Genomic DNA, 144,179 nt, shown 5'->3' with positions numbered 1-144,179 from the left:
CCGCAAAGCATTTAGCTGCTGTCATGATGGCATCCCATGTGGATGGCATGCCTTCTTTACCCGTTAAGGTGCGGATGAGCTCTGGGTCGTTCGCGCCCTGGATGAAAGCAGCGCGAACAAGATCTTCGCTAATATTACCCAGACTTAGCTTCTTTGATTTGAAGCGAGTGATGAAGTTTGGCAATGATTCATCTTCCTCTCGAATGCATTTGAGGATTGTCCATTGCTCCTCGGTATACTTTCTTTGCTGGCTGAAGTGTTGGCTAAACTTTTGCTGGAAGTCTTCCCAACAGTAGATGTGGTGGACCGGTAGACGATCGAACCACGCTCTAGCAGCCCCAACAAGCGTCATTTGGAACATGTAACACCACGTAGGTTTCGTCCAACTACTGACGGTTGCCCCCGCTATGAACCTGTTCAAATGATCGTCTGGATCAGATATACCATCGTAAGTGCCGATGTTGGACATCTGTTTGGCACTTTTCGGGGCGATTGCTTCCGCAATGTCCCTTGCAAATTTGGACGTTCCCGCATTTGCCACAGTTGGTCTGAATGTTTTGTAGAAGTCACGTGGGTTTCCACCCGCGTTTTTTGGTTTGAAGGTTTCTCCAAAATGCCTTCTCGGTTGGGAGTCCGTTTCCTTACGCTTCCCTTTCGCCCTATGGCGAGGGTTTGCGTCGGTGTCGGATTCCTCCGAATCATTGTCCCGGTACTCTCCGAATTCCTCAGGCTGTTGGAGTGAACGTAAACGTTCATCCAACTCGGCTTGGAATTCTTTTTGACGTGCCTCCGCCCACGCTTTAACTTCATCGAGTGTTTGGCGGGGGAGCCTCGTTCGTTCTCTCTCTAACCGGGTATCAGTGAATCCCAGTGAGCGATTATTTACTGCACTTGCCCCAGCTTGGGTAACTGGGGTAGTGTTTGTAAAATTTACTGCACTTGCCCCGGCTTGGGTAACCGGGGTAGTGTTCGTAAAAACTGTGTAGTCGCCGGTATTCCCCCCAGTAGCTGGGATTGTGGTTACCGGAGTTTATTTAACCATCTTTCCAGAAGTTTGAAAAAACTGAAAAGAAATGAAGTTCTAGCTTTTATGCACGGATGGCGCCAATGAAGAAACACTAATCGGACCCCGGGCAGATTACGGATAACCTGGGGGTTAGATAGATGTTTCCCACGAGGGGTTAGACCCAGCAAAGATGGTTCTTCTGATAACCTGCAAAACAGACACCGTGAGCTCGTCACTGAGAAGGGGGGGGGTTCCTCCTTGTGACCACCCTCCGGCGTGAGAATCAGACTAGATTGCTCTTGAATATAAATGTATATTAAGAGATTGCTAGAGCAGATATCAGGTATAATATGTAATACGATATAGTATATGATGATAAGATAAGATGATCATACCATTTGGGGTATTTATAGCCGAAGGTAGGTTTCCAAGAAGGTGTAGCCGGCTGAATAGTATTCTTGTTCTACCAACTGTGGCCTACGCACGTGCCATGCTGGTAGTTGGTGGGTAGGCAGCGGCTGACAGTGACCAGGCCTGCTGTGTACTATTCCTTTTCCACCAACTGCCGGCTATGCACGTGGTATGACAGGAGTTGGTGAGTAGGCAACGGCTAATAGTGACATACAGTACAAGAGCATGCTGCTCGCCATACTGTTGTCAATGAGCTGTCGTATCTTTGGTCAGATCTTTTGCCCATACCTCGTCAGGTACAGTACAAAAGATCTTCCCGTATCGTACGGACTGGCTCATTTGGGCGGGAGTATTCCCCCTCCCGCCTTTGTGCGGGATTGATCCCGGCTTTGCTCATTCCTTCAGGTGACAACTGAATTATTGAGAGCTAAGTGCCTTGTGCGTGTAGCCTTGCTGCGCGGGTGGCCTTCCCTGATGGCTTGTATCCGCAGCTGCGGGAACAGGCAGAGTACTTCACCATTGGGAGGCATTTCCTGCGGGAACAGCTTGCGTACTGCGTGTAAGGACGTCACGTCTCTGAGCATGGTGGGTCCTGCGGATCCAGTTGGTTTCTGCTCAGACGTCTCTCTTCAAGGTGAGTCTTGCGGGTCCAACTGGGCTCTGCTGGGACCTACCTCTTCAGAAAGTATATTGACATTGCTCCTATAAAATATAATTAATGTATTCTATATTAAGTAGTTGGAAACTAAAGGGATGTTTTATAACTATGACCCGGTCTAATGTTTTAAGGGGACGACAGAACGCCGTTTACAATTTAGATTCGAGAAGAACGTCTTCGTTAACATTTAAGCAAACCACAATCAAACAATCACCACCATACAAATATTTGGATTTATTGATAGTCAAACAAATGTTTTTGGATTCATTTGACTGTTTTTATGGAAAATTCTTTCCATTTTCTCCATGGTACTAATTTAAATTTAAAGAATAGTCAAAGACACTTTTATTATTTTGTGATGAGTGCATTTAACCTTTTAATTATGTAAAAATGGTGTGAAAAGATCAAAATTCAAACATTTAAATGAATAACTTCAAATATTGAACATGAATTATCTAAAATTTTAGATGCTCTAAAACTTCATACTCTGTTAGATTTTATTTACATGTTTGACTGACTAGTCATCATTACTGTCACAATCTCATAGCGTCACTCGTCAATTTAAATCACCACCCGACTCCTAATGTCGGGATGTTGGACTGTATTAAAGGTTTAATATTTAAATCTATACAAAGTCATATTTTCCTATATCTATTTTAGTATTCTAATACAAATTTTCGGATATCCAAATTTGGACAACCCTAAATTAACAACTATATCAAATAGCGTAATGCTTTAATAATGTTGTGGCTTAAGAGTCGGTGTCAATATTCAATAGAGTCTTTATATGTGTACCCGTCCTAACATATATCAATATTTTCTATCAGAAATTGCTTTGAAATTGCCTTGTAAAAGCCGATTATTTTATATGTTTTACTTTTGGTTGTAGAAACGAAGGCCATATGTGGCTTGGAGTGGGTGTATTTACTTGGCATACTTCACGGCACGTTTCGTTAACGACATCCACTAACTTGTCATCAAGTTTTCTTTGTGTCCACCTTTTGCCTACTATTTTCTTGTTTAGTGATTACCTAGAAATAAGACATATTTTGTAAAAGATAAAATTAAATACGTTAGACAAAAATGGGGTTGTTAAAAAACGCTTTGCTAGAGACTTGCTTTCAAAACACTCTGATCAAAATCGACTCGTCAGTTCGTGAAAAAAAAAATAGTTAGAAGGACCCATCTTTTGTATGCGACATAGTAGAGTAAATATTGATAAGGTTTTACAATGGGAGGTGGATCATCATTGGTAATGACGACCTCTTAAGAATCGTCGTTGTCAAGTACTATCTCTTAAGAGAGATCTCTTACTGAGCTTTGGCGAGATCGTGGATGACGATGACAATGACAATCTATTCAAAAGGTCGTCGTTAGAAATAGTGATCTTCTTCTTAGAAAACACTTTTAAAATTAAGATTTTACCCCTTCTGGTGTCTCAAATGTTTTGATGACCCCCAAACAAATTTATTAGTGTGTGCTCTTTGCTCATTTAAATTTAAAATCCAAATATTATTAAATATAAACTATAAACCAAGTTTAAACATATTGAAATTATGAATTATGCAGTTTATAAACTCTGCATAATGTATATTTCAAAAACATTACTATTATTATTATGATTATTATTATTATTATAAATAGATACGAAGTTTTTTTAAAAAAAATCAACTGTTTGACATAAGAAATGTTTCTAAACTAATAATGATATAAAAATTATTTCACTCATGATATTGTAGGTTTTAAATTTCGTATGATATGGATAGTATAACCTTTTGAATCGTGTAATGGGTTTATCTTTAGGTTAAAGTATTCTGAGTTTGCTAGAAATCCATCAAAGAACAATAAGTTCATTTTTGTGAAATTGACTTGAAATTAAATTGTATGCTCACTTTATAAAAAGGTTGAACGATTACAATGACTGGGGATGACAAGTCACACTGTTTTGTGAAAAAAGTATGGTGATTGAGGCGTAACCGTTGCAATTACATTGGTATCAAGAACTCCATCCGTAGTAACTTAGTTGTTACCGAAGTTTTAAGATCCTAAAGAATTACAAGAGACTATCGCATCTCATTTGCTACATGTTAAATGATAATGCGGAAGCAGAAACAAACACAGCATATGCATAAACGATAAACACACACACAGAGAAATAATAATAAATGACACAAAATTTTAACGTGGTTTGGTCCTTATGGGAGACTTACATCCAGAGGCTGCAGCTAAGTTATTTTATTAAAGCTCAGACATATATTACAATTACAATGGTGGATATAAATACAATAGGATTAAGGTTGGTGGGTATTCTCCAAAGGGTGATCTTCAATACTCGAGAATGAAGATAATCAGGTGGGTCAGTAGCACATGAGTAACCCAAATTAGTCGTTCAAAAAGGAAAAAAAAACTATCTAACTTGGTGGCTAAAAAATAAAAAATGGGTCTAATAATTAATTAACCAAATTGATCCTCAATAGCCCTTCTTGTCACCCGAACTGAAAACTCACAACTAAACCTAAAGAGCTTCTTCAATCCTATCAACTAGGGGTGCAAATGAGTCGAGTTACTCACGAGCTACTCAAGATCGGCTTGTTAAATAGCTTGATCGAGCCGAGCTTTATCGAGCCTGAGCCCAAACTCGAGCCTAAAAATAAGCTCGTTTAATAAACGAGCCTGAGCCCTAGCTTTACTTATTGAGATCGAGCCGGCTCGCGAGCCTAAACGAGACTGCCATTTATATAAATATTTTAAAATATACATTTAATAATTATTAATTAATAAATATAATTGTATGAAAAATAAAGAAAAATTACTAAATAATATATATTCTTTTATACATAAAATTATAATAGAAAAAAATATATAAAATAATTATAATTATATAAAAAAATAATTGATAGACAGTAAACGAGCCAAGCCCGAGCCGAGCTCGAGCTTCAAAATCTATTCACGAGCCGAGCTCAAGCTTTGAAAATAAAGCTTGAAACGAGCCGAGCTCGAGCTCTGTTTAAGTTAAACGAGCCTAGTCGAGCTCGGGCTCGGCTCGGCTCGTTTGCACCCCTACAGTAACAACAACTAGCTCATTAAACATATAAACCTATTAATTGTGAAATTCGTACTCTCTCACAAAAGTATGCAATCATATACCCTTTGAAGAGGTATGTACCCGCCTCAACACCGAGCGAGGCGGGTCAACCCACAAGATATAGACAAGAGGCTTGAAATCAAGACGTTATGAAGGCACAAAGCCAAAACCTATGCGCATGGCGCATATAACATATGCTCACGCATTATGAAGGCACAAAGCCAAAACCTACGCGCATGGCGCATATAACATATGCTCACGCATATCACATGCTCAGGCATCACATATGCTCACGCATATCACATCCGCGCGTGGCGCATATCACATGCTTGTGCATATCACATCTGCGCATGAAACATCTGCGCGTGAGAATAAAGAGAAGACCTCGCGCATCCTCAGGATAGGCGCGTATTACACATGCACATAATCAACCTCGTCCTTATCCAAATCAGGATTAGGGCAACCTTGATTGTGCACGTCAGACAACCTTCCAGAAGGTATCTTTTTAAGGAATAAGAATATGCTGATGTTGACAGCTGCCAATGAAAGGTGGACAACTCAGCAAAATCCATGTGCTACCACGTGATTATAACCAATGAAAAAGCACCAGGTGTCCCAAGGACACGTGGCGCAAAGCAATTGGAGGAGGCCAACAAGGCTGAGCCCAATCAGTGGAAACCCTAGCACTATAAATACCACATCAACTCCACAAGAAAGGATCATCCAGTAACACACTCAATCACACAGTATTCAGCTATATTAAGCAATACTCTCCAGATTTCCTTACTCTCATATTATTATCTTCTCCTACAAACACTTATTCTCACACCGGAGGGTTACCCCAAAGAGGACCCCTCTGTCCCTTTCTGAGGGGTAAGTTGACGGTGCTGTTCATTTTGTAGGTGGAAGAATCCAGATCCAAGAGAACCATCGGAGAAATAGCATAATCACATCCGAGGAAAGTAGATCGTCTACCAGTGAGTCGATCCACGTTTCTTCATTGGCGCCATCACCTGTTACAACGGCAACAAGATCTCATCAGATCTATAAAAAAAATTCTCACCATGGTTTCTGGCGTTCGTAACGTTGATCAAGTTCTGGAGGATATTGAACGTGAGGATGTTAATGAGGGACAGCAGTTTCTGAGGGTGCCGCGTGATTCTACGCGCACCACCAGTAACCGTCCCTTCATCACAACTCCTCATGGCCAGACCGAAACTCCTCCAGACGATCTCACGTTACAAAATCTTGCCGGCGCGAAACAAAAAGGACCAATGGGTCCAGAAGATGAAACAAATGACCCTAAAGAATGGCTCATAAACGAGCAACGGCGTCTAATGGACAAGTACAATGAGCTGGTCAAACAAAAAACACAAAGGCAAGCGTTTGATAAGCAAACTGTTCATGGAACAAGAAGGGGGCGCGCGCCGGAAGAGGGTCACTTTGTTCACACTGAACACGCTGAGTTTAGTGATGAAGAAGTGCACAGCGTCAGGAGGACGCGAGATACTCATGCAGGAGGCTCACAGCCCCGCGCGCAAATGAACATGGCGCCTGGAGCCAGAGCCGATCTGGATCTGCACGCACCGTACAGCCCACCAGTGAGAGGGCAAGTGGACGTAACCACACCGTACAGGCCAGCCATCTTAGTGAAACATTCAAAATTCACTGAGCGCATCGCAAAGGCCCCCATTCAGCACAAAACCAAGATGCCAAGTGGTTTGGGCAAATATGACGGCACAACAGATCCAGACGATTTCTTACAAGGTTTTTACAACACGGGAAACCTAGAAAGCTGGACGATGCCAACATGGTGTCACATGTTTGCTCGCTGCCTCACGGGCGCGGCGCGTGTCTGGTTCGAAAGCTTGCCAACTGGGCAAATCGATGGGTTCGAAGAACTATTGGAAAAGTTCCAAGCTCACTTCGTACAACAGCGCAGACACACGCGCGACCCTGATGACATCATGCACTGCGTGCGCAGGAATGATGAAACGATTGAAGACTACATCACTCGTTTCAATCAGGAGTCTCTGGCAATCGGAGGCATCACTGAGCAACTATTGCGCGTGGCCTTTATACAAGGCGCGCGCAGTGATCAACTCCGCCGAGCTCTCGTAAGCAGAGATGGCATGCCCACCACTTGGGCTAAGCTAATGGAAGCATCGCGAGTCTTCGCGAGAAATGAAAAACAAATTGCCCAAGATAGGGCAAGAGAAAGAGGGAATCAAGCTGAGACACCGCGCAGCAATGAAAGAAGGGGAAAACAGAACACTGTATGGTCCAGGTTGCAACCAACCAGTTTTTCTCCCGCAGAAAAACAGGTGCAACCAAGCTCACCTCAGCCCCAAAAAGACATTCGTAATCGCGGGGAAGGTGATAAGAGGGAAGGCGGCAGAGATCCTAGCAGACCTCTGCCAAGAATATGGACTCCCCTCACTAAAACGCCTTCACAAGTGTTGAGCACTGAGAATGTCCAGTTCAAAAGCCCCAAGCCACTACACTACAAGGGACCATCAAGCAGTGGCAAGTACTGTGAGTTTCACAAGTCCACAGGACACAACACTGATGCATGCCACCACTTGAAGGATGCAATTGAAAAAGATGTGAAATCAGGCAAGCTGGCTCACCTGGTGAAAAACTCAAGACCAGAAAATGAGCAACCAGAAGGAGCCTCTGCCAATAAAAAGTACAAAAGAATCTGTGTAGCCGAGGGAGGAAGGCAAGGGCAAATATCAAGAAAGAGAAGCGCGCAAATCCACGGAGATTGGCGCGAGCAACAAGTAATCTTCCCAAGGATCAGGGGAGGCCCTTCTATCAGCAGTCCTCTTGTCATCACTACACACATTGCTCATTATGAAGTGTCAAAAGTCCTGGTGGACACTGGCAGCGAATCAGACATCATGTATGAGCAATGTTTCAGGAAACTGGATCCGGCAGACCAAGCAAGGCTTGAAATTGTGAATGCACCAATCTCTGGTGTTTCAAATGAAATCATTCATCCCCTAGGTCAAATACAATTTGAGCTAACTATGGGGGATGACAAACACAAGCGAGCCGAAGTTGTCAACTTCTTGGTCTTGCCCACCACTTCATGCCACAATATGATCTTGGGTAGAGGAACGATTGCCCAATTCAACGCCATACCGTCGCCAGCGCACGGCGCGTTGGGGTTCCCAACACCAACAGGTGTAACTTTTGTATACCGAGATCATTTGTGTGCAGTGACAAGTACTCCGCGGGAAGGGAGAATGAAACTTCTGATGGCAGACAACGCGCCAGAGGAATGGATTCTCAACCCAAAATTCCCGGAGCAGACAATTACAATTGGCGCTACGATATCAGACGACACGAGGTTGAGAATGAAAAGATTGCTCACAGCATATATGTCGGTCTTCGCGTGGCAACACTCTGATATGACTGGGGTTCCGCTAGACCTGGCGCAACATTCTCTCAACACGTTCAAGTCTGTAGAGCCAATTGCTCAAAAGAAGAGAGTCATGGGGGATGAGAAGGCGAGGGCCATGAATGAGCAGGTTGAGGATCTATTGCGCGCAAACATCATCCGCCCGATACGATACCAGACATGGGTAGCCAATCCTGTGATGGTAAAGAAAAGTAACGGGTCGTGGAGGATGTGCATTGACTTCAAGGACCTCAACAAAGCGTGCCCAAAAGATTGTTACCCCCTCCCAAACATCGACGCAAAGGTGGACTCCGTGGCGCCATTCAAGCTAAAATGTTTCCTGGATGCCTACAAAGGCTATCACCAGATTCAAATGGCACCACAAGATGAGGACAAGACCGCCTTCAGAACCGACAAGGGTGTTTTTTGTTACACAAAAATGCCCTTTGGTTTGAAGAATGCGGGCGCCACCTACCAAAGACTTATGGATGCCGTTTTCAGCGAGCAAATTGGAAGAAACCTAGAAGTCTATGTGGATGATTTGGTGATCAAAAGCAGGGAGGAAAAACAAATGCTCAAAGACATCGAGGAAACCCTTGGGCGCCTAAAGGAAGTTAACATGAAGCTCAATCCGAGCAAATGCACTTTCGGCGTACAAGAGGAAAAATTTCTAGGTGTAATGGTCACCAAGGATGGTTTCAAGGTGAATCCTGAGAAGGTGGAGGCCATCCTTGACATGCCTTCGCCATCCACCATGAAAGAAGTCCAGAAGCTGAATGGTAGATTGGTATCAATCAACAGGTTCCTAGCGAACCATGCAAGCAAATCTACCCCATTTGTCAATACATTGAGAAACTGCTTAAAGAAAAGCCAGTTCAAATGGACTCCTGAGGCCGAGCAAGCTTTCAGTGAGATTAAAGAATGTTTGATAAATCTGCCCGCGCTCACAGCTCCACTTCCTGGTGAAACTTTGACATTGTACCTATCAGCAGGAGAGCGCGCCATCGGCGCAGTATTGTTGGTGGATCGCAAGGGAATCCAAACGCCAATATACTATGTGAGTCGGGTGCTGACAGATCCTGAGACGCGCTACACCATCATGGAAAAGTTAGTTTTGTCACTAACACACGCGTCGCGCAAGCTTCATAGATATTTCAATGGTCATCCCATTGAAGTACTGACTGGTTACAACATCCAGCAAGTCTTGCGGCGCCCCGCGCTCTCGGGAAGGCTGACAAAATGGGCGCTGGAATTAGGAGAACACACGATCGCCTATAAGCCCCGTCCAGCAATAAAAGGACAAGTCTTAGCTGATTTCATCGCGGAAATTCCAGAAGGAAAAATTGAAGAGGCTCAGCGCGAGGTAGACCCTCCGCGAGCCAATGATGAAGAAAATGTTTAGAGATTGTTCACTGACGGAGCTTCAAACAACGAGGGGTCCGGCGCAGGCCTTAAACTGGTGGATCCAGAGAATCATGAATATACTTACGCCATCAGGTTGGACTTCAAGAGCACCAACAATGAGGCTGAGTATGAAGCCCTGCTGGCTGGCCTGCGCATCGCGCACAAATTCGGAGTTAAAAAGCTAGAGGCCCATGTTGATTCATGCTTGGTAGCAGCACAGGTCAATGGCCTTTATGATGCCAAGGAGAACACCATGCCTCTATATCTAGAGCAGGCGAAAAAGCTCATCGAGCAGTTTGACTGCTTCAGAATCATTCATATTCCGCGCAGTGAAAACAAATCTGCTGGCGCGCTGAGCAAGATGGCATCAACCAGCTTCGACCACTTTGGCAAAGATGTCAGGGTAGAAGTAATGAGCAACCCGTCGGTGGTAGCGAAGTCTGTCCTTGTAACTCATACAACCCCTTCATCATGGATAACTCCAATAATGGAATTCTTGAAGGAGGGAAAGGTACCGGACAATCGCGCACAGGCGAGGAAGATAAGGCACAAATCGCAGAACTATGAACTGCTTGATGGCACATTATATCGACGCTCTTATCTTGGGCCGCTCATGAAATGCCTAGATGCTGAGGAAGCAAGCTATGTGATCAGAGAGATACACGAAGGAATCTGTGGAATACATGCTGGCCCACGCATGGTGGTTGCCAAGGCAATGAGCGCAGGTTACTATTGGCCAGGCATGTACTTGGACGCTCTAAAAGAGATCCAAAAATGCAAAGCATGTCAGAGCTATGCGCCAAACACCATGCCGCCAAAGAACAACTTGATTCCAGTGACATCCGCATGGCCTTTCCACAAATGGGCAATCGACATTGTGGGTCCCCTTCCGCAAGCGCAAGGGCGAGTAAAATTTTTGGTAGTGGCAGTAGACTATTTCACAAAATGGGTTGAAGCCAAGCCACTAGCAAAAATCACAGCCGAAGGGATGAAGCAGTTTATCTGGAGCCACATCATATGCCGTTTTGGCTTGCCGATGGAAATTGTGAGCGATAATGGCAAGCAATTCACTGACAAGAAGATATCCAGATGGCTCAAGGAATTGCGCATCAACCAAATTTTCACTTCAGTTTATCACCCTCAGGGGAATGGACAAGTGGAACGCGCGAACCAAAGCTTGTTAAATGGGCTGAAGAAAAGGTTGGAGGGAGAATCCCATTCTTGGGTCGAAGAGCTACCTAATGTACTGTGGGCACACAGGACATTAAGCAAAACCAGCAATGGCGAATCCCCGTTCAGCCTAACCTATGGAACGGAGGCAATGATTCTAGCAGAAGTTGGATGCCCATCCCATAGAGTGCTCATGATGAGCAAGATTGATAACGAGCGCGAAAGAAGGTTGGATCTCAACTTACTTGAAGGGCGCAGAGAGGCGGCTATCATCAGTGAAGCCAAATACAAGAAAAAACTGGAAAAATATTACAACCAGCGCGTGAAAGAATGCCACTTCAAGAAAAATGATTTTGTCCTTCGAAACAATGAAGCTAGCCGCGCGATACCCCCGGGAAAAATGTCCCCCAATTGGGAGGGACCTTATCAAGTCTTGGAAGAATTGGGAAAAGGCGCATACGCCTTAAAAGATTTGAATGGAAAGAAGATCCCGCGCGCATGGAACGCAGCACAGCTTAGAAAATGTTTCATGTAAAAAATGTCAAGTTTGTAATCAAGGCTTTTTAAGCCATTATGAATAATGATACGCGCTATATTTCTCTTAATGTGGATTCTATTACCTTTTGCATACATGTTTCACACTTCCCTTTATTAATTTTGAGCAATATGACAACATTGTATTGACATCAAAACAAAATAAAACGAAGTAAAACATACATGCGCAAACGCGTTAACGAGTCTTAACTCTAAAACGTCAGGGCCTTAGCCCAAAATTGTGAGCCTTAGCTCAGGGCCTTAGCCCAATAATGTGAGCCTTAGCTCAAATCACTCACAACATCCATCCTACATGCTGCGCAGCCTGACCATAAAAATACCTAAGCACAACTAAGGCAAAGCAAATGCCAAAACATAGTTGTTAAGGTCTCAGGTCGAGGTCGCGCATGAAATTGTAATGGATATCTGAGTAACACATATTGACACGTAAAGGCTAAAAAACTCATAATTCCATAAATGCGCGATAACGTCGCGCAAAAGAGGAATAATGAAAACGCCAAGACACGTGTCAACATAATCAAGATATGGCAAAATCACTTACAATATGACAAGGGTTAAGTATAATAAATTCCTTACAACCTTGTTCTTATTCCAACGTGCAAGCATATCTTATATTCAACAAGCAAACATGCAATATAAAGAGATGAATGGGAATGCGCAAGATGCGAAGAAGGGAAAAACAAAATTTCATTCCAAAGCATTGAAATTTACAAGTTTACAAGATGATGAGATACAAATTACAAATAAAAATAAAAAACATGAAGGGCTTCTCAGGTCTCCACGTCGACTTCAGCCTCTTCATCATCCTCATCACCGCCCTCAGCATCTGGGGCAGCTCGCTCCTCATCATCTCCAAACTGACCATAGTCAAGTTGTTCATCCTGAATGGAGTCTTCTATCACAATAGTGTCAGGAGCGGATCCTTTGGCCACGCCAGAGCCGCTAGCAGGGGCACCATTCCCCGCGTAATCATCGCCGCCACCAGCCCCTTCGTACTCGTCAAGTAATTTCTTTAGCGCGCCGAGATCGGGCTGGTCAGCAAGCGCGGATATCTGCAAATCATAAGGAAAAATATGAGTACAAAAAGACTTGGAAAATAAGTCAAGGTAATCTCATTAAGGTTAAAATACCTGCGCAAGGATGGGAATGGGAGCATTCATATACTTCTCCCCCATCTGGGCCATGTCCGCGCAGGCAACGTCGCTCTGATAAGGGTAGTCGGATGGGTTCTTCTTCAGCATGCCATATTCATAGCCATCCTTGAACCCTTCAGCTCGACCCACCAGGCGCGCCGCAGCGTTGCAATCCATTACAAGGGCCTGAAACTCGTCTGAGTATTTCATCGCGTAAGCGCAACGAGTCATACCCTGTGAGACTAGCCATTGGCGATCCTGCGCGAGGGAAGCAACAGACGTCTCAAGAGAAGGAATCTGAGAGTTTAACAACTCAACAGTTTCCTTAGTTTGTTTCAGCTCCTCTTTGTCAGACGCTGCTGCCGCCAAGGCTTCTTCTTTTTCCGCTCACGCAAGGTCAAGTGCTTCCTGGCTAGACGCTGCCGTCGCCAAGGCTTCATCTTTTTCGGCCTGCGCGGCCGCCAGCTCCTTCTTCAGGCGGGCAACCTCACTCTCCAGTGATGATTTGTCAGTTATAGACTGGACAAGAGCTTGGTCACGCGCCTCCGCGTCCAGCTCCAAGTCGCGCACTCTACGCGCGTACTTGGCAGCGTCCGCCTCGGCCGCCTGTAGCTTCTCCCTCGCAGCCTGTAGCTCATGACCGCGCTTCACGAAGGCGGTGTTAGCACTTGCTCTGTTCTCACTGAGCTCTGCTTGGAGCTTCTCAGCTCTCTCTCGAGCATCAGAAAGATGCCAAGCAGACACTTTAGCCTCTTGCTTGGCTTCCGCAAGAGCATCACGTACCTTTACGTAATCATAGCGAAGCTCTTGGGAGGCAGCAAAGAAAGCCGACCTAGCAAACAGATGATCGTTGAGCAAGTCATCGCGAGCGCGGCCCTCCTGAAACCTCCTTTCAGCTGGAGGCACAGAATGAGCCCAGAAGTCCGCACACACACCCATGGACTGAAATGAGCTGTCCTCAGTAATATTCCATCTTGGGCGGTAAATGTGATCGGCTTCCTGCAAAAACAAAGTAATTATTTAAGTCATCAAAACACTAAGATGGAAGTCCGCGCAGCGGAGCAAAAACGAACCTATACCTGCGGGGATGAAGCAGAAAAGTCAGCGCCAGCCCCACGAGAAGGCTCCGCCGCGAAACCTCGTGGCGCTGCAGGGCTGGCGCGGCCGCCGTCGGAGTCTTCAACTTCAAACTCCTCATCCTCCTCGGAAACAGGCCTTTTCTCCTGCGACCTAGAACCAAAATCAGTCTCGCGAGGAGGGCTGTGCGCAGGAGGAGGTGAGGGAGGTCTCGATGCCGCCAGGTCGGCGCGTAAAACAGCCTCCCGCTCCTTAGTAATCCCGATGAGGGGAGATTCAGCACTTGCAGGAGCAGGAGCAGAACCAGCGGCGCTGGCACCGGCGCCAGGAGTACCGCCAGTAGCTTGTACGCCAGCAATGACTCCTATGAAAAAATCAACAAAAAGAAATGGTTCATGACTTGATCTAAAACAAAAAAGTCAGAAAATAAAAGCGCAATACATACCTTGGCGCAACTCCGTTCGCGAGGCAAACATCGCCATGAAGTCCATTCTCCCCTTTTTTGAGGGTAAAACAGGGGACTTCGAAGCGACCTCCGGCGCAGGCTCGGCACCTTGTTGCGCTTGAGGTTGGTCCACCAAGGTCGCCGGCTCTACAAACATTTAAGTGAGAAAGGGTTCATTAGTAATTCTATCAGAATCGCGCACATAGAACCATAAAGGATAAGCAAAGTATACCTGTCGGAGAGGAAACGGCAGGCGCAACGCCGCTTCCCTTTTCCGCCGCGCGAAGGGAGGAGGTAGTGGCACCATACCTCAGGTGGACAGGAGGTCTGCCCACTTTTTGAGGCAGGGAAGACAAGGAAAACTTGGTGGTAAACACCTGGGTTTTCTCATGTCCCTTCGCCTGAGTAGGAGGATCCTGAGCAACAGGGGCATCATCTTTCTTATGTTTCTTACTGGCCCCTGCGCCAGTTTTCCCCTTAGCTTTACGCTTTAGTTGGGGCGCCTCCTCTTCCTCATCCTCTTCCGCGAGCTCCAGCTCGTAGTTTTCGAGCGCATCTACAATGCGTGCAACGGAAATATTAGCCAAATCTGGTATTATAAAGGCATAAGCATAAGTACAAAGGCTTACCAGGCGCATCGCTGTCAAAGAGAAATCCCAGATCAACAGGGATGAACATGTCATCAAAGCGATCGGGGAAGCCAACCTCCCCAGCGCCCAGCGCGACGGAGCCACCCTCCATATGCTCATCATAGGCGGCGTGGACATACTCCTTGGTGACTGCACAAAACAAGTCAAATGATATCAGCAAAACGAATTATATTCGCGCAGAAGTAAAGCAATGAGATTAACTTACACAAGCCGTCAACTTGGATAACGGGCTCAGTCGCGCTGTCGGCCCACCTCCTGCTCATACCAACCCCCACCAGCGCCTCCTCGCAAATGTTCTTGGCAGGGGATGGTTCGGAAGTTAACTTTTTTACCCAGGCGCCAGTTGGGTTCTTGAAGACACCCACATCCGCAGGCGCAGAAGAGATCGCGCGCATGGTCATACGGATGGGATCACACCAGCCCTGATGTAAAAAAATCTCTCAGACCAGTCATGAAGGCTCTTGAAGGAAACAGTGCAGCACTTCACCTTCTGACTGCGAGGAATGAAGGAGAACCAAGAATCTTGGATCTTGGGCTTGTAAAAAAACTGAAAGCGCCGAGGGGTGGGCTCCTCGCGCTGAGATTTGCACATGAACTCAAAGTGAGTCATGCGCACAAGTCCAAACGGATGGACTTGGGATATATGAATCCCATAAAACCTAAGCACCGCACCCACAAACCTTGTCATCGGGAGACGAAGGTTGCAGTGGGTGAATAAATGGCAGTAAAGGGATATATAGCCGGTAGGCGGGTCCGCCGCCGTTTGCCCGGCCGCCGGCAGCATGCAGCCATACTCAGGGAGAAAACCCTGAGAGGCGATAAGGCTGTCGAAATCGGCCTGCCTCAGTTTGCAGGGGATCTCATCCCACCTCTTCACTGCCTTAGTCCTCCCTACCTCCTCCGATGAGGCCTCAGCAGCCTTCTTCCCCTTGCCGGTCTTCTTCAAAGTTGACATTACTAGCGATTTAACACGGCGATTGTTGGGGGAGATTGTGTTGTCTGAGCTATCAGACATACAACAAAAAAAACGGACAAAGGATGCTTCTGAAGAACAGATATCTGGAAGCAGAACAAAGGCAATCTGAATGAAAGGAAAAAGCTCTGAATAAACAAGAAGATGAAGGATAAAAAACTCAAAGGGGCTGGCTTTTATAGGCCCAGGAGAGAGAAAAAGTGGTGCTGATCGGACTTCACGCGCCCCCACTCGCAGGTGTAAGCCAATGCGAGCGCGACACGTGTCCCTGACACTGTGTGAGGGGACACGAAAAGAAACTATACAGGTGCTGCCAGAGTTCACGCGCCACCACTCGCAGGAACGGACCAACGCGAGCGCGACACGTGTCCCTGACACTATGTGAGGGGACACGAAAGGCAACTGTAGCACCTCGAGCACACGAAAGGTCTGACACGTCTCCATCACTGACGCATGTCAGCAACAACCAACCACGTACAGGAACGATTCGTTTTCAACCAAAAGGATAGAATTTCGCGCACCGATGAGTAATAAGAAGAGAAAGACAAAAAACTACTAAAAGAGCAAACTATTAAGTCTAATATCTATCTTACCTCACTCGCGCGAGACAAGACACACATTAGACTGGGGGGGCTTGAAGAGGTATGTACCCGCCTCAACACCGAGCGAGGCGGGTCAACCCACAAGATATAGACAAGAGGCTTGAAATCAAGACGTTATGAAGGCACAAAGCCAAAACCTATGCGCATGGCGCATATAACATATGCTCACGCATTATGAAGGCACAAAGCCAAAACCTACGCGCATGGCGCATATAACATATGCTCACGCATATCACATGCTCAGGCATCACATATGCTCACGCATATCACATCCGCGCGTGGCGCATATCACATGCTTGTGCATATCACATCTACGCATGAAACATCTGCGCGTGAGAATAAAGAGAAGACCTCGCGCATCCTCAGGATAGGCGCGTATTACACATGCACATAATCAACCTCGTCCTTATCCAAATCAGGATTAGGGCAACCTTGATTGTGCATGTCAGACAACCTTCCAGAAGGTATCTTTTTAAGGAATAAGAATATGCTGATGTTGACAGCTGCCAATGAAAGGTGGACAACTCAGCAAAATCCATGTGCTACCACGTGATTATAACCAATGAAAAAGCACCAGGTGTCCCAAGGACACGTGGCGCAAAGCAATTGGAGGAGGCCAACAAGGCTGAGCCCAATCAGTGGAAACCCTAGCACTATAAATACCACATCAACTCCACAAGAAAGGATCATCCAGTAACACACTCAATCACACAGTATTCAGCTATATTAAGCAATACTCTCCAGATTTCCTTACTCTCATATCATTATCTTCTCCTACAAACACTTATTCTCACACCGGAGGGTTACCCCAAAGAGGACCCATCTGTCCCTTTCTGAGGGGTAAGTTGACGGTGCTGTTCATTTTGTAGGTGGAAGAATCCAGATCCAAGAGAACCATCGGAGAAATAGCATAATCACATCCGAGGAAAGTAGATCGTCTACCAGTGAGTCGATCCACGTTTATTCACCCTTTATTCATATAGTTAATTTCCAGTTAATGTTTATGGACATATAATTTTTTGAGGTGGGTATGAGAAAGTTTTCAAGATTTTCCCTTTTCCAGTAGATTTGATTGTTGAAAGACCTTCATAGCATTGTGACTTCCATATTTAATCACGAATTGCTTCACCAAAAAAGATATCCTTCAAAATATACTGCTATTCACATTTTTGTTAATTGCTTTTAATTAAAGTTTATCACATTTTATTTCGATTTTGTTTTCACTAAGTTTCAACAAAAACACCAAACTCTAAGCCTGCGCACGGCAACACACGGATATGAACCTAGTTTGCTACCAAAAGACAAAGTTACTACAGTTGAACAACTTTAGTGCATACCACAAAAGTGGATATAACTTCATGAAAACCACTTGAGGACCACCTTATGCCATAAGTCAAATCAAAATCAATTTATATCATGTGTCTGGTGAAATATGTCTATTAATGTCCGGTGTAGGAAAGCAACACATGTTGCAATGATTTTTAGCCTTTTATTTTTATTTTTCTTTCTTTATATGAGTAATTCACACACCATCCAATTTACTCTTTAATTCTTCTTTACAATTCACCGCGGGATCCAAACCCTTCATCTCTAGAGGAGTGGACACCAGCTAACACATTCAACTTGTAGGGGTATGGTACTAAACCCGGTTTTACGACCCTAAATTTATTATGTTTGGCTTATTTTATTATATGGACTAATACAATGTTATTGGGCTGAGGGGGTTTTGTGGAGGTAACCCTAACTGGGCTAGGCCCATTAGGGTACCATGACGGTGGCCATGAGGCTCTCTATATAAGGAGATCTCCACCTCCTTATTAAGGGGTCATGCTCAATAAGAGCCACCACCACTTTTTTGTGTCTGTAAACAAGAGATCCTTGAGATTTCTTAGCAGTCACCTCCACGCCCCCGAAAAGCCATTGCAGGTCTCAAGCAACCGGAGAAGAAGATCAAGACGTGGTTCGTTCATCTCGAAAATCCGTGGAAACATCGTCATGGATCAGGTCAGATTCATTTCATGCTTCGACATTGGCGCCATCCGTGGGACGGCAACGAACTACCCTTCGATCTTCCTCTCGGCTGTCAGATCTCTCCCAGGAAAAACCCAGATCTGGAAGTTTACAGAAAAAGGCTTCAAGGCTTGTTCTATTAAAGCTCAAAAAGATCCATAGATCTAAAGGAGGCTTCCAGATCTGCGCAAAAAGAAACTGCATGATTCGAATGATCAAGTCTCCGGATCTGTGATAGTTTTAAATCCGCTCCAAGCTTCAGATCTATCTAGATCTGATTTACAGATCTAGATCTAGATTACAGACCTGGATTTTAGGTTTAAAATTGCAGATCTAACTCTTAAATTGCAGATCCAAAAATTACCAGACTTCCGCCGCCATGTACGCGCGCCCGCGGATTCTCACTCCGCAGCCATGCATGTGCCGCCGCGGGAACCACCATGTGGGTTTCGCGCAAAAGACCTCCACCATGTGGGTTTTGCGCAGAAGACTGCCACCACGCATGCTCGCCAGCGGGTCACCATTCCGCCGACAAGCGTGAGCGCCCGTGGAAACCACCGCGGAAACCACCATGTGGGTTTTGCGCAAGAGACCTCCGCCACGCACGCGCGCTCGCGAGTCACCACTCCATCGCCGTGCATGCGCGCATCAGGCCACGCGCCAAACTTAAAGGTTGGGAATCCTCATAATATCCCATATGGCTACGCGCCATACTTAAAGGTCGGGAATCCTTATAATATCCCATATGGCTACACGCCATACTTAAAGGTTGGGAATCCTCATAATATCCCATATGGCTACACGCCATACTTAAAGGTTGGGAATCCTCATAATATCCACATGGCTACGCGTCATACTTAAAGGTTGGGAATCCTCATAAACCCATCAGGCACGCGCCAAACTTAAAGGTTGGGAATCCTCATAAACCCATCAGGCCAAACGCCAAACTTAAAGGTTGGGAATCCTCATAAACCCATACGGCTTCGCGCCGAATACAAGACCTAACGCGGCTCCGCTCCGTTCAACATGCGCACCACCATGATGCTTGAGCGCAGTCGCATATCACATGCTCATGCACCACATATGCTCACGCATCACATATGCTCACGCATATTACATGTGCTTACGCATCACATGCTCACACATATCACATCAGTGCACGCAACATCTGCGCATGGCGCATGACACAAAGTCTACGCGCACGCGCATGCAACATCTGCGCGTGGCGCGGGACATAAAGTCTACGCGCATGCGCATGCGACATCTGCGCGTGGCGCATGACAAAACCAAAGCCTATGCGCAAGCGCATGAAACATCTGCGCATGACACAAAGTCTACGCGCACGCGCATGCAACATCTGCGCGTGGCGCGGGACATAAAGTCTACGCGCACGCGCATGCAACATCTGCGCCTGGCGCATAACACAAAGCCAAAGCCTATGCGCAAGCGACACAGCAAATGAGAATAGTCTAATCCCAAATCAGGATAAGGACAACCTCATTTAGCAGCAATGAACTAGGGGACTATCGTGGTATACCACCACTGCATTATCGCGATGGAAGACATCTGAATCTTAGGGCGGGAGCCTAACAATATCCCAAATGGCCACGCGCCAATGTTCGGCTACGAGTCGCACAAGCACCCATAACATTATTACTATGGCCGTTTGTGCCTCCATTATTATTTTGAAGACAAGCTGGGATAGTCATCCTGCGTAGAAGAGGCCCTTGTGGGCCAGTCATTATCATTATTATTATAGCTCGTAAGCCGCAACTCGCGCAAGCTTCATTACTCTTATAGCTCATAAGTCGCCTCGCGCGCAAGCTTCATTATTCTTATAGCTCGTAAGTCGCCTCACGCGCAGGCTTTATTATTCTTATAGCTCGTAAGTCGCCTCGCGCGCAGGCTTCATTATTCTTATAGCTCGTAAGTCGCCTCACGCGCAAGCTTCATTATTCTTATAGCTCGTAAGTCGCCTCACGCGCAAGCTTTATTATTCTTATAGCTCGTAAGTCGCCTCGCGCGCAAGCTTTATTATTCTTATAGCTCGTAAGTCACCTCGCGCGCAGTTTTTATTATTCTTATAGATCCGTAAGTCGCCTCGCGCGCAGGCATTATTATTCTCATAGATCCGTAAGTCGCCTCGCGCGTAGGCTTTATTATTCTCATAACTCGTAAGCTGCCTCGCGCGCAAGTTATGTTACATTATTATCGAGATGCGCGCTCTACCTTTTATCAGGCCTCGCGCCACTATTGTTATGATGCGTGCTATATCTTATTCACGCCAGGGCACCATCATTATCATAAAGACCACAACATGTCACCATCATGAAGAAAACCTCCCAAAACTCAAAGACAATAAAGACAAGGCCGAAGAAAAGGGAAAAAACCGCCTCATGGCCTAACACACCTCATAAAGTCCAGCGCTCCACCTAGACGCTTGCGCGCCCAGGAGCAACGCTGGACTTGGGGGGCTTGTAGGGGTATGGTACTAAACCCGGTTTTACGACCCTAAATTTATTATGTTTGGCTTATTTTATTATATGGACTAATACAATGTTATTGGGCTGAGGGGGTTTTGTGGAGGTAACCCTAACTGGGCTAGGCCCATTAGGGTACCATGACGGTGGCCATGAGGCTCTCTATATAAGGAGATCTCCACCTCCTTATTAAGGGGTCATGCTCAATAAGAGCCACCACCACTTTTTTGTGTCTGTAAACAAGAGATCCTTGATATTTCTTAGCAGTCACCTCCACGCCCCCGAAAAGCCATTGCAGGTCTCAAGCAACCGGAGAAGAAGATCAAGACGTGGTTCGTTCATCTCGAAAATCCGTGGAAACATCGTCATGGATCAGGTCAGATTCATTTCATGCTTCGACACAACTCTTCTTTATATTAAGCATTGGTCAGTCCGGTTTAATTACGTTTTAAAAAAGACGGTTATCATGGTTTCTAGAGGAGTTGATTCACTTCACCTGTTTTCTAAGCATCGGTCAAGACACTCATTTATGTTTAAAAAACCCAACTATATTTTTAAGCAAAATAAATAAAATAATAATAGAAATAAAACAAAGTTTATAAGCGAAGAAAGGACAATTAATAAATTAAGTAACATATAGAATGTTGGTTTTTTAATGCAACTAGGTTTAAATATTTATAATAAAAACTGAAGCATAAAACATGACCTTGAGTAAAAGTACCGGTTTGTAATTTTGTATGCTAGCTAACAGAAAGCATTAATAATTAATTATCTATCAATAATATATATAAACGAAACTTTTAAAAACTCTCTGTTGTTCTTTACATTCTCTTAGGTCACCATATTACTTTATTTGTAAATTGAGGTTTCCTATGCATTTTACCTGAATTTACGGGTATGAGTCTCACCAAACCCAGATAGCCTTAAACGAGTTATAACATCTCACTAAATTAAAAATTAATTTCACCAAATATTTGACATGAAAACCCTATGAAATATGAATATACAAAAAATTAATATCTTGTTTTTTTAAAGGATATTATTTATAATTAAAAAAAATTATAGTAAAAAAAATAAGCGTTTCATGGGTCTCACCAAATCTATATATTTTTTAAATCGGGTTATAGCATCTCATGTATTTGTGACACTTTTCCATCATCAAGTCCTAAAAATATTATTAACTTCTTTACAATAAATAAAATTAAAATCAACAAAATATATATACATGTTATAAATGAATACTATAAAGCAACCCCGTAATAAGAGGAATAAAAGCTAGTAAGGTATAAAGAGATGGCCACAATCACACATCGAGCCATATGAATGAATCAGGTTTTGACTTTGTTAAGCCAACGTCAAAGATGCTATATGGAATTTGAATGCCGTTTGTTTAAGGGACAAATTAATATATGCTCATTTTGAGATAAATTAAATAATAATAAGTTAATAATATTTGATCAATATCTGCCGGGATTAGCATCTTTACTTTACTGGCCGACGTATAACACACAAACATATGGAGCAACAAATAAAGATCTTTCAAATTCCACTAATCTTATTTAATAAAGTGCTAATAATAAGACTAAGCTTTAAGTCTTAATTAACTTTATGTTTTCATATCTTATAAATTTTAGATAAATAGTGATATGGCTTGACTCAATTGATGTGTAAGTTTTAATAGTTGCATGTATAAGTAATTTAGTTTTTATTTTGAAACAAATTTTTTTAACTTTCGTTAGGAATTTTTTTTTTATTTTCATACACCGACTATATTACTCTTTTAAAAATAGCAAAATTGTGTTTTAATTTTTTTAACCTTCTTTGCCTTACCCGTACACAAATCACCTCTAAGAATCCTAAGGGTGACGAAAAATCGATTAAACAAACCGAAACTAGATAAACCGACAAAACTTAACCGACTTCGACATTTCGATTTTGTTTACTTGGAAAGTTGTTCACCTATTCACAAATAAATGGATTGAAATTGTAGTAGTTCCAGAGAATCTTTTTGAATTTTATTTTCCGAATCAAGACTAACTGTCATGTACCGAATACAACTTTATCCAATAAATCCCACAAATAACAATAATAAATACTATTAGTAGAATCTAAAAATGTGTGATGTATACAAACCTTACCACACTATCTATGGGGATAAAGAAGTAGCTTCCAATGAGACTTAAAACTCCAAGCAACATGCAAACGCACATGCATCAATTAAAAAAAACAAATGATGGCAGGGTGACATAGTAAACCACAAACACATATAACATCATAGAACACATACAAATCACATGCAAAGTCTGCCTAAGATGTAAAAGAATCTAAGCCCTTGAGACAAAGACACAAGATTGTCATTCTTTAAAATAATTAACCTTAATCATATGTCTTCACGAACTCTTATCATAAACCATGTCTTCTGCAACACTAGCAAAGCATGCCTAATTTGTCCCCAAGTGTAAGGCCCCGAACCCGGTAGCCTTACTTTAGCGTCGGATTTACTCATAAACACAGTTCTTACAAATCAGAGTTCATTAAAACTTTCGCGGAAACGTTTACTTGAAGCATTCGTTACAAAACATTCAATCTCTTCTTTGATATTATAAAACAAATCATTATATTTAAAACATCTTTTCTTCCATCTTAAGATGCCAGCCGTTCAATCCATGCCATGTGCCATCCTCATGCTAGTTCTTTGGTCTGATCACCTGCGTGCATACTAAAAGTCAGCTACGCTGAGTGAGTTCTAGTTAATCGGACGCCATACAATACATACACATACATACATATCCGAAGATACATATCCATACTTAACTAATTACCCTTCTGTTCTTCATACATACTTACTACCATACATACATACATATCGACAATCACTAACCTCAGTCTACCGAGAGTATGTTCATAGTCCGCCGTCTATACCTGTACTCAAGGTCGTGAACACGTAAAAGGTCCGCAGTCCTTACCTATGTTCACCATTCATGGTACGTGCAAGGTCCGCGGTCCTTCCCTATACCATTCCACTTCCACAACACGTACAAGGTCCACAGTCCTTCCCTATGTTGCAACCTAATTCATAGCACGTACGAGGTCCGCAGTCCTCCCCTATGCTACCACAACACGTATAAGGTCCACAGTCCTTTCCTATGCTGATGCCTATCTATAATACGTATAAGGTCCGCAGTCCTTAACTACGTTGTCGTCTATTATCTGTAACACGTATAAGGCCCACCGTCCCTATCTACGTTTACATCTATCATCTACATTACGTATAAGGCCCGCAGTCCTTAACTACGCCATCACCGGCCGAGTCTATGTCCGACAGAAGCTAGAGGGATTTGCCATCCTAACTTACTATGTCGAACGTAGAACTCACATACCATTCGTGTACCTGCATACACATACTTCACATATACAATAATTACATTATAGCATAAGAACACTCTAGGCGTTCTTTACATCCTTCATTTAACAACCATACCCCTTGTCGTTACGTGCAATATCCGAAGATCGTTCAGCCCCGACAAGTATTCATTTGTAATATTCATACATCTTCGATATATAATATTCGTACCTTTATTTTTAACCTGACAGTACGCGCAATATCCGAAGATCGTTCGCGTACCGACAAGCAATCATTCATATCCATCACATATATCACATATGGCATACACTTATCACTTAGGATAAATGTATTAACAACACATCGAGTATGCACACAGCCCCGAAAACATAACAAGGAATGGGGCTAGAAACTCACCTGAACTCTGCTTCTTCCTCCGATAGTTGTAAATCCCTTCTTTAACTGAGCTCGGCTGACTGTATAAGTTACACATATCAATACTCGCCTGATCTAATCTGTCGGCCTAGTATTAGCTTACTTTTACTTATCGTTTTTAATCTATTTTCTAGTCGAACTTGACTTTAGGCGAAGTTAAACCTTAGGCGAACTTGGCTTTAGGCGAAGTTGTCATCAGGCGAACTTAGCTTTAGGCGAAGTTGTCATCAGGCGAACTTAGCTTGCAGGCGAAGTTGTCGGCTGCAGCTACTGTTCGTTCTTAAATCCTTCGTTTCTTAACCAAATAACTCGATTTAGGTATCCACGGAATCGTCTGACCAGCGCCTACAAACCCCAACCATCAAATCGACCTAACATCGATGTTTAAAGGGTGCGATTTAGGCATACAGGTTACGGGTTCTTTTATCAATCGATTAACCCATCAAATCATAACCATTTTCAGTAAGTTTAGCTTTGTTGGATTCGTTTTTACCATACAAACACAGATCTATCATTTCTATACTAATCCAAACCTAAACGAACAAGTTCTCGATATAAACGTACCGTAAATGAGTCGAACTACGAACACGAGCTGGTCTTGTTGCTTTAGTTCGTCACGACGATCTAGCACCAACAAGCTCGAGTCCTCGCCTTTGGATCTTGGTTCGGGTCGTGTGTGTTTTGGGTGTGTGTAGAGATTAGGATGAGTAAATGGATGGAATGGAAAGGATTGGGGTTTAAGGGGTATTTATACTCTCTTAAGCCCATGGGCCGAAGGCCCATATTTCCTTTTGGTCCCTATCTAATCTCATCTAATTATCCTACTAAGTTTTCATATTTTGCTATTATTATTATCGTTCCACTAACTCGTTTATTTCACCCGACAAAATAATATATTAAATATTACTTAGAAATTTCGGGATGTTACACCAAGTCAATTTAAGTATGTCCCTACTCCACTTCTCCTCTACACAGAGTGTTTCCATTGCTCTAACTGGTATCGTTATTAGGGATGGGCTCGGTACCATAGACAAAAATTCGGTAGATACCGGTACCAGTAACGATTTCGGTTCTCTTAAAAACTTGGTCTCAGTACCGGTACCGAAAATAAATTCTAATTATAAACAAAACGGTTGGTATTTCCAAAAATAGAAGGGCAAAATATGTGTGGAGGAGATCTAGCATTGTTTGGGTTTGGGAGACAAGACCACAATGTTGTTCATTTCGAAGTTCAAACATATATCCATCCTCTCTCCTAAAACAGAACCTTGTACCTCTCAACTTTTTGGGTTAAATTTGCAATCTTGCCATTCTTCCATCCTTCACAAATTATTCATAGTTTTCAACAAACAAAAGGTATGTATGTCTAATGTCTTTGTGTTCTTTTGTCTCTTCAATTCTTTGCATTTTGCAGTTTTCAATCCAAATCATGAGTTTCTTGAATGACTCACATTATATTGATTTCTGTTATCTAATTCTACCTTTAATAGATATTATGATTGTCACCTTTCTTTTGCTCATATTATTTTGTTTGTGTTGTGTACCATGCATTTGTATCAATGTTGGCATATTGCAAACCCCTTTTGTATAAACATGGCCCATATTTGTGAATAGTTGAGTTATCAGGTTACGTCACCGGTCCGGTTGGGTCTACGCAAATCAGTTAAACCAACAAACTTGGTAGTATTTTAATCATTACGCAAATACAAGAAAACCATAACAAGAAACCGAAACATTGGAATCGAAAAGAAAATCTTACACCAGAATCTCTGATACAAATTATATTATTGATTCAGTTATTACTTTATGCTTCAAATTTTATTTATTCCAAACTTCATATCTTGTTAACATTGCAATATATTAATTTGTAAATTTGATTTACTTGTCTTGTTTAGTTGAAATAATTATTTGTGCTCATTCTATTTTAACAAATTCTTTTACAGTGTACATGTAATGTAGCCTTTGGTTTCCATTGGCATGGAAAAAACAGTGCCCAACAACCACTCAAGACGACACTCGACTGGAAACTTAATGCTTGAAGTCACAAACTATGATGACGTTTTAAGCCGATACCTCAAAGCCCTATTTCCTTCGTGCCACGACAACTGCAAACCACAATCACCCGGGTCTGAGTCCCCGACCAAACCCAAATTCACACGTAAACGATCAAACAAAGCCGACCCTGATTCTCCACAAGGAACCAAGAAACCGTTTGTACCGATTTCCCGATCTCCAACAAGAAATGTCAAGGCCAACACTTCATCAATTCCTAGACATCAAGTCAAATCACAACCCATTGACTCCAGAAGTCAAGATTTTAAGTCAAAGTCAAAGACTGCGGAAAATGATCCGTTTTACATCACACCTCCAAAACTTACCAGGAGATACAGTGAAGTAAACCTATCTACTAAAATTTTAGGAGATGTTCATGTTTCACCTGCACTTGGTCAAACCAGAAGCAATAAAAGATTTGACAAGAAGATCGATTCAAGAAAAGACGTTAAACCGGTCAAGAATAACATTAAGGCGCCTGGAGATGGGCCGGCTTCCAAAAAGGTGGAAACTTTAAAGACCCCGTCAGGTCCAACAAAGCCCGGGATTGACCACGGGTCAAAAAAGTCAAAGTCAATAGACCCGGTTGGTGAAGCTGTTCAAGAAAAAAGCAATAAAAGTCAAAGTCTTGACGAAGAAAAACCTTTGCAAAATGGATCACAAATTGCCTCCAAGTCAGAAAAAGATGAAACCCCCGGAAGTCAAAGTCAAGGTCATAGCATCAAGAAAACAGAAAACCCGAGTCAAAGTCAAAGTCAAAAGAGTGGTAGCATCAAGAAAACAGAAAACCCGAGTCGAGTACGAAAATTAGCAAAGGAAAAAGAAGACCTTTCATCTCAAAAGGTCAAATTTAAGCAAGGAAAGATTATTGGGTCGCAGTCTGAGAACGGTCAAAGAAAAGTCAACTTTGAGAAAGGAAGGGTGTTGGAAGAAAGTAAAACTGGTCAAGTAGATGCTAAAAGTTTAAGGAGGTTGAGTTCTGATGATGTTGTGATACACACCCCCGAGAGTAAGTCGGCTAGTGTTGCTTTAAAACATTGTGAAACTGTAGAAAATAAGATCGATGTGCGTTTGAACAATGTTATTGAAGAGACTGCTAGCAGGCTTATAAAAACTAGGAAAAGCAAAGTGCTAGCTTTAGTTGGTGCTTTTGAAATGATCTCAGAAAAAAAAGTTTTAAAGCCCGATTAAAATCAAGAAAATCGGCTTTATATACATGATCGTTGTCCTGATTCTTATTTTGATAATTGTTGTTTTTAAACCAATCTTCAGACATTAGCTATGCTGTGAACTTACTGGAGATAAAAGCAGGTAAGTTTCAACCCATTTGAATAGAACGGGTCAACTCAGGTTATGCTTTATCACTAACGGGTCAAAACAGTGAATATAAAAATTAGCTAACCAAACAAGCCGAACGGGTTGAAAATTGTCCAAAGTGTCTTTAATGAGTTAATGCATAAAACCTCCTAAATCATATTACTTAGTAAAAGATATTGTAATGATATAAATCTTATAATCATATTTGATTTATGTATATATAAATTTTAAAAAAATTCAAATCTTTTTGAACAATAAGTGTCCAAGTCTCATAAAAGGGGTCAGTGCATGTTATGTCTTATCTCTAATGCGTCAAGACGGTGAATATAAAACATTAGCTGAAAACCAAACAAGCTGAACGGATCAAAAATTGTCCAAACTGTCTTAATGCATTTATACCTCCTAAATCATCTTATTCAGTTAAAATTATTATTGCAGTGATATAAAATGGTAATTACATTTGACACACTATCTATTTCTACAAAAATTAACTTTTTTAGGACAAGTGTCCCGAGTCATCCCAACTAGCCCGGCCCGTTTGACCAACACTAAAAAACTATTCCTTTTGACCCGTTTCAAAAAATCAATCAAGGCACCTTGTTATAATTTCATTCTACAACGTTCAATACCTAAAAAAACCAATAACCAATCAATCAAAACCTTATGTCAATTAAAATATTCAATCTCAAGACTTTTTATAAAACAGATTCACTTACATATAAACTGGTGATTCAGTTGAAAAGAACAATTCTGCCCTGTCAATAAAGCTTGCAGGAAATCTTGAATGTAGCATCAAATTAGAACAACTTTCTGAACTCGGTTCACAAACCCTAGTAGGCTTCCCGGCATCTTTCTGACTCCTAATCTTCAAACTTCTATTAAGATTCCCAACTGAACCACTTTTACCCGACTGAGTACGTGAGGTTTTACGGTTTGATCTTTGAGAACCGTCACCCTGCAGTTTTCTTGAATCGAGACCCGGCTGAGATGAGTCAGCGAGTTCTTCAACCGGTTGGGACTTTGGTAAACCAGTTTTGCAGGATCTGAGTAATGAAATGAGCATCTCGATGCTGAGCTCTTGTTGGACCACTCCTTTGTTTTGTTCACTCCCGAAGCAGGCGGCTATTAGGGTTCCAGCCAAGACAGGCGTTAACTCGGGGTCACTGAAGAAGACGAATGGCAGATCGCATACCTGTGGAACCAAGTCATGTTTTAAAATTTCGGGTCTTTATTGAAATAATATTAATGGAAAATTAAGTTATTATTAAGTGACCTTGTGAAGAATAGTGGGGCTCTTTCCCCAACGAAGAACGGCTTGGTTCTCAGGATGGAACATGGCAAAGTATCCGAGAAGTAATAAAGATTCAAACAGAAGTAAGCCCGTCTGAAACGTGAAAAATTAACAGGAGCACATTTAGATTTTCATGCAAAATATCCAAAATTAGGGTTGCCAATTGTGTCAGGTGACCCATATTTATATTCGTGTAAATAACATCAACTCTAACTTGCACACACTTAGATTCATGTAATCCAAACATGACCCGTTTAAGCCATTTACCTAAACGTATCAAACAGGTTGATGGGTAATAATCAAGTTGTAAACGTACTAATCAGGTTGGCGGGTTGTAATTTGTAAACATATGGGTTAAAGTAACGGGTCATAAACGGGTTAGCGGGTTGACCTATTTAGCTAAACAGGTTGGCGGGTCAACTTGTTTAACTAAACGGGTTAAACAGGTCAGCTCAATCATGAGTCGACGTTGTTTTTTAAACGGGTTAGTGGTTGACCTATTTAACCAAGCAGGTTGGCAGGTTGAGTTTATCTAAACGGGTTAAACAGGTCAACCTAAACACAACCCCGCCTAAATAAACAGGTCAACCCAAACACGACCCGCTTTTTGAACGGGCAACCATAACAAATTCAAAGTTTCAAAAATAAACATAACCATAACAATCTACATACTTTTTTATATTTAATAATACAACATCACCCCCTTATGATTTATATAAAGATTTCAAATTAGAGGAATTTAAACATCACCTGATCAGTAGCAGCTCCCCACTTGCTGGTACAATGAGACAAAAGATAACTCATCAGATGAAAAAATTCCATTTTTAGGTCGGGTCTCGCCTGTTCATTAGATAAATGCATCAGTTTCACAGTAGAGATTAAATATTAAGACACAAATAAACAAAAAATGTGTTCTTACTAGCATCATCTGGATGAAGTTAATATCAATCAAAGCTAAATTGTTCAAAACCTTCAGCACTCCAGTTGCCACTTCCTCAAAATTACTTGGAAGAACATAAGAACCCTAAACACAATTTACAATATTTATTATACTTATAACATTTCTAGTCAATTATTAATATTTAAAAGTTAAAAGAAGTTACCTGTTCAGATGACAATCTATTATTAGCTTGCAACAATACAGCTGTCAACAAAGACGGAAGGCAAACCAATCCCGTTTCAGATATTGCCGAAAGAAGATCCGCCACAGGCTGCTTATGTAGTGATTTATTAACATTCTCATCTTTTTTACACACATCATCAAGCTTATGTGGCGATTTATTAACACTCTCATCTTTTTTACACAAATCATCAAGCGGACGATCCTCAGGCACATCTTGTAACAACTTAGGAGATAATTCAGAATTCCCATTTAAACTTGGTAAAGAAGATTCTTTTATTGTCATTGATTCAAGTGGATAAGATTCCCAATCAATCGACGTGTTGACCCGGTATCTAGAAGTCAAAATCACCAACACGTTGATGCTTAAAAGAATAGAAGACGGGAAAGGCGAGCCTTCAACTTGAGGCCTATCATAAAGTGCAAAAAGATCTCTTAATCTATGAATAACTTGATACGCGATCACGAGCTCGATTAGCCCGTCTTGCATTTGGTTTTGGCGTTCATCAGAGCTCGAGTGGCCAATTATGGCTGCCACAGTCCACAACGATCCGTCTAGAACTTCGGTTATTGTGTCGGAGTTTTCAATTAGGATTTTGCCACCGCTAGTGTTGGAAGATGATGCGGTGATTTTGATGAAGTTTTCAAGGGCGGCTGCTAACATCGGGATCATTGGTGGTAGGAGATTTTCTGCAAGGAAGTAGCTTCGGTTTGCAGGTAATGACAATATTGCCTTTAGGAGTCTTAAGAAGTACACGGTTACTTGGGAGGCTTCGGGTTTGGATGTGTGCGAAGCTGGTAGAGCCGATGCAATGAAATCAAGAAGGCCTGCTTGGCGAGATGCATGCAGTTCAGGGTCTTTTCCGTCCAAAAACTAGTACATAAGTTATTAAAATGTTAGAAAGACATAATTTTCGACAAAAATAATAAACTGCGTCACTTTGACTAACAAGGTCCAAAAACTAGTAACAAATGTTTATAAACCTCTATATAATTATTTATATATAATTTCATATTTTTCATAAAAAAAAACAGGTACAGATACCTTAATTATATCACCGGTTACAAGCCCGATACTCGCGGCCCCTTCTTTTCTCGCCTGCCTGTGTCTTTGAAGTTCTTGAAGCCACCTCCCAATTTTCGCCCGTGCGGTCCCCACAGCCGCCCTGTATCCAATACTCCCACTCTCCCCGCCCATAAACGGCTCACCTAAGTCATATTTCAAAGCCATAAGCCTTTGCCTAATCTTCTTAATCCTTCTTTTCAAAGAATGTTGTAAGGCCAAATTAGGAACCATGGTTCCTTCAACACCCGCGCCACCACCCGCTTGTTGATCATCTTCACCACTACTCGAACTCTTCAAAGCCCTCCTTAATAACGGCGAAGATTGATCCCTAAAATCCATTGAAGCCCGCTCCCTAATTTGTTCCAAATAAAACTTTCTTCTTTGTTCACTCTCTCTGAGTCGTTCGGCTAACTTTTGAGCCAAAAGTTCAGCCTCTTCTTGTTGGGCTTTGGCTAAAACCTCACGTCTCCTCATTTGGTCCATAGCTTTTGCTTCACGGGCCGCACTCGATGCTTTTCTTTCCTCTTCTCGTCTTAATAAAGCTTCTTCCTTTTTTCTCTGTGTTTCTGCAAGCCGTTGCATTTTTTCGGCTTCAACAAGCTTCTTTCTTTCCAAAACCGCTTCTTCTCGTGCCATATCTTCTTTTTGCTTGGATTTCATATCTTTTAGCTTTTCGGCTCGCCTCAGCTCTGAATCTTGATGCTTTTGTTGTAACATAAGTTTCTTGTTTTCTTCGTTTAATGAAGTGATGAAACGAACTTCGTTAACTTTAATGCTTTCATCACCGGCTCGTCTAGCAACTTGGGCTAAATAAGCTTCGTGACGGGTCTCGCTACGTTGGTGGCGAGCGTGCATTCCTTCACGCAGTCTTGTGCTACGTACGGCTTGCCATTCGTTGACTCGGTCGAGTTTTTTGGTGCTTTTTTGTAGCTTTTGTAATCTTTCGTTCTCTAACTCGTTTCTAATTCTCATAGCGCGTGCGTGCTTTTCTTCCGCCTCTTTCTTTAAATCAAACGATGTCTTTTTCTTTTTTTCGGGTGACATTAACTTATCGTGTAGAATACGTGCACGTTCCATGCTTTTTCTACCCATACCTGATGAATGTGAAATACTATATTATACACTTAAAAAGAAAAAAAGAAGTTTTTGAAGTCGGGGGTCTTAGCGGGATCAGCCTCCCTATCCCCAATTCGTAACCATAACAACCAAACACACACACACACACAAAAAAAAAAACTGCTTTTTGTTTCGGTTTTATGTTTTCATAAAAACCGAGCAATTCGTTTTGTTTTGCATGTAATTAAAAACTGAAAAAACCAAAACAAACTCATGGATTTTCATTTTTTATTTTAAATTTTAAAGTATTTATAAAAATTTAAAAATGTAACCCAAATACTTTAGCCCACATGTATAATAATAATCAATTAATCATTAATTAACAAAAAGATTTAGGGCAAAGTTCATTACTTCGGGCCAACTTTTTTTCAGGCAAAAAATTTTAAGGCCACATGGTAAAACCGAACCCAAAAGGAAAAAACAAAAAAACCAAAACCGAACGGTTTTCAAAAACTCAAAAATCAAACTTTCGGTTTTTGGTTCGATTCCGACCCGAATAGACCCCTAGATTTTACTGGATACGTTTGTTTGTTACCTGGTGAATGTGAAAAACGAGAAGATGAAGAATATGGTGACGTTAATATATCCTCCCAGTTTCTATTTTGCTTCCACGCATCCATTGACTTATAAGACACCCCGGTAACACTGTTTCTTTTTTCCCTTTCTCTTTCCGAACCAGAAGTCGATTTTTTCGATCGATCCATGGATTTAGCATTATCTTTTCTCAAACCTGTCTTCTCATTTTCTTTACTCTTTCCAAGGTCCGGATTCCTTTTTCCCCTACTTGTGTTTTCTTTAGGAAGAATTCCAACTCCACTTCGTTTTTTTGAATCTGTTGATGGTTCTTGAGTACCATTTGTGGTTCTATCGGTTCTTGATGTGTGTTTATTTACACTATTGCCACTTCTAGAATGACCATATGAATCAGTTAACCTCGGTTTTCTAGAACTGTTATTCATGGCTGCTCGTTCTTGCTGAATTTTCTTGAAAGCCTCGAGAGATGATGACAGTATTTCGGCCCTGTGTGGTGAAGTAGTCATGCGTCGAACCTGCAATCACACGATTTCAAGAATCTTGATATTTTTGTAGTAAAAATAAATAAGCTATTTGGATTATTCATGGTAGTAGTAGACAAAATGTTCAAATATGACATTTTTCATCACGTAAAAGTAGTTAGTGTTAAAATATGACAAAAAAATTTCCAATTGATTATAAGATAACTAGCATAAAATAAAGTGCTTACTAATAAATATTCCAAACGACCGTTTTTCTGTTAGAATGAGTAACGAGGCATAAATATGCATTTTTTTATCCTTTTTCTTATATAATCAGCTTTTTTGAACTTAAAATACATGAATACAAGAACCCTAATTGAGTGTTTTGTAAATTCTGATAGTTCATGGAACTATCAGAAATATGTTAACAAAATAACATCTTTTTACCTTGTTGAACTATTTAAAGTTAAAATACTACCATTTAATATCAATTATAAAATAACTTGTATAAATTGCTAATTGATGATATAACACAGCCCCTAAATAGAAAAGCAGTCTAACCTCCCATGAAAGTGCATGCGGCCTACACTGCTCAGACTTCATGGTCATTGGTGGATTATCAGTTGACTTTTTGACTTTCTCAAACTCTTGAACTCTACGCTGCAACTCCTTAAAATCAGACGCTGCTTCTTTAAGAACAAGAACCGCCTCTTTCATCTGATCAATATCACATTCAAGTTCACATAAAAGATACAACTCATCAACCGCTCGATTAAGATTCTCAAACAAAAAACACCAAAGCCGTTGCCTAAACCGTTCTTTACTCTCACCACCTTCAATATTACTCATCATCTCAACTCCTGATAGCTCGTTCACGACCGAATCTTGCAAAGAGTTTGAATCCTGACACGTGACCAAATTTTCTGACCCGTTTGGTTCAAGATTCTCACTTTTTGGATCTTTATCGCATTCTTGACAGGGATCATCACTTTGAGTAACTGTTTCCTCATTTACTATTTCAACCTTGATGTCTTCTGATGATACCTCCTTCACTTCTTCTAATTCTTGAGATTTATTATGCACTTCAATGGTCGGGTCATTTTCAATAGGTTTGTTCTCAGAGTCACCAAAATTTACGTCAATATTCGCATCATCATCATCATCATCCAAATTACCAAATTTAATCTTTGGAAAAACATCAAGATTGTCACTTACTGTACCCCCGTGATCTGTACTAGGTTTAGTATCGTCAGCGTGGCTAACTACACGCTTATCAAGGTAGTTTACATCTTTCTTGTCTTCAATAGGAACATTATTAGTATTTTTTGAAGTATCAGAATCAAGTGTAGTTAAATCTTTAACTTTTGAAATCTGTTCACTAGAGGTAGCATTTGAAGTCCTGTGATGCGCCTCGTGGATCGTGACAGTTGAATTCTGTTTCTTCGATAATCCACCCACCCATCCTTGAAAAGGAAACTTTGAATTGTTTCTGTGTTTCTGAAAAAGTGTGAAATCAATATATTAAGAAAGCAATCAAAAAATTAAAGAAAAAAGACATTTAAAACTAAACAATCATTACTCTCGTAAAGCAACCAGTGATTTCCGACACTTTACCCTCAATTAATGTTCTTGAGTTACTTAAAAACCATGGCTTTATACGCATTCCGTTGCGTATCAAAGATTTTCTTGAATATTGAATATAGAATCTTATGTTACTAGTTCAATCTACTATCATTTTCCTAAAGAACCTAATGAATGAAACCATAAACATCCCATAGGTTAATAGTAACGAAATTATATACAACTTTCAAATTATGTAATACCAAAACAAAATTTATTTCAATACATCAATGCTTACTGAATCAAAAGCAATTTCAAGATTTATTGTTTCAATCATACTACCATGAATATCCTACCAACACAAATCAGACAATTCATAGACAATTATAACCATAAAAAAAATAAAAAAAAAAACAGTTAACAAAGATGATCAAAACATATACAGCATTTAAACCTAAACCAAAACGACATTTAACAAAACTTAAATATACTAATTGTTATCAAAATAATTATAATTCAATCATGAGCAAATAAACATAAATTCAATCATGAGCAAATAAACATAAAATTCACTTAAATCCATATGAAATACACAACCTTTTTAACTTGCAGCCATCCAGAACCCTGATCATCACCTGTATCACCACTCATTTCATCCATAATCGAACCCGATTATCAAACCCACATTCGTTCTCACACAATCAATCACTAATTTCAACAATAATCAAAATAATCGTTCATCGGAACCAAAAAAGATGAACTTGACCTAAACCTTACAATACAATAACAAAATGAACAAACCCAGATGGGAATTGAATGTATTTAAAATTAAGGATTCAACCCACAAATTATTTGCAAAAAAGTTGATTAATTTTCAAGAATCAAGAGAAATAATGAACTACAACTCAAAACCCAATTGAGGGTTCTTGGTGAAGAATATAAAGAATAATGATTTGGGGGCTAAGGGTGTAGAGAAAGTGAATGAATTATGTTTTGACTGATTTGTCCTTCATCTTTATTGAGATGACCATTGTACCCCTGGTGTTTTTGGTACGGTTTACTAAAGTGGAATGTCACTATCTTGCATTACGAAGTTGCCTAATAAAATAATTTGTGTCTTATGGATTTTTGAAATTTGTTTAATGGCTTGTGAATAGTTACAAAATGGGCATGTGTGGATCCGTGGATGACTCGATGTTAAGCAGGTGTCCTTATCATGTTATGATATGTTTTTAACGCGCGCGGGGATAATAAATGTGACGACTATTGGATGGTGGTGTGAATAATAGTAACGTGTCGTACTGATATACAATGGCATGAACATGTTTTGGCGTTCAGGAAAAGGATAAAAATATGTTGTGGGATGTGAAATTCGTACTTTTTGTCCTCGTAATAAATTCGTTAAAACGTGTAATGAATTACTAACATTTTGTATTCTATATATTTTATAATGTTGGTGATTTGTAGAGTATGGGCTTTATATAAGTGTTATTTATACGGCATTATGGTTATGGGTCTTAGATATTTTAGTATAATTGGATTGACTTGTCGAATAATGTAATTCGTAATATACATTAAATAAGTTAGAAGGTGCGGAGCGCATGCTTGTTTTAGTTTATTATGATGTTAGGGGCGAAGCCACTGACGAGCGAGGTTCCAAGGGGTGGCAGCCTCATACAAGGTCCAAGGGGTAACGCCGTTGACAGCTTAAAACCTTTTCATTTTGATTACTATTATTATATTAAAAATTCATCAGAAAATGAATTTTATAATGTTGTCACATTTTTATCTTAAGTAAAAAATAAGGAGAATTTAAATTAGATTTAAAACTCAAATTGGTAAGTGTCTTTGGTAGTTATCAAATCCTAATCTACGCTATCTCGTTCTTTTGGTCGAACATTCAAGACTTTGGTTTTAAGAATTCACTCTCAAACTACATAATCGTTCTTAATCTCAACTAAGTTTTATCCGATTGATTTATTTGAAGAACACAAAATAGTTTCAATCTAAAGGTTGTAAACGACTCTCAAAAAATCTAAGTTACTATTACTGAAATTCCCAAGAAGAAGATGAGCTTTCTGTTGACCACTCACAAGTTCTTGTATGTTCAGAGTACCCGTATGCCTGAATTGATTGAGAACAAGATTGCGAAACAAACTAGCAGGAGATACAAGGGCGAGAACAATTACTACATCTGTCGTGGTCACATCTTGAACACTATGTCTGACTCTCCTTTTGACGTTTACCAAAATGTATAAGCTTGTAAACGAACTGAACCGAACTGGATGAGACCTTTTCCACCTTTTCCATATTCGTTCATTAAGTTTTGTCTGACAAAGGAGCGGTTCACGAACACTCACCGAATGAAAACTTGTGTATGTGTTGTTCATTAAGTTGTCAGACAACCGGGCGGTTCATAGACACTAATGAACAAACAAACACATGGACACCAATGGATAATCAAACACTGATGACATTTATGGACAAAAGAACATAAAAAACTCTAATGGACAAATGGACATAAATGATTACATATTATCATAAATCCAAAGAAATTCACCCAGAAATTCGAAACACTTAACATAGTTTTAAAATATAATCGTATCAAAATAATGTCTTGAAATTCAAAATCCACAACTCTTCTAGCGTTTCATTATAAACAAGGGCGAATGTAAACGAACGTAATCGGACGGACGTAAACGAACACATTACTACACGTTCACGAACACTATTAAGTAAACGCAACCTCTATCCATGTTCGCCTGTTAAGCTTACATAGGGCTGTCATTTTATGACACGGACCATGACACGACCCGGGTTTTAGTAGGTTTGAGTTTGAGCTTAACAGGTTTCGTGTCTTAAACAGGTCGAACTGTTTAAGACATGTTAAAATTCGTGTCCTAACAGATTAAAGACCTATTAACCTGTTAGTAACTTGTTGTAAATATTCAATTTAAATAAATAAATATACACTAATAAAGTCCTGATTTAAAGACAAACTTATATACGACATTTCACTCATGTCTGTTAGAACCCGCTATTATATTTTGAATGGATGTTATGATATGCTTTTATGGTTTTTTGTTTCAAGCATGTTATGGCTTATTTGCGGTTTTTTTTGTTTCATGTATGTTAAGGATCGTGGTTTTTTGTTTCAGATATGTTACGGATTATGTATTAATTAAGACTTTTATGCTTGTTTTGAAAATTTTTGTTTCATTAGATATGTATTATTCATTGTATTTTTAAACATGTCTTAACAAAGACACCAAATACAGAGCGTCATCATACCTATAACAAAGATTCAAAACCAACAAAATGACATAATAACTAAACATAAAGAATGTAACAAAAGAAACGCATTACGTTTTGAACAGAATACTCATGTGGTTATCATAGATGCCACACCAAACACCGAAGCATCATAGCCACAAACCGATCTCAATAGGTGGAGTCACAATAGGCTCAGGTTCGCATTATGGTTGCAACATAAGTTGCCAAGCCAAAAGACAAAGCATCATCATAGCCATAAACCGACCTCGAGAACAATTCTATTTCAGTTAATAGAACCAATTTGATACCATGAGGTGAAATCACAATAGCCTCGCGTTCGTATTATGGATGCAGCATATAGGCTTAGCATCTTCATAGACATAAACGATTGTTAACAAATTTGCACTTGCATGGTGTTCGTTTCGTATCAACAACCAAAAGTGGTGTTCCTTTCATCCCTACAACCAAATTGCCCCGCGAACATAAGTATCAGAACGATTATGTTTCAATCAATAGAAACCAATTCAATATCATTGTGACAACGAGCGTGCTACAAATATGCAAAAAAATTGAACCCAACTTAAAAGGTACAATAACCATCGCATAAAGCACTAACAATCAATGCGGTAAAGCAAATGAATAGTAACAATAAGAGTCACTCTTATGGGAGTAAAGCCAAATAGGAAGACCATTAAATTCTAGGTATTAGCAAACACTCATGACATAATTTTTCAGTTTCTCTCCTTTTCAGCTTCTCTCTGTCTCCCTATGAATCGATCGTCCGCTGCCGCCGTCCAGCCGCTGGCAATAACATGACAACAACAACCTTGCTTGTATCGTAGATCAGGTGTAGCCAACATAGACTCAAGTGTTTTTGCATGTAATAAAGACATGCTTTTATGTAAAGGAGGCTCAGTAAACCATCTCTGGCCATTTGTGTGCATAGCATGTAAATCGATCATACCAAAAAAGAAGGTCAATCGCATAGGCTCATATGTGTAATTGCGGGATCAGAATGGCTGCAAATTCACAATTGCATATTCCAAGACCATGACATCCGGATGATGCCGCGTCACGATATGAATCCAATCACCAATATGCACTTAGATTAATCCGATTATCATTGACTTTATAGTAAACTGCATATGAATAATATGATCTAAGTAAATAGCATATTAACATACAAAACAAGTAAAATAAATGACACATTAATTTGGTAAATACAATTATTTAAAAAAACCAACAAAACTTAAGCTCATAAATTCAAAAATAAACTTTATTTTCTAAGCTTGCAAAGAATCATCAAGCCCAAGTTTGTAATTATATCAACTATTACTTCAGAAAATTTGGGGAGCCAATATTAATTTGATGCAACATATGAAAAAAAAACAATAATAAATAACAAGTACAATTAAGTAAAGAATGGGAGAATCAAATAAAAATAACTGATGGTGAAAAATACACTTTTCCTCTTTTAACAAATAGTCATCATATATTAAAGAAAACTAACTTTAAAATTGGAGACATTAAAGTAAGGATTGAAACATGTGACAAACATTGAACTTAAAGGATGTTTTGAAAATTTTCAAACTTAAGAACGAAAGTCGTACTTACGTAAATAAGTAAGGATGAAAACCGGTTGGCTATAATTATAGTATTAATATCAAAGATATCGCGTCATCACCTAATAAATGCTTAACGCACACCACTAAATGCTTTGTTGCGGTTGTTTGGTTTTCATGACAAAGTCCATAATAGTCCCGTGTTAGAATTACTAATCTTTATTTCTTTAGATCACGAGAATTCGTATTGTGATGATGCGCAATGTTCTCTCTACCACACAACCTTCGACCACAAGCTTTAAGTTTGATGATTTGCATTTTGTCGAGGAACTTCAATCTTTTTTGACATATCAATCCTTCCCAAACTCAGTAAATATGCTGACTTTAGAACGAGTGATTGTGAGAACAGATTAACCTTTTTCAACGAAATGCAAATCACCAAACTTTAAGAATCTGATTGAAGTTGGGTGTCTATATTGAAAGAAATTTACCACCATCGTATAATGCTTTTGATCTAAAATATCATGAATACGCCACTACCGAATGAAATCGGTCTTAAAAGATATGAAATAGACATATAATAACCTTCGACCACAAGCTTTAAGTTAGATGATTTGCGTTTTGTTGAGGAACTTCAATCTTTTTTGACAAATCAATCCTTCCCAAAATCAGTGAATACGCTGATTTTAGAGCGAGTGAATATGAGAACAGATTAACCTTTTTCAACGAAATGCAAATCACCAAACTTCAATAATCTTATCGAAGTTAGGTGTCTATATTGAAAGAAATTCACCACCACCGTATTATGCTTTTGATCTAAAAAGATTATGAATACGCCACTACTGAATGAAATCGGTCTTGAAAGGTATGAAATAAACATATAATAACCTTCGACCACAAGCTTTAAGTTTGATGATTTGCATTTTGTCGAGGAACTTCAATCTCTTTTGACAAATCAATCCTTCCCAAAATCAGTAAATACACTGATTTTAGAATGAGTGAATATGAGAACAGATCAACTTTTTTCAACGAAATGCAAATCACCAAACTTTAAGAATCTAATCGAAGTTGGGTGTCTATATTGAATGAAATTCACCACCACCATATAACGCTTTTGATCTAAAAAGATCATGAATACGCCACTACCGAATGAAATCGATCTTGAAAGTTATGAAATAAACATATAATAACCTTCGACCACAAGCTTTAAGTTTGATGATTTGCATTTTGTCGAGGAACTTCAATCTGTTTTGACAAATCAATCCTTCCCAAAATCAGTGAATACGCTGATTTTAGAGCGAGTGAATGTGAGAACAGATTAACCTTTTTCAACGAAATGCAAATCACCAAACTTTAAGAATCTGATCGAAGTTGGGTGTCTATATTGAAAGAAATTTACCACCACCGTATAATGCTTTTGATCTAAAAATATCATGAATATGTCACTACCGAATGAAATCGGTCTTGAAAGGTATGAAATAGACATATAATAACCTTCGACCACAAGCTTTAAGTTTGATGATTTGCATTTTGTCGAGGAACTTCAATCTTTTTTGACAAATCAATCCTTCCCAAAATCAGTGAATAAGCTGATTTTAGAACGAGTGAATGTGAGAACAGATTAACCTTTTTCAACGAAATGCAAATCACCTAACTTTAAGAATCTAATTGAAGTTGGGTGCCTATATTGAAAGAAATTTACCACCATCGTATAATGCTTTTGATCTAAAAAGATTATGAATGCACCACTACCGAATGAAATCGGTCTTGAAAGGTATGAAATAAACATATAAAAACATAAAATCTATAAAATAGTTACACATAAAACTAGCTAATAAAATCCAATATTAATTTGAAGGAAGAACATTGGTAAAAAAACAATAAATAAATAACAAGAATAGTTAAGTAAGAATGGGAGAATCAAAGTAAAAAATACTGATGTTGAAAAAAATACACTTTTCCTCTTTTGACAAATAGTTATCAAATTTTAAAGAAAACTAACTTTAAGATTAGCGTAATTAACTTAAGGATAGAAAACATGTGACAAGCATTGAACTTAAAGGATGTTTTGTGTAATTTTTCAAACTTAAGTATGAAAACCGTACTTAAATAAATACGTAAGGGATGAAAACCGGATGGCTGTAATTATAGTATTAATATCAAAGATATCGCATCATCACCTAATAAATGCTTAACGCACACTACTAAATGTTTTGTTGCGGTCCTTTCGTTTTCATGACAAAGTCCCTAATAGTCGCGATGTTAGAATTACTAATCTTTATTTCTTTAGATCACGAGGATTCGTACTGTTATTTTGCGTAGTGTTCTCTCTACCACAAAACCTTCGACCACAAGCTTTAAGTTTGATGATTTGCATTTTGTCGAGGAACTTCAATCTTTTTTGACATATCAATCTTTCCAAAAATCAGTGAATACGCTGATTTTAGTACGAGCGAATGTGAGAACAGATTAACCTTTTTCAACGAAATGCAAATCACCAAACTTTAAGAATTTGATCGAAGTTGGGTGTCTATATTGAAAGAAATTTACCACCACCGTATAACGCTTTTGATCTAAAAAGATCATGAATACGACACTACGGCACTACAGAATGAAATCGGTCTTGAAAGGTATGAAATAGACGTATAATAACCTTCAACCACAAGCTTTGAGTTTGATGATTTACATTTTGTCGAGGAAATTCAATCTCTTTTGACATATCAATCCTTCCCAAAATCAGTGAATACACTCATTTTAGAGCGAGTGAGTGTGAGAACAGATTAACCTTTTTCAACGAAATGCAAATCACCAAACTTTAAGAATTTGATCGAACTTGGGTGTCTATATTAAAAGAAATTCACCGCCGCCATATAATGCTTTTGATCTAAAAAGATCATGAATACGCCAATACTGAATGAAATCGGTCTTGAAAGGTATGAAATAAACATATAATAACCTTCGACCACAAGCTTTAAGTTTGATGATTTGCATTTTGTCGAGGAACTTCAATCTCTTTTGGCATATCAATCCTTCCCAAAATTAGTGAATACATTGATTTTAGAATGAGTGAATGTGAGAAGAGATTAACCTTTTCAACGTAATGCAAATCACCAAACTTTAAGAATCTAATCGAAGTTGGGTGTTTATATTGAAAGAAATTATACACCACCGTTTAAAGCCCTTGATCTTAAAAGATCATGAATACGCTAGTACCGAATGGACTTAAAGGATGTGTTGTATAGTTTTTTAAACATGTAAAGGTTGAAAGTTGCAATTAGCCTAAATTCTAATTTTAATAACCAGTATATCATATCTTTACATGATAAATGCTTAAAGATATGGTCATTTTCAAAACTAAATAAAGGTGAAGTTGGTACAAAGAGAATCTTGGTCGTACCTGATGTTGATTGGACCACATCAAGTACTTGCGATCTGGATCCAAGTTCTAACCACAAAAGATATGAGAGATAAGTGGTTATGGAGAGCATGGAATAAATTAAATTTTCCATGACATGCAAGGAATAAGGCATTATGGTGTTATCCAAGCATAAGAAACCAGGATCCTCTATAAAAAGGCAAGGAATCCATGCAAGGATGATGGTGAGAAAGGAGAAGTTGGTTCTCCATGAAGAGAGAAAGAGATGAGATGCTAGTGGGGGGTATTTTCCATTGCAAATGGGATGTCTGAGTACGTAGGGGTAAGTCTCTATTTATAGAGCAAAAATAGACTTTATTAGGTTTTCCCTATGTGGGCTTTCTCAAGCTTAATGGGCTTAACCTTTTACTGGGGTGGGAGAATTACATATTTCACCTTTCAAAACCTCACTAATTGCATATTTACCTCGCTTAAAAGCTTAATAACACCCCCCCCCCCCCCCCCCCGTTCAAACATCCTTAATTGCATATTTAGCAAGCCTAAAAATTCAGTTGCATATTTCACATCCTTAGTTAAAAGATTTTGCAGATTTACCCATTTTGATTTATTTTATAAAAAAATACTTCATACTTGACTATTTTACCTTTACTTTTGTTGGAAATGTGACCCAAGAACATGAAGTGATGAAACTCAACATAGATCGACTCTTTTATGTTTATTATAAATTCTTGACAGTTGCACACAAATTACATGAATCTTTTTATTTATACTAATTAACTTCCTAAACATATTATAACTCAAACTGCTACATCCTAAACTTCCAAACTTGTAAGATAAACATGCATTTAAACAAACATACTAATCAACCATTCTCTTGCTCTTTTCCAAAATCAAACCACATAGGTTTAATCATTCTTTTCTTCTTGCTCATGCATCATTATTTTCTATTTTCATCGTTTTCCTTCTTTCTTTCTTTCTTTCTTGTTTTAACTCGAAAGCTAGTTTCTTGCTCTTTCTTCTGAATAAAGGATCATATTACTTGCTTTATACTTGCTCTGGCCAACTTGCAAAGAAGTTTTCTTGCCTAAACTTGCTAAACATTTTAGTGACCAACTTGCTAATCAATTTCTGGCCTACTTGCTAATCATATTTTCTTGTGGTTTTGTTGCTTATTGACTTGCGGATATTATTTATGATTCTTGCGAAAGTATCTAATTAACTTGTTGGAACTTGTATCCTTCAAAACAACAAACCCTCAACCTTCTATCCTTGATCTCAAATAGATCGATCGTTGTTGCGGCTCTTTCTGTTTGCTTCACTTTTCACATGATCACGCTTCCATCTTCACAAGACCACGCCTACTTTCTTCTCACAATCACACTTTCATCTTCACGCCTATGGAATTTGTTGTTGATCACCGTCGCAAGATTGTCCTGATGGCTTCTCTAGTACTCTAACTCAACGACTCTCAAAACCGCCCTCTCCTTCACCAAGTTTTGATGCCAATTGTTGGAAACCAGCCCAAGAACATGAAATTTGATCTCAACCAAGATAGACTTTTCTGTTTATTTTAATTTTCTTACACTTGCACACAAAATGTATACCCCTAACCATCTATTCATACCAATTAACTTTCTAAACATACTATAACGCAAACTCCTACTTTCGGTAATTTCAAACTAATAAGATAAACATGCAATTAAACAAACCTAATAATTGATCACTCTAAACATTCAAACTATTAATTAAAATACTAATTAATTAAACTTTTTCAAATTACCCCTTCAACTTTTATGATAACATATTTCAAGATTAACTTCGAATATTCCACCTTTATCTTGAAATAAAGCCATTTGCTTGCTCTTTTCCCTATCAACGATAGGTTTAATTGCCTCTAACTCGAGAATTGAGCTCATCTACATCACGTGTAAGTGAATTAAGAGCTTTTTTTGTGGCTATATATATCAGACCAAGTTAGTAAATCATGTAACATAATTACAATTTTATGGCAAAAAATAAACCTACAAAAACAAACTCAGTTTTCAAGCTTTGAACCCATGTTGATTGACAATTCCTTAAGTTACCCGAGTATGTGAAGGACCAAATGAAGGAGTTATGTTGTTACTGCAATATTCTCAAGCATACGAAAAACATTATGAAACTCGTCCTGGAGACTATTATATTGTAAGAGGGACAGAGATGAAGAGCATGCCCTCTTGATGAAAATATGCAACGAAGAGAAGACATTAAATTGATTGTGAGATACGGTCAAAGTGAAGAAACAGGGTCATGTGAAGTAATCAAAGTTGAAGAATTTGTTGTATGAGACAACCGCATAGAGGAGTTTGAATCGTGTAATACAATCATATGTGATAGATCAACATGAAGAACCTTGTGATACAGAGTTGTGTGAAATAACTATACTTGAATACTTGTGTGAAACAATCAAGAAAATGTGAAAGACGTTTGTAAAAAGCAAACGAGGTGTGAATTTGTAATTATGTCTCTACCAAATCAAGAATCGTACTTATGGCAACAAGTTATGCACCTCTTAAAATTTAAGAGGTCCCTGACTGGTATATTATATGTCGTAGAGATACAGATAGAGGAAAGACATGTTTCTTCTCACCCTCTCCACATCCTACTTTATTTTGGGATTGTACTGGGTATGCTTGTTTGTTTGTAATGATGTATTTAAACCAAAAAACCATGTAGAATGTTTTAAAACATCATCGTCGTCGTCATACTCAGTAAATCTCACTAATAGCAAACCTATGGTAGGGTCTAAGGATGGTAAGATATAGACAACCTTACCTCTACCCATAGGTATAGAGAGGTTGCTTTCGGTGAGACCCCCAACTCGATGCTTTAAAACATCAATAGTAGCTAATGTTTCTTTGTGAATTTCTAAATTGATTGTGTTTTTGTTGTATGCACGAATCAAAACATTAATAAAAAAAATCGACACATACAAAAGTTTATTAACATCATACACAAGTGGAACAAAATAATCGTTGATCTACTTTGCAAGCAAACTTCGAGCACGTTGATTAGCACCTCCAACTCGGGTATTGAGCTCATCAACATCATCTTCAATTCGATTAAGAGCATCTTTATGGCTGCATATATCAGAATCGGTTCAGTATACCATGTAACACAAATACAATTTTATGACAAGATACACCTACAAAAACAAACTCACTTTTCAAGCTCTGAGCCCATATCAATCGCCATTTCCTTAAGTTCCCCGAGTATATTACTCAAGTCCGAGAGCGCATCATCTTGCTTCGTTTGCTCATACTGTTATGGTTACAAATGAGTTATCAGAAAATGAATATAACAATTTCCTAATGGGCATCTAGCATGTCAATCATGTCAGGTTGACAGGTTCCACACGAACATCGGAACATGAACCATGTTTTTATTTGTATTAAAAACACCAACCCTTATCCGTACATAAAATCATCACCCGAATTTAACCCATTTATCAGGTCAGCCCAAACATACCATGACTTTCTGAAAAAAGTCAAATTTTTACATACCTTGACTTTCTCTAACGCGTTTGTGGGTTCATGAAGCGGAGTTCTTGAATGCTGCTGTCCCTTAGTTGGGCCGATTGTAAGTCCCAGCTTTTCTCTTTGTTCCAAACGGGCACCCTTTCGTTGTGCAGGATCATCTGAAAAATTATCTAACCTCAATAACTATAACAATGAAATCAAATTTTCTAACTTACAAATAGATCACGAAAAAACCTAAAATTGTTAAATCTCGATCACCTCTCATGATCACGGGTCCTTTTATTGCCCTGCCCTTTTTAGGCTTCCAAGTTCTCGAGAATATGCCACCTAAACTTCCCAAAAGCTTCTCGCCCTGCATAATATTATAATTTTAAAATCTTAATACAAATTCGGGCACTTTAATCGACCTGTGTTACTTATGACTGTATTATCTCAAACGGTTCAAATAACAAAGATTAGCTAAAACGGAACGTGTCAAACAGCTTAAACTGCATACAACATCCTACATTGTCTTATTCAAGATTTTAGATTATTACCATAAAGATATTATATTTGAAATGAAATTTACGCATTAATTACTTATAAAAACTATATAAATTAAGTGTTTGCGTGTCAACCCAACCCGTTTTGGCCAATACTTAAAAAAACTAGCCCATTCCAATATGAGCCCGTTTGAACACACCTCCACCGACTTTGATAAAAAAAGACTAAAGAGCCATACCCTGCTAAGATCCTGCTCGATATCAGCAGCGGTCGTGTGGGTCCGGGTGATCTGCTCACCCTGTTGATGCAACATAATCATAGTTTTGGTGGCATCTTCGCGCATGTTTTCCGCAATTTTTAACGCACTGTTGACCGTTTTTGTAGTCTCTTCGGCTTTATATGCAGCATGATGCTCTAACTCTTGCACCTCTTGGTTCTCAATTCCACCAGAATCAACAAAATCATTCTTGTATCTGTTTCTTGATGTGTAACTAACTTTGTAACCCGACCCTTTAACTTCGTCATCATCAAAAAGAGCGGATCTTGAATCTTGGACCGGTTTTAAGGTTGACTTTTTGGTCAACTCGTCCTCGGAAGTGAATGGATTTGGAGCATGTTTATCAGAGTTAACCGAGTTGTTTTTAGCGGCTCGGTGATGGAAATGAGGTTTCTTGAATCCTAACATATTGAATTTATGCTGGATTCTGCGGTTTTTGATTATAGTTAAATCAGTTAATACACAAAATATGTGAAAAAGTAACAAGGCTCCTGAAAAAAACAAGAATTGGACTCGAATTACATACGATTATGAAGCAAGAAAATCAAGATAAATGCATATGAATAACACATTCATAGAAATTTCAGAATCTTGTAATAACTAGTAAGAAATTAACTAATTTTGATTGAATCTTCATGCGAAATCCGAAAGAGCACTTAATGTTCTAATAATAATAATAATCTTGATTTTGTTAAATTAATTTTGCATAACAACAAAAAGCAAGGCACAATGGTTGAATAATATAATCAGTTTATTCCTAAATTAAGTGGTTACTGAATTGAATCAAGAGCTAGCTGTTAATTACACATCAAAAGAGAAGAAATTGATTATTATATAATAATCAATTTAACAGCAAATACAATAAGAAGGAAGAATAGTTGAAATAAACTGATAATACCTTCGATTTGTTTGTGATAGGAAAGAAATGATGTCTAGATGAGAATATATGTATACAAAGCAAGCAATTGAATTGAATGGTTCAGTTGAAGAAGAACACAGGAAATGCGGTGGAAGAGACGACAACCGCGTTAAGTAATTGGACCGGGTTTTCAATTCAAAAACCTTCCCGTCTACAAGCCAACCCTTTTTTTCCCTCAATTTGTTGTTGTAAACTTGACTTTAAGGTGTTTTATTTAAAAGGTATTTGGTGTGTCGCGCGGACATGGTCGTCTGCAAACTGTTTGTGTTCGTGAATACGTTTTATTAAAAAACGTCTGCGCAAGCTCTTTTTGGTGCAAACTTGGCTCAGCCACTTCTAACGTCTGTAAATGGTTAAAACACTACACTCTACCAACACACTCTCCACCACCACCACCACTGTCCACCAACCACCACCGCCTTCTACCATCACCACCCACCACTACCACTATCACCATCCAGCACCACCACCACCCCACTACCACAGTTCATATACCACCACCAGTTTATTTTAACAATCTACAGACATTTAAAAAACAATCGGTCTTCTTCTTGCAGACTACAGAGAATTGGTCCACATCTTCTTCCACAGATGTATGGTCTGCAGACCTCAGACATTTTACATCTTGAAAAACAAAAAACAAGTACCTAGTCTTTAACACAAGATCTCTAGGAATTAGGTGTTTAAAAGTTGTGTCTTGTCAACGTACCTCCATCCCCATTACCTATTGTCAGAAACTATACATTGTTATTTTACCTTTGTTTACAACTAGTTCTTTTAAAATAACTAGATTTCATTTTTACTTTGCATTTACAATTATTTGAATCGACGACCTTACATAGACGGTGGTAACGTATCATGCATTTTAATCTTCTAAAACCAATCGGTTATCAAAAAAAGACTTGTTCATCACATTCTAGAAAATGAAGAAAAGGGGTCAAAAACGTAAGTTGTCAAGGTACACTTTTGACACTTTAAGAAACATATATACTTTTTTAAGAAACATATATACTTTTTAGACAAATTAATTTAATTTCTTCTTTAAATAATAGAGCAGGTGGGGAGTCTAAAAATTATTTAATAGAGTTTTTCTTCAAAGTGATGTAGCTTACAAAAATATTTACAATTTAGTGTACCGTAAAAATTATTTATTAAAGTGGTGTACTTTTGTAAGAAATGACATATTTACCCTTAATAACAAAAAGAATAATAACTGAATACAAAATACTCAACCTAGAAGATGCCGGCATAAAAATAAGAAAAACGAAGATGCCAGAGGCACCACCACCACTATCTCTCTCCGGCCGAATTATTTCTTCAATAACCTTAATTTACACCTGCAAATCCTTCATTATAACCGCTCCTTCACCGCTAGCACCGGAAGATTGGCGAAGGCTGTGGAGCTTGGTCTGGTCATCGAAGTGATATTGACTTTATATATTATTTACAAATACATTAAAAAAATTACACACAAAACTAATAATAACAAGTATAGCCAATTAAATTAGGAGACAGAAACACGACTTTTAAAATATCCATTTAGATAAATAATCTATTTGAAAAATATTTTTCTAACTACACTTGTTGAGAAAAAATATCTTTTTATTTTTTATAAACAACAATTTATCCAATTCATACTCATAACTTACGTACCATAAATATTGACTCTTGGTCATGATACAATCTAGGACTTTCCCATAACTAGTGCTCTTAGAGGCTACCATTGGGCAACCAAAAAAAAATAACCTTATGCAATAGTAATAAAGTTGTAAAGTTTTTTATTAAAGTCATATTAAGTTTTTTCTTTACTTTTTGTTTTTTTCTTATTAAAGTCTTTATTATTTTTTTTATTGTTTTTATATATGCTATAAATGCTAAAATCTTTAAATTTAAGTGAAGTAAATGAAGTTATATCAATCTTGGTTAGTAGTTAGTGATGATTTTTTTAATTTGACTTTATTTTATTAAACTAGAAAAACAACACAATAAGCAACTATACAATCATACAACAACCCCCCACCCCTCTCCAAAAAAAAACATATTGAACACGTTCCAATCATCCCAAAACATAGCTGAATATCTCGACCTATTCCGAATCCAAAGATATCCTAGAACTTTTATCTTCTCTACCAAATCCGCCATAACAATCCGCTTCCTATCAAAAACCAAAGAATTCCTTGTCTTCCACAAACACCATTGTAATATATATGATAGCATTTAGAGCTTTAGCTTTCTTCTCCAAACCGGAGTGTTTATGTTGATCCAAGATATCCCTAAAGCTTAACGCGTAAATGCTCGGTAATCAATTTGACTTAAGTCTAATATTATGAAACTAGATTGGTATTCATATATGTTCATTTGTCTTACCTAATTTAAAAGAAAAATATAAACTAAAAAATGAATTACATAGGATTGAAAAAAAAACTAACTTTGAGTGACTATATTAGAATAGTAGAACTCTAGAAAACCTTTGTTACTAATTTATGAAGCCTTCATATATCATTACATTTTTAATTTTAAATATAAACTGACAGTCTGAAATAATATTAAAATAGCTAAACAAGCTCGTGAAACAATTTGATTAAGAATTCATGTGTTTACAAAATAAAATAATAGTGAAATAGGCAAGAGGCACATGTAATATTATAATGTGCCATAATCTTATGGAACAAGTTGTTTGTTGAATTAATATACCTAAATATTCAAGTGTTATCTAGGTATTAGTTTGACAGATCATCAACAGTAGATGCTTCTTCCTTTTACCTTTATTGAACATCAATATTTTAATATATATTATATGATCTTTAAACACTTAATAAAAAAATATTTCAAAGTTGCTGGACATTTCTCATTATCAAATATAGAAAAGTATTAAAAGTGTAGTTGAATATTAATACTTTGTTGACTACTTTAAGAAAAACGAACTAAACCGAGTTGGTTCGTTTAACTTTGAGCCCGAGCTGAAGCTGGCTCAACTCATTTCGCTCTTTAACGAGCTCTATTAATGTTTATGAATGAAGAAAACCAATGTATTTCACCAAACTGTAATACTATCACAAAGTGTGTTTCGACTACCGACGAATGTTTTTCAAACAAAAAAAAGTACATCAATTTTTTTTTTAATTAAATAACTTCAAATTTTTATATTTCATAGAAACATCCAAACGATTTACAGTATGATAAACCCGTCACTTGAAAAATCAATGAATTATGTAAGTTCTGATAAGTTCTGATAAGATCCGGTGCATTAATACCAGTATGATAAACCCGTCACTTGAAAAGATAAAAAGTCTTAGCTTGTTGAGAGCAATCCTAGTACTGATGATTCATGGTTGTAGCCCCATGGATTATACCCTGTTGAACTTGTGTTCATCATCACTATCTCTTGTTCCTCTTCATCCGGAAGCATGTTCAGATCAAAAGAACCTCGGATTTCATGAACCGGTTCATCAAATTTCGTAACCAAATTCGGCTTTTGTTGATTCAGTTTAGCTTCAGCAATCAAATGTGATCTCTTGTGACCCCCCAAAGCCTGCCCTGATGAAAAAACCCGAAAACAAATAGAACATTCATGAGCCCCTACCACCATCGTGTTCTTTAAAGATTCACCAAGATTGAATTTTTCACAACACCCATTGATCATATGATCATGATCTAACACAGGTTCGCCTTTGATCATGTCGGTATCATCGGTTTTTGAATCTAAACAGCATTTTAGTTTCTTGTGACTTGCTTTATGTCCTCCAAGTGCTTGATAAGAGTGGAAACTCTTATTGCAAGTTACACACTCAAAACTTCTCTTGATTTGATCATCAAAACACGACTCGGGTGCTTCTAAATTCTTCATCTTGTAACCGCTTTCGATTACTTTCTCACCCCAACTTCCCACATCTTTAGATAACATGATCAAACACATAGCAACCTCTGCCTCTTGATCATCAACAATATCAGAAACAACACTTGTTGAAACTTGGTTACCATTCAAGGAATCCGAAGACGAATCTTTAGTGGCCACATTTCTCGATCTCGGTTTTGATTTCTTGATTCGAGGGATATTCATATTCACACCCGAATTCTCAGAATGACACTTCATGTGACCGAATAAAGCCTTCCAAGACTGAAACCCCTTTCCACATTCTTTACAAAGTTTATCAAGAACCGCAAAATAGTCTGAATTTGAGTCATTGACAACAACAGCTTTATGAGTCTTTTTGGGATCTTTCCTAAGCTCATAACCTAAATCACTCGAATTTATCGAGTTTACGATATCATTGTTAACAACAGATGAAAGCTTCATCTTCTTCTTATTCTTCTTCTTATTATTATTCTGATGATGATGGTATTGGTCAGTGGAATTGATCACATGAGACCTCATGTGACCTCCCAAGGATCTACCACATGGGAAGCCCTTATTACACAGCTTACACACATGTTTCATCACTTCTTGATCACTTTTTTCGACCGAATTTCGATTCATATTCGACATTCGGATCAGATCAAAGCTAAATCAATACAAAAACAGAAAACTAAAGAACACTCGGATCAAGAAACAAGATCAGACCCTCAAATCTTCAATCTTTATGCAAACAAAATCAAACCCATATCAAGAACAGAAATTTAAAGATCAAGAAACAAGAATCTTTACCAAGAACACAACTTTACACATAATCTTGAAGAACCCATCTCAGAACAAGATCCAAGAAGTGAATTGAAGCTAAGAGTTGAGTAGTAGTAAAGAAAAAAGATGATGAGTTGGTTACCTTTAATACTTTTGAACAAGAAGAGACTATGAGTATTAATCCATGCATGAAAACAAGGATAAAAAGTACTGAAAACATCAATCTGACGGTTGTAACTTCCCCACATTTGGCCTCATGGTTGTTGTTGTTGATCAAAGTTAACAATCTACCCACAGAAATACAAACAGAGTTGTGGGTCCCACTATGGGCCTCTCAAAGTTGACTGATCAGAGTATGACAAGTGTCACACTTGATGGGGGATGGGTAGTTGTGTCATTTTGAAGTTGAATAAAGAATTAGACTGTTTGTAATGAATTGGGACACATGAGAAATGGTCCTACAAGAAGTTTGTGAAGTAAAGAATCCACAAGCCTGCAAATGGAAGCTAAAGCTTTTTTGTGCTAAGCAAGCATAGTAGGTAGTGCCAGTAGCCTAGTGCTAATATAATAATTAATATTTTTTTTTAACGACCAACTAAGTAACGCCGGGTACTCCGTACGCGGCCCCCATTGGCTAAAGATAGCCCGAGCCGGCCACTAGTCCGGACGGACGAAGCCCCTAGCCGTCCACCTATTGAGGGATTCACCGGATAAAACCCGACCCCCACGCCCGCCAAATGGCACGACAGCAAGGAGCCGGTGTAAAACCGGATGAGATAAGGACTCGAACCATCTCCCTCATATCTCTCATATAAATTGGTGGTAGTGAAGTTTGAACTCACTACCTCTCACTAGTAAAGTGAGTGCTCTACCATTGAACCACAACCAATTTATAATATAATAATAATTAAGGTTACAATATATAAAATGTTATAGGAGAGATCATGAAACAGATAAATGAAGGATCATTTATATATGCATAAAAGTGAATCCACGATTATCATAACGAAAACGTAAAGTCGTTCTAAAAAAACGAGAGAATATTCTTGCGAGTCTCTTATAAAAGAATTCAAAACTAAAGTATGCAGGACATGTACGAGACCGGACATAAAATTATTTTATTTTATTTTTTTAATTAGGTGATGCCAGCCTAGTTTATTTGAAGTCGTTTATACGCATTATAACTGAATATGCTAAAATATTATATATTTTTGAATTTACAATAAATGGTATCTTGAGTTTTAGAAACTAGAAATTATTAAATTGATAGAACTATTACATTTATTTGAATTATATTTTTAATTCAGTGTTTTACGTGAGTGTAAACATGAGTTTTGTAGGAGATTTTAGTTTCTTCGTTGAATCAGTTATTCCAACATAAATACAAATAAATATATATATATATATATATGTATATATATATATATGTTACTATAACTAAAGACGATTTAGAGCAAATAAGGATCACACAGTAACTAGCCATCTACAAGTCTAAGCCTGATTGATGATACTCACTAGTAATTGCCGATGAAACCTAAAAGCCGGTTTCATCTCATCACGCAAACCATAAACCTTAATATCTTATTGTTGTTAATCACTATCTTTAGCATTAATTGTATCGTTTAAGCCGGCATCTTAGTACAATGTTTAGCTGTAATGCTAGTGATAACAAGAAAACAACCAACTTTTGTAATTTATTAGTTTTAGCATACAAGTCCAATTCATGACATGTGCATGCACATTATGTGATATTATAGATTATGGAATCCTCTATTCTCATATTTGTATTTAGTGATGTCCATTGGGCAACTTCAAGAATAAACACCATGTACAACTTGTATTGCGTAGAGTACAAGTAATCATGATGCAGAAACATATACACATGTAGTGATGTTAATTAAGGTAAATAATGTTCACTTAGGAGACAAGAGAGTGTAGGAGATTACTAAAAGTGATCAAGTTTGACAACCAATGAAGTGAAGTTTTGGTCACTCTTTGTCCTTTATTCCATAACATTTTGCATACAGTTTTAGGCCAAAGATAAGATGCCTTTGCTTTGATAATTATGCCCCCCTTGATGATTTGGTTGGATAAATAAAAATTATATTTAATTCGCATATCGTATGTTTTTTTTAAAAGGCGGTATTATATTAAAAATAGTCCTAACAAAAAGCTAGAACATAAAAAGGAATATTAGTTATAATTATTACTTAGATTATTGAATAATGCATTATATGCAATAAAAGTATATTAAAAATATATTGCTAAAAAACTTTTAAAAAAAGATGTATTCTCAAAGCAAAAGCTTAACAGACTTTTCAGAATAATGATGCGGAAACATATACACATGTAGTACGTGACGTTGAAGGTTCTCATCGAGTTTCCTTATTTCATCAAACAACCCAGAATTAAGTTATTTCAACTACGTTAATGATTTTTCAAATTGTTCAGGACTAATTTGCATGTAGACCAAATATCCAATAGACTATGTAAGAAACAAATGCAGATCTACCAGCCTAGGCTTTTGTATGCAACCATATCATGAAGTGCATATGTTCCTTTACAAATGTGATGATGGTGTCATGTGTTTGATAAACAAGTTTCTCAATAGGTATGCTTTCAAAATACTCTTTAGACCTTTTCTAATAGGGCATTTTGGAGGGGAAAAAGACCCAAGACGTCCGGGTAAACCACCCCGGGGCGTTTTGAAGGCGTTATTGAGGGCTAAATTGTCTCCCACCGTTGCGTACAAAACAATTGAAATTAGAAGGAGATATGATATGACCAATGTATTTTGGATCAATGGAGAACGAGAGTGCGTTCTCCCCTCCACCACTACGAGTGGTCTTACTGGTAAAGTTAATGAAACTTTGCCAAGATTGTGTGAAGAGAGTGTGGGGCCCGCTCTCTTGATTGGGCAACTATTAAATTTAACTATTTTTAGTTCTTACATGTTTTTTTTGCTTCTTGTTGGTTCTATATATGAATATAGAGGAGGTTGTTCAAAAAAGAAAGAGAAAAAAAATATTTTCTGTTTTAGAAAACAAAATGAAAGTTGACAATAAACAATACAATACAATTGTATTTGCAGGTCCCTAGATTGGATCTTAACAAGACTGACACGAACTATCAAAGGTGTGGAATCCCTTTGATTAATGATGGCAAGAAATAAACAAGTAGAACAATAATACAATTACTTCAAACACTTCTATTGATCATAAACAAATTACAATCAATTCAAGACTCAACACAAAACACAAGTCTTTCTGGTTCACACGAAAAATAGACGAAATGGCTAAACAAAAACCCTAAACCAAACTTTCCCTATTTAACCTGAAAAGTCCGTTCGATCCTTGTCAAACAAGCTTAACAAGTTCGCTTGATAAGTTCATTAGCCACTCAAGCATGTACAACTTAAACATAACTGCACAAAACATAGTTACCATTACAAACGACTATCTATTAACTATTGTCACTCGAGATATACCAACATTATTGAAAGTCAATTAAACATTTAGAGGCATTGCAATATGTAGTCAAATAATAATAAAAAAAATAAAAAATAAAAAGCAAAAATTTATTAGTCAATTGTTTCACCTGACTTAAATGCATAAAACTAAGCCCATTATTAGCCCAACTTGTTAAAATTAAAGCATAAGAACATAAGCCCATTTTTAGCCCAAAAAGATTGACATAAAACAAAGAAAAATATGAGAAATTTCATTTCCATGCAGTTTTATTAATGATCATCTCAACAAAATTTAAATATTTTATTTTGAACGACACACAATAATGCTAAATCACAATTACAGAAAACAAAAACAACATTTACTCAACAAGAACATAATTCTCAATGAACCAAACCTTCAACTTTATGCCACTGCAGGCATATCCTTCAACCATGAATCCAATGGCTTCCCAATTGAATACACAATGAACCCAATCTCCCTTAGCTTCTTAGCATCCACAACATTTCTTCCATCAAACAAAAACGCCGGTTTCGGCATGCTATCATAGATCTTCTTGTAATCAAGATTCTTGAACTCGTCCCACTCGGTCAATATACAAACCGCGTGTGCGCCCTTAGCTGCTTCATACGCGTCCCAGACCACGCTAACTGACTTAACCGACCTCGGGCTCATGGGCTGCAAGTGCACTGGATGGTCCCAGTCAAACTTGTTCATAGCAAGATCCCTCCGAATTTGTTCTTCGGTCACTTGAGGATCATAAATGCTCAAATGAGCCTTATCTCCTAACAACCCGTTACAAACATCAATAGCGGGTGTTTCACGCGTGTCACCCGTGTCTTTCTTGAATGAAAACCCGAGAACCGCAATCTTTTTGCCTGAAACCGTGTTAAACATCGAAGAAACAATCCGGTTGACGAATCGGTTCTTTTGGTAGTCATTCACTTTAATCACTTGCTTCCAATAATTAGCCACTTCGGGTAGCCCGTTGCATTCGCAAATGTAAACGAGGTTAAGGATATCCTTCTGGAAACAAGATCCCCCGAACCCCACACTGGCGTTCAGGAACTTGTGTCCAATTCTTGTATCTTGTCCCACTGCGTGGGACACCTGTGTCACGTCAGCGCCTGTGGCTTCACAGAGCGCTGACATGGCATTCACAGAGGAAATCCTCTGTGCCAAAAATGCATTGGCGGCGAGTTTTGACAACTCTGCCGACCAAAGATTTGTGCACAGAATCCTTTCCTCTGGCACCCAGTGAGCGTAAACATCTTTTAACGCCTTAATCGCCCTTTGACCGTCAGGTGTTTCTCTCCCACCAATCAAGACGCGGTCAGGGGCAAAAAGGTCATCTATCGCGGTCCCTTCCGCTAAAAACTCCGGATTCGACAAGATTTGATACTTCACCCCATTGCTATTATGTGTAAGGATCTTTTCAATAGCCTCTGCGGTTTTCACAGGAACCGTCGATTTCTCAACCACGATCTTATCAGATTTCGACACGTCAGCGATCATACGAGCCGCACTTTCCCAGTACGTCAAATCCGCAGCTTTCCCAGCACCAAGGCCTCGGGTCTTGGTCGGTGTGTTGACCGAAACAAATATGATGTCAGCCTCAGCTACATGTTTCTCAACATTAGTGCTAAAGAACAAATTCTTGCCCCTACATGACTTGACCACGTCATCGAGGCTGGGCTCGTAAATAGGGAGCTGATCACTGTTCCATGCAGCGATCCGAGAGACCGAGATATCGACCACGGCTACCTCTATTGCAGGACACTTGAGGGCAATAACAGCCATTGTTGGACCCCCAACATAACCAGCTCCAATGCAGCATATCTTCACCATTTTTTTAACTGATGCAAATATGAAATATTAAAAAAGATCAAATTTTGTTGAAGAATAACATATATTACATCTTGGGTATGCCACAAAATATAAAATCTATATAAAAAGTTCGACTTTTTTTTATATTCTTGAAAGTCCAAGAAACTTCAAAAATTGTGAAATTTACATTAGAAAGAAAAGTTTTTTTAATAATAATAATAAAAAAAGTTGTTACCTTTTATGCAGAAAGAATTGAAGTTGCAGAATTAGATGGTGAAGAAAATGGAAGAGAAGATGTGTTTAAATACTACACATAAGAAAAGAAAAAAGAAAGTAACTAACTTAAAGATCTGAATTGTTTGGTCACTAAAAAGCTAAGCAAAGTGGCAAAAGTAAGATTTTGAACATTGAACACGTTTCCAAAGTCCAAACTGTACCTAGAGGTAGTTAGCTAGGGGATTTTTTCTAACTTAAATGTTGTTTACTTTTTTTTTATTTTTTTTAAGTATTTCAACGGTGGGGTCGGACTGGGAACCAGGTGTCTAGCCCGTCAGGTTAAACCTCTTTGTGTTCACATTTGAATAGGCCGATTAACGGTCAGACTAATGAACCTGATAAGATGGTCGGATAAATGTTCTGTTTTTTTCTTCCTTCAAAATTACATTTTCTGAGTAGGTTAATACTTGGACACCATATTTTATTTATTGAATTTTAATGATTTTATTTTTATTGTGAATTTTCATACTTTTTGTAATATATATTATTTTAATTTTTTAATTATTTATGATGTAATTTATATTTTTTTACGCGAAACATAGGTTTTAATCTTTCAATTTTCAAGTGTTATGTCTTTTTTTATAGTTTTCTCTTACTTTAATTTTATAGAGGTTAGGCATATATTAATGGACTAAATTTTAATTTTGTCATAAAAATAAAACATATAGTAAAGGATAAAAGAATTTAACGGTCGTGATTCGTGAAGTGAAAGAAATATCATCCACTAAAGTATCTTAATAAGAGATTAAAAGATATATAATTTGGTTTGTATATGCCTTTAACGATTTTTATTATTTAAACCTACGCCTTTAACGTAAAATCTAACTATAAAATGTAGTGTGCGGCTTTTGCATTTACTTTTAAATTATTCATGCATTAAAGTTGAAACCCCATTTATGAAAGCTTCTTATAGGTACCTTTTTTATAAATATTGGTACGGAACCAATACCATATAGAGATAACATATGAGTATTTGGTAATAAATACCGGTACCGTGTCGATAAGCACGATACGATATTCGGTATCCATCTTTCCCATAAATTCGGTATTAGCATTTTTGCTACTAAGGATAATGTAAATTCTTAACAAAAAAATTCATAGTGTTTAAGTATGTAGATAGTTTAATTTTCAAAAACGCCTTCGTGAAGACTGTTGGACTTAATTTCAAGTTTAATGTCCTCGATTAATGAGGTGGGCCGATCTCAAGTAATTGGGCGGTTCAGGTTGGTCTGGTTTCAAGTTACGGAATTAGGTCAATTAGTTAAATCAATGAGTGATAAATGAAATGAGTTGTAGTTAATTTTTCTGGTTATAAGATCGAGAGTTATTCAATTCAAATTCATGTCGGTGAGTTTTATCAATTCATTCTTGAAAAACGACTATTGAATAACAATGTTCAAAAGGCATAAAAAAGTGCAACTATATATATAATATTTATGTGTGTTTTAACGTGAAAATATTACACCAAGATCATGTTATTTCGGTAGAAAGTTGGTTCAAAGAATGTGAAAAGGAAGCTTGAGGAGCAAGAAAAAGAAAACATGAATGATGATGAAAAAAATATTAACAATAAGGGGCTGGTGAGATTTGAGTAAGATTCAAGAAATCATTTCTTATAAGAAAAAAAGGCTCATGATTAAAGAGAACTTGATTTGAAAGTAACACTCATCCAAGAGGCTCTTTAAACGTGTTCATCACCTAATCAAATCGGGTTAAGACTGCATAATTAAGGTTTAAGGAGCTGTCATTAATCATTAAGGAGTTGACACGTCACAAAATACAACACTAAAGTCTTACACGAGATTCATTAATAAGTTTTATCTAAGCAGTTTCAGTTTTATGTGAATTTCAGGTCGTGTTTAAGTTAGCATGTAGGGTTACCGGTTTATTCTTTTAATTTCAAAACATGTGGCCCTAAACATGATGTGTACGTATCAACTTGTGAATAAAAGCGTCGTGTTAGAGTTAATATATGACATGAACTCGATTCGTGTAACTTGTAAACCAACCCATTTAAGTAGGCTCATTAATATTATTATGATTTGTGGAGTACAAAACCAAGATTGGACCCCAGATATATTAAAAGCTTTTGGGTCGCCTTAAATTTGAATGGTTGTGGTTTAAGATGCTTTAAAACTTAGTTAATTAAAAAGTCGTCTTTTGTTGATGAACCAACATTAAATTAAAGTAGTCTACATGTTTGTGATTTACTAAAAAAGAAACAAAAAGAGTTTACTAGATAAACAAATGAGGTTCTACATCAAGGCAACACAATGTACATTCTTCAAACAAACAAACACACACTTTAAACAGACTATGATCCAACAAATAACCATCTAGCGACCTGCAGTCGAACATGGCGGCTGACCCGCACACGCAGCCCAACATCACATCCAATTATGCCACCAGCATCAGCCGGCAGTAGTTTCTGCACCATCGTGAAGAGCACAACACACGGTGGCTTTATGATGTCCCTGATAAACCCTAATATCTTCACCAGTAGACATTGACCATAACCTCGCTGTAGTATCCGAAGATGCTGAAACATAGAAAGCGTGAAACTACATTATTATTATTACATTAATAAAAACCTTTCTTATTTTTCACAAAAACGTCTCTCGACACAATTTTATCATATCGTCACGTGTACATAAAATTGTTGAAAAAATGATAAATACCTGTAATGAGATAAGCACCGTCTACAGAGAACACGCAATCCCACACCCAGCGTTGATGTCCTGAAACATTCAAAACTATAACCTTAACCAAAACAAATCTATGCAACATAAAAAACCGGTTTCTCACACATAATAATAAACTTAACGTACCAACGAGTGTTTTCTCCAAGGTGAACCCGTCAACATTCCATATCTTAACTGTACTGTCGGAAGATGCAGTTGCTAGATACCTGTTTTTAAAATTCATTCCCCAAATATATAAAATAAAATCAGTCCAAAATGAAACCGAACCACCACCGATAAAGGAATGGAATAAATCTAACCGTTGAGGTTCACAAAACTCAGGTGAGAGGAGACATTTAAGGATATAACCGTCATGAGCCTGTAGCTTGTGAAGTGGCTCAAAGTTGGTCATGGTCTGTAATAAAACATTAATTGCTCAGAGAGTTGACTACAGGTGGCAAAATGTTGACCGAGTTGGATTGACCCTGAAGAGTGCAAAAGAGCTGATTTTGAGTTCCACTTCTAGAGCTCAAGCTCGGCTCCTGAGTGGTTTTTCAAGCTCAAGCTCGACTCGTTCTTACATGAGCTCAAGCGCGGCTCATTTTTTATTTATTGATTAGTTTATATATATATATATATTATAAATACTTATTTTAAATGTAACATACTATATTATTAAGTTATTTTTACCCTAAATTTATATATGATAATTATCATTATATAAATGTATAGTTAATTTGTTGAATAAAACTTATATAACTAATATACTCGTTTAAGCTCGTAAGCCAGCTCGAGCTTGATAAGTAAGGCTCGGGCTAGGCTCATTCATAATTTATAATTTCGTATATACATATGCATATAGCATATTATATAATTTAGTTATTTTTATCCGAAAGTTAATACTAATTAAAATATAAATACAAAATTTAATTTAACAAATAAAAAGTTTATAATAAATATGCTCATATAAGCTCGCGAGACAGTTTGAGCTCGAAAAGTAAAGCTCGGAATCAGGCTCGTTTATTTAACGAGCTTATTTATAGGCTCGAGCTCATTTAATAATAACCCGCTCAACCAGTTTCACTGTAACCAAAATGAAGCCACATGACTATACGATACCTGTGTTCCACGCAATAACCTCCACACGTAACATGTTCCTTTGTTGTTTGCAGCAACCACCAAGCTTCCATCCCACATAACCGTCAAAGACCTCACCGCTGTATCAACTTCTGGTACCTGAGTCATAGTCAAGCAGCTGTTGATACATGCAATGTACATAGAGTAAACCTTAACAGATGCCCAAAAAATATAATTCACTTTGTTTTGCATACTAATACTTTAAATTACAATTAACAGCCAAAAATACACATGTATACAGAACAATTACGTTTAAACTATAAAACTTGATGCTTGTTTCTCTTTGAACTTATAGATTTTGACACAACCAACTCAAGTTGTGACATAAAACACACTTTTTAAAATATAAAAACACAAACAGCCTAACCGCAAACCAGTCAGTGTGACACGGACCCGCCCATTTAACTAAACATGTTTTGGTGGGTTTGACAGAAAATGTTAACAAGAAGATAATGAATGACAGAAAATCATCAGTTACCAGCTCACAGCTGCACGAATTGGCAGTCAAGTCCCATACGCGAATATTGCCATTTTGGTCACCAGATATTAATTCAGTCTTCAGAGCCACAACAATACATTACAGAACCAAAGTTAGAAAGAAATAATAAAAACAAAACTTAATCGAACTGAAAGTAACGTAGTTTCAAGAAGGATTAGACACCTGATTAGGATGCAATACAACAGTGTTAACAGCAGCACGACTTTCATACTCTCGCTGGCACCCAGGGGCCCTAATGTCATTTCACATTAGAAAATATCAAGATTGGAGATTGGAGATCAAGATGAGTTCGCATCAAATTGTTAATTGATACCGATCCTATTTCTTAGAGATCGCAAGGAAGGATAAATAATATATTTAATCGAGTCTTTGTATTCTGCATTTTTCAATTTCATTTACTAAAAATCAGAAAACCACTTTATTTGTCCATTAACAGTCACAATGTTAATAATATTATGATATGGATAGTTGTATGCGCAAAAAATTTTGCGACTTCTCGCCTATTTGACCGATTCCCATTTTAGGAAAAGAAAGTATTTAATCCATTAGAGATAAAAAGGTAACAAATTGATCCATTCTTAAATATCGAAATCTTCATGATCCTAATAAAAAAAAAAATTAACTGACCTCAAGTCCCAAATCTTTACGGTTCCATCTTCTGAACCGGAATACATCCATTTTCCATCACATTGGAAGCCTACGGCCATAACGTTGTTTGTGTGTGAATCATAGCTCATAACCTGTCATTGTAACCAAGTATCCATATCATTTATGTATGTCTGTCAGTATGTGTATTATGCTCTCTGTGTGTGTGTATAAAGAGAGAGAGTACAGGCTGAGGGCTGGTCGAATTAACGTCAAAAAGTCGAATGTGCGGGTTCCCTGCAGCAGCCAAGAACCTCTTATCTGGAGTTATTTCAAGCCGATTAACTTGCTGTACAAAAACAAGATTAACACAAACATCAGATGACAAAAAAATACTTCCTTTCTCCAAAAAGATTCTTCTTTTTTCAAAAACTGAACCAAATCAAAATAGTGTCGCCCATAAAATTTAGTTCTAAAGTTTAAGACCCAAATTCATCGCTTTGAACCATTTTGTTCAGCCCACAATTTCAAGCCCAAATGGCAAATGGTAAAACAAAACAGAACCCATTGTGAAAGCCGAAAAAAACTAAACCGAACGATTTATAAAAACCCAAAAACCAAATTTCTAGAGCCCAAGTAAACAGATGGTATCAATTAAAATCAAGAAGATTCATTTACACTATCTTTATATTCTACATGTCTATTTTAAAGGGGGCATATTTTACAAACAAACAAACAGACTCTTTGCAAACAAGAATCAAAACAAAGAGAATATTGTAAAGTAGTCGCCTTTATCGAGAATGAACATGTAAAGATGATAAAAATATGGTTTTGGAGTCTTACAGATTCTGGGTACTGAATGGTTCGATAGCACCGCCCGCTTTTGGCCTCCCAGAACCTAATGGTGTGATCATAACTAGCCGTAGCTAGAATAACAGACGGTTGAGTCATTACTTATTCAGTTATTGCTGGTTAACATTAAACAGAATCAGTAAATGCTTTTAACATACAGATAGATGTTCTTACACAAAATGCCAAAAAAAAAGGCGCAAAAAAAAAAAAGAAAAGAAATTACACTATATTCACTCACATACAAATTTGAAGAATAATTATTGTTATTAATGACATACACTTCATGGTTGTCACTATACAATCACCAGTGGTGTGTTATACGGCCCGCTTAACCATAAGGGCAGAGCAAAAAGTGATCACACGGGGTTGTTTAGATATTCATAGGGGCTGTTTTGATAGGGCACAATAAGGTCATACGGGCTGTTTTGAAAGAGCGAAAAAAAGGCCATATGGATCGTATGAGGCCGCAAACTAGAGCAAAAACTGGTCATACGAGTCATTTTCAGAGTCATATTGGCTGTATGACAAGACGAAAAAGGGTCATACGGATCATGAGAGCCAAATCATACAGCTTGTGCGATTTGTTGAACTTGTTGACTGAAAGAATTGCCTAATGTGACTTCTGACAAAGCCATACAGGCCGTATGATCCGTATTCGCTTTATCATACGGGTCGTGTGACATCATAAAGCTTGTACGTTTGGGCGAAAAACGCCATACGGTGTACCAAGTGTGTGAGTTAACAACAAGCATTGGCTTTCCCCAATTTCATAAATTTTTCAATCCCCATATAAATTCCATATGCATAATTAGAAAAACTCAACAGATACAAAAACTAAAAAAAAATAAAAAAAAATAAATAAATAAAGTAAATGTAAGAAATGATCATACTGATGTTATCTTTCTTTCAAGAATTCTTGGATGCATCAATTATTAAACTTTAAGATCCGAAACTTGTATGTTGAAAGACCTCTGCTGCAGCGATTATGTTACTTGGCATGGGTTATTCATCTAATTTCACAAATCTTTATTCATACAGCTGGGATAATAATAATAATAATAATAATAATAATAATAATTAGGTTAAAGATTGAATTTTTATGACGATAAATTTGCATAGTTTAAAAAGAAAGGAAAGGGTAAAGTACCAAATTGAAATTGAATCAAGAAAAGAAGATTCTGCAAAACCCACTAATAAGAATTGAAACATCAGTGGTGATGTTGTGGCATTTTCTGGCGGCTTGATCCTCCTGGGCCTCTGGTTGTTTGTTTGTTTGTTTTAACCCTATTTCTTGTTATTATTACCAACATTTCATGAATTACTAAGTTTTACCAATATTGTAAAAATAAGTTTTTAACTTGTATCGGATTAGATTAAAAAATGGTACACCGGTTTAACCGGGAGGTATAACTGCAATTTCAACTTGAAAAATAATTAATTATATAATGAAGACTGCTTTTTAGAATACTAATACAATTTGATATTCAAGGTATAGTTGTTGTTTATAGAATCTAGAATTAATCGATAATGGAGATTAAATGCTAGTATACCTGGGTGTTAGTCTGAAATTCACAGTTTGATCTTTTAATAAATTGTTTTGGGTTACTTATTTCACGTAATAATATTTTTCATGTGTCACATTGGGTAAATATAATAGTTTCAAGTCCTATAAATCTTTTATATGTCATACGAAAAAGTGAAAACGAGAACAAGTCTGATGATGGAGTATCGGAAGATATTATTCTCAAAGACATCACACCATAAGGGCGTTTGTAGTAGGATTCAAAATGTTCATTTTTCCGTTGCCACATCACTCTAGGTAACGGAGTTTTCTATGTTTTTTTTACCGTAATTCCAAGCCCTTGTAATCAATACTTAATTATTAATTTTAAACATCATCCTAATTATTGTATATAATTATTTAATTAATAAAAATACCAATTAATTTGCATTCTTAAAATATAATGGGAACTATGAAGAAAAATAAAAAAAGACAAAACATAAGTAAATACAAAATAAATTAATAAAACTATTTTTTTGTTGTATTTGTTTTGAGTATTTTCTTTTTTCTATTCCTCAAGTTCCATCTTACCCTATAAAGTTTGGATGAAATAGGTTGCTTTGGTTGTTTGATAGTTTGGGTTGTTAATTGGTTAAATAACGGGTTGTTAGGATCCATGAAAACAAAATAGAAATAGCAAAAAGATTACGACATATGGAATAAGAGTGTAGGGACAATATTGTTTGGTAGAAAATTGAGCATAATGCTTGTAAATTTCAAAACTGTTAGGAATCACTGACGATTTTTGTATGACACCATTTGTCAAACCAATTATATAAGTTTGTCCCCCTCAATAATGCTTCTAAATAGTTGATTTGGTATTATAAATACCATGTACTGTAACGAGTAATTTACATCCAGTAAAATTTACATTCTCACATTTTCTTTATTCTCTTGCTTCTTTGTTATATTCAAGTTCAAATATTATTTCAATAATCTTGTTACAATTAGGGCTAATATCATAACAAAAACAATATTTTTCTTAAGCCCAACGGTCCCTCCAATGACCATTTTTTTATTTCCCAAACAGTCTTCCAAAAAACGTATAGAGCAAAAAAAAAAAAAAAACGCTCCACACGTACTGGTTGGGATGTTTTAGGCATAAAATATTCAGGGGTGAAGACTCCCAACGGATGCACTAACAAGCATTTGATTCATAGTCATTAACCCTATGTAGTGTACTCCAATCTATGCTACAAATCTTACAATATATCTTCATTGTTTGTTTGTTGGACAAATTCATATCAATATATCATCGTGTCTTGTGGTAAATACCAGTTATCATTAATCATTAAGCAGTTCACTTACTTTGATATGGTTCATTGGCCACAAGCTGATGTCACTTTTCATTTTAGTTATTGCTGCAAAAATAAACGTATGTAATATGACACTACATAAAAACCTGACGTCCCGATATGACGAAACGGTACATCACCTCTTAAACAATAATATGAAAACAAAAAACTTTCTACCCCTTAAAGCTTGTTCTATCATCATACTAAACCGTTACTGTAATTGTCTAAACTAAATCAACCAATATAACAAAACTTTCAAACCAACGCGGCTCCACATAAGCCCGTTAAACCACTTTTCTAATTTGGATCAGTTCCGAGTCATCAGTGTTTTGAACAGTTCTAATCACTATAGTAATCTGTTTTCTTTTTTTCTAATTTGTTTCATGATCAATTAAAACAGCTTTATAAATCCAGATATCTAGCTCTGTTGTTGCAATGGAGACTTAGTTTTGTCGATTGATAAGGTGGTGTGCTTATCATCTTCTTTGAAATGATCTCTGAGAAACTCAACAGCCATGAAAGTAAGAGCAGAAGCCGGAACATACCAGATCACTCTTGGTATGCTTCCTCTAAACAACCCCTTTGGACCTTCAATCAGCCATATTCTGCGAAACGCGTCCATCCAACCGTTGTACCTGCAATCCGGATCAATCGTCTTAAAACGTGTTTTTGTTTTGTTAAGAGAATGTTGGTTACGATTAAAAATTTAGAAGTGGCAAGATGAACGGTTTGAGTAACGGGGCAGTTTTTTTAACCGGTCAAACAGCAAAACTGATGAGATCTGATGGTTAATTGAGTGATGAATTAATGGAACAGTGAAGAAAATTAAGGAAGCAGGAAGATAGAGTGATATTACTGGAAAAATGAAAAATACAGAGTACAAAATAACCAGGGCTGTGCCCTCTCTCAATGCACATGCATGAGCCCCACAAATCTAACAAACTTTTGCCTACCTCTCCTGACATCATTTATTCCTATTTATAACCTCTTTTCTAACAACTTCTTTAGCCACTTTTAGAAATACCCATTTTACCCTTTCTAGAATACACCTGTAATATTGGTGGTGGTCCCTCATTTGAGATTACAGCTGGCCCATTCGTATCAAAAACAAGTGAGGTCGGGTTTGGATTGACCACCTTTATATCCATTTTTCAGAAACTGCTTATAAATAATGAGTGTTGTGCTAACTAGGGGTGCAAACAAACAAAAACGAGCCCGGATTATTAGACTCAACTCGTTTATTATTTATTACTTTTTTTATTGAACAATGGATGCATTAGAAAACCAATAACTTTCAGCTCGCATGACCCGTTCTTCTTTTAGCTATCTTTTATTCTATGCCTCGTTCGAAATATAAATAAAAAACCCATATGAGTGACGATTCGTTCAAAAGAACGGGTCGAAAATGCCAGCTGTAATTAAAAACAGTGGCACGCTTTTTAAGTTAAGATTGTACCTTACGATTGTGCCTTGTACTTGCAATCTTGTCTTGATTACATCCAAAGGAGTAGTAAGATATGCACTAACACCTGCAAGTTTAACATATCACGTCAATCAATCCTTAAAAAACCATATAACAGACTCGATAACGTTAATAAGAATAAATCGATCAACATACCTCCAGCTATTCCCCCCAATACAAGCCCCTCAAAAGAACTGTTGACATGAAAACTTGAATTAGGGAACCACTTTTGCTTCCCATATTCTGTGATATCTTTTAATGCCTCATAACACGTAACCTGTAAATATAAATAAATACTAGTTTAGAAATCAGAACCAGAGCATGACCAAATAAGTGAACAATATATCGACTTATCGAGCTGTATTTGACTGAAGCTTTTAGTTTAATTACCATTAAACCAGCAAATGGAACATCCCTTGCAAGTGTAGACCAATAACTGCCAATAAAATAATTAAAAAAATACGAAGAAATTAATAATACAAATCAATTAAAGTAATAATACAATTTAATAACTGCAAGGATAAATGTTATAATACTAGTTAAAGGTAGTATAGTCATTTTGTTATTAGGGTTTGTTAGTTTTCTAGCCTATATTATGAGGCTTGTAACGTTTCCAATTTTGAGCTAATTAATATAATTTTGTATTTACCACAAATATATTTTATATGGTAAACACAAAACAATACAAAACTTGTGTATGTGCGTATAGAGGCTAGAAAACTAACAAACCCTAATAATTACAAAATGATTATAGTACCCTCATTTCTAGAGGTGGCAAAAAGGGTGAGTTGGCTAATGGAGAAGAATGTGGTGTCTCAACAGGGCGAGTTGGATCGCACACTTTTGAATCAAATTTATGCATTTTAAGAATGGTTAAATATGATAACAACTACAGTATTACCATGATAAGCACTAACCTTTATATAAGAAAGTGATTAGCGAGGCCTTATGAAATACACTTAAGATTTGACTTTTGACTTGTTTGAACCATTTGACCCGTTTTCTTTTCAAATGCATCATTTATCATTTTATCTTAACCCCATTTGACCAGTTAGAGACAAATTTGCCACCTCTACTCATAGTACTACACTATGATAAATTGAGCTAAAAGAAAAGAAGTCTGTCCTTTAACATTAGCACAGACAATAACAAAACTGTGAATTAAGTTAACATTGAGGGCAGGTTATAAAAGCAAACCCTGCATATAATCCCTTTGGCCCTTGATCTTTCCATATTGAACAGCCTGCTTGGATCATTCCAGAATAATAACCATACATAGTAGCATCAGGCTTTAAATGTGCAGCGTCTTTCATGATAACAGAACTCCAGTATTTCTTTGTTCCTTGAACCTGCATACGTTGCTTAATCACCTCGCATGGGACATATATAAACGAGCCAAGTGTATCTCCTGTTATGGAGATGAAAAAACAAATAATTGTTTAATTTGTCAACAAGACACTGAGAGTGAAAGTTCATAGTAAGTTATCAGCATATTGCAAAAGATCGCAGCAAGTTCATGTGTTTAACTTAAATCGAACAAATGATTGAACATGAACGATTAAGTGAACAGTGTTTTGTTGTTCGTGTTCGTTCATTAAGAAAATGAACATGTTCGTATATGTTTGTTAACAACATAAACAAACTGTTCAAATAATTGTTTAATTTGTCAACAAACAATCCATTGAAAGTTAAAGTTAATAGACAGTTAATCAACATATTACACACGATCACAGCATGTTCATTTGTTTAACTTAAATTGAACAAACAATCAAACATGAACAATGAAGCAAACAGGGTTTTGTTGTTCGTGTTCGTATATGTTTGTTTGTTAACAATATAAACAAACGGTTCATAACTGAACATAGATTAACCAACATTATTGAGCTAAAACCAGTTAAAAGTAAATGTGAACAACAATGTATTAGGCTTAAAAAGTTATCAAGATTAGACTACATTGTAATGTGCCTAATTTAAATAAATGTATAGAGGAATATAAATTACCAAACTTAAACAAATGAACATAAATGAACGTAAGCAAACAAACGTAAGAGATTAGGTTCACAAACAATATATGCGTTCATATTCGTTCGTTGAACACAAATGAATTCCCATCGGACGGTTCATTAAATGTTAGATTCAATTACAACTTACAAGCCTAAAGGAAAGAACTATGATCATAATTAGCATATGCAAGTAGGACAAGAATCAATATAGTAACTTGCCTAGAGCACCAGCAATGAAGTGGGCCCAGTGACCTCTGAGATTTGGATGTTTTTCTTCAATCCAATTTTTGGTTGATTCTATGACACCAAAGTATGTTGCACCCGTTGCAAGAGATCCAGTGACTCCAGGTACAACCCCTCTATAGAAACCTAACAGTGAGGTAATAGATATACTTCAAACATCACATTGTGTTATTATAACCCACCATTTGAGTCAGATCAATGCGTATGTTTAACATTTACATAATAACATAAATGACAATTTAGCAGTTAAAAAACCACCTCTCAAACCATCAGCACCCCATACAGCTTTGACCATCTGTGCTATACTCTTTTGCTTCTGATCACAGGAAAGAAATGCACTAGCATGAGTATAAAGTATAAGCAATGAAGTCACAAACAAATATTTTCTAATTCTGCAGTGTTTGAACTTTGAATGTGATTGTAAGCAAACCATAACAGACCTGAGTGTGTGTCATAATAGCTTGACTCTGGATTCGAGTTTTCACAGTATCAATCGGGTGCATCATCCCTTCCCCAAAACCACCAGCAATGGCTCCCCATAAGAACTCTCTCCAAACTGAAAATGAGCACCACACATGAGAACTTTGCTTTTCTACAATCATAAACACTTTAATGCAATGCATTTCTAACATTCATAGACTCATAAACTTGTAAGCTGGAAAAACTTTGTTTGATAGTAAGTTACTAAGTGTCCTAATACAAGGTCAAGTGGACTGCATTTTACTTCAAATGATAACTGATAAGGATTCATATAACTATTCATAGATCAGCATAACTAAAAGTTAATATCTAATTTCTTCATTGAATCATAGTTCATTATCCAGCTTCAAAAACTAATTTCCACTGATCATTCCAAAATTGTACCAATGCCTTCATAAACCTAACCCAAAATAACCATAGACTGTCTTCACAGCTCTCATAGTTCTGATTATTATCATATCAGATCGAAAACCTAACACGATCATCAAACAACAAACACTGTAACATCTAATCAGATCATCAAACTACTAAAACGACACACAATACATACACACATGAAAACTCTGCTTTTCTATAATAATCTCAAAAACACTTTAAAACAACGCATTTCAAATAATCATAAACTTGTATGCTGGAATAACTTTATTTCATAATAAGTGCCCTAATTTCACGGTCAAGAGCATTGCATTTTCACTTCAAATAATAACAATCCATATAGCTATTCATAAACTTAATCAGCACAACTATAAGTTAATATTTAATTTCTTCATAGAATCACGGTTCAGTATCGAGCTCCAAAATGTAATTACAACTACTCAATCCACAAATAGCACCAATGCCTTCATAAACCTAACCTAAAATAACTAATAACCTTACAGTATCTTCACATCTCACATAGTTGTAATTTATTATTATATCGAATCGAAAACCTAACACGATCATCAACCAGCAGACAGACACAGTAATCTCTAAATCAAAACATAAAACTACTAAAACGAAACGAAACATTACACGTCCAGCATTTCCGATAGATAACTATACGATACACGATCAGTTTACGCAAATGCGCTAATTGAAAATGAACAGAGGACGCGTATTAAAGTTACCGAAGAATTGATTGTTAGTTGAGACGAGTGTTGCTTCAACTCCGCCGGAAGTTGAACTGCTGCTGCTGCTGCCGGTAACCGCCATGAAAGTGTGTGTTTGTTTGTTAATTGGATTAGGGTTTTAGAGTGGTTGTAGGTGGAGTTCACTGAGATCGACGTTTTGCTTAGAAAATACAAAGGCGTGTGTTTTTCAGGTGAAAATTTTCTATTCGGGGTTTATTGTCAAAGTAATGGGATTTTTAAATGTTTCAATAATATGTTAAAGAGCGTGCAATAAGGGTTATAATAAATAAATTTATTTAACGACCACACAATATAAACACAAATAATGTGTTAAATTGTTTATATAAATATGTAGTTCACATTATTTTTTTAGATAAACTCACGTAGTTTTCTAACTTTAAATTTTATGTTCTTCTTATCATTCTTATGAAATTTTTTAATTTTATTTTAACATTTTTATAAATATAGTTTTATATAGAAATTTCTAAATCTCTAAAAAAATTCTTTGTATACAACATTTATAGTTTTTATATGTAACTTTACCTAATATATCTCTACATATATATCATGTCATCATTTTTATCTTAGTGTTCTTAGCAACGGATATATGATATCATACTATACAAAATACATGCAAATATCCACTTTGTGTCGTTTAATTTCCTTTTCTTACATTATTTTAGTTCTCAAATAATGGTTATGAGCTTTGATTTTAAGTTCTTCACATTTTGAGCATATTATAAAAATAGCAAATTAAGAAACAAAAATAAGAAAAAAGTAGCACGTATAATGTAACCAAAATCAACATATATGATTCATTCTACTTTTTCGAACGGCTTACGTTACCGATTGATTCGAGTTAAGCTAAATGTATCTTTAATGAGTAAAATAAAGAAAAATATGAAACAACGTAATAATACGTGTCAGACAAATTGTACTTCATAATTAATATTATTAACCAAGTTTAACCCGTTTCACGTCATACTAAATAAAGTCGTTGATGCATTTATAGATGTTACAAGAGATTTGGATCTCAAAAGAGATGTGCAAAAGTTACAAATTAGATTTTAATATCCACTAAATTAAGGCAAAGCCTAGGGGTCGTTCACGATCTTGTTTTTAGGTTAAACCATGAGTCAAGCCGTTAATAATGGTTTTGTATTATTTATAACTAAAATCGAAACGTTGTAATTTTAAAACGAAACCGAGAATTGAACCGTTACTAACGGTTTGGCTCATGTTTAGTTTTACGGTTTTGCCTTGTTAGGACTTAACACAAATTATCCTAAAGTAACCTTAAGTTAGATTGTGACGCTAGCAAGAATTAGAATTAGAATTAGTCAAGTAAGAAGTTAAATATTATATATCAAATGTGCGGTCGGATAATAATCCTAAAGTAACCTTAAGTTAGATTTTATATAATGGAATATGCTAAAAAAATTCAAAAAGTTTTTCTTTGATGCTTACTTTTCCATGTGTTTTGATGGTAAAGAGAATGATCATAAAAAAATGGCCATGGTTGTGATTTTCATTTTCTTTGGCCTTGCTTTTGGTATCGCTAAGAAGAAAACCAATGGCCGTTGATTGGCCGTTACCAACCACGACATGTAGAGTCGTGGCTAAAATTGTGGTCAGAGTATATCATTTTTAGATCGGTAGACGTTAAGTGCACCGATCTCTTTTGTGGGTTAGGGTAAAGAGGGATGAACAAGAAGAGAAGGTATTTAATTTGAAAAATTACCAAAACGAACATTTAACTGGTCAAAGTTGACAAAATAGATACGAATTTATCATGTCTTGCCGCTAAATATCCAAATCAAACTTTAACCTCATTCATAGAATACAGTAAAGTCTAGGGACCACTTATGTAAAATCCCCCAAAAAATTTCAAACCCATATCTCGGATTCACCCTCAAAACATATGGCGCGAAAAGTATATTAAAAATGGTAATAAAACCCCGCGAAAAAACTCAAAACAGCATCTAAGTTTACTAAAATTTCAATAATTTGCCGCTAAATTTTCTTATACAAAAACCCACTCCCCCCCTTCATTTCCATTTACCATTTACCTTGACTCATATACAGAGAGCAAACGAGAGTGCGAGTTAGGGTTTTGTTCGATTGTCGATTGAATCCACAATTAACTAGAGAAGATGATGAAGTCAGTGACTCCAAATGCGATATCAAGCATCATGTCAAACCCTAGTCCGGATTCTTCCGTTGAAATCGTTGTTCAAGTGCTCGAACTCAAACCTACCGGCAACAAATACATGTAAGTTTTTGGGTTTTACATCGATTGTATTTGTTACTGTATGTATCGTCACACGAATCCTTAATTCACAGATCTATCGGTATTATTATACGGGTTGTGTTTATTGTTTGAATATTAAGCCCTAATTTTCAGATCTATTTTATTAAATATTTTGTGTTTATTGTTTATAATATTAAGCCCTAATTCACAGATTTATGTGTTTTTTGTATGGTTTGTGTTTATTGTTTAGAATATTAAGCCCTAATTTGCAGATCTGATTACTATTACTATTAGTATTACTGGTGGTGGTGGTGGTGGTGGTGGTCAGGAGCAGGACCAGGAGCAGGAGCAGGCCGAAGAATGAATTTGAATTTGAATAATTTATATCATAGTTGGATCATTATATCTAGGCTTTGTTAGATAATCATATGTTAATACTGATTATGGTATTATAGCTTAGTTAATTTTTAAAATGCAAATTTGGTTTTGTTATATTTAACTCATTCATGCTTTTTTTTATAACAGTATGGCACCTGCTGCACGTATGTCGATGACTAGACGGGTTCACCCGCTTGCTTCCTTGAACCCATATCAAGGAAACTGAACGATTAAGGTTCGGCTCACTTCCAAAGGAAACATGCGCCATTACAAGAACGCACGGGGTGAAGGGTGTGTGTTCAATGTGGAACTAACTGATGAAGATGTAAGTTTACATTTTTATAATAATTTGCTGTTTTAGTTTTTATAAAAAATATTATTTTTAGCTAATTAAAACAAATCTTATTTTCAGGGTACTCAAATTCAAGCAACCATGTTTAATGAGTCTGCAAAGAAGTTCTTTGATGTGTTTGAAATGGGAAAAGTTTACTGCATATCGAAAGGATCTTTAAAAATGGCGAACAAGCAGTTCAAGACTGTGCAGAATGATTATGAGACGACTTTGAATGAGAGTTCTCAAGTGGAAGAAGCTGTAAATGAAGCTGCTTTTATCTCTGAAACCAAGTTTAACTTCGTTCCCATTGATCAGCTGGGACCGTACGTCCAACAAAAAGAACTTATTGGTATGCAACCTTTTGTTAACCATACTGATAATGTCGTTGACCTCGTGTTTGACTTTGATTTTGACTTTTTTTTGCAGATGTTATCGGTGTTGTGCAAAACGTTTCTTCAACAATGAACATCAAAAGGAAAATTGATAATGAGACGGTCCCAAAGCGTGACATAACCATTGCAGATGACACGTAAAGCCACTGTTTTTTGTGCTACATTTATATTCACTGTTGTGCATTTATTAAACTAAAATAATGTATTCTTCAGGAAGAAGTCTGTTGTATCTTTGTGGGGCTCTCATGCAACTGATCTCGGTCAAAAGCTTCTTGATATGTCTAACGAGTCTCCAATTGTTGCGATCAAATCACTAAGAGTATCAGATTTTCAAGGTAAACATAAAAATTTGATTTTTAAACAAATTTAGTTACAGTTTGCTCATTTCTTGTTCATTATTTGCTTCAGGTGTATCACTGTCAACCGTGAGCAAAAGCATAATAGAAATAAACCCCAACAGTCCTGATTCTCAAAAGCTAAAATCATGGTATGGTTCAGAAGGTAAAGATTCAAGCATGGAGTCTGTGGTCCACTTTGAGCCCGTTAATGAAAAGTGGCGGTTGATCCATGTATGCTGACCGTGTGACACTTGACCAAATAACCAGCAACCTGTCTTTGGGTGAAGAAAAGGTATTAACTTTAGATAAACAAATGGCAGACAGTAACATTAAACATTTAGTAACAATAATAATTTTTTGCAGCCTGTGTATTACACCACACGTGCGTGCATGAGTTTTATTAAATCTGATCAAACCATGTATTATCGCGCATGCAAAACTTGCAACAAGAAAGTTACCGAAGAGTTTGGTTCTGGTTACTTTTGTCAAGCATGCCAAAAGACTGAAGCTGACTGTAATTTGAGGTTTGTTAACCTGTGATTAATTTGCAAGATTATTAATTACGATTACAATTATGACATATTTTGATTTAAATTGTTATTGCGGGTATATTGTGTCTGCGAAGTTTACCGACGCAAGCGGTGAAGCTTGGTTTTCTGTTTTTAGCGATGATGCTGAGAAAATTATCGGGTGCTCTGCTGACGAGCTTGATAATTTGAAGTCACAGGTAAATTAAATTATAAAAGTCATAGTTTATTAGTTTATATTATTAAAAATCGTAACTTTTGCTAATATTAATCGTTGATCTTTTAAATGTTTATAGATTGATGCAAGTGATTTTCCAACACTGCTTAAGAAAGCAACGTGGGTCCCGCATGTTTTTCGGTTGATGGTTGCGCCACGGGAGTACAATAACGAGAAAAGGCAAAGAATTACTGTGAAGGCTGTGAGTCCGGTTGATTATGCAGCTGAATCTAAGATGTTGCTGAATGTGATATCTGCAATGAAAGCTTGAAAGATTATGATGGTTATTGGAATGTTGGTGTCATGTTCTTTGAAAGATGTATCTAAAGTAACTTACGACTTTTGGTTTATGAGAATTGGGATGGTTGTAGTTAGTTTCTTCATGTCAATTTTTATGCATTTGCAGTTTTGAATATGAAATTTGGTTTAACTGCTGATTGCTGAAAGTATATGAATGGGCAGATTTATATAATTTGGGCTTATAATTTTTATACTGCTCTTTAATCTTCTGTTATCATATTGATATAATATAGTTAGTGTTTTGTTATGAAAATCTGACGGTCAGTCTGCTAAAAATATAAAAATCATTTATTTATTAAATAACTAAACTTTCTAAAGAAAACAGTCAAAATTAACAAGTTATTTAAAATGTCTTCCAAACTTTCTAATTCAACTATTTTGTTTGCTACTCTGTAATTTGAGCTTAACCTAGGCTTGAAAAATAATTAACGAGCTAAAAAATAAAAAATTAAGACAATAAGTTAAACTAAAAGAGTTTGAGCTTGATTTGTTTCAAGCTTTATGTCTAAAACTCAGACTATACTTATTAATAAGTTTTCTTGCTTGGGTTTGGCTTGTCTAGTTTTAAATGTATAGTCATTTAAAATAAGTAAATTTATAGAGGTGATAAAAATAAATTTTTTAGCTGCTTGTATTATAGTTTTATTTACACTTATTATTGTTATCTAATCATATAAATTTTGTTTATATAACAAAAATAATTTTTTTATCATCTGTCACTCAATGCTCAATTTACTCTTTTGGAGGATTACCCAATCCACTAATTTTGCAAAAGGGTTTTTGGCACATAAAAGAACAAAATCAAATGCAATATCCATAGTCATAAAGCTTATTCACTGCATGTCTGCATTTTGAAACAATAAGTGCATCTAGAATGAGGTTTTGGCCTGTTCGTGAGGTCTGCAGTATGTAAATATTATTGTCCATCAACCTCATTGTTTGGGGAGTCTAGTTGGTCTTAAAAAATAAAAATTAAGACAACAAGTTAAAGTTTATTCACTTATGGCCTGAAACTGGTAGGCTGTGCCTGTAAGTAGTTGAAGAACCAAGTTTGAAAAATCATATTTTTCAACAGTGACATTTCGCTAACACACTTGTCTCGTTCTCAAATTATCCATTTGACTAACAAATGCATCCTTGTGTATACATGAGGGGCGAAAATGTTACTTCTGTAAAATGAAAAAAGAAAGAAAGAGAAAAAAAAGTTGGTTTATTTTGTCAATTTTGACAAGTTAAATGTACATTTTGGTAATTTTTCAAATTAAAAACCTTCTCTTCTTGTTCATCCCTCGCCCTAACCCACAACGGAGATTGGTGGCCTCAACGTCTACCAATCTGAAAATGATATATAGTGACCACGATTTTAGCCACGACCTTACATGCCGTGGTTGGCAACGGCCAGTCAACAGCCATCAAGTGGTGGTTGATGGTTTTCTTCTTAGCGATACCAATAGCAAGGACAAAGAAAATGAAAATCACAACCATGGCCATTTTCTTATGATCATTCTCCTCACCATCAAAACACATGGAAAAGTAGGAAAAGCTTGCTGAATTTTTTTAGCATAAACTTGCGAAAACTTGAAAAGATATTGTTTTTAAAAAACCCAATAAGTCAATTAGTTATTTTCAAACTCAATCTCAAACATGCCCAAAGTATATATATAACTTAACCACACATCATAAATAGGTTAAACAACAATAAAGACCTTATAAAACATGCAACCCAAACCTGATTACTTTCATGTTCAAGTTCATCTTTTTCAAAAACATCCAACCTTAAATTAGCAAGACAAACAAAATATAAAAGATGAAGAACCCTAATTACCACATAAATGATTAAATACCATAACAAAATCAAGTTTCATTCCATCTTTGCAAAAGTATCCATAGTAAAAGCATATCCAAAATCATAAAATTTGACAATCTTCATATTAGTTATTATCTAAAAGAAACATGACTGCAAACCAAAAGTCAAATTCATCTTCTTCATATAGCCATGAGGTCACCAAAATTCCTCATCAAAACAATAGAACCCGCAAACAGCCCTACAGCACGAAGTAGTTTCTGCAACAGAACAGGAAATCAAATTGTCGTTGGATCAGTCAACAGTTTGGATAGCACAAACAAGAATATGAATAATCTACATATAAACTAGGAACCAATACTATTTTCTTTAATTTTTGATTTAAGGTCAAGGACTACAAAGAATTTTGACTTCAAATATCACTTGTAAATCATAATGTCATTACATTGTCTCGCAAATTTGACCCATTTACTTGCATGTTCAATCTTTATTGGGTTTAAGTAAATGGTTCAAACGGAGTGAAAGCGATTACACAGTGTAATTTTTGTGCATAAACCTATGAAACCATTATCAGAAAACAAGTTACATTTATATTGAAATAACATGTAACATTGTATTGATATTTAAAACAATAATCAATTATAAAGGTGTTTAAACCAGTGAACAAAAAATGTATCAGTTAATCAAACCACCTACCCTGGTTCAACTATGCACTGGGACAAACAACTCGAACTTGAATAAGTACCATTAAACAAAACAAATAAAGCAATGAACAAAAACAGATTGGGAGACTGAAAAACAAGTTGGAAGATCAGAAAACAAGCGCAATGCCACGATATTCTCTCACAATTTCAACCCATGCACTTGTATATTTTACCTTAATCAATTCAAATCAAAATAATAGCTTAGAAGCAGACGGAACAAACATATTGAAAGCGGCCCCAAGTTTAATTTTACAAAAATACAAAAGTATTCTATTGAAAAAATATTAAATTTGTGTAGGAGTTTAAAATAACAAACAAAAAGAATTTCAGTAAATCAAACCAAACATGACCCAACACGCCCGTTTTGCTACCTCCAAGAACCAAACTTAAAAACAATTCGATAACTCCTCATTCTCTCAGTCAAAATGAACTTTGTTTATTCAACTTTCATGCAGATACACATCCAATTCAAAACCAAGTAAAAAACTCAAATCAGAGGTCTCTGAAGATCTAGACTAGATAATAATAATAATAATTGCAGAATAAATGAAATATTAATCACTAAAACTAAAGCCAAATCTGAATATGACAGTTGTAAATTGAGATATGTAGCAATAGAAACCCTAAGTATGAATGACGCAACAGAGATATGCAACAGATCTAATCATATACCCAATTTGAACCAAAGCGTACATGAATATCTCAAACATGCATTCATATTATTATTAGTTACCGCGTTAAGAGCCCAGTTTTCTTCATCGTGAACTTGAGACCTCCAGAAAGCCTTAATCTTCTCCAACGAAATCACTGCGTCGGCCATCGCTAAACCCTACAAAGTACCGAATGAGAGAAACAAAGTGAATGAGAGTTATCAGTTAGGGTTTTGCAAGAATAAATAATTGGGGCTTTTTATTATAAAGGAAAAAATAAATAAACATGAGAATATTTATTATTGTTTTTAATTTTTATAATTCTAATCTCGTGAAATTTACATCCTACCTTAAATAATTAATAATGTTACAAATTTTCGGATATCAGTTAATATCACGCAGAATTTATATATATAGCACTTTTATCACTAACAAGTCAATATATTCTCATACTATTAACAAATTATTATTTTGCAACTTGCAAAACACTATTAATTGTAACATGTTGGAACTGATTAAGACTCAAAACACCAACATCAAACACTAAAAGTTGATAATTAAGACTTAAAACGTTGATATCGGTGAAATATCGTCGATATTATTTTGACCGATATTTCACATGAGGAGCAATAATCGAGATACCATCGAGATTGACTGCATAACATCCTATAATTTTGACGCTTTAGTCATGACCTACCATCAATAAAGAAACCTGTGATATAATGAGTTATTTTACATAAAAACATTTAAATTTCTCTTTTAAGGGGCCATCTTCAATTGTGAGCCATATATTTATTTTTAGCTATCCAGATGACAGACTTTTCACGAGTTCTCACATCCATAGTTAAACCATACAAACACGTTCATGGTATTTTTATTAAAAGGAAAGAAAGTGCGGAACAAGAAGCATGTAAACCAACCTAGAGCGATTGTGACATAACAATTTGAAATAACATACTAGAAGTTCTCGACAATCAAAACTAAACAATATGGAGCGCTGAAAGAGGAAACGAAACAGTGATAGAAGCAACCATATTGTTAATCGACCGTGCCAATTGAAAAATTACAGAATGGATGGTTATGAGATCGATTGTGGCATGTTTCGTTATATTAACCAAGTTGAATCTCAATTCCTCAAATCAACAATGAGCCTACATATCTTTGAGAGTTTGAGTACTAAAGATAGATCAACAAAAAAAGTAATTATTTAGAGTTTTTAAATAACCCAAGGGTTATAAAAGTTTGTTTGTTCTTTTGTTTTTTGTTTTTTTTATAAATATGTGTTATATTTAAGTAAAAACAATAAAAAGATATAATTACAACATAAACGACTTTTGAATAAAAAATATGTAAAGTTATAAGTTAACACTAAAATAAGTTTTATAAATATCAAAATAGCGTAATCATAATAGAATCTTCTATAAAACAAAACAATTTATTTTATAACATATTTTTTGAGTCTCCTAACACATTTTTTCATTTTAAAAACATATACAAAATATTTGAAATTACATAAAAAGAAATAGTCAAACTTTGATGTTTTCTAAGATGTTAATATTTAGCCAAATGCTTAGGGAAATTGCTTGAAAATCTTCCAAAACAATATATTTTTGATATTTAACTCTTTAAACAATTGTCACATTAGAAGAGAGATCAAAAGATTAACAACTGAGGATTGAGGATTATAAGTAAAGAATGAGGCCATAACTGAGTAATCCTTTATTCTTTAAATTGCAAAAGTATTAAGTTAGGATAAAAACAAATGAATGTTCATAATAAGTCCTCTTATATATACTAACAAATTAGAACCATAATTACTCACCAGAGAGTAAAGACTCTCTTAGCATCAGGTAATATTTTTTAAAACAAAAAAACCAGCAGCATCTATTGTCTCATCAACAACTTCATCAACCAAATCTAACAAGATCAACCTTTCAACCTCCATCGCAATATCACAACTTTCGCCATAAAAACCCGTCCAAGTTTCCGACTTTTTCAACACATCATCATCCCCGAGCCCACACCCGTCTATTTTCTTGCACATTTGAACTTGTTCTACCTCCAAACACAACTCCCTCAATAGCTTTCTAGAATCCTGCATCATCATCCCAGAAACCAATCCTAACTTCTCCACAAGAATATCATTAACTGCATCGAATATTAACTTCCTGTGAAACCTATCTTTTTGCAGGTTACTATATTTGGTATGCTCCAATACGAAAAACAACTCGGGGTTGATCGGGTGACCGGAGGGGTGGAGGGTAAAAGATTGTAGGTCTCTAAGAAGGAGTCCTGAAGATAATAAGATTTCTGAGATGTATTTATTGTCAGGGGTTGTGGTTTCACAGAGAGATGCTATGTAATCTGTGTGAGGTTCATTTGGTTCAAGATTCTTGAGTCTTTGGACCAAATCTGAAACTTTCTTCAATTTTTCACGGTTAGTTTGAAATTTGATCGATGGGGTCGTCGTTCTTGTTTGGTCAACATTTGTTGGTTCATGTCGATCTTTAACGGTTTTCTTAGCAGCAGAATCTGTTGATCAAAGACTAGGGTTAGTTTATAAATTTATACCCAACTCTTTTACTTTCATTATTTTTTGGACTATATAAATAGTTAATGTAGTAAGTAGGACTATAAAAACTATATTTTTGAAATAATAATCAATTTTTTTCACAAAGAAGTTTACGAGGATTTAAGCATGTGACGACACTTTGGGTAACTTTCAACACATTTGACATAAATTTTCTTAACATTTGACAAATTACAGATAAGAGGTGAACCATGAGAACCGCGTAAACATTTGTACCTATTTTTTTAACTTGGATACATAAGGTGGTTATGTAACCGCATAACCGCCTCTCTTTCTCTCTTATACTATATCTGGTCAGCACTATGTACAAGTGCGTATGCGGTTCTCGCAATAATAAGGCAAATTGATAAAAACAACCTTATAGCATTGTTACCTTAAAATTATATTACTGTTCTGTGGTGAAAAAGAAGACAACCTAACAGTTTCTTCTTATTTAATAATGCCATACAAAAGCCACACTTTTTATTTAAAAAAACCATCTGATATTTGCATATTTACAAATGGGGCATCTAAATTTGCAAAGGGATTGTTTTTTTTTTCATTTGGTTTATATTTGATACATAAAAAAAAGATAACTTGCCTTTTTTGGTAATTGGAGTACGTTTCACAGGCGAAGGGGAATTATCCACATAGACTGAATCATCAAGAACTGAGACTGGACTCAGATGCTCTGGGGTTAGTGGTTCACTCGTCTTCACGAGCAAGGTTGTTTTCTAGTAACAGCAACAAAATCTTAATCACCCAAACAATCTTTCTTGTCAAAATTTAATGAAAGTAATATAGAAACACACGAACTTACTTCTGGTGTTGAGCTAGATAGCATTTTAGTTTCTTTGTTTTTATCTTCAATTTTCTTAAAATTTGAAGGCTTTTTCCTCCCATTTAGAGACTGAGACTCCAATTGCTGCTTGTTTGAATCTTTTCTTGGTTTACTAGAATCTTTAAGAGGAACGGATGGCCGAGATCGTCTCTTTTCACGTGTGCTTTCACTAATCCGATCTTGACCCGTTGCTTTATTATTCGTAAACCCATTTTTAATAAGCTTTTTAGGCTTCATGATGACGATATTGGACTCACGCTTCCATGGCGCCGGTTCTATTGGAACTCTAGATATCGGCTTCATGTCGGGATTTTTCAAACACGGAGACACTGGTGATTTTTTTAATAATGGAAAAGTTTCCAAGCCCATCAGCTTTGCTACTACGCCAGGTAGTCGTGTCTGACTCAGATCCTCGTTAGCATTGACCCCACCATTAATTTTCATGTTTCTTGAATGGCTATCTATAGAAAGCCTTGGTAGTTCTTTCAGCTGCTTTGGGTTTGTTGTTTTAGAATCGGTTTCCAGCCCATCATATGAAAACCGAGGTATTCGGTCTGTAAATCGACAAGATTTTGATCTTGATAGTTCCCTCGGTTCATCATGATACCAACTATTTGACTCCTTTACCATTGCAATATTATGTGATAACCCACGGGCTTCTCTATGCATCGAGTCTTTGACTACATCTCGAAGGTCAAGATTTTGACGGTTTATTGGTCTAGAGGCACTTGATTCCTTAGATGATTCGGTTGATACCCTTGACTCCATTTGAGGTGTTCCATTGTTGTAAAGGGAACCGCCTGCATGAGATTCAAGAAAAACACATGAACACATAGACACAAATTGTTAGGTTGATTAACGTTAAATGACTCAAAACTTTTGACATTTAAGTCACAAAGGAGTGACCTTTCAGTTGCCCATAGACCAAACGATAGCAAATAAACGTAACCAGCTATAAGGTCATCGCGCGCACGTACAATATAGAGTATAGTAATTCATACAACATAAAATGTAGCTAAAAGAATCAGAGCAAACAAGTGAACAACCATACAAAACTACTAATAATGGAAGTTGTAAACTACCGCTAACATATAGTGTGACGAGTCATAGACTAAATAATGTATCAAAGCAATTGTTAGCCTAAGATGCATCAAGATAATGAGCAGAAGTCTAAACAAAACAATAACTATCACGACTATGTTCTTTGCATATATCAACAACACGCCAATCAATCAATCAATCAATCGTAATGAAGATAAATAAGATTTTGAGATTAACAATTACCATGATCACCCCTATTCGGAGTGTGGCCGGAAATGCGCCTTCTAGAAACAATATTATGATGTCGGTTAAAGATCTGAAACACGCCGGTCATACATCCGATTTGCTTATGCAAATCCGGATTATCATCCGCCAGTGAATACAAATACTTTGCAGCCATTCGACAGCTCAAAAACGTCTATTCTCTCAACATCAACCTTTGACTTTCAATAAAAAAAAATCAAATCTTTTAACATCAAAATGGATCTTGATTATTCTTACACAATACCCTTTGACCATACTAAAAGTCAACTCTTAAAAAAACACACCATTTCTCTCAGACATTACATCAAACAGTTGGCAGGCACAATAATACATCAACCCCCAATTCCCATTTCTTTCTCTTCAATCTCATAGATTAATATGATCTCAATCAAGATTCTCATACCCCCAGATACCAAATTGAATCAAATCACCCAAATCGAACGAACCCGGGAAGAAAAATGAGATCTTTAACGGAATTAGAGGATGAAATGTTAATGGGTATTGGTGAAATTAAACAGGGGAATTGGGTTATGGGATGTATAGATTTAGAGAATCAATGCAGGTTAAGAGGAAACACAAACATTATTATTTACTAACCTGGTAATGTGCAAACCCCAATGCATGAAGAAGAATATATGTATGCACTGAGGAGGTTGAAGAAGGTGTGTGTTTATTTGTTTATTATTACTGTAGTATTTTATTTTGGGTTACTGGGTAAAAGGGTTAGAAATTGGATGGTGGGAATTTTATGGTATTGATAATGAAGGTCACATGTACAAATAGACAAGAATTTAAATAACATATTATTATTATTATTATTATTATTATTATTATTATTATTATTATTATTTTTTAAAGTGGTTTGAATAAGCTACTCGAACCAAAAAAATTGAATTGAGTTAAAGTTTAAACGAGCTTGAGTTTGAGCATGTGTTAAAAAATGACGGTTTGATGAACAATACAAGCCCGAAATCAACTTTGACTTATCTAGCTCGAGTAAGATCGCAAGTTCAAAGAAATTTACTATTGATAACTAATAATACTTTATTTAATATATTAAATATATATTTAAGTTTTAATTAGTATATAACTAAATCATATAAATTATTATTATTATTATTAAAAAAATCATATTTGTAGCCGTTCTAAAAAAATATAGAAAATAACTATAAATATATGAATAACGAACTAGATAAACAATAAACAAGTCGAGCTTGAGTTTAGAAAATACATATGAGCTAAGTTTAGACATTATAAATAAAGGTTAACACGAGTTGAGCTTACATGTATATATATGATAAATTATAGTTAATTATAGTATTGTTTAAAACTTATTAATACCCTTTTATATGATAAAATTGTAGTTAATTATAGCATTGCTTAAAACTTTTTAATATCTTTTTAAGTTAAAAGTCATTAAAACAATTTTAGCATTAATTTGTCGATTTCAGTTTGGTAACGGTTGTCAAAACTCAAAACTGATTCAAAATTCATTTTCAGTATTAAAATTTTATATTATTTTTCAATTAGATAAAGTTAGAATCTAATTGAAAAATAATATAACATTCAAGATATGAACTAAATAAAATTTTACATTTTTTATATTAACCTTTCAAATAAGAACACGGCTTGAGTTTATTCGATCGACACGAACACGCCCATCCAACTCAAAAAGTTATTTTCTTATCTTTTTTCTGTTCAATAAAATTAAAAACTTACAGATAAAAATATAAGTACGTTTAAATTATTAAACCATATGCTTATTTTTATTTTTATATCATAAAACATTCTATTAATTTAAACTGTGATATTAAATGCATAAAGAAAACAACAATTAAATTCCAACATGATTCATTTAGCCAAACGTGTTTACAAGTTCAATGATTTGAACCCGTCTAAATTAATTAAATCAGAAAATTTCTTTTGGATTCATATCTTGCTCTCGTACAATATTAGGTGCTCCGATTCTAAACATATATTCTCTTCATATCTTGCTTTTTAAGCCACGCATGGATGATGCTATCTAACTATGTCATCGATCCATATGATAGTTTGGACTGGGCAAATTGGGAATTCAATATAAACATCGTAACCAAGACAGGATTTTTCTTCATCAACGTGGGCTTTAATTCAAATTATAATAATGCATATTTTTGCTAAAAGTGTAGAACTTTATCTACGAAACTCAGTTTATAATTTGCATTAAAATTTGTTTATGAACGTGACATATATTTCATATGATTATATATTGATTGATTTTTATATGATTTTTTGTTACTACTTTTTTTTTATGATATGTAGTTATAATGATATCTCTTGATTTACATAAAGCCATAAGGGACAATGTATTAAGAGTTGGTTATAGATACTTGATAACATACTAGGAATTTGCCGATAGATGGCACAAACGAGTTTGGATATTTCGATATAAATATTCATTGTTATAAGTAATGGCAAGGAAGATTGGATAATCTTTAATTGAACGAAGCTTGAGTAGCTATTCAAACTTTCATGAATATATGTAAATGGGGGTCTTAGTGGGGATGGATGGTTTGTGTGAATAAACCGATTGGAAAAGGTTTGTAAAGTAGGAACTTGGAGCTGAAATGCGAATCGGGTTATGGTTAAACCAAAATTGGGCGTAGTTGGGCTTGCGGTTAGGCCCATATCCGCATTTAGTGTATTCCGGATATCTATGTGCCGAGGATGCGGATGGGTCAGGCCCAAATGTGATGTATGTATGTATGTAAAAGTCAATAAATTAATAACTCGTTTTCAAACTCAATCCCAAATAAAAGTTAACATTAATCTGGGCGTGTAATGTTACAAACTTACATTGTTAAAGCTTACAAGTAGGGGTGTTCTTCGGGTTCGTTTTTCGGGTTTCGGGTTTTTCGGGTCGGGTTCTTCGGGTTTCAAAGTTTTAAATCTTGACCCGAAACCCAACCCGAATCTCTTACGGGTTTTTCGGGTTCGGGTAATTCGGCTTCCGATTTTTTCGGATTGGGTTAATTGGGTTTCGAGTATCCTAGAAAACAAAACAAAAAAAATTAAAAAACTACAATGCTAAAGTTAAAATAACATATTATTCTTTGCTCGTAGCAAATAATCAAATAATAAATCAACATAACTTGATAAAACAATCCAAAAGAAGAGTAAAACTAACTCGAACCATAATCGCTTTCAATCGGACGTGATTTGGTTGTTTGATTACGGTTGCTATTAGTAATAAACGGATAACATAAATTAACAATAAACAATCGATTTATAATAGTTGTAATAACAACAATCGATTATGACTAGATTTTGATAACTTTGGTGGCATAGACTAAGCCTATTATACATAAATATATATTTAATTTCAAAACTAAAAGTTTATTCGGGTTGACCCGAAACTTATAAATCAAACCCGAGAACCAACCCGAATTACTTCGGTTCGGGTTCGAGTTAGTCTTTTCTCGGGTTCGGGTTTTTCGGGTCGGGTTAGTTCGGGTTCGGCTACGTGTTTTCTCGGGTTGGGTTTCGGGTTTCGGGTAGAAGTGACAGCCCTACTTACAAGGTTGCTAAACCTTTCTTTGAAATTTAATTTTCACACTTTAGAATATTAAGTTATTTAAGGAAAAAGATTATCATACAATTAATATAATAACTATTATAGCGGCCCAATTTGACACTTTGTTGATAAAAATACAATAAAGGTTTGAAAACATTAAATTTAAAAGTTTTCTAAAAAACTACCGTTGTTACTTATTTAGGGAAGTCTCCTTAACTATTAAAGTTTCTTTTATATACATTTGTATTCCATTGCTATCTTCATCACCACCATTGTAAGAAAACTTAAATGGACCCATGCACCACCTTTAACACCTGTAACATCTCAGCCCCTGTCATTAATGCATCCATTTGAATTAATTTTTTTTTCATTTATTGATAGTAAATAGAGTTGAGAAGCAACAAACTTCAATAGTTCAACATGCCGGGTTATACTTTATGTATCAAGTTTTTATTTGTTTAAGATCATTTAGATAAGTCTTTATATGCTATACATGATTAAAAAACAACGAAATGAACATGTTTTGATATCCTTTTGGTTATACTACAAGTATGTTCTTGGGTTTTATCTTTTGTTACTATAGCAAGTGCATCGATACCAATTAATTTTAATTTTTATTTGCTAAGCGAAAGTTAACGTACAAAGTAAATTAACGTGTTACCTGTAAGAATAAAGTAGTGTAATTACATATAAAAGTAACGTAATTGTCATCGCAATGCAATTATAGTATGCTGTAATTATACACCACACAACTTGAGTATCATAGTATGCTGTAATTAGTAATTTAGTACATAAGACACACTTGCCACTGTGAAGCACGGGTTAACTGTCAACTATTTTTCTTTATGAACCGGGATGACAATTTATAGATTCTTTTTTAAATACTAATGACAGAAATAATGTTAAACAATTTATATCAAATAAAACCAGATATTATTTATAGTAAATTATATAATATAAACCAGAAAAAAACAAATATTATTTAAGATATATGTTTTACTAGAGCATAAGTTCATGAAAACATTTATATTAACTATTAAGTATTTGGTCACAAGGAATTAAACCAAATTTTATTGATCAAAACAAAACAACTTTAATTACTAGCTAGCCTTGAACATATTCAAGAAGCTCCTCATCCTTTTCAAAAACAGGCATCACATCTTTCTTCAAATGCACCAATGCTTCAATCCCATCACCATTTGGAGCATCCAACATTAACACACCATTATCATCCACATCCGGGTACCTTGTCATCACTTTCACCGGATTTCCCCACCCGAAATCGACACCATAAAACGGAAACCGACACAAGCTTGAGCTAATAAAGTTCCTGCTTTCTTCATCCCCTAACACCTTCATTGTCTTCAAAAACTGCTCACTTGTTTCTATCTCATTTCTCAACTCTCCAAGCTTCACTTTTCCTTTCTGCAACTCCACAATAACCTCATGCAGGTTCATTTCACTCGAACCGGACGCGATCTTTGCAGCCAGCATAGCCATCACATTCCCTGCTGCATTCTCTGGACATGTTTCGATTATCTTCTTCCTCATGTTCACACAATGAGCTAAATTTGATGGTTTAATATCACCCGAATGTGTTTCAACCGCACGCGTTACACATTTGAATAATAAACATGTCAATAGTTCGACTCGAGTAGGGTTTGATGGTGTTGACCCCATGGTTATAACCTTGTCCTTCAACTCTTTCAGTTTTGAGTTTGAGAACATGAATCTTTTAGATATAACGTTACCTTTGTTTGTCAACTTGTTTACAACCTCGGGTATTTCGAGTGTTTCAGTATTTCTTGAGAAATTGAAATTAGGGTTTTGTGTTGGTGACTGACCGCGTGTAACAGTCGCCCAGTGGTTAATAAACATAGCCGCGGTGTAACCATCGGCTACTTTATGTGACACGGACACTGCTAATGCAGCACCACCATCAGCAAGATAGTTCACTTGAACCTTGAGTAAACTATTCAAGCCGGTTTTCTCATTGGGAAGGAGTTGGTCTATGGCTTCATGATCTTGAAATCTGTTGATGATGAAGTCGTCGGTTCGATTATCATTCAAAGCTTCAATGAATTCGACACCTTCATCGTTACAATCGACGAACAAAGCTGAGGGTGGTTCGAGCCTGCCCGCGAATGGGTAGTATTGTGTTAAACAGTTGGGTAGTGACTTCTTTAGAGTGTTGGTGTTACCTTTGTTGTAATCTTTGTAGAAGTAAAGTTTTGGTAGGAGAAGTGAGGGAGCAAACTGATCAAGTAATGAAAGGTTGTGAGTTTTGAGGTGATGAGGTGTTGGTGATGATGGTTTGATGGTTTCTTGAGATATGATGGTGTGAAGTTGCCTAACTCTACCAAACTGTTTTGCTAGGAACATGTTCATTTTGTAAAAAGGTTGTAAGTAGTATGAGATGTAATGTAAGTGTGCATCTCTATATATACTAATATTATGGGTGGTCTTTAAGATTTGACAGAATAATAGATAAGAGTAATAGTAATGTAATATTATGTTATATACTATATTAATATTATGATACAATATACAATGTCATATAATATAATCTAATTTCTATAATATATAAATTTTATACATTATGTAATACTATACTATACATGAGTATGCTATGATATAATCAGAGACAGACCCAAGAATTATTTTTACGTGCGCTGATAGGGGGGCTTGACATTAATTTGAAGAGTGCAGTCAAGATTTTTACATACCAATAACACTAAACATAAATTTAAGGTGGGCATCCGCCTATATCTATAAAAAATAGATATGCCTTGAATACAATACAATATGATATAATATAATATGTTATGATACATGGGATAGTGACTCGTAGTGTAGTTCACTTGGGCGTGCTAATTCAAGCATGAGTTATCACATGAAAAAGCCCCCATCCCAATATCGGAAAACAAAGTGAAAAAAAAGGCAAAAAGACAATAATGGTTGGTATGAGTTGTTACTTATTACATTAATGTGGTATAATATGGTAAAATATAATGACATATATACAATATGATACTATATGTTATGATGTGATTATAATGCACTGTGGTAGGATAGAACATGAAATAATCATGATATGCATTATGACATGATACAATGCGATACAACGTGAAATAATACGAAACAATGCAATACAATTTGATATAATATGATATGATATATTTAATATCCTATATATTTCTCGCGTAGCCCGTAAATAGATTATACGATATGATTACATGATTACATACGATGCATCGTGATAATATGATAAGATACAAACATATACAATATAATATAATATGATTTAGTACAATAAATATAACATCCTAAACAAATCTCTCATCACATGTTGATATGAGATACGATATGATATAATACGATCAAATACTATATATAATGCAATATTTTATAGGATGATATATCTATACGAACGTATATATTAAATACCAAATATTTGATTTGTGAGAGATTTAACATTTAATTATTTGGATTTATTGTACATTTAAATTATCTCTCTCAAACCAATGAATGAATGACATGTGGTATTCATTTGTGTTTTTCCATATATACAAGTTTTAATGCTATGTGTACATGCCTCTACTGCATATAAAGCATTTATGTTTTTTTCCTTAAAACTATTACTAAAATTAAAAATCTTATTAGTATAAGTACCAAATAACTCTTATGGTTTACTTTTAATTTCAATAAACCCTATGCTTTATACCATATTAACTCAAACCTGATTGAGTTGTGATTTAACATGTCGCAATGCACATGCGTCATTCAACGTGTTTACAAATAATTTTTGTTCAGGTTGAGAGTTCCACCACAACGTGGCTGACTTTGTTATATAATATCTAGGATATTATGAACGTTCTTGCTATAACGTGTGGTTTGTGTAAAAGGTTTTGTTTTTTCTAAACGTGTGGATTTACATAGAAGATTATGTTTTATAAATTAATTTTCAAAGTCGTCAAACTTTTCCATAGTTTAACGCTTTGACCAAACCAAAAGGAAATAACTCATAAGTTTATATGTTAAAGAGATATTGTATTGTTTGAATGAAATACTAGATATAATAATACAAATTTTACATCACTTTAATAATTCGTAGTCTAAGTGATTGAGGTGAAACATCTAAATATTTTAATTTAAAACTTGTGTGTCTTGGGTTTAAGTCCCACTTATGAGAAAAACATAAGGGGTTCCAAATCGGGCCATGAGTTTTCTCATCTATTACGGATTTCCTTCTAAGGATGAAGTGAAAATTATAAAATGGATCAGTGACCCGTCATTAATTTAAATAGACCTTTAGACAAAAAAATCAATTATTTACTAGAGAAATATTAATGTACAGTTACCTATAGGCTATAATAAATGAAAAAAAATATATATTTATTTGGGTGTTAAATGTTTTGTAAAGGTAAATAAATATACATTTATTTATATGGATTTTAGTTGTTTATTAAATGCATCAGAGAGAGAACTTTAAGAATTATTTTGTACCACAAAATTTTTTTTTTTTAAGAAAAATAAAAAAAAGTACAAGAAAAAAACAAGTGCGAAAATAAAAAAAAATAAAAAACCAAAAAAATTTATTTTTTTTATCCCGATTTCATTAAAAAATTAAAAAACTATCGGTTTAACAAAATTATACATATATGTATAATACATATTTTTAAATTTTGTACAAGTTATTCTTTGTACACATATGTACAATTAAGATAAATGATAATGTACATATATTCACATTATGTAAATGCCCCACTTGTGGCTAGTGGTAGGAGACTCAAGTTAGAATCCCACTTGTGTCACATTTGGATGGATATTGGAAATGATATATTTGAGCTAAGTCTTGTGCAAAGGTTGCCAGTTTGAATCCTGAGCCCACCTGGGTTTTTGTCCCACCGTGTGTTACGCCAGAAAGTTATGCTCTTGTGGTGGCACAACGACTGTCAAGTGGCAGTCGGCGGTATGGTTGTGACATCTGCCCCGATCCGACCCGACCCAGGTACCCGTTTCTCTGACCCGATCTCTTTCTTTTATGATTTAATATTTATTTATACTTATATTTTACTTTTAATAATAATAATATATTTTCCTTCCCGCCTCTTTCTCTCTCTTTCTTTCCGCCGTCCCATCCCTCTTCTTCTCTCTTTCCGCCTTCTTTTCCCTCTTGTCGCCGTCCCGCCTTTTTTTCTCTCTTGCCGTCGTCCCGCCCTTACGCCTTGTTTCCCTCTTTTTCTTCTAACTCTTTGCTTGTCCTTTGTTCCTTCCCGCCTAAGGTTGTCTGCGCAGCTTCACGCGCCAGACTCCTTACAAGGAAGCCTGCGTGAAGACCATCTGTTCCAGCGATACGCGAGACGAACTCTTCTCGCAGCGCGCTAAGAATTGTAATTCTTCTCGCAGCGCGCTAAGAACGGTAGTTCTTCCCGCGACGCGCTAAGGATTTGTAGTTCTTCTCGCAGCGCGCTAAGAATCGTAGTTCATCCCTCGACGCGCGAAGAATTATAGTTCTTCCCGCGGCGCGCTAGGAATTTTAGTTCCTCCCGCGGCGCGCTAAGAAATGTGATTCTTCCCGCGGCGCGCTAAGGAATGTGATTCTTCCCGCGGCGCGCCTTAGCCTTCTCGCGCTAAACCCTTTGAGTTTTCTTCTGTTTAATCTAGCCGTTTGCTTTTGTGTTGTCTTATCTCCTGTGTTGTTGACCTGACCTATCTTATGTCTGAAAAGCCACTTTTGGCGCAGCATGCGCACCAACCCCATTGGTTGACAGAAAAAGTGACTGACATTATCTTTTGAGATCTGCTTTTTCCATGCTTGACCAGTACCTTTATCTGATCCGCCCATGCTTTTTACTGTTCCCTGTCAGCTTTATCTTGCCCCCCTGCAGCTGCCATATCTTCTGATATCTTTTGCTTTTGGAATCTTTTGCTTTTTGAGATCTTTTCCCCTTTTTCTAGAGATTGTGTTCCCTAGAGTTTCCCTATAAATAATAGTATTATTTTTCCTAACACTACACACACAAGCACTTGATCTCTCCTGTTCTTCCTTGCTCTCTGCCGTTGATCCTCTGCCGTCTCTCTTTGCCTCCGTCTTCCTCCCTATTCTGTCCTGCTTTTCCGGTAACATATTATATATAATAATTTACTTATTAATTATGCTAACTTGTAATCAAGACTTAAAACAAATCATTAAAACAATAATCTTATTTATAGGTTAACTTGTACTTGTTTAAAGTTGGTTCTTGCATTATCTTTCACCGCATCGTTTATCAAGTGAGTAATCTCGTACCTAATCCCTTTTTATTTTTAATGTTTTGGGATGTTCATGTGTTCGTACAAACTTGAGTCATAAACTGGTTTATGAAATTTAGTCGCGCAGTATCCCATGTGTTGAGGACGTTTACTTGGCTGTTTATTTGTATGTGTGTATCATTAACCGCTTTGTTCGGCCTATTCCGCAGTTTTCATGGATCCATTAGATGAACACGGGAGACCTATCGTTTACGGTTTTCTTTGTTTACACTTGCACAGATGTTTTTCTCGTTTTTGTGCTCATTTGGGAGCACGGATTGAACTATGAACTATGAGCTATGATCTATTTAGGCTTGATCACAATCTGATTGCACCCTTGTTAAACACCAGACATACACGTGTTGCGCGCAGATTTATTGTTATCTATGTATGATATTAAACTTGATTTCTCACCAACACGCAAGTGTTTGACGTTTATTTTAACACATGTTCAGGTTTGCAGTAGCTGTTTTGGAGCTTGTGGACACATAGGAAGTTTTCTTTATTTTGGACCTAGATTAAAATGTATCAAGACAAGTTATTTGTTGTTATAATATTTTGCCTTATAATATATTGATTTATGTTATCTTGTGTTTACTTTGCGCGTGCGCGAATGAATGTATTTATTAAATATTGACACCCAATAGTGTCACGAGTAATGAAACAATATGTGGCGCCCCGATGTATAATCCGCCTTTGGTCGGGGTGTTACAGATTGGTATCAGAGCTCGTTGACTTTAGGATAGGTGGTTAGACGTAACGGCCTAGAATACCTAAGAGTCCCTTCTCGCGCATGAGAGAAATCTCATGTTTGCACGCTTATTGTTAATTACTCGTTATTTATGAATATGCTCGCGCTTGCGCAGTATATGATCTTATGTTTTATTTCGCGATATTTCGATTTTTGATTGAATTTCGATTTTTATTGATTTTTCTTACATATTCGTTTGTTGGATTTGAAAATCCGAAAAGTCATGGTGATACATGAATAGTTGATTTTCAATTTCCATTTACGATTATGTTCTGAGGTTGGAGACTTGAAAAGTCATGGTGATACATGAATTGTCAACCTCCAATACTCATTTTCTTGTATATTTTATATTGAAGATTGAAAAGTCATGGTGATACATGAATCGTCAATCTCCAATACTCGTTTGCTCGTATATTTTAAATTGGGAATTTGGAAAGTCATGGTGATACATGAATTGTCGATTCTTGATTCGAATTTGTTACCTTTATTAAGTCTGCATTTAGGGTCATTTATTTTACTTTAACTTTTGACAGTAACTGACTCCGTGAAACCAAGCTTTTCGAGGTTATACTTTGCGCTAAAACCAAGATATTAACTAAAATTAAAACTTTTATAGAATGCCTCCGCTATCAGCTCGCCATCTCAAGAAGAAAGAAGCCGCGCGCAGACGTTCGCTGCAACGTTCCCAGGAAATGGCCGCCGCAATAGCCCAAGCCTTAAACCAAAACAATGCTAACACCTCTGGTTACAACATTAAGTCCTTTAACGCGGGTAACCCTCCAAAGTTCACAGGTCTTGAAGGAGCCACCGTGATGCTCCAGTGGCTTGAGAAAATAGAAAACACTTTCCTCCACACCCAATGCCCCTCAGACAGACGAACCCTATATGCTTCCAGTGTCCTGGAATCTAGAGCGCTTACATGGTGGAATGGAGTAGCTCATGCGCGTGGCGCAGAAGCTGCTTCTAGTATGACATGGGAGGAGTTCAAGGAAATTCTGACGCGAGAATTCTGCCCTCCCAACGAAGTTAAGCGCCTGGAGGAAGAATTTTGGAATCTTAAGCAATACAGTGGTGAAGCGCGCGAGTACGCGACGCGCTTCCATGAACTAAGTTTGCTTGTCCCTCACCTTGTTACCCCTTCCCGCCGAGCCATAGAGAAATTCCTTGGGGGTCTCCCCATGGAAATTCAAGATTCTGTATGGGCCAGAAACCCAGTAACCCTCTCTGACGCCATCGAGTTGGCCGCCGTGCTCAGCGACAACAATGTCAGAGCAGGAACCCTGTTCCTGCGGGGAACAGAAAAGACCAAACCCACCAAGACTGTTCCTGAACCAACAGAAACCAAACCAGAACCCTCAAACCGTAACAACCTCAAACGCAGGCGCAAGGCCTATGCGCTTACCAACCCGCCCATTGTCCAGCAACCCATCTACCAACCTCCAGTTTACGCGCCTAACCCACTGTCAACCTACCCAACACCTCCTATAGTCCACAACTATGCCTTAACCAATCCCGCACTCCCTGCCCCGCCAACTAAGAAACCCTACACAGGAAACCACCCCTTTTGCCCAACCTGTAGACTCCACCACCCAACCCAAACCCCGTGTCGACAATGTAACCAATGTGGCCGCGTTGGTCACTCTGCCGAATACTGTAGAGTCCCTCCCGCCAACCCAATTGCGCCAACACCACCAGTCTACCCGCAGAACCCACAACCAACCTACCAAAACCCACGACCCAGGTCGTGCTATAACTGCGGTGATCCCAGTCATTTCCGGAACGCGTGCCCGAGACTACAAGTGCAAATCACACAAGCGAATCCGGTGAACCAGATTTCGAACCAAGTAACGCGCGGACGAGCTTTTACCATAACCGCGCACCAAGCGCAAGCGAATAATGACGTAGTTAATGGTACATTTTTGCTTAACGGATTTTATGCTTCTGTACTTTTTGATACTGGCGCCGATCGAAGTTTTATCTCTCGCGCGTTTGAGCAGAAGCTTGCGCGACCGCGCAACGACTTAAAAGAAAATTTTTCAGTTGAATTGGCTAATGGCGAAACTGTTTTAATTAACTCAGTGATTAAAGATTGCACGCTTAACCTTAACGAAAACGATTTTCTGATCGACCTCATCCCCATGCCTCTTGGAAGCTTTGATGTTATTATTGGTATGGACTGGCTTACGCATAATCGCGCCGAAGTTATTTGCGCTAAGAAGTTGATTCGCATTCCTCGAGAAAATGGTGATCTTCATATCTACGGCGAGAAACCCTCCCGCGGTCTTAAACTTATGTCTTGCGCCGAAGCCCGAAGGCTCATGCGGAAAAGGTGTATTGCATTCTTAGCCCATGTGGTTAAACCCGATGAAGGAAAGAAGAAGCTTCGCGATATCCCTGTTGTGCGCGATTTTCCTGAAGTTTTTCCTGATGATCTTCCTGGTATCCCTCCCGCTCGTGAAGTCGAGTTTCGTGTTGATCTTGTCCCTGGTGCTTCCCCCGTAGCTAAATCTCCTTACCGTCTTGCGCCCGCTGAGATGCAAGAATTGGCAAGCCAACTTCAAGAGTTGACTGCTAAAGGATTCATCCGCCCTAGCTCTTCGCCCTGGGGTGCTCCGGTGTTGTTCGTTAAAAAGAAAGATGGATCGTTTCGCATGTGTATTGATTACCGCGAGTTGAACAAACTCACCATTAAAAACCGGTATCCCTTACCGCGTATTGACGACCTCTTTGATCAACTCCAAGGTGCCTCTTGTTTCTCGAAGATTGATCTCCGCTCTGGCTATCACCAGTTGCGCATCCGCGATGAAGATGTTCCCAAGACTGCTTTTCGAACTCGTTATGGCCATTTTGAATTCTTGGTCTTGTCCTTCGGTTTAACCAATGCACCCGCCGTTTTCATGGATCTAATGAATCGGGTGTGTAGGCCTTTCTTGGATAAATTCGTGATTGTGTTTATCGATGACGTTCTGATTTATTCTAAGACCAAGGCCGAGCATGAGCAACATCTCCGATTGGTATTGCAAAAGCTGAGAGCCGAGCAGCTCTTTGCCAAGCTTTCCAAGTGTGAATTCTGGTCTGATGAGGTACAGTTTCTTGGCCATGTTGTAAATAAGATGGGTATTCATGTCGACCCATCCAAGATTGAAGCAATCAAGAACTGGATTACGCCATCCACTCCTTCCGAAATCCGTTCCTTTTTGGGCTTAGCTGGTTATTACCGGCGCTTCATTTCGAACTTCTCGAAGATCGCTTTGCCTTTAACAGCTCTAACGCACAAAGGTAAACCGTATATTTGGGGCTCGAAGCAAGAAGAAGCCTTTCTGACGCTCAAGCGTTTGTTGTGTGAAGCTCCTGTTCTTGCGCTACCTGAGGGTAATGATGATTTTGTCGTGTACTGCGATGCCTCCAACCAAGGTCTCGGTTGTGTTCTTATGCAACGAGGCAAGGTTATCGCTTACGCATCAAGGCAACTCAAGGTTCATGAAAAGAATTATACAACTCACGACCTCGAACTTGGTGTAGTCGTATTTGCCTTGAAGATCTGGAGACACTACCTTTATGGTACTAAGTGTATCCTCTACACCGACCATAAAAGCCTTCAGCATATCTTTGATCAGAAGGAACTTAACATGAGGCAACGCCGATGGAACGAACTCATCAGCGATTACGATTGTGAGATCCGGTATCATCCTGGTAAGGCTAATGTGGTAGCCGATGCGCTCAGCCGAAAACCCTGCCAACTTAACTGTATCTTGCCGCGCACCCAGCTTCACTTCGCGCCGATCCAAAGCAACCTTGAAACGCGTATTCGTGACGCGCAGCGCGCATCCATCAGTAATGGTAACCTTCGCGCCGAGTTAGCGTGTGGCGCGGAAGCGCATTTTGTGCCTAATCTGAGTGGAATTCTCTGCTATCTCAATCGCATCTGGATTCCCTTTGATGAGAATCTTCGCGCTGATATCCTGAGTGAAGCGCACAAATCTCGGTATTCTATTCATCCCGGCGCTGATAAGATGTACAAGGATTTGCGCATTACTTATTGGTGGCCCGGTATGAAAAAGGATATTGCTATGTTCGTAGCTAAATGCCTGACTTGTTCTAAGGTAAAAGCTGAACATCAACGCCCATCTGGTTTGCTCGAACAACCAGAAATTCCTACGTGGAAATGGGAAGGTATAGCGATGGACTTCATTACCAAGTTACCTTTGACAGCAAGCAAACATGATAGCATTTGGGTAATAGTGGATCGTTTGACTAAGTCTGCTCACTTCCTGCCCATTCGTGAAAACTACCGTGTTGAGCAACTCGCGCAGCTTTATGTCAAGGAAATTGTCTGCCGCTATGGTACTCCTTTGAGCATCATATCCGATCGCGATGGCCGTTTTATATACCGCTTTTGGAAATCTCTCCAATCTGCGCTTGGAACTCGCTTGGACATGAGTACTGCATATCATCCTCAGACTGACGGTCAGTCTGAGCGAACTATTCAAACTCTTGAGGATATGCTCCGATCTTGTGTTCTTGATTTTGGAGGTAATTGGGATTCACACCTGCCTTTGATTGAGTTCTCTTATAATAACAGCTATCATTCCAGTATCGGTATGGCCCCATTTGAAGCACTTTACGGTCGTAAGTGCCGCTCCCCGATTTGTTGGAGCGAAGTGGGTGAAGCTCAAATCACATGACCCGAACTTGTTCAAGAGACAACTGATAAAATCGCCAAGATCCGTGATCATCTGCTGACTGCCAGAAGCTGACAGAAGAGTTACGCAGATCGTAGGCGGAAGCCTCTCGAATTTCAAGTTGGTGATCTTGTTCTCCTCAAAGTGTCGCCCTGGAAGGGTGTTGTCCGCTTTGGGAAGAAAGGTAAGCTTGCTCCTCGTTATGTTGGTCCATTCAAGATTCTCGCGCGTGTAGGAAAAGTTGCCTACAGACTAGACCTGCCGCCCGCGCTCAGTAATGTGCATCCAACGTTCCATGTATCCAATCTCAAGAAGTGTTTAGCTGACGAGAACCTTCACATTCCACTTGATGAAGTTCAAGTTGATGAAACTATGCATTTCGTTGAGAAGCCTGTTGAGATTATGGATCGCGAGGTAAAGCAAACCAAGCGCAGTCGTATCCCCATCGTGAAAGTCCGTTGGGAGTCCAAGCGCGGAGCCGAGTTTACATGGGAAAGGGAAGATCAAATGAAGATCAAGTACCCGCACCTGTTCTCTGCGCAACCTACTTCGAGATAAATTTCGGGACGAAATTTCTTAAAGTAGGGGAGACTGTGACATCTGCCCCGATCCGACCCGACCCAGGTACCCGTTTCTCTGACCCGATCTCTTTCTTTTATGATTTAATATTTATTTATACTTATATTTTACTTTTAATAATAATAATATATTTTCCTTCCCGCCTCTTTCTCTCTCTTTCTTTCCGCCGTCCCATCCCTCTTCTTCTCTCTTCCCGCCTTCTTTTCCCTCTTGTCGCCGTCCCGCCTTTTTTTCTCTCTTGCCGTCGTCCCGCCCTTACGCCTTGTTTCCCTCTTTTTCTTCTAACTCTTTGCTTGTCCTTTGTTCCTTCCCGCCTAAGGTTGTCTGCGCAGCTTCACGCGCCAGACTCCTTACAAGGAAGCCTGCGTGAAGACCATCTGTTCCAGCGATACGCGAGACGAACTCTTCTCGCAGCGCGCTAAGAATTGTAATTCTTCTCGCAGCGCGCTAAGAACGGTAGTTCTTCCCGCGACGCGCTAAGGATTTGTAGTTCTTCTCGTAGCGCGCTAAGAATCGTAGTTCATCCCTCGACGCGCGAAGAATTATAGTTCTTCCCGCGGCGCGCTAGGAATTTTAGTTCCTCCCGCGGCGCGCTAAGAAATGTGATTCTTCCCGCGGCGCGCTAAGGAATGTGATTCTTCCCGCGGCGCGCCTTAGCCTTCTCGCGCTAAACCCTTTGAGTTTTCTTCTGTTTAATCTAGCCGTTTGCTTTTGTGTTGTCTTATCTCCTGTGTTGTTGACCTGACCTATCTTATGTCTGAAAAGCCACTTTTGGCGCAGCATGCGCACCAACCCCATTGGTTGACAGAAAAAGTGACTGACATTATCTTTTGAGATCTGCTTTTTCCATGCTTGACCAGTACCTTTATCTGATCCGCCCATGCTTTTTACTGTTCCCTGTCAGCTTTATCTTGCCCCCCTGCAGCTGCCATATCTTCTGATATCTTTTGCTTTTGGAATCTTTTGCTTTTTGAGATCTTTTCCCCTTTTTCTAGGGATTGTGTTCCCTAGAGTTTCCCTATAAATAATAGTATTATTTTTCCTAACACTACACACACAAGCACTTGATCTCTCCTGTTCTTCCTTGCTCTCTGCCGTTGATCCTCTGCCGTCTCTCTTTGCCTCCGTCTTCCTCCCTATTCTGTCCTGCTTTTCCGGTAACATATTATATATAATAATTTACTTATTAATTATGCTAACTTGTAATCAAGACTTAAAACAAATCATTAAAACAATAATCTTATTTATAGGTTAACTTGTACTTGTTTAAAGTTGGTTCTTGCATTATCTTTCACCGCATCGTTTATCAAGTGAGTAATCTCGTACCTAATCCCTTTTTATTTTTAATGTTTTGGGATGTTCATGTGTTCGTACAAACTTGAGTCATAAACTGGTTTATGAACTTTAGTCGCGCAGTATCCCATGTGTTGAGGACGTTTACTTGGCTGTTTATTTGTATGTGTGTATCATTAACCGCTTTGTTCGGCCTATTCCGCAGTTTTCATGGATCCATTAGATGAACACGGGAGACCTATCGTTTACGGTTTTCTTTGTTTACACTTGCACAGATGTTTTTCTCGTTTTTGTGCTCATTTGGGAGCACGGATTGAACTATGAACTATGAGCTATGATCTATTTAGGCTTGATCACAATCTGATTGCACCCTTGTTAAACACCAGACATACACGTGTTGCGCGCAGATTTATTGTTATCTATGTATGATATTAAACTTGATTTCTCACCAACACGCAAGTGTTTGACGTTTATTTTAACACATGTTCAGGTTTGCAGTAGCTGTTTTGGAGCTTGTGGACACATAGGAAGTTTTCTTTATTTTGGACCTAGATTAAAATGTATCAAGACAAGTTATTTGTTGTTATAATATTTTGCCTTATAATATATTGATTTATGTTATCTTGTGTTTACTTTGCGCGTGCGCGAATGAATGTATTTATTAAATATTGACACCCAATAGTGTCACGAGTAATGAAACAATATGTGGCGCCCCGATGTATAATCCGCCTTTGGTCGGGGTGTTACAATGGTTTCCCGGGGGAATGCCTAAGCCAAACTCTGAAACCAGCGTGGGCTCGGTTAAGACAACATAGTGTGGCTAGAGTGGAGCATCGAGGCTCTCTAATTTGGAGATTGCAGTAGCCTAAATACAAGAAAATCGTCGTTCTAAAAAATGTAAATCGAGTTTAAATAAAAATATACATGTGTATAGTTAGGGTTTTTTTATTATTATGAAAACGGGATGAAAAATAAAATTTTTTGATTTTTTTTATTTTTTTAAATATTTTGGTTTTTTTTTGTTTATAAAATTTGTAAGGTTTTTCTTTTTTTGGCAAAAATGGTTCTCAAAGTTCTTAATTCCAAAAAATACTCTTAGAATCCTCACCCTATATATATATATATATATATATATATATATATATATATATATATATATATATATATATATTTCTTTTTGTATTTGTAGGTAACTAGTAAAATTCATCAGCCTCATGTAGTGGGAATTCAGTTTCATACGGTATCAAGTTTGGTTTATACCTATACGATACATGCATCAGGTATAACAATCAGAAGAGAAACCCAAAGAAATATAGTTATGATATGCAACACATGTGTTTTACATTGATTGAGAGCCAAAAAATCGAATACATTTGTGATATGGTTAAAGGGATTCTGACACATGACGTCGATTGATAAATCATAAAAACAGACATCAATACCGAGTACTTTTTTGGCTCGTCACGAAATTTTTACCAAATTGTTGAAAAAATTCCTAGACAACCGTGTTATTAGACATAAAATGTATATTCTAACGTTACACAATTGTAATGAAAGTTCAAAATCCAAAAAGTGAGGTGTCTTATTTTTTTAGAGGATGTTTAGCATTAATCTTGTGGTAAGTTATTAAAATGCCTGATTGATTAAGAAGTACTATTTGAATTATCATTATTTTTATGAAACATACATATTAAAAGGCTCTATTAACCATTATAAAATGTATTTTAAGTGAATCAAACACATTTTTTTAAAGACAAGGACGTCGAAAAAAAATGCGTAGAGCTACGAATGACCATTATTTATTTTTTAGGAAATTAATCAATTTTTGTTCTCTTTTGAAAAACATTCAAAAGAGCTAAATGAAAGAACATGAAAAGAAAAAAACATTCAAAAGAGCTAAATGAAAGAACATGAAAAGAAAAAACATACAAAGATAATTAGAATGCTAATCTCATAGGTTAAAAACATCTGATCACTAAAATTTCGCATAGTACATAATCCCATCTTTCACTTGCAGTTCGTTTGATGAGATGCTCGACACTCCCAATCAAATGTCTATCTCAATATTTCATAACAAGGTTTTAGAGGCATTTTTACGGCATGCTGGTATATATGACAAGGTTGAAATGATAGAGTTTTCAATAACCAAGCAATTTTGATCTCCTAGATATACGGAGACATGGTTTTATAGTTAAATTCAAGTAATTTTAATTTCATTAGGCTACTTGTTGTGGGGCTTCAACAAGGACGCCAAAAGTAATGTGACATTGTAACACGACTTTAACACTGCGCCAGAACATTAAGTCCCGCGCGGCAAACAAACAAATGGTAACTGAGTTTAACAAGGAAATGGTGGTGGCCAAATGCTTTTAAAAGGCAATGGCGGGCCTTTAACGTTGTAATGACTCTTTAATCCACAACACAGTGTTAAAGGAGTGAGTTAGTTAAAGCCTCAATGTGTATGTGCCAGTAATGTACCGCTTTAACTTGATGTTTAAAGCCCCACCACAACAGGTATCGTGAGTGTTACTCTACCATGAGAAATGGTTTGATAGTTGCATTCGTGTAATTTAAAATCTTTGCCCATTTTAAATGGTGAAAAGAATCAGTCGTGAAGCCAGCAACCATCTCGAGGCAACCCCTGTTGACATTTCTTTGGGCTTTAAAGTCAATCATTAAAACCAAATTATAATTGCAACTGTAGTGTACGTGAATAGTATATTGAATTCTATTTTATAATTTTTTAACGACCATTTTATTAAAACCAAAGAAATAGAAGCAACAATTTACAATGAAATTAATTTTGTAAACTTAAAAGTACATTGCAATATTTTCGTCCTATTTTCTATCCGTAGGACGGTAAGAACATGAAGGATTAGAGATTTATTGAATATGTATAAGTTCATATAGGTTTCTATATTAGAGAGTAGAAAGTGACTCGTGCCATTATTCTGTTATTCCTATTCCTACTACTATGTGGATTTAGAGTGGAAGGCTCGGAATGGATTGGTTTTTGAGCACACGTTAATTTCTTTTGAAAAAATTGTTTAAGATGTCAAGGTCCTTGACTATATATCTTGGGTTCGGAATCGGTCAAGGATTAAACGTGGGAGGATTGGTGTTCTTTTGATCTCACCTATTTGGAGTAGTTATGATAATATTTGTTGTAAAAGTTTGACTTTGGCGATGTAATTTGGTGTCCAAGTCTAGCATTTTTTAGACAATTTTATTGAAAACAGAATAAGTAGTTAGAAGCAACAATTTATAATTAAAAATCTGTAAACCCACTTTGTTGATTGCAATTTCGTCCGATTCTTTATCCGTAAGAACATGAAGCATTATGGATTTATTGGAAATGCATAAGAGCATAAAGGTTTCAAAAAAGAGAGTAAAGAACCTTAGCATCTTTAATAATTTTTCCAAGGATATGTCGTGTGATGAAACACCAATTCATTCCGAGTCTTCCACAAACTCCACATAGTAGTAAGAATAATGGCACGGATCACCTTGGAATGATCACAAGACAATATCCATTTGATCACACGACCATAACCCTAGGAAAATTATTGATGACACGAACATGCCAGTATCCCTTGCAAACAAAAGTCTACCAACTCTTGGATCAACTCCTCACAAGTCTCTCTCATTTGGGAAGAAATCTATCTTGAGTTCTCATGGCAATCAGCAAGTTATGATGAATAATGTTTTATGGATGCCGGATACGTCATATTATACTTGTATGTATGTGTGTGTGACTGTGTGTCGGGCTTTTAGTGAATTGCAATATGCTTGTAATTTCATTGGGCTCTCACATTGGGTAAATGTACTGGACTCAATCCAATAGTTAATAGACTTAAATTATGAAGATAATTGAGTCTCATGTTAAGTGATTTAGCTCCCTACTGATTCTTGCTAACAACAATATATTTATAAACAGTAAAAGATCTGAACCCACAATCCAATTTACTCTATTTATAGAGATTGATAAAGAATTGCAACTAAAACTTGCAAAACCACCAGTCTTCCTATATCCGAAACAGAAATGACCGAATTTGGAAGACACGGGTAAGAAACATTCAACGGCATTATGCACTCATCACCATTGAAATAAACCTTCCGAGGGAACGCCCAACCATGATTCAATGTGAATATGCTTCGATCATTTTTAAGAATCATCTCTGTATACACACTTCCGTTTGAACCTGCTTCCAGTAGAACATCGTTCTCGAGCTTCTGTACGCCATAAAACATACCTGTGTCATCTACATTTGCAGCCAATAAATTTAAAATTAGAACATGATTACAGGTATACGATAGTTTATTCTTTGTTTTAATAACTTACTTATGGATCCGTATACGCGTAGAGGCTTGTAGATAAAGCTGTTAACTTTGGCAACATTGTTTAGATTTGGATGTTGAGCAACAAGTGTCCATTTTGTGTAGTTTAAATTGTAGCACAAGTTAGTGATGGTGATCCTCACACGCCAATACGCGTTATAGTTCTTTTTGACGTGCCAATGAACCCGAATCGGGCACATGTGTTGAGTACATCGCTTCAAGGGAACAACACCTTCCATTTGTGGTAAAGTCGATTCGGTTCTGTGTTACAAGAATTTTTTAACAGTTATGATCAAGAATTTCAACTATATATCTTATTTGCATAATCTTCAAACCGGGCTGCAGAAGGCTTACTTAACACAGTTTTCATTGTTCATGCAGCCACAAGCACAGGAAGGACAAGATGTAATCTCACTATTGTAAAAAGATGACATGGAGACGCAACAAGTCGGAGTTTTTGAGGCTCGCAACTGCGAGTAAGTGCAAACCAATTGCCACGTCACTGCAAAATCAACGGTCACAAATTAGGAAGCAATTTTTGTTAGGAGAAAGCAAGAGGTGACGTGAATGGGTCGATTTTGGCTTTTTATAATGGATCAAAATGAGTTAAACGCGTTGAGGATGCCCAAAGTCTATTATTAACACATACAATTTTTAAATCATTTTTTTTGAAGTTTTGTAAGATAATTGTTTTAATAATATTGTTGTTGTAATAAAAAATAATTTTTTAAATCATTTCTTCTTTGACCCATTCTAAATAATGACTTGTTTAAGCCTAAACGCATTTTGACCTGTTACCCAACCCGCCTATCTTGCCACCTCAAGGCAAAACCATACCTCATGGACAATGAAACTTACTCAAAGCCCGATTCTTTCTATGGCCACCAGATGATAAAGAAACAGAAGATGGCACGGTCGATACAGGGCTGCAGGTGTAGCCTTGAGTGGGACCCAACAGGGAAAAATTTTTGGGCGGGCTGACCGTTCTATACGTGTTCCCCGAGTTCCCAACACTCAACTGAAACGCCGACAGTGAATTCACGGGATCTTGGCCCAATGAACTTAAAATACCACCCTTGCAGCAATTCTGGAACTGTTGGTTGTAAGGTGTTCCCGGCTGCATGTCAATGATTATTGGATTCTTCTCACACGAATGAGGAAACTTACTCGGGAATTCCTTGCAATCTCCTTGATCTGTTACTTGAGCTCCCACAATAGACCAGATTACTTCCTTTTTAGCCCATGTCCATCCTAAAGTCCATCCTGGATTCATAATTTGGCGATACATTTGGTAGTTGTTCATCTTCACCACAGCCTGCAAATTGCTTATGTCAAGTAACCGTCAATTCGTCACAACCTATCAATATTACCTCTCCATTTACAGGTCAGGTTTTGTTCATAACGGGTCAAACACATAAAATCATAAAAGCTACGCACAGAGAGGAGATTAATGACCGGATTAAAAGTCGTGAGAAGTGTAGTTTTAATGCATAAAACCTCTAAAATCATTTCACTCAAAAAATAGGTTAAAATTGAAACTTCATCACCTTTTAATCATATTTGACACATTAAATATCAATAAACCCAACCTGTTTGACTTTGTAATAATATTTATTTGTGTTGACCCCGTTAGGGCGTTACCTACCCAATAATTTTCTCATGTTTACTTACCACATAGCCGTCCGGAGTCCATGAAATTACATCCCAAGTAATTGTTATGTTCGCGGTTGGATCAAAGATATCATATGCCATTACAGCTACACCAAACAAAGCAGTTCATAAATCATAATTTCTTAAACAACATTGTGGATAGATTATTAACGACTAAACCCTCACGCACGTAAAAAATTAACCAACCCAACAGCGCACCCAGTAAAATTCTACTGGTACGATCTGGTGGCAAACCTACCTCTATTCCAGAAGATAGAGAGGCCGCTAATTAGTATACTATCCAAAATAACATAAAGTGTGACAAACTTTTAATAAAAACTTCAATAGTTTTTGAAAAGTTTGAATTTTAGTGTAGAAAACTGTCTTTTTTGAATAAAAACATGAAGGTAAAGATAATATTTTTGAATAAAAAGCATAAGTTTTCTTAGCATATAACAACATGTCCTTGCTGACACTCAGGAAGAGAATCATGTTTTAATTACCTGCACATGTATATAACGCAGAAACGATAATAAGTTTGCTCGAAACCATGATCTTCTAAAAGACCTGCCTGTATGAACTAGGAATTGCTAGAACCATTTAAGGGTCCCAAGTCAAACAACAAGACAGATCTAAGAATCATTCCAGAAGAATGATTAGATACCAAACCTCATTATAATATAGAAATTGACGTATACACTCAAAAGTGCATGACAAAGATAGTTGATGAATATTATTAAAATGGTGTTGACTTACTAATTGTTCACCATATCTATAGCATCAGCCATGAGGTAATCCTTTTATCTTATGAATTATGAATGTATTAGCTATTTGCCATTTGGAGTTCGTTCTGTTGGTTTCTTTTAATGAGACATGTTCGGTTATAAGGAGACAAATAAAAGCCCGTCATAAATCCGACTTTAATTTTATACTCAACCACTTAACAAACTAGTTGTAACAAACAAACCATATCATAGATATAGACATATAACCGAAAAATACAATAATGAGAAAGAGGTCCACATGTGAGAATTATTAATTTGTTGTGATTTACTTGGCCCAATGTAAACAAATGAGGCTCATATTTTAAATCTTGATATATTTGCTAGAATCCAATAGTGAATGGCCTGTTCTAATACATGAATTTGAATGTGGAGCATGAGAAGTATAAGCACTGTCACAGTTAAATCGTATTTATTAAACGGAATCAAAAACCTATCGATTATAGACGAAGATTCTTACACCACGGATTAACTGACTTACACAATCAAACTAGATCGTAATTGTATGTAATTGAGGATAGAAGATTATAAAATCATGATTATACCGTGTATATCTATTAAAAAATAACAAACTATATATATAAACATTTTTTGGAAATAGAAAAAATAAAAAAAACTCTTGATGACTAATTCAAATATCCATTGCTTTGAGTTTTACTATTTCCTACTAAACATCTATGTATAATTAAGCTGTCCAATATTAATCTATGCTTATATTGCTCTTAAAAATGTTTGCATAATTAAGCAGCTCTAATTAATAAGAGTTTCACTCAATATACAAAAGTAGGTAATTCTGTATATTCTTCATTACTTTTGTAGTCCTGTTTTTATAATATATTCCTTACAGTACAAAAAGAATCAAAATACATCAATAATGTAGGGAAAATGGATTCTAGCTATATATAGTATAATGTAATGCCAAAAGATAAATTTTATTTATTGTTTTAAACTGGTAGTCATGTACAGAAAGAACAAACCAATGGTAGATGAAAGTTGCCCAAAGATATATCTCCTCAGGGTTTCCATTTTCTTCTCACTTTTCTCTTTTCTCTGTTGAAACAAGGACAAGTAAAAAACATATTTTGTTTTTACTAACAAATAATAATCATGGGAAGAGGGAGAGTAGAACTGAAGAGAATTGAGAACAAGATTAGCAGGCAGGTTACCTTTTGTAAAAGAAGAAATGGCCTTCTCAAGAAAGCTTATGAACTCTCGGTTCTTTGTGACGCTGAAGTTGCTCTCATCATCTTCTCAAATAGTGGCAAGCTTTATGAATTCTGTAGTAGCTCTAGGTAATGTTATGTTTTCAGATCTAAAGCTTTGCCATTTAGATCTTTTAATGTGTGTTATTATATATAGTCTTATAGAATTACACAAGATCTATCTTTTCCTGGCTTTGTATAGATTGTCTTGATCATTTAAAACATGTAAAATACGCATAATTCGAAGAGAATCAACCTGGCCAATTAATATATGAAGGGCTTTTTCAAGATCCGTTTTTTTTATGTTTAATAATTTAATTTTCATATTTTTATACACTAATAGATATATCTTCATATTAGTTTTAAGGGTTACAGTTTTTATTGTGTTCTTGGTGTCTTGTTACATCTAGAACTTAGCCCAAGTTGACCATGTTTTAATAACTTTAAATAAGCAGTGAGCATCATCAGAGATTCTGAGAATCACTGTTCAGATTTTTGTTTTTTCTTTCCAGATAAATTTGATGTTTTTATCAGAGAAGGATATCAGGAAAAGCTGCAAAATTGCAAATCATTTGGATCCCTATTATTGTGAATATTAAATAAAAAAGTTTCAGAACCCTAGTTAACAAAATGATAGTATTATCACATGGGAAGACAATAGACATGCATAAAAATGATATTATTATGGTGACGCTCAAGAATTTTAATTGATAAGCTATTAGAAGGAACAAGAACAATATACATATACCCTAGAATCATTCAAAATAAATTATAATTCATCTTCAAGTCTAAAAACATTAACAATAGGTATTGTAAGATTTCATCATACATGGGTTACTTTTCTTAGAAAACATTAAAAAGATGTTAATTTGTGCACATGCAGAAATGAGTTAGCTAGGGGAACTTAGAACATAACCCAAATTAAGATAATGTAATTAAAGAATCATTTGAAGCATTATTTATATTTGTTCATGGACATTCCATTATTTTCAGCATGGTGAAAACAATTGAAAAGTACCACAGCTGTAATTATGGAGTACTAAAAGCCAGCGAACCAGAAAATGAGAGCCAGGTTTGTTGCTAATCATCTAAGATTTACATATAGGACTTTTACTTGATTATGAACAAAATAACATAAATTTCACAAAAATCCTTTTTTTTATTTGAGTTCTGATGTCATCTAGGTGCATAGATGCACAGTTATCAACAAACTGAGTCATTGTGGTATAAATGATTATTACCGTACCCTGAAGAATCTTTTGGACATCCATTTAAAAACCACTAGACAGTTTGAGGAGTACATATTCGGTTTTACATATGATAATTAAACTAACTTGTATGACATAATGTGGGACAAGAAACTTCATATATACTATGAAGTTATTTGTGTGTGCACCAAATTTACAAAAGGTGTTAATGTGTTATATCTTATTATGTGTATAAATATACTTTTCTTTTATTATTATTTTGGTATATATGACCTCCCATGCTCAACCATAACATTAAAATATTTGAGCAGTACTACTACCATGAATATCTAAGGCTAAAGGCAAGAATGGAGAATATGCAAGTGTCCCAAAGGTAAAATGTCAATGCCGAAACCTACTGTCTTCATTTCGTTAATCAAACAAACAAGTTTTATTGTATACTTGAATGGTTAAACGCAGAAACCTTCTTGGGGAAGATTTGGCCACATTAAATGCGCTAGAGCTTGAGCAACTCGAGTATCAACTTGAGTCGTCTTTGAGGAAAATCAGATCAACGAAGGTACAAACTTGACTCCAATATATTGAAACCTATTGTTAATTATGTTCGAGAAGCACCCAAATTCCCTGGGCATCACTGATCATTGCCTCCATTCTGATCACCCATGGTGTCAAGTTGGATGTTGTTAACATCAGGAATTGAAAAGATACACCACCAGTTTCTTTTGTGATAATCACGACTACCATTGTGATGAACCTGGGATATTAGGGCATAAATGAATCTTAAACGGTTCGATACCAATTTATGGAAATCAATAGTATTTCGAGAACAAGAAACACATGACACAAGATTAATGTGGAGCTAAGTAGTTGCGACTTGCCGACAGTGATGGACCTAGAATTTTTTAGTCAGGGAGTTATCACAAGGTTATTTTTTCATTCGACTATAACTATGAGGTCCGACTCATTTTTTCTTAGAATCCGACTTTTGTATTTAATAATTTAACAAATTCCGGTGACCAGAGAGTCAATAGACCCTCCCGTGGTTATGCCTAACTGATTGCCGACTCTTTTCTGATTTATGACTCTTGTTGATAAAAAAAACGATTACATGGGAGGTGTTTATATGATATACTAATTTACAAAGACCAAAAGATAACTCTAAAACAACTAGGTAACTAAACAAATCTTAAATACTAGGAATTTAATTCAAACTTTGAGACAATCCACTTGATTGCATTGTGATCTTAAACAAATTGAGCTGGTGTGTATCTCCAACTCAAATTGTTGGATCGCAATTACGGCGAGATATATCTTTTTTCGTGTTCTTTAATTCATATTTTGCTTAGATATAAGAAGAGATTTAACTATTAATCTAATAATCTATTATATGAGCGTATATATAAAATAATCTCCTACAACGTACCAAGGGTGGAAGCTCATATAAATTCTGTATCTTTTGCTTACTTTTTTGAATTACTTTCTAGACTCAATGCATGGTAGATCAGCTAGCTGAGCTCCAAAGAAAGGTATGTATATCTCCATTGATGTAAATTCATTACGCCACAAACATGAAATAACTTAACAACTTATTATTTATTCTGGTTTTCTTACCTATATCAATGACCCGTTATATACTCCAGGAGCAAGTTCTATCTGAAACAAACAAAGCGCTAAGAAAGAAGGTAATACTCATTAACACAACGTTCAACTTAGTACTATCCTTAGAATGAAATAAATATTGACCCCCCATAATGTCCATGTCTAATTTTCACATATTGTGAAATAGATAGAAGTTGTCACACATAGATTTTTTAAGCTGTGCTAGTGTTTTGTGGAGGATTTTTCTATTTTAATTAAATTTAGAAGTGACGTAATTATTTTTATTGGGCGAGCTATACACAATTACACACACGTGGCATCTCATCTTACATCATTTCAAACGCTATCCATATATTGGTTGAACGGCTGTTTTGATCAATAACTTTCAAAGTTTGACCCAATATGATTAGAACGGGTTACTGGCGTCCGGGTATTTTTTAAATGACCGTTCTGATCAATAATTTTCAAAGTTTAACTTTTTTGGTCAAATCATCCGTCAGTGTGATTTCCAAACGAACGTTTAGTGATGTGAAACCAGAAGGGGTGGTGTAGCTATAGCATGCCATTTTTTTATACACTTGTTATTTGTAAGACAAGCAATGTAGATTTAACTATATATACCATGCCCTAAGCTTAAACCTTAAAATACATGTCACTTTATACATTTGTTATAGTTTGTTGATCTAAGACAACTGAATAAACCTAAGTAAAGAGTTCTTATATGCAGTTGGAAGAAAATGCTAAGGTAATCACCAGACAAATGTGGGGAGGCGGCGCACAAACCATTGCATACAATCCTCTTCCGACACGCTCCGATGAGTTCTTCCGGCAGTCTCTTGGATTGAACACTAACAGTTCTCTTTTTTGTGGTTTTCCCTCAAAGCCAAATGATATAATAGATGAATAATATTCACCCTGGGTTTAACCAAGATTTACTCCTTATGACCGTGCATGTTGTTTCGATCTTTAACTTCAGTGATTTGAAATACATCCCTATCGGCTCGGATGTGATGATTAATGTTGCTGGTGCCAATGCCAACAATCCTACTGGATTGTTTCCAAGTTGGATGCTGATGTAGAATAACAAATGCTAAACCCTATATATATATATATAAGTTCATTTTCTAGTGGAGAACGAAGGCTTAACATTTTTTCATAGTTGTTTGAGTTATGTGTGCTTATGCCGGTTGTAATAATCGATTACTTTCCCCACTGGCCGGTTCCATATATAACTCGTTGAGAGGACATAACTTTGTGGTGTGCTTTATTGTATAAGAAGATTTTATATATGCATTAATCTGGATTTGAGATAATTATTTCTGTGAAGCAACTTATAATTCTACGTACAAACAATTCAAGATAATCTTGAATTCCCTAGTTACTTTTTCTTTGAAATAACATTCCCTATAAACCACAACTCCCATCTTGTTGGGCTGCCTAGAAAACCATAATTGATGTAACGCTTAGCTAAGTAGTAATAGCTAGATCGATAATGTTCACCGATATTGACACCTATAGGAAATGTTCAAGGCTAAAAAGTAGCCTAAAACACCCCGGGACGGTGTTGGGGGCGTTTTGAAGGGGAGGGGGGGTTGCAAAACACCCACAACACAAACGCATGGTCTTAGTTTTTCATTAACACCTCCACACATTAAAACTAGCTACTTAAACTCGGCACAAACACTTTCACATATTATGCATTTCTTCCCACATAATAATAATAATAATAATAATAATAATAATAAATAATTAGAAATATGCAGTGAAGATAATTTGAATGTGGCTCAATGGTAGAACACTCACTTTACTAGTGAGAGGTAAGGGGTTCAAATCTCACTATCACCAATTTATATGGTAGATATGTTAGATATATATACATATATATATATAGATGTATAAGATAACAATGATAATAACAGTAATTATTATTAATAATAATTCTAATATTGTATAATACTATTAATAATAGTTAAAGAATAATGATCTTCGTATTAATTAAAATGTTGTTAATAAAAATAATAATAATAATAGATAATATTGATAGTAAATAATGATACCGCTCTCGATGTCGGTTCAAGTTCTAAACGAGTTCACAAAATAAATACAATAATATTATTGCTAATAATAAAAGATAAAAATATAATTTTAATAAATAATAATAATATGATCTTAAATAATAATAGTAACTTTAATATTTATAAAAAAATGATAATAACAATAATACTAATACTAATAATTAGAATTTATAATAATATACATTTTTTATAAAAAGTTAATAATAATAATAATTATTATTATAATTGTTATAAATAATGAGTTTTATATATTTAATAGTTTTATACTAATTATACGATTTTTAACCATGATAACACAAAATCGGTTTAGGAGAAGACTCGAGACCTCTAGTCTAACAACTAACGTACAAACTAACCGAGCCAAGATAACCATTTCCCGATCGTTTATCTTTTCCCAAATCAAAACAACTCTACACGAAAACTAACAATATCAAAACCCAAATTAAATTTACCTATTATATATGTTCACGAGTCGTCGGAGATGAAGGTAGCCGGATACATGGCGGGTCACCACCACCATGCCTCATACCCCGTCGTCGGAGCCCATTCCGGCCACGCCTCAGAGATGGAGAGAGAGTGAGAGATAGAGACGGAGAGATAGAGAGAGACAGAAAGACGGGAGAGAGCCGAGAGGGAGAGAGAGCAGAGAGAGAGATGACGCAAGAGAGAGAGAGCAGAGAGGGACAGAGAGACGGGCGAGAGGGAGAGCGCGGCTGAGGGAGAGGAAGAGCACCGGGGCCACGGCGGAGCTTGGGGGTCGCCGGAAAAACAAACCGTAGGGGAAGAGGGCTGCCGGGACGCGAGGGGTGGTGGTTTCGGGTTGCGGGGGTGGCTGAGATGGTGGTGATGCAGTGCGAGGTGGTGGCCGGAGGTGTTTGGCGTCGCCGGATTCTCTCGCCGGAAAAACACGCTCGCCGGAAAACGGCCATGGAGGAAAGTGGCGGCTGAATGAAATGATATTAAGGTTAGGGTATTATGTATATATATGTGGTGTATATATGTTACATTTCTGGCCCCTCAAGTTCTAGTCAATATTTAATGTAAGTTTAAAAGTTTCCAAAACTTATAATAACTTTGCCAAAACTTAGTTTGAACCCTTTATGTTTTTTTTCTTAACGACGCTATAATATGACCAACATCGATTTATTTAAGGTCGAGGTATAAAATGATATTATATAATAATCAAATAAGGTTCTAAGAAATGTTGAGTCGGTTTTACAAAAATAAAAGTTTACAAAACTAATACGACTCAAGACTCAAATTTGACGAATGTCACACTCAATTTGATGTTCTATGCTTATATGATTATATGCTTATGTGTTTATCGCTTTTGGAAGGTTGATTCATAAAATCCGTGAACTATCTGGTATTCTCTTATAGCACGGTGCCGTTAATGTATTCTTATTAACGACCTCATGAAATCCGAATCTATTTGGTATTCTCTTATAGACGGTGCCGCTAATGTATTCTTATTAGCGACCTCATATTATCCAAATTATTGCTATTTATTTGTTGTTTCGTATACAAGATTGTGGCTTTTCTTATTATATACATATATGCTTAAAACTGTGAATTGCTCACCAAATTTTGTGTTGACAAACTTTATTTTATGAAATGTTACTGGTTTGCATTTAGGTTGATGTTGGATGCTTGGAGAAAACGTCACAAATACCTTTAGGATATTAGTAACAATGAACAATATTTGATTTGCTACATTTGTGATACGTTGTTGTATTCAACTTATGAATATTGTTATGTGACATTTTCGATGTTTTGAAATGAAATGAGTTTGTTAAATATTGTCGCTTTAAATAGTGTCATGCGCTTATGGGCAATCGTTACACCTCGGCATGTTCTGCCGCCTTTGGTCGGGGTGTGACAGATTGGTATTAGAGCCATGACAATTAGGATAGGTGGTTAGACGTAACGACCTAGAATTGTTATGCTTAGGGTCCTATACGTGTGTTCATACGTGTTTACTCTATTTTATTGTTCATATCGAATGTTTATTTATAAACCTGTTTAAAATTCACCAATATCCTAAATGTTAACATACACGCACTTTCATAATATTTCCAAGGTATCATTACCTTAAAACGCAAAAGTAGATTTTTATTGTGTATTATGGATTACAAGATTAACTTGGATCCCGTTGTTTCAAATCCCTTAAAGGTTGCGTTTATATCAGGTTTGTAGCCATAATAGAAAACGAGACATTATAAAATGACCATTTGACAAAAAGATTCTAAGGATCGAAGGTGATTTACTTACTTGGGATGGTTGAGTTATAGTGCTCGTTTTCTAGGCCACAAATCATGTTATATATGTCAATTCTTTAAGTAGTCAAATGCGAGCGTTCCGGTCGCCATCCAAATTTTCGGTGTTAAAACAATTGAACTACGATGGTTCGTGGACTAGTGTTTTGACATGACTTTGTATTTCGATTTATTGTGTTATTATTTTTATTTGAGTCTAAAACATGAAAAAGTCGCGGTGGTTCGTGCACATGTTTAGACTCCAACATGGTGTTTTATAAACTTTTTAGTGTTGGAATATCAAGTCATGGTGGTTTATGCACGATTTTCCGACTCTATAAATCTCAAAATCTTAAAATTTTCAAGCTTTAACCATCTCAAAATCATTTAAGTTAAAATTTCTCTCCCAATTCAAATTGTAATAGAGATAATAACCATAAAGAATCTAATTTAGGCATGTATCTAGATGCTCTAGGTTTAAGTTTCCTATTGAAAGTGCATCCTAATCTAAAATAGACATTTTAATTTTTTTGTAAATTTTACTTTTTGTTTCAAATTTATGAAATCGGATATGGTAAATAAGATAAACAATAAAGAATAAAAAAAAGTAAATAAAAATAAATAAAATAAAACTAATAAACATTCAAATTGACTTTGAACTCATTTTGTTTTTATCAATTTGAATCTTTACTAAAAAAAACTTATTTGGTTATAGCTTCTTAGAGATGATAGTAAAGAAGCATTCATTTTTTATGTTCCATTTCCTTATTTTGATGTTGATATATTAATTTATTTGGACATCTTATGGTTTGCCATTCATGCAATTTGACGGCTAACAAAGCCTGTCTGGTTTGTGCCTGAGATTGAAGGCCAAATGACAACGACGAAGAAGGTTGTATACTCGCACAAAAGGTGGGATGATATCTCTTCCAGTATCGCTAGGAGTCGGGATCAAGATAGGCAATCTCTCATGATGGCGGTTGTTGAACATGGGGATTTGGTGTTGCTTGGGGTCGCCATTTCACTGAATCTGTCTATGGAGTCGATTCTACAATCATTCATACCCAGGATTTTACTCGGTGATGCAAGCTGCAATGCAGGTGTGGGCATTTGGTTGTTGCATTGATGGGCAGAACCCACAATTGTTGCCCTGATAGATGATGAATGCAAAGGGGGGTTTGTCAGTTGTGGCCTTGGTTTGGACCTTAGATAGGTCAGGCAAAACTCATTACCCCGTGTTGTGTTTTGTAGTGGGAGCGTGGTCATGCAACATGGATTGGTCGTTACCGATTTGGTTCGTAGAAAACCATAAAAGTGAACACTGATACCGCAAAGGTAGCGTCCCTCCCTATGCCTACGATATAAAAAAATAGATTTTAATAGCCACTCTGTTTTTTTTAAAAAAAAGTTACATCAAAACATACAAAATAAACTAAAAATAGCGGCATACTCCGTTTTATTTTTTAAATGAATGTCAACGAACGAAAACCATAACTGAAATTATTAAAAATCAAGTAGTTGAAATTGTATATTATGTATAGTAGTGTAACATTATAAAATGAAAAATTAAGAAATAAAATTTAAAAACGTGACCCACTAAAGAGTCAAGGACTAGGCGTGAACAAGGATTGGGTAGTCCATTTACACACCTTTATAACTATCTCACCACCTATCACTCACGATATAGAGCCTTAGTTATATTAATGTTTCAAAAATAGGTCTATAAGGATGAGTATTTTTTAAGCACTCGTTACAAGGTATGATGATGAGAGGATTTTTGTTTAACTCTGCTTATTTACTAATAATCGATCAAATGTGGTTAACCTGAGCCGGAATCATATCTAGTCGAACTACGTGGGCAAACTTTGACATAAAAAGTAAAGAATAATTCATATTTTTATAATATTAAAAAATAATATCAATTTTTTTAATTAATAAATAGCAATTTTTTGAAAAAGTTATTATCTAAAACGGTATAGTTTCTTTTATTTATATTGATATTTACTTATTTAGTTATATATAACAATAACACAACTCGTTTTGGGGAGGTATCATTGATCACTTCATCCCTCAACTTGTTTTAACCCATCATACCGTCTATCAAATTACTTCAAAATGGAAAGATTTACAACAACAACAACAACAACAACAAAAAAATAAACAAATTCGATCAACGGTATCAAAGACAAAAGGTTGGTGGGTCGAAGGAGCTGTGAAGACGGGAAGGACATAAACACTTCTTTACGCGTATAAGAAAGGACTTCCCCATTTAAAGTTGTGGAATGTTTTTAGGCCCCACAGGAAATGGTGTGTGTCGTTCTGAAAATGGAAAGCGAGTTTATCACTTAATCGTATAAACGAACCTAAACATTAGCTTCAAAGGCTTACGCAACTCGTTTTGAAAGGACAATATTGGGCATTGTTAGTACCAAAAAGGAAAATGGACTTTGAAGAAACACTAATCGACCCCGGGCAGATTACGGATAATCTGGGGGTTAAATAGATGTTTCCCACGAGGGGTTAGATCCGGCGAAGATGGTTCTTCTGATAACCTGCAAAACAGACACCGTGAGCTCGTCACTGAGAAGCGGGGGGGTACCTCCTTGTGACCACCCTCCGGCGTGAGAATCAGACTAGATTGCTCTTGAATATAAGTGTATATTAAGAGAGTTACTAGAGCAGATATCAGGTAATATATCAAGATATGAGATATGAGATAAGATGATACCATTCCAAGGTGTTGGAGTATTTATAGCCGAAGGTAGGTTTCCAAGAAGGTACAGCCGGCTGAATAGTGTTCCTGTTCTGCCAACTGTGGGCTACGCACATGCCATGCTGATGGTTGGTGGGTAGGCAGCGGCTGATTGTGACCAGGCCGGCTGTGTACTATTCCTGTTCCACCAACTGCAGGCCATGCACGTCCTCCGACAGGTTGGTGAGTAGGCAGCGGCTAATAGTGACATACAGTACAAGAGCGTGATGCTCGTCATACTGTTGTCAGTGAGCTGTCGTATCCTTGGTCAGATCTTTTTTCCATACCTCGTCAGGTACAGTACAAAAGATCCTCCAGTATCGTACGGACTGGCTCATTTGGGCGGGAGTTCTCCCGGCTTTGTGCGGGAGTGTTCCCGGCTTGCTCACTCCTTATTCAGGTGACATTACTGAATTATTTAAGAGTAAAGTGCCTTGTGCGTGTAGCTTTGCTGCGCAGGTAGCCTTCCCTGATGGCTTGTATCCGCAGCTGCGGGAACAGGCGGCGTACTTCACCATTGGGAGGCTTTTCCTGCGGGAACAGCTTGCGTACTGCGCGTAAGGACGTCACGTCTCTGAGCATGGTGGGTCCTGCGGGCCCAGTTGGTTTCTACGCATACGTCCCTCTTCAAGGGGTTGCGAGTTTAGCCTTAGCGCAGACGTCCCTGTTGAAGGTGAGTCTTGCGGGTTCAACTGCGCAGACATCCCTCTTTGAGGTGAGTCTTGCGGGTCCAACTGGGCTCTGCTGGGACCTACCTCTTCAAGTCCCCCCAGTCCAATGTTCTTCTCATGAATTGTTAATAAGTGAGGTGAACTTTTGGACTTAAGCAAAGGGTTTTGAAAAGGGTTTAGTTTTAAGGTTTTCCATGGGGATTCTTCCCGCGGAAGTCCTAATTTCACGTGCAGAAATTCCCGACTTTTCTGCTTGATCTTTGGGTGTGATGCGGGTAGGTCTGTAACCTCCTCGCAAGTCAGGAGCGTTGAGTTCCACTTGTGTTGATTCTCCATGAGTGTTGGTAGTTTTGAACATAGTGATCAATTATGTTTAAACAACCAATTCCATCTTGGAGGTTCAAACAATCTAGTTCTCGACGTTCCCGCTATGCGGGGATGTTATTCCCGTTTCCGCAAGCACGGCCCAGAAGATCCTTCTTGGTTTCAATTCCTGCAGAGTGCTAGGTATGTGAAGGTTTTCGCCTTGACACTGTACCCGCACTCGTCTTATAGTTACTTTACTTCCAAGGTATTCCTGGCTTCAATTACCTGCGGGTGCTAAGTATGTGAAGGGTTTTGCCTTGACACTGTACTCGCACCCGTCTTATGGTTACTTGGTTTCCGATGTATTCTTGGCTTCAATTCCCTGCAGGTGCTAAGTATGTGAAGGGTTTTGCCTTAACACTGTACTCGCACCTGTCTTATAGTTACTTGGTTGCCAAGGTAAGGGGTATATTCCCGCTTACTTTTGAATCTTTTTGAATCTTTTGAAATTCGAAGAGTTGGTGAAAGGATAAGAACAGTCCAAACTGTTGAAGGGACGGTTGAGTAGTCCGACGGTTTCTTCTGACAGTTTCAGGACGTGGAGGAAGTTATGGCGACGTGACAGTACATGGTCATTCCAGATGCTTTTTCAAGCGCGTGGGCGCGATTTTTTGGGCGCGTGGGAGCGGATTTTACGGCGCGCGTCCCGTCAACAGCTGTTGCCAGCTTGCTTTTTCCACGTGTCATAGTTTCATTGCACCAGCTATTTTCTCTCTCCTCCGCATTAAATTCATCGCATTCATTGCGATGAGTATATAAAGGGGGAGAGGGTCCTTTGTAATCCACACCTTCACTTCTATCTTCTCCTTCTAAGCGATTTCCGGCGAATATTCTTTCTGAAATCGTTGCCTTTCATCCTTCCAGAATGTCTTCTTCCTATGATGTTCAGGCTACTGCCGAGGAGTCTGACGTGTACGCCGAGAATCCTTCGTCCACGTCGGACAAGGATGACAAGAGTACTGCTGGCGAGTGCCAGTGTGCTCTTCCGGCCGACCTCTATCAGTACGTCATCCGGAAGTTTATGCTCGAGCCGTTCGAGCCTGAGTTTCCGGAACCACACCAGACGGTGTACGATGCCCCCAAGGGCAAGATAGGGGTGTACGCCGCATTCTTCGTCTATGGGAATCTCAGGTTCCCATTGACGAAGTTTGTATACCGTGTCTCGGAGAGGCACGGTGTGCATCTGACGGAGGTACACCCGATGGCGATCGCCAAGATCCGCCACTTTGAGTGGGTGTGCCTCATTCTGGGCGTGGAGCCCCACGTTGATCGGTTGATGACCTTCTACTCCTGGAGGTGCATCCAGGGGTGGTACACCTTGGTCAATCGGATCAAGGGTTTGAAGATCTGCGCTACCGAGCGCAGTCTTCGGTCGTGGAAGCGGGAGTTTTTTATATCTCTGCTCGCGTCATCCCTCTTACGATGACGTTTAAGAATGGGAGAGCACTCCCCGCCCTTCACGCCCTCAACCACCAGGAGGCGGAGTGGTTCGCCAAGATCTCCCGGATCCAGACTCCGGTGTACCGCTTTGCGGAGTCCAGGATGGTGATGCTCGGGATGAGCCGGGTGTGGAAGGAGGCGTCACAGATTCCCATCGTCCTCGAATACGGTTTGAACTCTGTCCCTTACGGTATGCTCTGTCTTCTTTGTTGATATAGGTTTTTCTTCTAACTGTTTCTTTTTTTATTTCAGAGGGGAATGACTTGCAGTCGCTCTTGCATCCGCGGGAGGCTGATGGTCCCGCTCGGATGGGTACTCGTGCTCTTGATGAGAACGAGTTGCCCATCCTGGATCAAACGAGGGATCGGTTTGTGGAGGTCTACCCGCCAGGCCACCCGATTCTGAGCGCCACGCGGCCAGGTAATGAGTTATTCAACCCTCGAACTCTCAATGCTGAAACCTCTGCTGGAATTCCTCTAATTCTGTCATCTTCTGATGAGGAATCCGCAGACGGTCCTTTCTTCACGCGGAAGAAGAAGGCTGCTGGCGGAAAGGGCAAGGCGAAGGTTGCCTCCACCGCCGATCAGGGGAACCGGTCAAACTCGGAGACCGAGAGCGAGGAGGCGGCGGGGAACCCAGGTGGTGTTGAGACCACTGCTCCGGAGGCTGAGACGACTGTCACCTCCGAGCAGCCCAGGACGACGACGGTGACCGGTAAGAAGAGGCCGGCTCCATCGGGTTCGTCCCCGCCTGTTCGCACCTTTAGGCTCAAGAAAACCCGTAAGTATAATCTTCCTTTACTTTTACTGCATAGCTTTCCACCATTATACTTATATCTTCTTTGTGCAGGCGTGGATGCTACCGCATTCCAGGGTGGAGCGGGAGGTAGCAGTTCTGGACCCATGAAGGTAGGTTTGGTCAACCTACCTGAGGCGATGACCCAGGCGACTGCGCCTGCTTCAGTTGGTTTAGTTGCTCACCCGGTTGAGCCAACTGTTCCAACTGTGACGACGTCCCCGCCGGCTGTCAGTGCCATATTCACTGATTCTTTCACTGAGCCGGCAGTGAGTATTTCTGTGGATTCTTCCACAGCCGCGGCCGCGGTTGTGAGTTCACCTCCGCTGGTTTCTACCACGGCGGCCTCCGCTATGCCTCCTCCGGCGCCGGCGACTACAGCCGGTCCTTCAGGTATGTCCGGTGTTGGGGCGTCAAGCCAATCTCTGCCTCCTTCCCATCTGCCTGACCTCTTGGATGGATATCCGTTAGGTTCGGGTGATGGGTTTGGCGGCTACAGGCCTGTTGTCAACCCTACAGGTGCGTAGGGTTATTTTGGCCTTTTTATTATTTTATTTTATATATGTTTTTTATATATCATCTTTTCCTAACTGCCTTTTGCTTTTGCAGTGTCGGATTCCAATGAAGTGTATGTTCCACGATGGAACATCCGCGGAGGAACAACCCTTCGGACGCCTGTAGAATGCGTCGAATGGGCGCGCCACGCCGCCCCCGCTGGTGCGCTGGGGGAAGCCATGTCCAGCTACCAGGAGGGTAGGCTGTCGAATGAATTGCGGATTCTCCTTGCCCGGATGCAGCCGCGCGTCGAGTTACTATGTCGTGAAAACGACAAGTTAAAGACGGCGCGTAGCCTGGAAGTGGCTCAGGCGCGGGCCATCCGGGAGGAGAACAAGAGGCTTGCCGCAGTGGCTGCGGAAAAGGAGAAGGCCTTCCAAGCCCTTGAAGTTGAAGTTCAGGCCCGTCTCGAGGCCCGTTCCAAGGCTGCCCAAGCTGTTAACGAACAGCTTCGGCTGGCTAAGGAAACTGCACGGAACGCAACTGAGAGGGCCACCAAGGCTGAAGTTGTTGCTGAGCCTCTACGCATTGAGAATGAGGAGCTTAAAGCCAAGCTAGAGAGGCTTCAGCAGGCTCATGATGCCTTGGCTATGGAAGACGCCAAGAAGCTACAAGAGATCTTGGACAGAGGGGCGTGCTTGACCACACTGAGCGGAAGCTAAAGGGCGTTGAAGAGGCTGCTGCTAAGGAAGTGTTGCTCGCCAACCTTAACAAAAGTGAAGCCGAACGCGCCCGTAACCAAGCTCAAGCTGCCCTCCAGGAGGCTCTGGTTGCCAAGGAATGGCTTCTTCGAGAAGCGTTGTCTCAGGTATGCGTAATTTCATAATATCTTTACGCTTTTCTTTGTACATAGAAAAGGTTTTGATACTTGTATTTTTTCTTGTAGGTTGTGCATCGAGTCTTCACGGACACATCATACGACGATGCCATGAGCGCAGCCCTCAACGCTTCTCATGAGGATGGGGAAAAGGCCGGCTTCCTGCTTGGTCTAGGGTTCGTTGAGAAAGGCATCCCGCCTTCCAACTTCTCTTTATATGATGTGGATACTGAAGCTGTATATGACCAAGCAGTGAACCAGTATGCCGCCTTCCCGCATCCGGTGGTGGAGAAGGTGAACGAAGTTGCTGCTGCTGATGATGGGCTAACCATTCTAAAGACCTTCCTTGAACCGCCACAGCCAACTGATTGTGCGGGTACAAGTGGGTTTGGAGGGAGTGGTCATGAAGCTTGAACCTTAAGATCCCTTCCCACTGTTAGGATAGGTTTACATTGTATAGATTTATATTCATGTAGGCGGGTAGTTACCCGGCCATTCTTGTAATACTTGAATTATTATGAAATATAAATCTTTGTGCGGGTAGGCCCGCTTCTTTCAGTGGATGACTTGCTTTATAAACGTTATATGACTTGCTCATGCATACTTTAGTTTAAATTAGCAACTTTCCAAGTGTTCTGAATAAGTTAACCTTTGAACGTGGTAGATAATAGGTTGAAGTTTTGCTTCCTCCTTCGTGATTGTGCGGGTAAGACCGTCAGTTGCACTTAGGATGGCTAAACTTTACCTATATCTCACCTGCGTGGAGGTTTTCCTCATCTTTTCGTTAGAAATTTTCTAAGTGTTTAGAATGAGTTAACCTTTGAACGTGGTAGATAATAGGTTGAAGTTTTGCTTCCTCCTTTGTGATTGTGCGGGTAAGACCGTCACTTGCACTTAGTAGGACGGCTAAACTTTACCTATATCTCACCTGCGTGGAGGTTTTCCTCATCTTTTCGTTAGAAATTTTCTAAGTGTTTAGAATAAGTTAACCGTTCGACGCGCGGTTATCAACAGGTTAGTTCGGTTTCCTCTATCGTGATTTGTGCGGTTAGGACCGGCACATTCATTTAGTGGGATCGCCAAACTTTACCTATGGCTGACCTGCGTGAAGGTTTTCCTCATCTTTTCGTTAGAAATTTTCTAAGTGTATAGAATAAGTTAACCGTTCGACGCGCGGTTGTCAATAGGCTAGTTCGGTTTCCTCTATCATGATTTGTGCGGTTAGGACCGGCACTTTCATTTAGTGGGATCGCCAAACTTTACCTATAACTGACCTGCGTGAAGGTTTTCCTCATCTTTTCGTTAGAAATTTTCTAAGTGTTTAGAATAAGTTAACCGTTCGACGCGCGGTTGTCAATAGGTTAGTTCGGTTTCCTCTATCATGATTTGTGCGGGTAAGACCGTCACTTTCATTTAGTGGGATGACCAAACTTTACCTATGACTGACCTGCGTGAAGGTTTGCCGTTTTTTGTGTTTATGCGGGTTTTGCCGCCTTCCACACGCAACGACTTACTTCCCCACTTATGTATGGGGTGAAGACCGGCATATCAGTGTGGAAAGTTCATAAGTATAAATGTAAGACCATCAGCGTCAATGTGATAAGGAGAATCATTTCCATTAGAAGTGGCTCTGGGCCTTTTCTTTTACAAGTTTGGAATTTATCTACATGCAGACTGTGTAATTGAGCTCCCTTCCATGTTCTTGGGAGTGTCATCGAGCCTTTCGAGCCGATATGCACTTTGTTCGGAATCTCGTTGTTTACGCAGTATGTAGTCTCCGACATTGAAGCTGCAGTTTTATTCGTGTTTTCCCCAACTGGGGTTCTACACGCATTAGCATGCTCAGCGTTCCTTACGCCAAGAGGTGCGCGAGCGTCCCATCTCTGACAAATGCTTTGACGATGTCCTTCACGTCTGTGCATTCTTCAGTGTTGTGGCCTTTTGTCCTGTGAAAGTCACAGTATTTGCTCTGATCAGCATTGTGACGATGTCGGATTATTGGAGCCTTTGGCCATGGGAGCTTCTCAGTGGCGAATATCTCGGTGACGCTTTTGGTGAGTGGCGTCCATCTGGAGTTCTGGTTCGACTGTACGTTATCCCTTCCGCCTAACCGATGTTGCAAGCCGGATGAGGTGTCAAAGTTTACCCTTGACTGCCAAATGCCTAGCTTCCGCTTTTTGTTTAGTCGGGCGGTAAGAACGTTGTCTTCTCTTTTTTTCTGGGTGTAGAGGTTTGTGCTCTGGGGGAGATCTCTACCCAGTTGCTTCTCCGTTTCCGCAAAGCGTTTAGCTGCTGTCATGATGGCATCCCATGTGGACGGCATGCCATCTTTACCCGTTAAGGTGCGGATGAGCTCTGGGTCTTTCGCGCCCTGGATGAAAGCAGCGCGAACAAGATCTTCGCTAATAGTGCCCAGACTTAGCTTCTTTGAATTGAAGCGCGTGATGAAGTCTAGTAAAGACTCATCTTCTCTCGGATGCAGTTGAGGATTGTCCATTGCTCTTCGGTATACTTTCTTTGTTGGCTGAAGTGTTGGCTGAACTTTTGTTGGAAGTCTGCCCAATCGTAGATGTGGTGGACCGGTAGACGATCGAACCACGCTCTAGTTGCCCCAACAAGCGCCATTTGGAACATGTAACACCACGTAGGTTCCGTCCAACTACTGACGGTTTCCCCCGCTATGAATCTGTTCAAATGATCGTCTGGATCAGATATACCATCGTAAGTGCCGATGTTGGACATCTGTTTGGCACTTTTCGGGGCGATTGCTTCCGCAATGTCTCTTGCAAATTTGGACGTTCCCTCATTTGCAGCAGTTGGTCTAAATGTTTAGGAGAAGTCACGTGGGTTTCCACCCGCGTTTTTTGGTTTGAAGGTTTCTCCAAAATGCCTTCTCGGTTGGGAGTCCGTTTCCTTACGCTTCCCTTTCGCCCTCTGACGAGGGTTTGCGTCAGTATCGGATTCCTCCGAATCATCGTCCAAGTACTCTCCGAATTCATCAGCCTGTTGGAGTGAACGTAAGCGTTCATCCAACTCAGCTTGGAATTCTTTTTGACGTGCTTCCGCCCACGCTTTAACTTCATCGAGTGTTTGGCGGGGGAGCCTCGTTCGTTGTCTCTCTAACTGGGTATCGGTGAATCCCAGTGAAAGATTATTTACTGCACTTGCCCCGGCTTGGGTAACCGGGGTAGTGTTCGTAAAAACTGTGTAGTCGCCGGTATTCCCCCCAGTAGCTGGGGTTGTGGTTACCGGAGTTTCTTGGTCACTCGTTGGTTTTGGGACCAGAGTAACTTTAACCATCTTTCCAGAAGTTTTGAGAACTGAAAAAGAATTAAGTTCTAGGTTTTGTCCCACGGATGGCGCCAATGAAGAAACACTAATCGACCCCGGGCAGATTACGGATAATATGGGGGTTAAATAGATGTTTCCCACGAGGGGTTAGATCCGGCGAAGATGGTTCTTCTGATAACCTGCAAAACAGACACCGTGAGCTCGTCACTGAGAAGGGGGGTACCTCCTTGTGACCACCCTCCGGCGTGAGAATCAGACTAGATTGCTCTTGAATATAAGTGTATATTAAGAGAGTTACTAGAGCAGATATCAGGTAATATATCAAGATATGAGATATGAGATAAGATAATACCATTCCAAGGTGTTGGAGTATTTATAGCCGAAGGTAGGTTTCCAAGAAGGTACAGCCGGCTGAATAGTGTTCCTGTTCTGCCAACTGTGGGCTACGCACATGCCATGCTGATGGTTGGTGGGTAGGCAGCGGCTGATTGTGACCAGGCCGGCTGTGTACTATTCCTGTTCCACCAACTGCAGGCCATGCACGTCCTCCGACAGGTTGGTGAGTAGGCAGCGGCTGTGACATACAGTACAAGAGCGTGCTGCTCGTCATACTGTTGTCAGTGAGCTGTCGTATCCTTGGTCAGATCTTTTGTCCATACCTCGTCAGGTACAGTACAAAAGATCCTCCAGTATCGTACGGACTGGCTCATTTGGGCGGGAGTTCTCCCGGCTTTGTGCGGGAGTGTTCCCGGCTTGCTCACTCCTTCTTCAGGTGACATTACTGAATTATTTAAGAGTAAAGTGCCTTGTGCGTGTAGCTTTGCTGCGCAGGTAGCCTTCCCTGATGGCTTGTATCCGCAGCTGCGGGAACAGGCGGCGTACTTCACCATTGGGAGGCTTTTCCTGCGGGAACAGCTTGCGTACTGCGCGTAAGGACGTCACGTCTCTGAGCATGGTGGGTCCTGCGGGCCCAGTTGGTTTCTACGCAGACGTCCCTCTTCAAGGGGTTGCGAGTTTAGCCTTAGCGCAGACGTCCCTGTTGAAGGTGAGTATTGCGGGTTCAACTGCACAGACATCCCTCTTTGAGGTGAGTCTTGCGGGTCCAACTGGGCTCTGCTGAGACCTACCTCTTCAGACTTGGATTTCTTTTGTCAACCGTACGATAATATCATGACTGAGGCGACATTGGAACGTACGCGGTTTTAACCCAAAAACAAGAAATAGTTCTATATACACCTTTTTTGGGTATTTCTAGTTTGGAGTTAACTTCTCAAATTTACTTTTGTAACTTTTAAGCCATTTGTATATATAGCTTTTGGCTAGCTAGCTGCTTATGCTTGTTTGTATTTCCAAATATATGTTTGCCATAAAAAAAGTATTAATTGTATTGTTTTGTATTTACTTTTTGTAGGTTTATTTTGAAAATGATAGTAATTTGCAAAGTAATACACAGGAAGGATCTTGGAAAATATCTCTCTCTGACTTCAAACCAAGAAAAGAATATATAGTGTTCCTTCCTTCCTCTATAAACCACATCATTTCTGTCTGTGATTTCTGATGGGGAGGGGAAAGGTGACATTGAAGAGGATCGAGAATAAAATCAATCGACAAGTGACTTTCTCTAAGCGGAGATCAGGATTGTTGAAAAAAGCTCATGAAATCTCCGTCCTTTGTGACGCCGATGTCGCCCTCATCATCTTCTCTACTAAAGGAAAGCTACGCGAGTATTCTACCGATGCCTCGTACGTCTCTCTCTTGATCTCTCTTTATAATATTAATACTAGCTTCTAGCTTCAGACCAGTGTTCTACACGGATAATTAATTAAAATATTTAAAAAGCAAACTAAAGTGAATATGTCAGATCTTTAGTTTAATTAACGTGATCTTGGTTGTAGATCATTGTTATACATTAATATAATATAATAGATAACTATAGCAATATCTGATGATTGTCCATGCAACTGAATGATCATTTATGGAATTATGGCATGTTTTTCTAAAAATAGAAACTAAGCAGAATTCATGCAACTGAGTTCATGATATAGGACCTACTGATTGATTTATTTCATGTTAGATCGACATACACAGGGTTATAATCTTACTATATTTTTATTTATATATTTTATGTTATTTAATTTATTTTTAAAGGTCGCCATTTTAGGGTTTATGACTTTTGAGAATAAACTGGCCAATTGGGTATTTGGAAAAGGGGCCCACAAGGAAAGTAGCCAATGAAAGAACGAAAACACACACACTAGGTCAAGTCGTACATGGTATCTCATCATTCTTGTGTCGCAATCTTTGTTGCTTTTCATTTTTTTTGTAAAAGATAATGTTTATTAAATCTTTATATATATATTTCCAATTATATGAATAAAATTATAGAATAATAAATTTATTTCATTGGTCAGTATGAATACAATTCTTGTGTCACAACTTTTTGCTTTTTTGATATAACATCACTTTGTTCATCGTTACATTCCAAGTTTTCAATTTTGTAAAATATTAATGAATATAGTATTTATTGACATCAGAACTCAACTATAAACACAAGAATTCGCAGAAAATCTATTAAAATCATTATGAATGGTAATAAAAAGAGTTAGCCTGCGTGTATTATTTGTTTTAATGAATACAAGTAGAGAACGGTTCCAGGACTGCTATTTTGAACTTTGAGAAAAAAAAAGTATGTTCAACCTGACTATCAGGGTCACACCTTCAGGACTGCTCTTTTGACTTATTGTAAAGTTGATTATGCTGATTTTGGCCATGATTAGGACTAATGTTGGCCGATTACAGTTTTTAGCTAAAATGTGCCAAAACATGGTTAACTTTCCTTTTCAATTGTCGTATAAGGTTCTCCCTTCTCACACACTAGACACATTAAATATAAATTATATGTTGTGTTGCCATCAATTTTCCATAATACATTAATACTTATATTACCAATTTCCTTTTCCGTGTCTAGAGAAATAGGTTATTGTCATCGAGTGTGATCGTGGCCTTAAGGGAGAAACTTCAACGAAGAGGGATTCAATAGTCAGTTAAGATATGTTTATGGTTACTCCTTCCCTCATCTAGATATCAAACCTCGTAGTATTTTTAAATGCCATATCTTCGGATCCAACTAGCTACAATAATATTGGAATATTGGAATTTTATTAATCCAACCTTTTCCTAGTTGATAGGCGTCAAGCCAAACTTTAAAAATATACCATAATATTCCCAAGTTTCAAACTATTGGCTAACAACAAGCTTTTCACTAACGTGGCTAGATTATGTTAGTTTTTTATGACGTGGCTACTAACATGGAAAATATAATTTTTAATAACAATAAAACAATAAGCATAGTATTAAATAATACACACACACATACATACCTACATACATACATACATACATACACCACCGGCCTCCACCACCACCATTGCCACAAGTGTGACGGGCTTAGTCGGAGCTCCTATGGGGTAAATCTGGTTGGTGGTGAAACCACTCTAGTCTAAATTTCCAATAACAACCGTCGCAACAACCTGATTCTGAGATGACGATGTTGGAGAAGAAAAACCAAATTTTGTTGAAACACGGTTCAAATTTGTGCGACAAGTTAATGTGTCTAATTTACATGTGGGGCTGGCGAGGGTTGTTGCGGCGGTTGTTCTTGGCGACTTAGATCAAAGAGGTGCTTCACCACCAGCCGGTTTTACACCAGAGGAGCTCCGGCTAAGCGCGCTACACTTGCGGTGATGGTGGTGAAAGCGGTGGTAGAGGTTGGCAGTCTTGGTGCACGTAGTGGTGTATGTATGTATGTTTTATTTTTGTTATTGTTAAAAAAAACTTTTTTTACATGTTATAAAAAACTAACGAAATTTAACCCCATTAGTCAAAAGCTCGTTTCAGACCATAGTTTAAAATTTGGAATTGTTGTAGTATATTATTAAAGTCCGGCTTAGCTCTGGCCAATGGGACAAAGCTTGAATTATTAAATCCAATATCCCATATATAATAAACTTAAAATTTAAGATGTTACAAATCTACCTCTCTAAACTAAGGATTTTCTCAAAGCTAAATTACACACAAGACAAGTAAGGTTAATGTTTCAACATTTATATCTTTTTAAATCCTAAGCGGTGTCGGATCCCTATGATGCTTCCATTGAACCATATATGACTTAATTGCTTAACCGTGTTGTTATAAAGTTATTTTATTGTACGATCAATAATAACAACCAGTTCCTTCACATAGTTTTAACTTATTATTACTCACATTCATGTTTATCCTTAAACAACTTTGAGATTATTATTTATGGGTTATTCAAATCAATTCAAAAATCATTTTACACAATCCCCCTCGCTTCTCTCATCAATAAATGGCCACACATATCTGTCTCCCTCTCTTCCTTTGACAATTTCCGATGGGAGCATATATAATATCCTCCCACCACCAGTTGTTGATCGCGTCACCAAGTAGGCGACACTATCCACTGGTACAACCTCATGACTTCTGTAATTTCAAAAACCATGATTTGATGAAAGATGTGTTCACATGCGAACTAAGTTGACATGTGAATCGTTGCACACGCTTGACCTTAGGGCAATCAATAAATATGATTAACACATTATTGATGATGATGCCTATGATGATGTTTATACAAACATTGTTGAAAACTTAGTAATCAAAGGCACTCAAGGTATAACGAGCTTGTGTCATGCCTCATCGCAATTCAAAAAGAAAACACACACCAAGAAAAAAAGGATGTATTAGTGTGTGTAACAAAAAGGTTAGCTATAAAGGGGAGCACGTCAACGAACCGGCCATAGGCTTTTGCTTGTTCTTTGGTTAGCAAAATGTTGGTTATGTTTAAATTAGGCATAGGTTATTCCCACACCATATAGGTTATTTGAGCAGTGTCATATACGTCTATACGACTCGTATATGGGCTATACGAGCCGCATAGTTGCAAAAATCTTGTTCTTTTGGTTGGTGTTTGGTCGGTTCAAAGTTTCAAACCTATTTTGGCTTGTTGTGGTCCACAGTTGTTTCTGACAGTTAAGTTTCATGGCTTCTTTTTGGCCTATCCAGTCGGATTTTTTTTTATTGTTCTTTAGCTTTGTGTTATTTATTCGACGTTATAAATTCAATTAATCACCACTTATTTGTTATTTTTAACTAGTGACTTGTTCACAACTTGTTGTATTACTGAATAGAAATAAAAGAATTACTATGATTAACGTACTGTATCTTATTGTTTAATACACAGAAATATACATATATTTAGAGGACCCGGTAGAAAAGTAGTAATAATAATAATAATAAATTATGCAGCAAACATATCTGAAATTGAGATATACGTACCGTATATGAGTCCATCATATTATATTATTATGCAATAAAAAAAAAACTATTGTCCGGTATAGTTATTCTTATTCTTTACACTATATTAATTGCTGGTATTTGCAGCATGGACAGGATCCTTGAGAGGTACGCAAGATGCTCAATTTCAGAAAGGCAGCTTACTGATCAAACTTATCAAGAACCACATGTATATATATATATGCATCTCATTCATGATATATGATACTTCGAAATTTGTATTAAAAATTAACTGACCTTAATTAAACACCCGGCCATAATATATTATAGGGAAGCTGGACTTTTGAACATGCCAAACTCAAGTCTAGAATGGAGGTTTTGGAAACAACTCAAAGGTACTATTTGCAAATTATATATATATCTCAAGATTATATACTTCCACTTCATTTTTTAAATCATAATTGTTTTTACAAATTAGGTGCATGCATAACTAGTATTGTTATCCATCCGGTTTGACCGATTTCAATAAACTTTGATTAATTTGAAAACAACAAACCAAAACAGCAGGGTTGGGTGGGCCGACGGAGTCGTATTTTTCTTTTCTTTTTTATAATCCGTTGATTTGTATAAAAAGTATTATTTATTAAGTGACAACGATTACAAGTACATGGAATGATAAAAATAGAGACTAAACTAAGGTTTTGTAAATTAGTAAACAAGAAACGGGTTGGACTTAAAGCTGGCCGCCCCACACCCGACTTCTATTTTTGACTTCAACTAAAACCGGAACCAAACAAAGCCTTGGATACCCGACATTATGAACACGCTATACATATTGAGTTATGACATTAAAAGTGACAATATATATGTTCCTGGTTTTAGGCATATTATGGGAGAAAAGCTTGATTCCTTGAGTATGAAAGAGCTTCAAAATCTGGAGCAGCAACTTGATACGGGTCTTAGACATATTAGACAGAGACGGGTATGATAATAACAGTATTGTTATTTAAGAAAATCGTTTCGTTTGTACGACGTGTTTGACTAATCGAATTTCCATTGTTTACAGAACCAGATAATGCTTGAATCAATTTCTGTGCATGAGAAAAAGGTATGACAATCACTATTTTTTTATTCATTTTGAACTGCAATAGCTAACAAAAATCAATCAACAGGATAAAGAATTAAAGAACGAAAACAGTGTTCTTTCGAAGAAGGTTTGTTGACGATATTCGTGTATACTCGGATTCAAATAGAAGCGTTATCCGTTCGCTATTGTTTAAATGTCTAAAATATTTAAATATCCTTTTTAAAACAGTATTATCATTTCTTGAAAAACTATGCAGGTCAAGGAAGTTGAGAAAGAAGTAGCCCGACAAGCACCTGTCGAGAACCAGGATCGTCACAGCTTGTCATCGCATCATTCTGATGGACACATAAGGTCAGATTTTCTACTCTTATGACTATGTTAGAATGTATATCCTTTGTACCTTCATGCATGAGACAGTTGTTTGAAAGTTGCTAAATTGAATGATTAAGCCATTAAGCCATTAAACCATTAAACCCGTAGAAATTTCAACATCGAACCCGTAGATAACCCAAATCTAAGTGATAAACATCAGTCATCTATCCCTCGAAATTTTCCGAACCTGTAAGAAAAAACTGCATATATGTCTCTAATTCCACATGTATGTCCATTTTTAACTTAAGACTCTTTACTAGAATGTTTGGCGTTGTCTATATAAAAACACAATGCATGTTTACTAATTAACCAACTCTATATACAATTCAGTGATGGACACCAGGCAGGAGGTGATGGCAATCCGAAACAAGCTCGACCAACGATAGTCGTGCCCCCATGGATGCTTCAGCATATTAAGCATTAGTGCTTTCATATCATATTATATTTTTTTCTTTCAAAGATGAATGTAAAGATAAAGAGTCTATATATCCCATCTACCGATAGATCTTGAAAATCATTATATAATAGTTAGACAGGCTGCAATCGTACGTGCAAATGTTTTATGAAATACCGTTTGTTATTACAGTATCACTTTTCTCCGGATTGTGCACGGGTATTACTTTATATTCGTTAATTTCAATCATTTGAGTTAAGAAAATTTTAGAGACGCATTCTTAACCATATATTTTAAATTAAAGTTTGAATTATTTGGTTCACAATTAAAGTTAATAAAGATGTAAAAGTAAAATTACATTTTTTCCCTTCTGAAAAATATATTTAAAAGTAAAAAGAATTGTGAAAAAATTACGAAACATTTTTCTTTTAAATTTTTGTTGTTTTGTATATTAAATGTAACAACATATATTACATATGTAAAAAAATGATGTTATACAAGGTTTTACGGATTTTCTCAACTCATATTGGTTTTCATTATATATATATTACCTTGAAAATGATCAAAGATGTCTTTTTTGGTAATTTTGCTTTTTACTAACCGTTCGTTTTAGGTGTTGTTTGTTTTTAAGAGATAATATGTTTGCAGTCTGCGGACTATATCTGTAGACTAGGGATGAGCAAATTCGGTACTGGTACCGGTACCGAATCAGTACCAAAGTTTTGAGTTTCGGTACCGGTATGGGACCGGTATTTCCCGAATTTTTACCTTCAATACATGTACCGTGTCGGTCCCGTACCAGTATTGAACCGAATATTTCAGTACCGGTACCAAGAATTCACGATTTTCAGGACCAGAACCGGTCAGTATCGGTACACTCTCAATCTCATCCCTACTGTAGACCTCTATAAAAGAAAAGATGAACCAAAGATATGCAATCTCTAATAAGTAGCTTGTTTGTTTTTTAATTTCTACATACTGCTAAAATAAACTAAAATTAATGGATAATGATTCAATCTCCTCAAGCAAAAAAGCAAACATATGTCTTCTCAATATGAGTTCTCAAATTCTATATACATAAATTTCAACTTTCAAATACACAAAAGCCTAATGACAAATTTCAATCTCATCACGAGAAAATTATAGCAAATGAAAATTTTGAAGGCTGTAAATTTTCTTTTGCAGTCAACATCGAACTTCGGATGAGACGGCAGACGGTGGCGGAGAACAGTGAGGACGAGAGGTAGCGAAGCAGGACGTACAATAGGTTTATGCCTTGAATATTAAATTTTGATCGATGAAGTAGGAGTGGTGGCTAGGGTTGACAGTCTATGAAGGAGACAGATGGTTTATGAGGTTACAATAGGTAAAAAAATGGTGGGTCAGATCTTCACCAAGAAGAGCCCGCACAAATGTTTTTTTTAATGAAACATCTTTGATAAAACAAACACTTTGCAAAAGCTCATGTCTGCACGTGGTATACGCGGACAGTTGATCGAGACCCGCAAAGCTTTTTTCCATAAAACAAAAACCACCTTAAATAACCAAAAGAGGTTGACCCCTTAATATACCCATTTAACTAGTCTCGGAAATCAGACCCGAGCAAAGATTCTTGAACCCGAAGTATTAAATTTTACTGAACCATCTTCGGTTCTACATACCCCAAATTTTACTGAACCGCTCTTCACTGTTTACAAATATCTTACCTTTTCAAACCCTTTTTTGAGCTCCACGGTTGACCCGCAAAATTAGGCGGAGAACATGTAAGTTTAACGTTCGGGTTAAACTTATTAGTTTGATTTTGTGGTATATCAAATCAATAGCACCCGACAGGTCGCCCTTAGTTTATTTATTGTTAAATTGAAGATTTTGTATCGGCATTTTATAGATGTTATTTTTTAAAAATTTGTGTACATATATTATATGAGTTTGATCATCATATTGGAAGGGAATACTATTTTTTTAAACAGTTGAATTATATAATTTGGTTTTAATTTTATCGTCTCTTTTTCGAATTTGGAAATCGTTCATGAGTTATGTCTATTTAATAAATTTTGTATTAATAAGTTGTATAACTATTAAGTTTTAGGGTTTAAAAAATTTAGGTGTTACATTCATATTATATTTTTGTTATATTTATTGCTATAGCATTAATCATCGTTTATAAAAGTTAGCTTATATATTTTGTTATTGTTAAGGCATACGAATCCTTTTATTTTAAATCGGCCGAGGTATTAAATGCTTGAAAACGACCCTAAAAAAGCCTTGCCTAGGTAGGTTACATGACCATTTTGGCTTTTTGTGTCAACTTAGAAGGTGTTGGTAGAATATTTCATCTAATTTATCTAGGGGTGCAAACGAGTCGAGCCGAGCCCGAGCTCGACTAGGCTCGAGCTCGGCTCGTTTAACTTACACAGAGCTCGAGCTCGAGCTCGGCTCGTTTCAGCTCTATTTTCAAAGCTCGAGCTCGGCTCGTGAATGGATTTTGAAGCTCGAGCTCGGCTCGAGCTCGGCTCGTTTATTATTTATCAATTATTTTTTTATATAATTACAATTATTTTATATATTTTTTTCTATTATAATTTTATGTATAAAAGAATATATATTATTTAGTTATTTTTATTTATTTTTTCATAACATTATATTTATTAATTAATAATTATTAAATATATATTTTTAAAAAATTATATAAATGGCAGGCTCGTTTAGGCTCGTGAGCCGGCTCGAGCTCGATAAGTAAAGCTCGGGCTCGTTTATTAAACGAGCTTACTTTTAGGCTTGAGCTCGGGCTCGGGCTCGATAAAGCTCGGCTCAAACGAGCTTTTTAACGAACCGATCTCGAGTAGCTCGCGAGCAGCTCGGCTCATTTGCACCCCTAAATTTATCTGAATAAATTATTAACTTTACTATTTTAAACATTTGTTCAACCTTTTGAAAAATGAAAAACTAGTCAAATTCAACTATTTGCGTCGTTCACCTGAAGAATAAACATTTTGGCAAATGCAGATTCATTCTGATCCACGCAAGTCCTTTTAATTGAATTTAATCTTTTGTTTATTTTAGAAAATAATACATAATATTTTGGTGGAATATGTTTTCTTATATTACGTTGGACAATAAGATAACCCACCCACGTTAAGGGATGCAATTAACTTGAGTTTGATTCGACTTAGTAGTCATTTGAGGATGAAATAACAATTTAGAAATCAGGATTAATGTTAGTATTAATAAAGTTAACTTTAATTTATCCAACTTGGTCTCAGGGGTCTCAATAAAAGCAGTCTCTCTATTTCTGTAAGGTAGTGATAAGGTTGTCTATATCTTACCTTCTCATACCATATCATAGTTTTGTTATTGGTAGAATTTACTGGGTCCGATGATAATTATTAATATGGTGGAGTGGTGAGGGAGAGATACCTAGTGCTCCAAGTGACCCATGTTTGATTCTTGTCTCCACCTTTTAGTTTCGGCGACACCGCGATAATGTGAGACTAGGCGAATAGGAGACGATCACTAGTGCGATCTTTGAACTGAGCGGGTCTACCTCACCACACTATCGTGCTTTCGGGCGAATGTTCACGGGTGTTGGCCTTAGATGAGGGTTTCCTGGTATAATGAATCTCGTCAGTAACCTATTTAAAAAATTCGTTGGCCGTTCAAAAAAAATATAGGGCTAGAAAGTTATTGCAACATAATATTGTCATAAACCATATTTATAACAATATTGCTAACTACATAAACATTTATAACATTTCCCCTCCCTTGATTGTTAATTTAATAAGCCTGAAGATGCTATCTAGCTTATTAAAAACCTTGTCTAGAAAACCAGACAAGACTATAACCAAAAATTTGTTATTATAATAAACAAAAATAATGGATAAACCACGTATATTAGGTCTAATATTTTGCCAAGTGACACGCTTATCTTTTTCGTCTTTAATTTTTTAATTATTTTATTAAAATCAATTAAAATATTTCTTTATCATTATCATCATGACGACAACGATGATGATTTAAAAAATCAATTAAAAATATTTCTTCACGTAAAATTCATCTGGTTAGATGTATTTAAAAAAACACGATTTTTTGACATTTTTGGAGAACTCATAGAGGAAATGAAAACATGACTAAACATTACGGGGGAGATGGTTTTCGCGAAGACGGTTTTGCTACAAAAACTCACGGGACCGATGGATTTAGTTAATAAATTTGCGGGTGGGGTCAAACTCTTTACACATATCAGATTATTAGTGGCTAACCAAACTATCGACACCGTGAGTTTTGGTTGGATTATTATTTGTAATTTTTAGAAATTTGGCCTACTTTAAGTTTCTTTCTCCTATTTTGAACTATTTTAGGAATTTACCCATAATTTTATGTGTCATCTTATGTGACACCTCTAGCTAGGTCCTAGAAGCTTTTAGTTGAGTAGGCAGATAGATTAACTTTTAGTGATAAAATATATACAGCTAATCTACTACTCTAATAAAAGAATACTGCTATGTGTCACTTGTCACTCTCTTAACCATTCTCACATTTTTAAACCCATTTTGTTATTTGGATCCCTTGTGGGTTATTACCCAACCCAAAATAGTCTTATTCTTATTTATATATAAAGCAAGTATGTTAATGTTTATTTATTTCTTTTTTTTTCTTTTTATATTTTAACGTCATGTTTATCCTTAAGTAATAAAACGAAGCAATTTAGCTATAGAAAAAGAGCATGCCAAATGGGATTGAAGTGGTCGGAACATTGCTTTATTATTATTTTTTTAGTATTTTCAGGTATATAAAAATAAAAGTCAATTAAAATACTTTCTTCTTTAAAAATTTTCATTATATACATTGACTACAATATCATAAATTTGTTTATCGACATGCTAACCATTTAAATTTATTCTTTTGGTTTATTTGGAAGGCTAGAATCATGTTCTTCTTTTCTTAACTATCATATATATATAACTAGCTTTTTTTCCCTGTAATACGGGATTGTTTTATATTATTCATTTCTAATATTAGTATATTTTTTTGGATTTTAATTTTATTTATTGTAAGGAAGTTATTAATATACTTAGGATTTGATGATGAAAGGGTTTTACAAATAAATGAGATGTTATAACTCGGTTTAAAAAAGCTATATGGGTTTGGTGAGACCCATACCCGTGAATTCAGTTTAAATGCATGATAAACCTTCATTTATAAATAAAGCAATATGATGGTTTGAGAGAATTTAAGAAGATTTCGTTTATATATATTTAAGATTAAGATTTAATACATAATCTTGTTTTATTATATATGATTGGCTTGTACTTGAAAGAACCCGTGTTTTACACGGACATCTATATCGCTTTGTCAATATTTACAGGCAGACATTGACTAATTTTGATTATTGATGAACTAGGTATATTGACCAACACAACCGCAAACGTATTGTACAAGTAAATTTTTCTTATTGGTAAATATTTGCGCAATATTTCTTTAGTAATTCCTATAATTTTAATATAAATTGTAATTTTATTAACAATATATGATAATTGTGTTGTCGATTGTATTTTGATTAATGCTCAAATTTTAAAATGTTTATCAATTTCCCGTGTAATACACGGGACTCAAACTAGTTTCCTAATACAAATTATTGATACGTTTATAGAAAGCAACATGTTTAAATATATACATTAAAATTTTAATTGAATCTTAAATGAAATAACATGGTTTTTTTTGGGTTTTTATTTTTTTGAAATGTATGTTATCAAATAAAATTAATATCATGCTTTCTTGACATTTTGATTGGTTAACAAAAGACTTGAAAATATATTTTTCTTAAATGGATTTAACAAAAGTAAATACAATTTTATTAAAATGTGAAGATACATAAATTTTATTACTTTCTATATACTATATGTAGTAATGAAGTATAAATTGCTTATCAAAATATAATACATTTTTGTAATATAAATTAAAATTATCATTAATCACAACACTTTCAAATGTGCAACTGCAAAGAAATATTTACCATAGAAAGGTTAGTTTTTATTAAAATATCTTAAACTTAAAATTTAAAATAATTAATTGTATATATAATATTAGTGTTTTATAGAGAGAGAAATTTATAAAATAGTAGCCAAGTTTTAATACTTTAATAGTTAAAATTTAAAAAGTCAACTAAGTTTTAATATTGTTTTATTACTATAAGAAAAACTCTTTAATGACAAACACAGATCATCTAGAAACTGAGTTAGTATTTAACAGGGGTGTCAACTTTTGATACGATCCGAAATCCAACACGAAACCGTCATAAAAAGGCATAGGTTTTGGGTCGGCTGACACAGCCCATTTTCTTAAACAGACCGGTCAATCTAAATCTGACACATTTAAAAAATAGGTTAACCCGAACCCGACCTGTTAAAAAGTTAATATGTTTAACAACTTTAGAGAAGTTTAGAGATGAGAAGTTTTAAATTTTAAAGTTAAATACTTAGATTTTTAATTTTTATATATCAATTAATTTTTAAAAGTATTTTTTTTTCTTTTTACACTAATTTTATCTACTTTTTACTTCAAACAGTTTTACATTATTAGGTCTAACTATCTATTCTCTGGTTATGCTAGTTGTTTGTTCTTATCTTGAGCTAAATATTTGAATTTAAGTTTGTTAATTATGAATGAGAGGTATATACATATAAACAATTAGATTTATCACAAATTAATAACAAGTTTAAATAAGAGTAATTAACTGTTTAATGGGTCGACACGACCCGAACACGACATAAATTTAAATGGGTCGACACGACCCGACACGAATAAATATATGAGTTGAGTTAGGGTTGAAGAATCTCAACACGCTAACCCACTAACCCGACGCGTTTAATACCCCTAGTATTTAATGGCTTTTTGTGATTTTCATATTGTTTAATATAATTTTGAAAATATATAATACCTTAAATTATTGTTGGAAACAAGTAATTTTTTCATGCTTAAAACTATATGAAGTAAGGTTTATAATATAACAGTGCAACCACCCTCTTTGTCTCTACTATTCCTATTCAATTTTTTATGTTACATATATTAAAACACACTTAAGGTATGTTTGACAAAACTAGCTGGTAGTTGTAGCTGGAAGCTATTAGTTGATAGCTGGAACTGGTGGCTAGAAGTTGTGGCTGGTAGCTGTTAGCTGTAACTTTTTAGAAACATTTAGGTGTTTGGTAGAGGAGCTGGAGCTTTTAATAAAACTAGTTGGGTGCTCGCGCGATGCATCGTTTAAACCCGAAACCTATTCTGACTTGACCCTTACGACTCAAAACCGTACCAACATGAACCGAACTAAATTAGCCATTTTTGCGTCGACTCGTTCCAACCCTAATTTGGTCTTACACACGACCCGGGCTTGCCTGACTCGACTTGTTGTCGATCCTAACCAATATTCACATAATACGTTAATTTTTTAAAGCTAAAGAAGTATAACAATATAATACTCAGATTAAAGAGAATAAAATATTTGTTTTAATGATGCAATTTTTTTTAAAAAAATATTAATATGCGAAAAAGCTATAGTGTTTTAAAAAGTCATAGGGGTAGTTGGTTTTGAGTATGAGTTAAATATGTAATTATTATATGAATTAACAAAAGATTCTGAAAGTTCAAGTACCAAAATTGTATAATTTGAAATACTAAAAGCTTGTAGCTTTTTCTAAACGCTAGTAGTTGTATCTTTTAGCTTCAAGCTACTCTAACCAAACAAAATTTTTTAATAAATTTGAGTTTTTGTAAAGCTTTTAGCTTAAAACTCTTAAAACTCTTAAAAGCTATTTGCCAAATATACCTTTAAGCTTTACATTTTGTATGGTTATGTTTCTTCGGTATATAAATAAAAACCAAAACCCCCCACCTACTCCTCCCCTCCCCCACCCCACACACACCCCCACCCCAAAAAATAAAAATAAAAAAACAACTGTCGCCCAAAACAACCATTTTTATCAACATTTTTTTAATAAAATAATTGATTCCCAAATACCCAAATGTCATAATTTCCCATTGTTGGTGGCAGTTAAGAGTTAATGTCACTCAAACCTTAAATTTTATTAATACCCATTTCAGATCAAACCCCTTTTGTGTCATTCACTGTCACAGGGTATTGTATATATGCAAGAAATCTTGATCAGGATTCATAATCAAGACTTATAAAAGCTGTTTAATTTGGTAAGTAAGTGAGCAATTTAATTCTAGTTGGATCAAGATTCACATAAATCTTGGATCTTGAACACATTATCATCTTTTCTTGAAAACTGAAATTTTAGTTAAGATAATCAAGATCCTTCATTTGTGTCTGTTTTGGTGTACCCGTATCATAATTTAGGGTTTGAGTGATTAATAATGGGATGGAAGATAAATGTGAGGTCTTCAAGAATGAAGGTTTGGATAATAAGAGGAACTGCAGTGGTGTTACTGTGGACATGTTTGGTTCAGTTAATAACATTAAGGGGTACATGGGGTCCTAGGGTTTTAAAAGGTTGGCCTTCTAAAGTCAATCAAGATTCTCATTCTTTAGATGTCAAGTTTTTGCCTGCTGATTCTACTAATAAGGTTCTTCCACCA

At 37.0% G+C, this 144,179-nt stretch overlaps 12 protein-coding genes and 2 pseudogenes across 16 annotated transcripts in view; 4 read left to right on the top strand and 10 right to left on the bottom strand.

The window, feature by feature from the left end:
- Nucleotides 1-26,947: 26,947 nt before the first annotated feature.
- On the bottom strand, nt 26,948-81,003 carry LOC143552896 (mitochondrial import receptor subunit TOM5 homolog). Its single transcript, XM_077043010.1, has 3 exons — nt 80,842-81,003; nt 79,584-79,664; nt 26,948-26,958 (listed from the first exon to the last, which is right to left on the bottom strand). Exons 1-2 carry the CDS (start codon nt 80,926-80,928, stop codon nt 79,587-79,589), a joined length of 165 nt encoding a protein of 54 aa, XP_076899125.1. The 5' UTR covers nt 80,929-81,003; the 3' UTR covers nt 26,948-26,958; nt 79,584-79,586.
- Nucleotides 28,668-36,304, bottom strand: LOC143554243 (uncharacterized). 3 transcript variants are annotated; one of them, XM_077044056.1, is made up of 11 exons: nt 35,958-36,304; nt 34,362-35,297; nt 33,341-33,854; nt 31,669-32,783; nt 30,810-31,497; nt 30,607-30,758; nt 30,423-30,527; nt 30,254-30,343; nt 29,486-29,596; nt 28,929-29,404; nt 28,668-28,841 (listed from the first exon to the last, which is right to left on the bottom strand). In XM_077044056.1, exons 1-11 carry the CDS (start codon nt 36,018-36,020, stop codon nt 28,835-28,837), a joined length of 4,257 nt encoding a protein of 1,418 aa, XP_076900171.1. In that variant the 5' UTR covers nt 36,021-36,304; the 3' UTR covers nt 28,668-28,834. The 3 variants fall into 3 exon arrangements, with proteins under 3 accessions (XP_076900171.1, XP_076900161.1, XP_076900166.1); XM_077044046.1 differs by having other exon boundaries at nt 30,607-31,497; XM_077044051.1 differs by lacking the exon at nt 28,668-28,841 and having other exon boundaries at nt 28,871-29,404; nt 30,607-31,497.
- LOC143552886 (SNAP25 homologous protein SNAP33-like) lies at nt 46,540-48,882 on the bottom strand. The gene is made up of 6 exons (XM_077043003.1): nt 48,748-48,882; nt 47,811-48,340; nt 47,348-47,441; nt 47,114-47,247; nt 46,774-46,871; nt 46,540-46,690 (listed from the first exon to the last, which is right to left on the bottom strand). The coding sequence occupies exons 2-6, from the start codon at nt 48,255-48,257 to the stop codon at nt 46,591-46,593; spliced, it is 873 nt and encodes a 290-aa protein (XP_076899118.1). The 5' UTR covers nt 48,258-48,340; nt 48,748-48,882; the 3' UTR covers nt 46,540-46,590.
- On the bottom strand, nt 52,001-53,698 carry LOC143552877 (zinc finger protein ZAT9-like). Its single transcript, XM_077042994.1, has one exon. The coding sequence runs from the start codon at nt 53,252-53,254 to the stop codon at nt 52,061-52,063; it is 1,194 nt and encodes a 397-aa protein (XP_076899109.1). The 5' UTR covers nt 53,255-53,698; the 3' UTR covers nt 52,001-52,060.
- Nucleotides 57,066-58,937, bottom strand: LOC143554231 (UDP-glucose 6-dehydrogenase 4-like). The gene is made up of 2 exons (XM_077044041.1): nt 58,916-58,937; nt 57,066-58,709 (listed from the first exon to the last, which is right to left on the bottom strand). The coding sequence occupies exon 2, from the start codon at nt 58,699-58,701 to the stop codon at nt 57,259-57,261; it is 1,443 nt and encodes a 480-aa protein (XP_076900156.1). The 5' UTR covers nt 58,702-58,709; nt 58,916-58,937; the 3' UTR covers nt 57,066-57,258.
- On the bottom strand, nt 61,179-65,685 carry LOC143552867 (target of rapamycin complex subunit LST8). Its single transcript, XM_077042984.1, has 11 exons — nt 65,601-65,685; nt 64,702-64,826; nt 64,106-64,207; nt 63,901-64,013; nt 63,436-63,505; nt 63,253-63,330; nt 62,757-62,873; nt 61,958-62,052; nt 61,785-61,864; nt 61,635-61,694; nt 61,179-61,495 (listed from the first exon to the last, which is right to left on the bottom strand). Exons 2-11 carry the CDS (start codon nt 64,807-64,809, stop codon nt 61,368-61,370), a joined length of 951 nt encoding a protein of 316 aa, XP_076899099.1. The 5' UTR covers nt 64,810-64,826; nt 65,601-65,685; the 3' UTR covers nt 61,179-61,367.
- On the bottom strand, nt 67,666-72,912 carry LOC143552855 (uncharacterized). The gene is made up of 9 exons (XM_077042974.1): nt 72,861-72,912; nt 71,715-71,830; nt 71,533-71,590; nt 71,251-71,400; nt 70,226-70,436; nt 69,419-69,464; nt 69,185-69,305; nt 69,023-69,095; nt 67,666-68,201 (listed from the first exon to the last, which is right to left on the bottom strand). The coding sequence occupies exons 2-9, from the start codon at nt 71,778-71,780 to the stop codon at nt 67,985-67,987; spliced, it is 942 nt and encodes a 313-aa protein (XP_076899089.1). The 5' UTR covers nt 71,781-71,830; nt 72,861-72,912; the 3' UTR covers nt 67,666-67,984.
- LOC143555884 (replication protein A 70 kDa DNA-binding subunit B-like) lies at nt 74,989-77,755 on the top strand (annotated as a pseudogene). Its single transcript, XR_013139276.1, has 9 exons — nt 74,989-75,135; nt 75,640-75,817; nt 75,905-76,175; nt 76,253-76,355; nt 76,432-76,553; nt 76,627-76,848; nt 76,920-77,079; nt 77,162-77,283; nt 77,380-77,755. The product of XR_013139276.1 is annotated as a replication protein A 70 kDa DNA-binding subunit B-like (transcript).
- A 1,448-nt stretch (nt 81,004-82,451) lies between the features above and the next one.
- LOC143554225 (uncharacterized) lies at nt 82,452-86,151 on the bottom strand. Its single transcript, XM_077044040.1, has 4 exons — nt 85,453-86,151; nt 84,148-84,968; nt 83,929-84,061; nt 82,452-83,290 (listed from the first exon to the last, which is right to left on the bottom strand). The coding sequence occupies exons 1-4, from the start codon at nt 85,607-85,609 to the stop codon at nt 82,605-82,607; spliced, it is 1,797 nt and encodes a 598-aa protein (XP_076900155.1). The 5' UTR covers nt 85,610-86,151; the 3' UTR covers nt 82,452-82,604.
- A 3,979-nt stretch (nt 86,152-90,130) lies between these two features.
- Nucleotides 90,131-91,414, bottom strand: LOC143555877 (akuammiline synthase 1-like). Its single transcript, XM_077045349.1, has one exon. The coding sequence runs from the start codon at nt 91,412-91,414 to the stop codon at nt 90,131-90,133; it is 1,284 nt and encodes a 427-aa protein (XP_076901464.1).
- Nucleotides 91,415-106,517: 15,103 nt separating this feature from the next.
- On the bottom strand, nt 106,518-108,870 carry LOC143552847 (COBRA-like protein 4). Its single transcript, XM_077042968.1, has 5 exons — nt 108,635-108,870; nt 107,822-108,278; nt 107,318-107,465; nt 106,968-107,224; nt 106,518-106,887 (listed from the first exon to the last, which is right to left on the bottom strand). Exons 1-5 carry the CDS (start codon nt 108,713-108,715, stop codon nt 106,598-106,600), a joined length of 1,233 nt encoding a protein of 410 aa, XP_076899083.1. The 5' UTR covers nt 108,716-108,870; the 3' UTR covers nt 106,518-106,597.
- A 1,317-nt stretch (nt 108,871-110,187) lies between these two features.
- Nucleotides 110,188-114,494, top strand: LOC143552836 (agamous-like MADS-box protein MADS2). The gene is made up of 8 exons (XM_077042960.1): nt 110,188-110,687; nt 111,591-111,669; nt 112,117-112,178; nt 112,265-112,364; nt 113,290-113,331; nt 113,446-113,487; nt 114,132-114,258; nt 114,335-114,494. The coding sequence occupies exons 1-8, from the start codon at nt 110,503-110,505 to the stop codon at nt 114,481-114,483; spliced, it is 786 nt and encodes a 261-aa protein (XP_076899075.1). The 5' UTR covers nt 110,188-110,502; the 3' UTR covers nt 114,484-114,494.
- Nucleotides 114,495-129,960: 15,466 nt separating this feature from the next.
- On the top strand, nt 129,961-135,714 carry LOC143552825 (agamous-like MADS-box protein AGL8 homolog). Its single transcript, XM_077042953.1, has 8 exons — nt 129,961-130,163; nt 133,879-133,960; nt 134,062-134,126; nt 134,614-134,713; nt 134,798-134,839; nt 134,904-134,945; nt 135,075-135,169; nt 135,521-135,714. Exons 1-8 carry the CDS (start codon nt 129,979-129,981, stop codon nt 135,612-135,614), a joined length of 705 nt encoding a protein of 234 aa, XP_076899068.1. The 5' UTR covers nt 129,961-129,978; the 3' UTR covers nt 135,615-135,714.
- Nucleotides 135,715-143,599: 7,885 nt separating this feature from the next.
- Nucleotides 143,600-144,179, top strand: part of LOC143554213 (rhamnogalacturonan I rhamnosyltransferase 1-like) — a 3,700-nt pseudogene continuing 3,120 nt past the window's right edge. The window contains exon 1 of the transcript XR_013138963.1: nt 143,600-144,179. This exon is cut by the window's right edge and continues 4 nt beyond it. The product of XR_013138963.1 is annotated as a rhamnogalacturonan I rhamnosyltransferase 1-like (transcript).

This window comes from Bidens hawaiensis, unplaced genomic scaffold (genome assembly GCF_021521415.1).
Source record: "Bidens hawaiensis isolate Kalapana, Puna unplaced genomic scaffold, B.hawaiensis_p1.1 tig00001032_1, whole genome shotgun sequence".
NCBI classification, from domain to species: Eukaryota; Viridiplantae; Streptophyta; class Magnoliopsida; order Asterales; family Asteraceae; genus Bidens; species Bidens hawaiensis.
Note: the sequence above shows the minus strand (reverse complement) of the source record. Positions and strands in the feature narration are given on the sequence as shown.

What these genes read in the sequence shown, in the direction of transcription:
- LOC143554243 (XM_077044046.1), bottom strand. Translation starts at nt 36,020, where the DNA reads ATGGATGAAATGAGTGGTGATACAGGTGATGATCAGGGTTCTGGATGG. An exon ending in ATAGATTGTCATCTGAACAG is followed by an intron (nt 30,528 to 30,606) that starts GTAACTTCTTTT and finishes AATTGTGTTTAG; the next exon opens with GGTTCTTATGTTCTTCCAAG. An exon ending in GCCCCACTATTCTTCACAAG is followed by an intron (nt 29,405 to 29,485) that starts GTCACTTAATAA and finishes TTGGTTCCACAG; the next exon opens with GTATGCGATCTGCCATTCGT.
- LOC143552886 (XM_077043003.1), bottom strand. Translation starts at nt 48,257, where the DNA reads ATGTTAGGATTCAAGAAACCTCATTTCCATCACCGAGCCGCTAAAAAC. An exon ending in TCGAGCAGGATCTTAGCAGG is followed by an intron (nt 47,442 to 47,810) that starts GTATGGCTCTTT and finishes AATATTATGCAG; the next exon opens with GGCGAGAAGCTTTTGGGAAG. An exon ending in AGGACCCGTGATCATGAGAG is followed by an intron (nt 47,248 to 47,347) that starts GTGATCGAGATT and finishes ATAATTTTTCAG; the next exon opens with ATGATCCTGCACAACGAAAG.
- LOC143552877 (XM_077042994.1), bottom strand. Translation starts at nt 53,254, where the DNA reads ATGTCGAATATGAATCGAAATTCGGTCGAAAAAAGTGATCAAGAAGTG.
- LOC143554231 (XM_077044041.1), bottom strand. Translation starts at nt 58,701, where the DNA reads ATGGTGAAGATATGCTGCATTGGAGCTGGTTATGTTGGGGGTCCAACA.
- LOC143552867 (XM_077042984.1), bottom strand. Translation starts at nt 64,809, where the DNA reads ATGACTCAACCGTCTGTTATTCTAGCTACGGCTAGTTATGATCACACC. An exon ending in ATTCGACCAGCCCTCAGCCT is followed by an intron (nt 64,014 to 64,105) that starts GTACTCTCTCTC and finishes TTACAATGACAG; the next exon opens with GTTATGAGCTATGATTCACA. An exon ending in TTGTATTGCATCCTAATCAG is followed by an intron (nt 63,331 to 63,435) that starts GTGTCTAATCCT and finishes GTGGCTCTGAAG; the next exon opens with ACTGAATTAATATCTGGTGA.
- LOC143552855 (XM_077042974.1), bottom strand. Translation starts at nt 71,780, where the DNA reads ATGATGCACCCGATTGATACTGTGAAAACTCGAATCCAGAGTCAAGCT. An exon ending in CCAAAGGGATTATATGCAGG is followed by an intron (nt 69,465 to 70,225) that starts GTTTGCTTTTAT and finishes TTTTATTGGCAG; the next exon opens with TTATTGGTCTACACTTGCAA. An exon ending in TTCCATTTGCTGGTTTAATG is followed by an intron (nt 69,306 to 69,418) that starts GTAATTAAACTA and finishes TTATATTTACAG; the next exon opens with GTTACGTGTTATGAGGCATT.
- LOC143552896 (XM_077043010.1), bottom strand. Translation starts at nt 80,928, where the DNA reads ATGGCCGACGCAGTGATTTCGTTGGAGAAGATTAAGGCTTTCTGGAGG. An exon ending in AAAACTGGGCTCTTAACGCG is followed by an intron (nt 79,665 to 80,841) that starts GTAACTAATAAT and finishes GTTCTGTTGCAG; the next exon opens with AAACTACTTCGTGCTGTAGG.
- LOC143554225 (XM_077044040.1), bottom strand. Translation starts at nt 85,609, where the DNA reads ATGGCTGCAAAGTATTTGTATTCACTGGCGGATGATAATCCGGATTTG. An exon ending in TATCTAGCTCAACACCAGAA is followed by an intron (nt 84,062 to 84,147) that starts GTAAGTTCGTGT and finishes TGCTGTTACTAG; the next exon opens with AAAACAACCTTGCTCGTGAA. An exon ending in TACTCCAATTACCAAAAAAG is followed by an intron (nt 83,291 to 83,928) that starts GCAAGTTATCTT and finishes TTTGATCAACAG; the next exon opens with ATTCTGCTGCTAAGAAAACC.
- LOC143555877 (XM_077045349.1), bottom strand. Translation starts at nt 91,414, where the DNA reads ATGAACATGTTCCTAGCAAAACAGTTTGGTAGAGTTAGGCAACTTCAC.
- LOC143552847 (XM_077042968.1), bottom strand. Translation starts at nt 108,715, where the DNA reads ATGGCATATGATATCTTTGATCCAACCGCGAACATAACAATTACTTGG. An exon ending in TAGAAAGAATCGGGCTTTGA is followed by an intron (nt 107,466 to 107,821) that starts GTAAGTTTCATT and finishes TTGATTTTGCAG; the next exon opens with TGACGTGGCAATTGGTTTGC. An exon ending in AACAATGAAAACTGTGTTAA is followed by an intron (nt 107,225 to 107,317) that starts GTAAGCCTTCTG and finishes CTTGTAACACAG; the next exon opens with AACCGAATCGACTTTACCAC.
- LOC143552836 (XM_077042960.1), top strand. Translation starts at nt 110,503, where the DNA reads ATGGGAAGAGGGAGAGTAGAACTGAAGAGAATTGAGAACAAGATTAGC. An exon ending in GGAAAATCAGATCAACGAAG is followed by an intron (nt 112,365 to 113,289) that starts GTACAAACTTGA and finishes ATTACTTTCTAG; the next exon opens with ACTCAATGCATGGTAGATCA. An exon ending in TAGCTGAGCTCCAAAGAAAG is followed by an intron (nt 113,332 to 113,445) that starts GTATGTATATCT and finishes TATATACTCCAG; the next exon opens with GAGCAAGTTCTATCTGAAAC.
- LOC143552825 (XM_077042953.1), top strand. Translation starts at nt 129,979, where the DNA reads ATGGGGAGGGGAAAGGTGACATTGAAGAGGATCGAGAATAAAATCAAT. An exon ending in GAGTATTCTACCGATGCCTC is followed by an intron (nt 130,164 to 133,878) that starts GTACGTCTCTCT and finishes TGGTATTTGCAG; the next exon opens with CATGGACAGGATCCTTGAGA. An exon ending in GACATATTAGACAGAGACGG is followed by an intron (nt 134,714 to 134,797) that starts GTATGATAATAA and finishes CATTGTTTACAG; the next exon opens with AACCAGATAATGCTTGAATC.